The sequence below is a fragment of the Lemur catta genome, chromosome 20, assembly GCF_020740605.2.
Source record: "Lemur catta isolate mLemCat1 chromosome 20, mLemCat1.pri, whole genome shotgun sequence".
Classification (NCBI taxonomy): domain Eukaryota; kingdom Metazoa; phylum Chordata; class Mammalia; order Primates; family Lemuridae; genus Lemur; species Lemur catta.
In genome coordinates, this window is record NC_059147.1 from 33,370,526 (window position 1) to 33,509,629 (window position 139,104).

The 139,104-nt window shown below is 59.3% G+C and overlaps 3 protein-coding genes and 1 long non-coding RNA gene across 10 annotated transcripts in view; 2 read left to right on the plus strand and 2 right to left on the minus strand.

The window, feature by feature from the left end:
- Positions 1-1,974: 1,974 nt before the first annotated feature.
- Positions 1,975-47,164, plus strand: JPH3 (junctophilin 3). Its single transcript, XM_045533783.1, has 5 exons — positions 1,975-2,471; positions 22,709-23,486; positions 39,108-39,232; positions 42,001-42,899; positions 47,084-47,164. Exons 1-5 carry the CDS (start codon positions 2,090-2,092, stop codon positions 47,162-47,164), a joined length of 2,265 nt encoding a protein of 754 aa, XP_045389739.1. The 5' UTR covers positions 1,975-2,089.
- On the minus strand, positions 45,490-89,660 carry KLHDC4 (kelch domain containing 4). 7 transcript variants are annotated; one of them, XR_006730480.1, is made up of 15 exons: positions 89,470-89,660; positions 86,642-86,733; positions 85,177-85,255; positions 84,270-84,368; positions 80,791-80,927; positions 68,403-68,495; positions 64,557-64,716; positions 57,370-57,445; positions 55,386-55,594; positions 53,671-54,079; positions 52,738-52,875; positions 51,530-51,666; positions 46,956-47,189; positions 46,356-46,710; positions 45,490-46,061 (listed from the first exon to the last, which is right to left on the minus strand). XR_006730480.1 is itself a non-coding variant. In XM_045533784.1 (12 exons), the coding sequence occupies exons 1-12, from the start codon at positions 89,566-89,568 to the stop codon at positions 52,253-52,255; spliced, it is 1,758 nt and encodes a 585-aa protein (XP_045389740.1). In that variant the 5' UTR covers positions 89,569-89,660; the 3' UTR covers positions 52,155-52,252. The 7 variants fall into 7 exon arrangements, 3 of the variants coding, with proteins under 3 accessions (XP_045389740.1, XP_045389742.1, XP_045389741.1); XR_006730481.1 differs by lacking the exon at positions 46,956-47,189; XR_006730482.1 differs by having other exon boundaries at positions 45,490-45,923; positions 46,356-47,189.
- A 3,883-nt stretch (positions 89,661-93,543) lies between these two features.
- LOC123625369 lies at positions 93,544-98,406 on the plus strand. Its single transcript, XR_006730483.1, has 2 exons — positions 93,544-93,768; positions 96,215-98,406. It is a non-coding gene; the product is annotated as an uncharacterized LOC123625369 (long non-coding RNA).
- Positions 98,407-128,695: 30,289 nt separating this feature from the next.
- The window catches only part of SLC7A5 (solute carrier family 7 member 5), a 25,580-nt gene continuing 15,171 nt past the window's right edge, over positions 128,696-139,104 (minus strand). Inside the window, exons 3-10 of the mRNA XM_045533787.1 lie at positions 135,618-135,723; positions 134,780-134,824; positions 134,027-134,150; positions 133,222-133,325; positions 132,795-132,891; positions 131,393-131,542; positions 130,156-130,333; positions 128,696-128,775 (exon numbers count right to left, since the gene is read on the minus strand). Coding sequence (XP_045389743.1) covers positions 128,720-128,775; positions 130,156-130,333; positions 131,393-131,542; positions 132,795-132,891; positions 133,222-133,325; positions 134,027-134,150; positions 134,780-134,824; positions 135,618-135,723 — 860 coding nt within the window. The 3' untranslated portion in view covers positions 128,696-128,719. The remainder of the gene's footprint in view (positions 128,776-130,155; positions 130,334-131,392; positions 131,543-132,794; positions 132,892-133,221; positions 133,326-134,026; positions 134,151-134,779; positions 134,825-135,617; positions 135,724-139,104) is intronic.

The window sequence follows — 139,104 nt, forward strand, 5'->3', positions numbered from 1 at the left end:
TTTGATAATACCAGTGTTGGCCAGGATGTAGAGAACCACAAACCCAGGTACACTGCAGGGTGAGAGGTAAATGCCTCCAGATGTTTCCTAGAGCAATTGGCAGCTTCCAGTAAGGTCCTAGATGTACCCGATCCAGCAACTCCGCCCCTAGGCATTTAGAGAATCTGCTAGAGCGGAGGAGACAGGACTAGGAAGTGCACTGATACATTGTAACTGCACAGAAGAAAACAAAACCCCCTGAATGCCCCTCCTGGCTGGCCATGCTTTGGGGGGTGGGCTTTGGTGCTCAAGGCCAGAGGTCAAGGTTGAACTTGGAGCCTCCAGGAGGGGGGGTGCTCGTCCTGTGGGAGCCCCTTTAGGCAAAGGAGGGGTCACAGTCCATCTCAGGCAGGGGAAGGTGTGAGCAGGGTCCCCAGCTCACCGGAGGCTCCAAACTGCGCCTCTTCCTGTCCTGAATCTCAGGGTCTGTGGCCATTCCTGCCTCACCGCGGTGCCTGTCACCCCGGCCCCCTCCCTTAGGTCGGGACCCCGTGCCGTCTCCCCCACCCCCGGAGCCGGCGGTGCAGTGGCGCTGCGGCTTGCAGCAATATTCCGGGAGAGCTGGGGGCCTGGGGGAGAGGGCTTCTGCCTGCGGGTTTGTGGTCCAGGAAATGCATTCTAAATGGGTCCCAGGATTCTCTGATCCAAGAATCAGACATCTCTGGGGAGTGGTGGAGGGGAGCGTATGTGTGGAGCGAGACCCACCGCCGGATGCGATCCCACTCTGCTCCCCCAAGCGCGACCGCTCCAGAGTGGGGGGCTACCTGTTGGCCAGAGCGCAGGGCGCACGGAATTTGGGTGACTTAGCTTCAGGATGCGTGCTTGTGGCTCTACTTTCACTTAATTTATGGGGAGGAGGATTCGCCCAATGCATGTTTTCTGAGGCGAGCACCCCTCCCCCCACCCCCCTTTGGACCCAAGCTGCCGAGAAGGAGTAAAGGATGGATTCTTTGTCAGGAAAAAACCACCTGTGGTTTGCAAAGAGCCTCTCAGTCAAGTCCGGGGCAGGTGGAGCAGATCCGAGCCGGGCGCCGCGCGGGGCGGGAAGGGTCGGGCGCGCTGGCTGGCAGACTGGGGCAGAGGCTCCCCGGCTCGCCGGGCCTGCTCCGCGGGCCTCACCTCCTGGCTCCCGGGAGGGGCGCGGCGCGCCCTGGGTGCTAGGCGCCTTCCCGTTACGCAGTTCCTGTCCCTTTAAATCCAAGTCCCGGGAAAGGGGGGGCTGGGGCGCCCTGGCTGGACCCCTATTCCCAGGCCGGCTGGGGCCAGGGGACAGCCCGGAGGAGGGCGCGCGCCGGTGGGGGTGCGCGGGCGGGGCGCCCCGGGGTCCCCGCCTGCGCGCGCCGCGCCCTCGGCCAGGCCGCCAGCGCCCCTCTCCGGGCCGCCGCGCTCCGGGGGCGGGCGCGGGCGGGGGCGCGCGGGCGGGGTGCGGGTGCGGGCGCGCGCGGCGCCGGCCCGAGCGCGCAGCCGGCCCGGAGCGCACGCCACCGCCGCCGCCGCCGCCGCCGCCGCCGCCCGAGCCCGCCGCATTGCTGCTGCCGCCGCCGCCCCGCGCCCGGCCCGCGGCCCCCAATATGGTGCGGCCGCCCGCGCCGCCGCCCGTGCCGCCGCCCGCGGGCCCCGCCGCCGCCCTCGGGCGCCCGCAGCGCGGCAGCCGCAGGTGGGGGGCTGCGGCCCGGGCCTGAGCCGCCCGCGCCCGCCCGGCCTGGAGGCGCCGTCCCCGCGGGCCGCCGGCGAGGGGCCTCTGCCGCTGAGGTGGAGCCGCGGGCACCAGCGCCGCCGCTCCTGCCCCCTCCCTCCCCTCCCCTCCCCCTCCCCCCGGTCCTGGCTCCAGCGGGAGCGCGAGACGCCGGTCAGGCTCCGCGGCGCCGCCGGGCAGGATCGCTCCCCGCGACCCCGGGGCTGCCCGGCGTGGGTTTCGCCCTCGCCATCCTTGCTTTAGGAAAGCGAATCCAGACAAAACGCCAGCCAGCCAGCCGCGCAAGACTCCGGTTTGTTGATCGCCTCCTGCTTGTTTTCACCGTTTGCGGGATTTGCAGACCGAGTTTCATGCATGTCCAGTGGGGGCAGGTTTAATTTTGACGACGGAGGGTCCTACTGTGGAGGCTGGGAGGACGGCAAGGCGCACGGCCATGGCGTCTGCACCGGCCCCAAGGGCCAAGGCGAATACACCGGCTCGTGGAGCCACGGCTTCGAGGTGCTGGGCGTCTACACCTGGCCCAGCGGCAACACGTACCAGGGCACCTGGGCGCAGGGCAAGCGCCACGGCATCGGCCTGGAGAGCAAGGGGAAGTGGGTGTACAAGGGCGAGTGGACGCACGGATTTAAGGGGCGCTACGGGGTGCGGGAGTGCACGGGCAACGGGGCCAAGTACGAAGGGACCTGGAGCAACGGGCTGCAGGACGGATACGGGACCGAGACCTACTCCGATGGAGGTAGGTGCCGGTGCGGGTGCGCGTTGGGCTGGGGCCGCGCGGGGACCTTCTCCCAGTCAGGCTGCCTCTGTTTATGTCTGGGGAAGTTGAGCTTCTCCCTCCAGCTGGGCCGTGGGCACCTGGGGCATTTCCTGGGGTTCCCTGGGTGCCACAGCCGCTCCTGGCTACAGGTTGCCCTGCTGCCTGGTGGGGGACAGTGCCCCAGTGCCAGCTGGAGGGTGCCAGGGGCTTCCCAGAGGCAGAGCCAGGCCCGGGGGCTGCGGCGCCGAGCTGACTGTCAGCGCATCATCCAGAGCAGGCCTGAGACCTGCCAGCAAGGCCAGGCTGGGCCCGGGGCCACCTCTGGGACCCACCAAGGGCAGAGGGGGACTGGGAGAGGCCTCTCCCCTTGCTGGCAAGGCCCCCTGGGTGTCAGCCTGGGGACCAGGCCCCAGCTTCACTTCTTGTTTTCCTGCAGTGCCCAGGGGCCTTCCTCAGCCCGGAATCAACCCAAGCCAGCGGGAAGGGAGTCATGGGGAGCGCTAGAGGCGGGGGATGGCAGCCCAAACCAAAACAGCCAGGCAATAAACTTCTAGGTGGTTGGACGCGGGCTCTGTCGGAGCAGCCTGCTGGAGGGAGGAGGGGGGAGGCCCATCTGCTTAGCGAGAGCCCAGGAATCTCGCCTTTCAGGGGCCACATCATTTTCACCATTAGTTGAGGGAATTGTTCTGCGCCTTCATTCTAAGATGCCACCACAGTCAGGGCAGAGCCGGGTGCCGGAAGCCCGTGAGCGGCCAGCTCGCGCCGCTGTGAGAGGGTTTCTGTGCAGTGAGCCTTAGCCGGCTTTACGGCTGCCCCCCTGCCCGGATGCTCCAACGTCCACCCTCGGTGTGTTGGAGACGCATGGAGCAGTTGCTGTTCCTGGAAGCCAGACCCCAAACAAACCTGCCCCCCGCACCCCTCCAGTCCGGGAGCTTGTCTTCAGAAGTGGCTTCCTTGCCTCCTCTGGGCTGCTCCTCCGGCGTGGATGCCTGGGAGAGGAGCAAGACGCAGCAATGACTTGTGCTTCTGCCGGGAATAAACACCGGGAGTGTGCGTGTGCTCTTGTCCCCTGCCTGTCTGCTGCCTCCGAGTCTCGGGAAGAAAGCTCTGAACACCTGCTCCCTGGCCACATCCAGGAGTGACGGGGGCTGCAGAGAAATTATTATTTTGGCTTATGCAACTGAAAAGCAGGGTTCGTTATTACCCGAGGAGGAGGAGGAGTCTGGGGCAGTTAATTATATAATGCTCCTGCCTGTCAAAGCCGTGCCCAGCCCCGTCTCAGGCGGCCTTTTCTGTGCTTTGTTGTTTTCACAGAGCAGGTTGGAGAGCTTCCCTGACCCTGGGGCGTGGAGGGCCAGGCGGGAGCAGACGGTCCTCCCCTGGTTCCAGGCTGTGGGCCTGTGTGTGTGCGTGTGTGTGTCTGTGTGTGCGTGTATCTGTGTGCGCACGCAGGCAGGCACCGCGGGGCCCAGGCAGCAGATGTGGGTGGCTGAGGCGGGCGGGCAGGCAGCCTGGCACTCCCAGCTGGGCTGTTCGGGAGCCCAGGGGCAGTTGTCACCTCCGGGGCTCGGGCCAGGCTGCTCTGCAGAACCCTCCTCCAGAGGTGCTCCCAGCTGTGCCCGGCCCAGGAAAGCTGTGTGCGCCAGGCACACGTGGGGCGTGGAGAGGAGAGGGTCTCGGGCTCCTGTCATCTCTGCAAAACTCCTAGAATGTTTGGGTCTGGTGGGGGTGCCCCAGTCTGCCCGGCCTCCCGGGGCCTGAGGAATTCTTCATTCAGCAAATATTTATTGTGCATTTACCATAAGCCCGGTGTTCTAGGCTCTGGGAAACAGCAGTGAGCAAAGCAGACAGCAGTCGTTGTCCTCGTGGGGTTTCCATTTGAGGGAGAAGGGGTGGTGGTTCTGTTGCGATTATTCAGGGAAGAGAGGGCCTGGTGCTGTGGCTGGCGGGGAGTTTGGGACCCAAGGTGCTGATGTGAGAAATGTTTCTCTCCGTGAGGGACCTCTCTGGGCTCCCCACCCTCCACCCCGCAGGCAGCTGGCGCCTCCCACCTCCCAAAGCCTTTCCCTCCTCACCGTTCTGCTGGGTCTTGTCCCTCTTGCAGGCCAGGCCAGGGAGGCCAGGGGTCCGCGTGAGCTAGGGGTCCGTGTGAGCCAGGGGTCTGTGTGAGCCGGGGGTCCAGGGCCCCCACTTGTCTGGGCCAAGGCCCCCACCTCCACGTCGCAAAGCCTGAACGGAGCCCAGGTCATGCACATTGTCCCGAGGGGAACGTGGGTCTCAGCTCTCCTGCAGGCAAACTGAGGCAGGCACACACAGGTGGGCTTTAGAGCCAGCTCTTCCTTTGGTTGGTGACATTGCATGAGGGAAAACCGGCTTGACCCCGTCTGGTTGGGGTAGTCGGGTCCAGACGCCTGGGGCACTTTACCGGAGGAGCTTCCCAGCGTCTCCGTAGGAAGGGGGTGACGTTGGGAACACATGCCCTCGGCAGCCCCTGGAGAGCGCCGGCATGGGGCGTGGCGATCTGCTGGGACGGAACAGGGGCCCCCACGCCTTCCCCCCAGTCAGCTGAGCAGGCAGGTGGAGCCGCCGTGAGTTCACGGTCCTCACTCCAATCCGACTTTTCCTGTGCGCGGAGGATGGAAATGTCGGGCAAAGCTCCTGAGCGGAAGTCCGGCTTCCGGTGCCGACTAAGGGACGTGGTGATTTTCATGGCTAATGCACCGATGGTGAAGGTATTCTACACCGAGCTGGAATTGGTGTGGAATCTGCTTCAACTGGGGACATTTCTGCCGGCTCCTCCTCCAGTCTCATCCTGCCCCCGGTGCCGGCAGGTGCTGCTCCCCAACGTGAGCCGGGCAGCCTCGGTCTGGGGCGAGGGGCGGGGACAGGAGCTCACAACCCAGGCCTGACTCCCCAGCTGGAACCCTGGCCCTGCCATTGCCTTGCTTTGTGACCTTAGGCAAATGACTCAACCTGTCTGAGCGCATTTCTTCATCTTTACGAACGGCTGATGATAATACCTGTAGGGCAGGTGAGGGTTAATTGAGAGTGGAGCGTGTGGCTGTGCTGGGCATAGAGTGAGCTTTCATTATTATTCTCCGTTGTTTTCAGTATTGGTGTTTGCATGCAATGACTGTCACTCGTAGTGATTACTGTTAGAACCGATAGCCAGGCGTGACCATGGGATAATGAAAATGACAGTAAGTGGCACTATTAGATGGCTTCCCGTGTGCCAGGTATGTGGCAAATGTTTACGTGAATCGTAGCATGCAATTCTTATACCCCAGAGGGTTGATTTTCTCGTTATTCCCATTTTACGTGGGAAGTGGAGGCTCCCCGTGGCTGTGCCCCGGGTGGGACTAGGATCCAGGCTCAGGATGGTGCCCTGTGCAAAGCTGGGTCCACAGTTCTCGAAACCGCCTGGTGCAAAAGTACCTCCTGCTCTTAGTTCTCCACACCCATCCTCTCTGGGTGCAGGAGCCCGAGTTGTAGGCAAACACACACGCGCAGATGTGCAACCCCCTGCCCCCCAGACACTCTCCAGCCCGCCGAGACCACTGCCTTCCCCATTCCCGGACCCCTGCAGTCAGCCGTGCAGGTAAAGCGTTTCTTCCTGGATGCTGTGTACGTCGAACCCCTCGGGCCAAAATTGCCCCCCCTCAAGTAAACCCTCCCACGCCCTGAGAGATGTGAGTCATCTCACGCCCCGGCCTCGCCCCTCATCCTCGGTCCCGTTCACCGGCCCAGATTCCCCAACCCACGCGAATCACACACACCCACAGGCAGGCTTCAGAGGCTCCCGGGCGCCTGCGTGCACAGGCGCACAACACACCTGCCACCTGGAGACACGTTCCGCTCAGTCCCCCAAAACACAGCCACGTGCACCCCCCCGCCCCCGGCTTTGTTCGCTCCCCACCCGCCAAGAACTGCGAATCCCCACCGTCCTTGTAGACGGGCCGTTCAGACGGCAGACGCATCGGCGAGCTCTGCTTCCATTTTAAACACACGCGTACGCTGTGACTGCCCCTTGGTGGAAGGGGGGAAAGAATTCTCTCGTCTGAACCAAATAAACTACCGCTGGGCATATTTTGGGGGCTTGGCTGTGACTATGTGACAAGTAAACTTTTTTAAAAGCCCAGAGGCCCAGGCTGGGAGGAAGCAGGGCCCTGCCCAAGGAGGTTACACCGGTAGTAACCGGCTTCAGGGGCAGAAAGGAGTCAGCCCAGCAAGGGGAGACAAAAGCCTTTCCTCGAGACTGTCAGCCACTTTGGGGGCGGGGGCGGAAGGTTCCGCAGGGCGAGAGGAGAAGGGAAGAGCGAGTCGCTGGTTCTTTGTTGCCGGTTACAGCTGAGGAAGCAACGCTGCGGGAAAGCCTCCCTCACCGGCTCAGCCCGCGGGCATCGCCGGCTTTCGGAAGCGGAGCCGTGAGGAAGTGTCAGCGCCCTCCTAAAATAGCGCCCGCGGTGTCGTGAGCGAGGAGCCCTCGCTGACGCTGAGCACTAGCGTAGCTGACCCCGGGGAAGGGAGCTCAGCCGTCTTCTGAGGACGGCAGCCCAGCCGGCGAGGGGCAGAGCGGGCCGGGGCCCGGCCGGGCGGCAGGAACCTGGGCTGTTTCCTCCAAGACGTCCCTTCCTCAGTCCCCCCAGGCCTCCACGGTCTAAATAGAACCCGCTCTCAGCCGTGGGCTGATGATCTTGTATGTCATGCTCTTTGTGTCCTCAAATGACAAAAAGATGTTTAGGTTTGTGAGTGTTAGAAGAAAGGGTGACGTTTGTGTGCATCTTCCACAGTGGCCCGCCCCTCCCTGGATCGGTCGCTCCCCTGTCTGTAGTTTTCCGGCCGCTGAGAGCCCGCGTGGCCGCGGGGCCGTGGCAGTGGCCTGGTCTTGGCTTGGACTTGAGCGAGGCGTTGTTCAGGGGAGACAGAGGCTTCAGCACCTTGGAGAGCGCTCCGGCCGCGCCGGGTGCAGCCGCCATGCCCACAGCCCCAGAGGCAGACCACGGCCTGCCTGGCCCTGAACCCTCCCCCCCCACCTCAGCCAGCAGACGTCTTCGTGGTCCCACTGTCAGTGTGTGGGTTCCCACGCCAAGAAATGCCACCCGTCAGCCCCGAGAGCACATCCCGGCCAGCGCAGGCGGGTTTGGGTGAGACTTCAGGAAGACGTGTAGAAGTCACTGTGAAGCCTAAGATTTGTTTCTGCCTGGGGTTGTGTGTGGTCCGCCCCCGTGGGTCGCAGCGGGTTATAAGTGCACAACCAAAGGCAGGCAGAGCCGGCGAAAGGGCATTTTGGTACTGCTCTCTTCAAATCAGCATTGGTGGATTAATCCTCTGGTCCAATCCTGCCCAGTACAGTGGCTACTGGCCACATGTGGCTATTTGATTTTAAATTTAAGTTAATTAAATGAAGTAAAATTTCAAAATTCAGCCCCTCGGTTGCACCAGCCACATTTCAAGTGCTCAGTACCGTGTGGGACCAGTGGCCGCCATATCAGCGCCGAGAGAGGACGTTCGTCACTGCAGGGCGCTCTTGTGTGCAATATGGGCCTGGAGTGCAGGCTCCGTGCGGGCAGGCCTGTGTCCCCGCTGGCCACTGCTGTGTGCCCAGTGGCTAAGATAGTGGCCACACATAGTGGCCACTCAACAGATATTTGTGGAATGAATGAATTCTGCAAATAATTGCTGTGGTATTTGGTGATTTCATTTGCCGTCATTATTTCATAGGCCCATTTCATTGCTGGAACTTAGAACCGGGCACAGTTAAAGGGACAATTTCCCCTAAGACGCTCCTGTCAACAGGTCAGCCTCACTTTAAACTGTCTTGGGAACAGCGCTGTTCCGGTTCCCTGCTCAGTTCGTTCTATTGCTGCCTTGGTTGTGGCTCCGAAGAGATGGCCGGCGTTGCCTGTGAGGAAGGCGGGTGACGGACGCAGGGAGTGAGGGGGTGGGTGGGCAGGCGCCGAAGGCAAGCGGTCACCTGTGTAACGCGCAGCGTTCGTTGCAAAGCACTGGGAGAGACAAGCAGAAAAGTCAGTCCCCTGGCTGCGCATTTCTCACTCCCTCCTTCCCGATGCCCCTTCCCGGCTCTGCTTACTGCGTCACCGGAGAAACCGTCACCGCGCCCCAGCTGTGTTCAGTCAGGGCACGAGGACAGAAAAGTGCAGGCCCAGCTTCGGTGGATCAGGCTGTGAATACTCGCTGAACGCTGGCCACGTGTGCCACACATGGGTCGCGCTAACACAGAAGTTTGGGAAAAAGAAACAGACAAAAGAACCGGTCTGCACAGAGGTGAAGAATTAAAACACGTGAGCTGGTCCGGGGTTTCCCACTCCGCACCGGAACCCTGCGTGGAAGTCCTGGGGAGGGAAGAGAGGGGGTGTCTTTGAAGGAGCAGCAGAGTCTTTCCGGGGGGTGATGCCCGCCTTGCGTCTGGCAGGGCCGGCAGGCTGACCGTGGTCCCGAGACTGAGGCTGCTGACCTTGTGGAGGCTCCTCCTGCCTCGGCCTCTGCTTCTCAACCTTGCGATGGAAGCGTGACACTTTTCCTTCTTCACTGGTGCCATCTCCCTGCTTCCCAGCCACGTCGCAGGTGTTATCTGGACCCAGGGCGGGGAGGGGGATCCCCCACGCAAAGAATCGTGAGCCGTCTCTCTGCAGCTGTGGAGTGTGGCGGTGGGCGGGGTCTGGACCCGCCTGTGACGCTCTAGGCCACTGCTTCCCGACCTTGAGTGTGCGTCCGCGTCACCGAGGAGGTGCTGGGCTGCCCCTGAGTTGCTGGGCCTGGGATGTCGCCCAGGAATTTATATTTCCTATAAGTTTCAGGTGATGCTGACGCTGGGGGTCCTGGAACCCCCCCTTGAGCACCACAGGTCCAAGCTGGTGCCTCCTGACTCCAGCTGCACCTTGGAATCACCCCGACTGTTCCCTGGGAGACTGTTAGAAATGCAGAGTCCCAGGCCCACCACGGACCTCCAGGGTCAGGATCCGCGTGTTCGCGAGGTGCCCAGGCGGTTCCAAGTGCAGGAAGCACCGTGTCACACACTCACTTTCATCTTGGCTGTGCACAGGGTCCATCTGGGGGCTTTGAGAAATGCTGATGCCCAGGCCCCACCCAGAGGTGCTGATCGAGGTGTTCTGGGTGCAGCCTGGATGTTGGAATTCTTTTTAAAACCCTGCAGGTGATTCTGAGGTTCATCTCAGCTTGAGGACCCCTTGTCCAGGTGTCTGTGGCTGCATGTCAGAATCACTCGGTGGGCTTCGAGAACTGGCCTGGGCTGGGTTCTGGCCAGGACCACTGAAACCAGAAACTTTGAAGGTGGCGTCCCGGCCTGAGTACTTGATAAAATCAGCAGGACTGAGAATCGCAGCTCTAGGTAGAACTTTTCGAACTCTGGGTCAAGTGGTTCATGAAATTAATATGAAATCAATCAATATACTGCATTTTAAAAAAATGAAGTTGGCTCGAAAATTTCCCGACACGATACCTATGTTCTAGTAAGGACAAGTGGTGTGATGTTTCTGTCTCCATCGTCACGCGGCGTTCTGCTCTATGTCTGTGTCTTTTTCTCTTCTGTCTCTTTTGAGGACACTTGTCATTGGATTTGGGGCCCAGCCTGATCCAGAAGGATGTCATCTCAAGATCCCTAGCTTACTACATCTGCAAAGATCCTTTTGCCAAGCAAGGCGCCGGAGGTTTGGGTGCATCTTTTTGTGGGGACACTATTCAGTCCGCTACAGTGTCTTACAGACTTCAGGTTGAAAGTGCTCCCAAGTGCATGTGATTATCCGTAGGGATTCGGGGGGGGCTGGTTCCGGGACCCCCATGGATACCAAAATCCGCAGACGCCCAAGTCCCTGATGAGAGGTGACGCAGTGTCTGCGTATCAGCTGCACGTCCTCCTGTGTGCTTGAAACCATCGCTAGGTTACTTATGTTACCTACAGCTGTGCAAGTACTGTATAAATAGTTGCTACACTGTATTTTTATTTGTATTACTTTTTATCGTGGTTTTTAAAAAAATGTTTCTGATCTGTGGTTGCTTGAATCCACGGATGCGGAACCGGAAGGGGCCAACTGGATTTGATAACCTAGAATCCCAGTGCCAGGGAGCTAATTCCTTTGGAAGAAAGGTACTTGCTTTTTTTTTTTTTTTTTTTAAACATCTGCTTTGTTCCAAGTATCATGCTGGGCATTTTATCCCAGATGTTATTTCTTTTATCCTTAAAACAATGCCTTGAAATAAGCCACACCACTCCCGCGTGAGAGAAGAGAGGTGAGGCTGGCGGGTGGCGTGGCTGGCGGGTGGCGTGGCTGGCGGGTGACGTGGCTGGCGGGTGGCGTGGCTGGCTGAGGCTGTGTGGCTGGTGGGTGGCATGGCTGGCGGGTGGCCTGGCTGGCGGGTGGCGTGGCTGGCTGAGGCTGCATGGCTGGCGGGTGGCGTGGCTGGCTGAGGCTGCGTGGCTGGCGGGTGGCATGGCTGGCTGAGGCTGCGTGGCTGGCGGGTGGTGTGGCTGGCGGGTGACGTGGCTGGTGGGTGGCGTGGCTGGCTGAGGCTGCGTGGCTGGTGGGTGGCGTGGCTGGCGGGTGACGTGGCTGGCGGGTGGCGTGGCTGGCTGAGGCTGCGCGGCTGGCGGGTGGCGTGGCTGGCTGAGGGTGCACGGCTGGCGGGCAGTGACACTCTGCTGGCTGCAGGACGGTGCAGACCCACTGAGAGCGTGGCAGGGCTGTGCATCCTCTTCCAGGGAAAGTGCAAGTCCCTGCACACACACAGTGTTTTGTGGCAGCTCTGGGGGTTCACAGACTCCCTGATACTCACTCTTGGACCGTCAGAGAAGAACCCTCCACTCTCCACGGGCGCCTGAACAAGCCAAGATCGATCTCATTTTGCACAGTGGGTGGAAAAATAGGTCGGAGCCGGCAGAGCCCTGCAGCCGAGTGGATCTGAAATGCAGGATTGAGGGAGAGCTGCTGGGCTTCCCCATCCCTGCGCCTCCACGAGGTCACTGGTCCCCCTCGGGAGCCCCCTGCCCTCTGGGTCTGCCCTGCAGGCAGCCTGGGATGCCCGGAACCTTCTTAGTCTTGCGCCCTCCTCCCCAGCTCAGCGTGGACTTGGGTGTCAGCCGCTGTCCGTCTGTCCTGCCCAGCGAGCGTCTGGCTGTGGCTGGGAGCTTCCTGCACCTCACCTCGCCGGGTCTCCTTGTGGGGGGAGCGTGGCCCCCCATCTCACGGCGGGAAAACGGGGGCTCCGAGAGGCCATGGACGTGGGAAATGGACTCGACAACCTGTAGTCATTGTTCTCAAACTCAGTGCACGTCCAGTTCACCTGGCCCGGGCTGCCCAGGAGAGAGCCCCGCAATCTGGGGTAGGGCCACACAGCCAGGCCGTCCTGGGGACCTCACGTGGGAGCCACCGGCCCCTTCCGCAGTCTGTGTCTGGAAATGAGGAAATAAGGCATTTCGAGGTGGAGGCAGCAGGGGTTGGGGGGCAGGCTTACTGCAGGGAGACCCCGGGGGAATCTCCAGTGGGGCTCTCTGGTGCGGCCTGCCCTGGAGGCAGGTGTGACACACCTGGAGGCAGGTGTGACACAGAACTGCAGGGCGTAGGGTTAGAGTTAGGGTTAGGGCAGGGGTACTTGGAAGTGGAGAACTGAGCTGTCGCAGAAGCAAAGCCAGGGGACCTTGAGCGGGGTCAGAGTGCCCATGGGGGACGGTCCGGCCCCCTTTTTGCGTAACCTTCCCACCCTGCCTTTGCGTATGGGTGAGCTCAAGGCCTGGCTGCTGTGGCAGTCCTGGGGACACTGTGACACGGGGGTGAAAGCCATGGCTGAGATGCCCTTGGGTTTCCAGGTGACCCCACCACCCTTGAGCGGCAAGCTCTGGGGGCAGGGACCAGATCTCTTGGGGTCAGCTGTGTGCCCAGTCCCAGGCACCACACCCGACGGCAGTGGGGAGTTCTGGAAGGTTCCAGGAAGAGATGACCAGTGATATGTCAGGCAAGCTCAGGGGGCAGAGCGGGCGGCCGGGCGTGTGGAGACCGCAGGGAGGGGACAGCACGTGCAGAGGCCCAGAGGCCACAGGGAGCTCGTTCAGAGAACGGGGGACAATCCGCGTGGCCGCCACACCAGGCCAGGGCAGCGGGTCTGAGTGCAGACGGCGTCCGGGCCATCAAAGGACTGTGGGTTTTGTCCGGGGCCGGGGAAGGGCACTGAGAGATTTAAACCGGGCAGCGCCGCGATCTGGTATTTGGGTTTTTGTAATTAAACATTTATTTTGAGATCACCGTGGATTCACAGGCAGCTGTGAGGACTAGAGAGAGCCTGTGTCCCCGCCACCTGGCTTCCCCGGCGGTGACACTGCACAGAAGCCAGCGAGTCACGGTCAGGATACAGGCGGCGATGTCAGAGCGTCTGTCCCCACGGGGCCTCGGGTGCCCTGTCACAGCCGCCCCTCGCCCACCCCGGGCAACCCTGGGCCTTCGCCATTTCTTTGGTTTGTTCGTATCAGGAGAGTCCTGTGAGTGGGGTCGTGCCGTGTGAACCGTGGGGCCGGCTGTCCCTCCGTGGTCTGGCTTTCTGGGACCCGTGCGGGCTGCCGTGTGCCGCGGTGGTCGGCTCCTTTCCGCTGCAGGGGGGCCCGGCGGCGTGGATGCCCCGGAGCCGGGGTGTGCGCGGTGAGGGGCTGCGTGAGCAAAGCTGCCACATGCCTCCACATGCAGGCTCCCGCGTGAGCAGACACCGCACTTCTCTGGGACAGGGGCCGGGGGCGCTGTGGCTGGGCCACGTGGTGGTTGCGTGGCCGTGTGCAGATAACCACGCTGGCTGCTGGGTGGGCACGGAATGGGGGCCAGCGTGGAATCCGGGGACAGAGGCGGGTGCAGCGTCCAGGGAGAGGAGGTGGCGGCTGGGTCTGGTGGGAAGGGCCTTGGGTCTGGGGTCAGCTGTTCGGCTGGCACCTGTGCCTCTGCTAATGGGACAGGGCGGGAGTGGGCACCCTGACCTCAGGGCGAGGCCTCAGCCGTGTTCCTGGCTCTCTGCGACCACCAGGCGCCGGGGCCCTGGCAGGAGGGGCTGGCCAGACACTGTCCCCTGGTGTTTGCACCCACGGGAACAGGACGTGCTGTTTGTCTGGGTGACCGGGTCACAGATGCGGCCAAAACCACCGTGGCCTGAGGCATGGTCCAGCTTAAAATGGTGTTAAGTTTCAGGTAGGGGGTAGTGAAAAAACAAGGACGTAATTTCTTTCGTACGACCCCCAAGTCCATCCACGGACACCCCGTTCCCCACCATGGCGAATGTGGCATCTGCGTCAGAGCCTCCACCTCTGAGTCTTGTGCCGGGTCTCCCCCAGCCCTGTCACACACACCCTCTGGTGGATTTCGGGGTGTTCTGTGGAGGTTTGGGGTTGAGGGCACAGCTTGGAAATACACCCCAGCTGTGGCCCCCAGGAGTGCTCCCCTGTCACCCCCCAGGCGCTGGGCTGGTCCCGGTGCAGTGGTGCCGGCAACTAACTGGTCACAGCCAGTGACAGATGCCTTCGATCCTTCTCCATGCCAGCCGAGTCACCCGACTAGCCTTAAACATAAAGTAAAATAAAATAAAAAATAAAAAAAAAACTTTTAAAGTAAAATAAAAAACCAGGCACTGTAAGTGTGGTCATCAGATACAGCCTTGGCTCCGGGGACGTCGTGGTGTGTCCCCACAGCTGGGCCGGAGAGGGGACTGGGGACTGTGCTGTCCCTCCCAAGGCACAGCAGGCCGGGGTCGAGCTGCCCTCCCGGGTGGACGGCCCCTCCTTCTCTGACCGTGGCTTTTAAAAAAATGCAGCTTTTTTGACACATAATTACACGGACCATGTAATTCACCCATTTAAAGTGGACAAAGTCTTGCGGCGGCAAGACTGTTGGTCCCCAAAAAAGACACTGTAGTGAGGAAAAGGCGGTTGGTCCCGAAACCAGAAGCACCTGGAGGCCCCGCGGTCCCCGTGAGGTGGCATCAGCGGCCGTGGTCGGGGGTCTCGGGTGCGGCTCTTGCCCGATGGCCGCTGCCGGTGTCTGGAAGCCAAATTGTCAGGGCCCTGGCCCGGGAGCGGGAGCCGGAGACGCTGCCTGCGGCAGGTGCCCAGGTGTGTGCGGCCCGGGAGGCCCGTGGCTCTGCCGTCTCGAGGACAGCGAGGACAGCGTCGCGGGCCTGCCCTGCACGTGTTCCCATTTGACAACACGCCTGCTCTTGTGCTGGCCCCGCCCCCAGGTGCTTTGCAAACACGGCCCCGCCCAGCGGCCACAGGTGGATGTCATTGTCCTCATTTTACAGGAGGGGAAGCTGGTAACTTGTGACAGCTGTTCCCCCTCCCAGGCTCTCGTCCCTTTGCTGCGTCTGTCCTTTGTAGCTTGGAGGGAGTAATATTTATCCCCGTTTTGCAGATGGGGAAAGTGAGGTTCAGGTCATGGAACCTGTCCAGGGTCCCACGACCGGGAAGCTCACAGAGCCGAGATCGTGCTCAGATCCGCCCGTCCTCGCCTTTGAGGGGACCCAGGTGTGACCCAGCACCGGCAGGGCTTGATGCCGGCCACCTGCTGCCCCACGCGTCAGGGCTTGCGCTAACCCGCCGTTTAAGAGGCCCGTGAGCGCCTGTGGCCTGCGGGGGGTGCATGTGTGGTCAGGGGTGTGCGGGTCTGGCGGGGCAGGACTGGGAACGGCGCCCTTTCTATGCCACGTCTGTCCCCACGTCCTCGTTCGCTGCCATGGCGAGAGGCAGAGTGAGGGGCCGTGGGGAGGGACGGGGTGGTCCCTGCTCGCAGGGGCCCTGGGAGACCGGGAGAACGCCCGGGGCCTGTCAGCCGCGTGTTTGAACTGCCCACGCCGGGGAGAGGACGGTGCCGACGTGGACGTGTAGAAAGAGCAGTGGGGCTCCCTCAGCCGGGGACAGGCGGGCTCTTGGGGACAGAGCCCAGCGCGGGCCACAGCCGCCATCACATCATGAGGCCTCCCGCCGTCCCCGGTGAGTGAGCGGGCCGGTGGGACCTGGTGTTGCTGGAGCTGGAGTCTGCTTCCTTGGATGTCGCCTTTGCTGTCTCTGTCGCGGTGGGTGGTAGAGAAGAACCGCGCCGGGTGTGCGCTTTGGAATCAGACAGAGCTCGTTTGGGGCCCAGCTCAAGGGGTTCCTCAACGTTAGGACGCTGGGCAGGTGACACAACCTCACCGTGCCTCAGTGTTTGCTTCTGTAAAATGGGCACAATGATGTGCTAACGTCTCCCTCCTGGTCGTGTTCTGCTCAGCAGCGGGTGCACGGAGCCTTCGCCCTCCCGGGTGAGGTCAGGAGTCCCCCAGGGCCGGTGAGGGTGGCAGGGAGGGTGCCCCGAGGTCAGGGGAACAACACGGGGCCACGCTGCTCCTGGGGTGAGGACAGCTGACAGGGGTCCACAGACGAGCCCCACCTCTTAGAGTTGCCTGGGACGTGCACAAGTCAGCCGGCGTCACGGGGTGTGGGGCTTTCTGCAAGACGAGACAGGGAGGGAGTGGAGGGGCTGGGGTCCCGAGACCCCAAAGCTCCGTCTGGGCTCTGGGGAGGGATCAGATCTCCACCTCTTCTTGCTGTGTGGCCTTGGGCAAGTCACCTCACCTCTCTGAGCCTCAGCGTGCCACTGGGAAATGACACATACATGCCACTGTCTTGGTATCCCGAGTGCTCAGCAGATGCCAACGGACGTGTCCTTTGGGTGTGGCAGCTGTGGTTCCCGACTGCTGGGCTACTGCTGGGGGGACCCCGGGAGGGTTTTCTGTCCCCCCCGGCCTCCCAAACTGAGAAGGCGGCCCATGGAGGGGTTTTAGTGAAGATAAATACACAAATTTATTTAAAAGACTGTTCAGGTCTGGCGCGGTGGCTCACGCCTGTAATCCCAGCACTCTGGGAGGCCAAGGTGGGAGGATCGCTCGAGGTCAAGAGTTCGAGACCACCCTGAGCAAGAGCGAGACCCCGTCTCTACTAAAAAAATAGAAAGAAATTATCTGGATAGATAAAAATATGTATATAGAAAAAAAATTAGCCAGGCATGGTGGCACATGGCTGTAGTCCCAGCTACTCGGGAGGCTGAGGCAGGAGGATCGCTTAAGCTCGGGAGTCTGAGGTTGCTGTGAGCTAGGCTGACGCCACGGCACTCACTCTAGCCGTGACAACAAAGCAAGACTCTGTCTCAAAAAAAAAATGTTTATTCTGAGAGCAGGTCTAGCCTGTTTTTTGTTTTTGTTTTTGTTTTTTGTCTGTGAAAAAGACCTTGCCTTTGTTCAAAATTGTCAGAAGTTGGAAGCAGCACAGATGCCCCCAATTAGGGAGCTGGACAGACCATGCGAGGAGCCGTGGGGGGACGCGGAGGGGCCGGGAGTGTGCCCTATGTGGAAGGACCAGTCGGGGACAGCCCCGGCGAGATTCAGACTCCGGTGTCTGGAAAAGGCGGGACCGTGGAGACGGTGGCCAGACGGGGCTGGGCGGAGGGATGAACAGTGAACGTGGGATTTTAGGGTCAGGGGTTTCCCTGTGTGACGCTGTCACGGCGGGTCCGTGTTGTGACACACCTGTGCAAGCCCATGGTGCATAGCCCCACGTGTGAGCCCCCCGGGTACACTCTGGGCCTCAGCAGACACCAACCACACTGGCTGGTCAGCGGTGACAGATGCGTCACACGGGTGCAGATATCGGCAGTAGGGAGACCGGGGAGGGAGCACAGCAATAGTAATTGTATTAATTAATATCAATTAATAAGAACACTTTACTTTCCACCCAAGTTTTCTCTAAACCTAAAATAAAATATTATCTTAACTAAAGACAAAGTTAAAAAAAGAAAAAGTTACAAAAGCCCTTCCCCTGCTGACCCGCGTGTGGAGGGCAGAGGGGCATGAAGCCCCTGCACAGGGACACTCGGGCGTTCCTCACTCAGCCCCCTGCGCTTCTTGGGCCTCGGCCCCCGCTTGGCACACGTTGGGGGACTGTCCAGGCAGGGCCACACCCTGGTGGCTCCCTGTGCCTCCCCAGTCCCCCATGCTGGACTCTGGCTGTTCCGGAACCCTGTCCCCTGGTGGGCGCAGATGGACATGAGATCCCACTGGCTGTCTGCAGCTCTACTCTTGGCTTCTCGCGACCCCAAGGCGGTGGTACCTGGGTGCGTGGAGAGTGGCTACCCTCAGGCCCCTTCCTCTCATCTGCGTGCCGTCTGCCACGGCTCTGACTCAGTCCCTCCGAGGGACACCTGCTCTGGCCCCCTCTCTCTGGCCTCCTCGCCAGTCTCAGATACACAGGACTTCGTGTCACCAGCCTGGCCCAGGTCTCCACCCACCTCTTGGAGACACAAATCCTCTCTGAGCCTCGGTTTCCACGGCTGGAGAGACAAGGATAATACAACTACTATGAGGATTTTTTTGTAAGGGTGTCTTCCCATCTCCTCCTCATTAGGATTTTTAATCCGTACCAAGATCACGTGCTCACAGTGTGAGATGTCAGTGCTGAAAACAAAGTCGTGCTCAGAACTGAAATCAGCCGCGTCCTGCAAGGCCGGCCGCCACGTGTCTGAGCACACGCGCTCGCGTCCCGGGCTCACGCTCCCTTGCGGCCCTCGTCCGCGGACGTCCTGCTGGGCTAGACGAGACCTTTAGTCTCTCAGACCCCTTCCTGGCCCCTTCTCCGTCTCGATACTGTCATGTCACGGTTTTTCTTACTAAATCCCCACTCAGTGTTTTCCATTGTGACGGTGTCAGTATTGCTCACCGCTCAGACCAGCGATGTCCTCTGATTCTGTACTTCTCATGCGAGACTTGAGTTAGTAATGGCCTCGCTTCTTTCAATTGCGTAGTTTTCTTTAACACATTGACTGCCACACGAAAAAGCTTGGGGCCACAAGATTTTACATGTGCTTCACGTGGCCCCAGAGTCAAAACTAGAGTGAGTTAAATACAACTCCCTTGGGAGTCAATGTGTTAAACCATTGGTTAAATCTTTTTCCACTTCCCAAATGCTCAGTGAAACACCTCTCGAAGACAGCTTTTCAATTGAACAAACCTGCCAGATTGTCCATCAGTAAGATATATATATATAAACATAAGTTTATTGATTTGTCTTTTCAAACCCCCACCCCCATCTTCTTGGAAATTTCCTCCACCTCCCATGTTTGATCTCATGTCATCGTCTGTCTTGCTTTTCCTCCTCCATTTTGATGGAGCACATCCTGAAGTAACTTCCTGAAAAGGATGCATGGAGGATACAGTTTCTGTGGCTTGATTATTTGATTGATAAATTGGTGTGTATAGAATGCTAGGTTGAAAATGAGTTTTGCTCAGAATTTGGGGGTGGCAGTTTCCCACTGACTCCCGGGTGTGGTGTTGAATTTCATCCTGTTCTGATTCTCAGCTCTTAATTTACAATCTATTCTGCTGCTTCTCTGGAAGCATTTAGGGTCTTTGCTTATTGGATTTTATCTGCCGTGACTTGGTTGAGTCTCTTCCCTCCTTGTGCAGGGGGCCCTGAGCCCTTTGGCCTGGACCCTCACCGCCTTCCACTCTGGGAGCCTTCCCTGCTGGAAATCTCCGGTCATCTTCCTCCATTGCTTTCTAGAATTTCCCAGTACGCAGACATGGGGCCTTCTGGATGAATCCTTCCATTTTCTTCTCACTCTTTTGCCCTCTCCTTTCTCTAGTTTCCACAAGATTTTCTTGATTTTTTTTTTTTAATCTTTCAACTCATTGACCAATTTTTTTATTTCAGCTATCACACTTTTAACTTCTAGGAGTTCTTTTTCTGATCTTTCCTTTTTTATTGCATTTTATTCTCATTCTGTGGATGCGGTATTTCATCTCTGAGGATTTGAATTCTGGTTCCTGGATGTCTTCTCCCATCCCCTGCGTGTTTCAAGATTCATAATTCCTTCCTTCTCATTTGTACGTTGTGGCCTTTCTCTTCCCTGCTGAGGCTTTTCCACGCGTCGAAGGCTGCTGTTCGCTGACGCAGGTGGCGATTCTCCTGTGTCGTCCCTCCCACGGGAGGCAGCAGGTCTGTGTTGGGAACAAGCGCTTCTCCCGGCAGCCCTGCGTCCCGGCCTCACCCGGCCTCCCTGCCCAGGGTCCTGGCGTGGGAGCCGCTAGTTCCGTTTCTCCAGAAACTTCTCTTCCTGGACCTGCACGGGGAGGAGGCTCCCTCCTCCTGGTTCCTTGTTTGTAGGTTCTCAGCAATCCGGCCTTCTGTCCTGTTGCTGGGTTTGTCCTGACTTTTACTTGTTTGCGTGGTTACGGTGGAGAGCTCTGTGTTGGTTTCCTTGGGCGACCGTAACAAAACGCCACAGGCCGTGCGGTGCTGGGATAACAGGGATTTGTTTCTCAGTGTTCTAAGGCTGAAAGTTCAAGATTGAGGTGCCAGACGAGGTGGTTCCGCCGGGGCCGTCCCGCTCTGTCTTCACGGGGTCACCCCTCTGTGCGGGTTTCTGTTTGTCCAAATCCATCGTCCTGATGTTGGTTATGGAACCAGATGTGTCCCCACTGGCGGCAAAACCCCAAATACAATACGATTGCAAACCCTCGGCAAGGAAGGCTCGGCCGGCCCTGGTCACACTGTGTGCTGGGCGGCTGTGACCACTGCTCTGCCAGCGTCTGTGGCAGTGTTTAGACTTCGCAGGGGGGTGTGACTGTCACCCTGTTCCACAGGGAGGTGAACTGAGGTCTCAGACCTGAACCGCCCTCCTCTGTCATAGTGTAAGTGGCAAAGTCGGGTCTGACTCAGGCTGCCGATCCCAGGTGTGCACACCCCCCCATCCCAGATGGGCACACCCTGCCATCCCAGGTGTGCATGCCCCCCATCTCAGGTGTGCACGCCCCCCCACATCCCAGGTGTGCACGCCCCCCATCCCCAGTGTGCACGCCCCCCCATCTCAGGTGTGCACACTCCCGGCTCAGGCACCAGAGCCACCATGAGGAGCCCCGACGGTTCTCGAGGCCCCTGGAACTTGCCCGGCATTCACCTGTCCAGTCTTAGGCGTTTGAAATTACATGCGAGTGTATTTCCATGTCAGACGCTGCCATTCATTTCTCTGCTACCATAGCTACGTTCTCTTTTTAATTGACATGATGTAAAATAAACCATTTAACACAAGGTGACATTTATAGTATTCGTAAATGTAAGGTTGACCATTTCGCGTCTACAATTCAGGGATGTTTCGGGCACTGACAGTGTCACCATGTCTGTCCGGCTCCAAATCATCTTCATCACTCCCACAGGAGACGCCGTCCCCACGAGTGGCCACTGTCCCCACCCGGCAGCCGACAGTCTGCCCCCTGCTCTGGCCTTGCCTGGTCCAGATGTGAGAGTGTCCGTGTGTGTGTGTGTGTGTGTGTGTCCGTGTGTGTGTCTCTGTGTGTGTGCGCAAGATTTGAATGTGTGCGTGTGTTTTAAATGAAAGCTCGTGGTGCTGGGGTCTCATCTCCCCTTTTGTTCTTGTCAGACCCTCCCAGCCAGCCCCTCTGCTGGGGGTGGCCGGTGTCACAGACCCCAACCCCAGTCATGCCAGGCCGTCAAGGACAAAGTCAGGTGAGACCCTGGTGACTCCCAGGCCCACCGGGACTGCCTCGGTGGCAGCCCTGGGGACAACAGCCCACACCGGCCGTGTGAAGGCCGCCTCGCTGGGGGCCTGGGTGTGCGGCAAGGGCAGGGGACACAGAGCACACGGGGTTGGCGTCTTGCCTGGGGAGTCCAGCCCCGGCGTCCCCCTTGTTATTCCCGGGCCGAGCTCTGGCCTGGGGTCCCACCAGCACCAGGCATCCCAGGGCCGTGCGGGGGCTGCTGGGGGCCCGTGTTGTGTTTTCGCCGCCCACCCGCGCTGCACCGTGGGGCTCGGGTGGGCAGCAGTGCTCACCGCTGGGTCCTGCCCTCGGGCGGCTCCTGGGAGACAGAGTGTCGGACACAGACGGCAACAGGCCGGAGCCGCACGTTGAGTGCCAAGAAGCGGGGTGGGCATGAGGACCTTGCAGGGGAACTGAGCCAACGAGAGGGCTCCGGGGGACCCCACTGAGGAGGCGACGTGAGCTGAGGCCTGGAGAGGGGCGAGGCAGGCAAGCCTGGCGCGTGGCAGGGTGAGCTTGGTGAGCACCGTCACTTTGACATAGCGTGAAACCTGCCATCTTAACCGTTCCTAAGTGCACGGTTCAGCGGCATTAAGCACGTGGCCGTTGTTCAGCCATCGCCACTGTCTCGTCCCAAAGTGGACGTCTGTCCCCTCGGAACACTCACAGCTCATCCCCCGCCCCCATCCTACTTTATGTCTCCATGGAGCCCACGAATCCAGGGACCTCCCGGGAGTGGAATCCCACGGTGTCCGTCCCTCGGGGACTGGCTGATCTCAGTGAGACGTTTCCGAGGTCCATCCGTGTTGGAGCAGGTGTCGGGGTTTCCTCCTCCCTGAGGCCGGGTCGTGTTCCACTGCGTATGAGCCACGTTTGGTTTATCCGTTTGTCCATGGATGGACGCCTGGGTGCTTCTGCCTCGACTGTTGCGGAACGTGCAGCTGAGAACATGGGGTGCAGCTGAGAACGTGGGGTGCTCGTGGGCTTGCTCAGGTCCCCGCCGGCACTGCTTTTGGGCATCTCAGGTCTGCCGATTTTAACGCCTAAGGTCATCAGCCTCTTCCCCTTCCCCCTCCCCACCTTGAATCTCTTCCACAGCATTCCCGCCGAGGGGTCCTCCGGGCTCTTGGATACCTGCAGCGATGGGGAGCTCACTGCCTTGCCAGCCAGCCTGTTCAGTGCCCGGGGTGTAGCCCGAGCCCATGTCCCTAAAGCTGCCCCCATCGTCCCCACAGCCCAGGACGTGCTGCCTCCTCCTGCCCCACGATGTCCCTCCCCAGCCGTCTCTCGGTGGGGCCTCTGCCCACGTGGGGGCCCCGGTGCACCCTGGGTTCCGTGGTCCTCACTCCACAGCGCAGGCTCTGACGGCCGCAGTCCCCAGCTTCTAGGAGAGAACAAAATCCAGCCACGGGAAGCAGGACGGGAGTGTGTTTAAAGTGACCATTGGTGTGATATAAGTTGTAAAAACACACGTGGTCCGTTCCCCCAACACAACCCCCACCAGGTTTGCACCTGGATAGAAAGTGCAGACGGAGACCTGCGGCCACGTCCGCCCGCCGTCCCGTGGCCAGACCTGCTCCCTCCCCTGCCACCGTCCCGGGCACTCACCCCTTTCTCGTTTGTCTCCCCAGGGACGTACCAGGGCCAGTGGGTCGGCGGCATGCGCCAGGGCTACGGCGTGCGGCAGAGCGTCCCCTACGGCATGGCCGCGGTCATCCGCTCGCCCCTGAGGACGTCCATCAACTCTCTGCGCAGCGAGCACACCAACGGCACCGCGCTGCACCCCGACGCCTCCCCGGCGGTGGCCGGCAGCCCGGCCGTGTCGCGGGGCGGCTTCGTGCTCGTGGCCCACAGCGACTCTGAGGTCCTCAAGAGCAAGAAGAAGGGGCTGTTCCGGCGCTCGCTGCTCAGCGGGCTGAAGCTGCGCAAGTCGGAGTCCAAGAGCAGCCTGGCCAGCCAGCGCAGCAAGCAGAGCTCCTTCCGCAGCGAGGCCGGCATGAGCACCGTGAGCTCCGCCGCCAGCGACATCCACTCCACCATCAGCCTGGGTGAGGCCGAGGCCGAGCTTGCCGTCGTGGAGGACGACGTCGACGCCACCACCACCGAGACCTACGTGGGCGAGTGGAAGAACGACAAGCGCTCGGGCTTCGGCGTGAGCCAGCGCTCGGACGGGCTCAAGTACGAGGGCGAGTGGGCCGGCAACAGGCGCCACGGCTACGGCTGCATGACCTTCCCGGACGGCACCAAGGAGGAGGGCAAGTACAAGCAGAACATCCTCGTGAGCGGCAAGCGCAAGAACCTCATCCCGCTGCGGGCCAGCAAGATCCGCGAGAAGGTGGACCGGGCCGTGGAGGCCGCCGAGCGGGCCGCCACCATTGCCAAGCAGAAGGCCGAGATCGCGGCTTCCAGGTAGGAGCACGAGGGGCGGGGCGGGGGCGGCGGGGCCCTTCTGAGCCATCCGGCAGGTGTCCGTGGGCCTGGTCTGCTCGGCCGTGCGTCCCTCAAGGCCTTGGGTTGGGCCCGGTTTGAGGCCTACACTGGTGTTTCTCAAACTATGCCTCATGGAACCCTGGGGTTCCCCAGGAGTGTCTTAGTGGTGGCTGTGGGCGAGGGCGGGGCCAGGAAATGGTTGGTCTGAGGGGTCCACTGGGACCCACAGCTTCCCTTCAGACAGAACAGTGTCTCTCATCTGTGCTCTGTGCTGGCATTTATTGTAAAACACCGGTGGGTAAAGAAGGCAGGCTGTTGGCATGAAGTGTAGACCCCCGGCTGGCTGAGAGACCAGGGTGATGCCGCCAGCTAGACGCGGGAGGAGGCTGGAGCTGCCCCGGCCACCCAGGCCTGCGGCCCCGATCCTCCCTGGGCCCCGGGAGGCGGCCCCAGTCGGGAGACGGATGGTCTGACTGTGGGCGCCCAGCAAGGGGCTCAAGCAGGCCCTGGGGCTCTGGGCTGGCAGCTGTTCTGAACGGGCTGCGGGACTGACTGAATTTGGGGTTCAGCAGGGCCCCCACGCCTAAGGAGCAGGTGCAGAGGTGACCATGGGGAGCATTGTGGATTCCAAGGTGCCTGTGGGCATGGGAGGGGCTTTGGGGCTGGACAGGAGGGGGTGCAGGGTCTGGCTCCCGGGGAGCCGCGGAGCCGGGTGTGTGCACCTGGGGCTGGTCCCCGCTGGACCGTGGGAGACGGGAGGCGGCCATGGCGGGACCCGCCCGGTGCAGGTTGGAGGAAGTCACCTTGTGACAGCCAAGGGCCGCCACAGGTGCAAGGTGGGTTCTGCAGTCTCTGAGTTACCCGAGGGTTTTGTAGGAGGCATTCAGACACACAGCTGTGCACAGTGCTGAGTACACACGCTCGCGCTCACATGTGGGGATGTGGGGCTGAGCCACGGGCAGCTGACACGCCATGGCACCTGGCTGGTGGACAGAGTCCCCTCATCCCCTCCTGGGTGCGTCTCTGGCTCACGGCCCATCCGGGGTCTCAGAGCCCGGCACCCCGAGTGTGTCCGAGAGGAGGCGACAGTGCTTGACCCCAGGCACGGGGAGCCCACAGACCTTTGTCTATCTGGGCCGCTGCCGCTGGGCGCCCCAGGCAGGCTGCCCACCCTCTCTGGGCTGGGCTCCCCAGGGGGCCTTCAGCATGGGGCTGGCATGGTGGCTCTTGCTGTCCTCAGGCCGCTTTGGGCCAGACACAGGCAGGCGGGAGCGTAAGACCCCTGGAGGCACTGGGGGAGGGGCTCTGGGTGTGGGAGCCACCTTTCTCAATGGGCTCAGAGCTGGGCGGGGGAGGGGACGTGCCCGAGGCCCCTGGGAGGGAATCCGTGGTGAACGGCTGGCTCAGCCGCCCCAGCTGCCGGGACGACCTTCCACTGGAGCGTGAGAGCCGGGCTGTGGAGTGACTGGCCCTGCTGGACTGGGGTCACTGTCACAGCCGCGGGACGTGGCCGTCATCGCTGAGGGGGGTGGGGCTCGTCAAGCCGAGGGAGCAGGAAGCAGCGGCCGTGTCCTGGCCAGCGGTGCCGGGACCCTCCCTGGGAGCAGCTCTGTGGGGACGGGTTTACCACGGATGCGGGTCTCCCGGAAGATGGGGTGGGGGTGCGTTGTCACCGTCTGGGAGGTGGCCTGGGCTGCGGGGCCTTGGGCCTCTCGGGGTGATTCTGGGGTGCTGGACGGCTGGTAAAAACGCGAGGGTCGGGCTCCACACTCCGGTTTTGTCCCAGCAGGTCTGGGGGCGCCGAGAGCCCCCTATCTCCTACTCTGTTCCCGGGACGGCTCTCTCTGTCCCGCCCAGCGGGGAGGTGGGGTGTGTGCACACGTGACCGGGACACGGTGGACGGCGGAGGGCCCTGGAGTGTCTCTGGAGACCGGGGGGGGGGGGGGGGGGGGTCCATCAGGGCGAGATCTGCTGCTGAGGCTCCGCCCGGCCGGGCTTTGTCGGTTTTGTCCTCTGCTGTTGCCCAGTGCCGCGGCGATGCTGCTCGGTAGCTGAATAGATGAACGAGTGAGTCAATGCTTAGGCTCCGCTTTCTTAGTCGGGCCTCCCGGCCACTGCCCTTGGTGCTGGGGACCAGGAGGTGGCCGCGGCCACCACGAGGCAGGAATGACTAGGCCAAGTTCGAGAGGAAGGCGAGGCAGCCGGGGTTGGCACGCTGCAGCCACGTCCTTAGCCCTTTCCGTGACTGTGGCAGGTGCTTGGATGAGGACAGGCAGGTGAGGAATGACAGTGCCCCACATGCCGTGTCCCCGCCCTCTGCCTGGCGTGGCCCCCTCTGGCGGGGGGCCGCAGGCTGGAGCCCTGAGTCGGCCCTGCCTCCTGCAGCACCGCACCGTGGGGGGGTGGCGAGGGGCTGCGGCAGGGGCGGCTCTCCCGGGCTCTCTGGCTCCCGCAGGAGCAGCCCTGGAGTGGGCAGGTGAGTGCGGTGGGTGGGGACGGCCCCCATCTGCTCTGGAAGGGGAGGGGCAGGGAGGCCAGGTGTGCACGGAGTGAGCTCCAGGAGGTGGCTGTGTGGATGACACATCTGCTCCCGTGGGTCGAGGCCGGCCGGGTCTCCGTGGCGGTCGGTGCCCTGGCTGGCTGTGTGCTTTGCCGCGCGTGCGGGGCTCGACCAGGCTTGCAGACCAGAGGTGACAAGTTCTCTGCCCTGTGGCGGGGCAGACGCAGCTACGTGGTGCCGCACTCGGAATCTTCACGCTGGGCGGGTCCTGCTAGCAGATGGGGACCGTCCTAGGGCACGGTGGCAGGTGTCACGCCAGGTGCCGAGGAGGGCAGTGGCCCGGCTGGGGCTGGAACTCGCGTCCAGGGCTCCGCATGGGTCCTGCTCCTCCCCCGGCCCCTACAGACCCAGCCCGGATTCTGGGGTCCCCATTGCTGATGTGGGGGTGGCGTCTGGCCTCCTCGAAACGCCCTCTCCACACAGCGTCGCGTCTGGGACGGGAAGGACTCGGAGTACAGAACCCGGGACAAGGCCCTAGTCCCCCTGCGTGCCGAGTGCCTGCAGTATGTCCGCCCGGCTGGTGTCCCTGCCCGCCCCTCGCTGGCTCTTCCGACCACGCCCAGAGCCCCGGGTGCCGCAGCAGGGGCGGGCGGCGCGGTGGGCGCAGGGGAGGGCGACTCACCCCCCAGGGACGATCGCGGCGTGTCTGGCGGGTCGTCTTGGCTGTAGCAAACACCACCTTGAGGATCTGAAATGGGAGGGTGAGTAGTTCTGTTTTTTTTTTTTTTAATATTTTTTGTTGTTAAAATTATGAAATAACATAACCTTGTAAAATATATATATTAAAAAAACCGAGCAGATCTGTGTAACGTCACCGGCTGCCACTGCAAGCCGTGCAGCCCCTTAGCGGTAATTGCAGCGTTTTCAGGCTTTCCGGTGCGTGTGCAGACGTGTGTCGCACCCGTGTAGTGTCCGTTGACGGAACGGGATCGCACCGTGCTCAGTGCTTGCAGCTGTGTCTTCTCCTCGCTGGTGTCAAGGACACTTTCCACGTCGGGGCACCCGGCCGCGGGTTTCCTTTGAGCTCCGTGGACCTTCCACGAAGTGGACGCACCGTGTGGCTCTGGCCTGACACAGGCATTTCGGATCCATCTGACCTTGTGGGGACTGTCCTTGTTCTGCCCCGTGTGCTCCCGCGTGGGCGCTTTGCCCCGGGCTCTCTGGGAGCAGGCGTTGTCGGCGACAGGTGTGTGCGTGTGAGGTTGGTGGCAGGTGCTGCCTCCTCCCCGGGTGACAGGCGGCACCGGCTCTCCTGGGCGGGGAGGAGCTGCGGGAGGAGGGACGGTGGCTTTGACTGAGCGTCGCGGCGCTGAGGGCCTTCCACCCGCGGGAGTCTGAACGGTGGTCCCCAGAGACGTCCACGTCTAATCCTGGAACATGTGGACGTGGCCCCTTGGGGTGAAAGGGGCCTTGCAGATGTGACGTGCAGAGGACCTGGGATGACGAGAGCCCCGGGCCGTGCAGGGGGCCAGCTGTGACCACAGGCGTCTACACGCGGGAGCAGGCGGCTCAGTCGGGGGAGACGCGACCCGGAAGCAGAGGGCGCGGTGAAGGGGGAGGGAGGGGCTGTGAGCCGGGGACGCAGAAGCTGCTAGAAGCTGGAAAAGGCGGGAAACAGATTCTCCCCGGAGCCTCCAGAAGGAGCCGGCGGGGCCCACACCGAGATTCGGGCGCCGTGAGACGCGTCTGGGACTCGTGTTTGGCAGAGCTCTAGGCGGATAAACGTGGGGTTTGTGGTCACTTGTCACAGCAGCCCCAGGGCACTCAGACACTTGGCATTCCGGCTGAGGGTGGGTCTGTAGCCGCTGGTGTCCCTGTCTCTGCGGCAGGTGACGTCCCTGCCCGGCCCCTCCTGCCCCGCCGGGCTGGGCTGCTCAGCGGCGGTGCTGCCAGGCCCTGCGGAGCCGGCTGTCCCCGTGCAGGGAGCTGTGGCTTCCTGCCTCCGTGGGGGGCCGGCCACGCGCTAGCGGGGGCCTCCTGCCGGCCCATCTGTTCGGCCCTGGCCTCCCAGTGTGACGGGAAGCCGGCCGGGAAGCGGAGCCAGGGACGGGGCGTGGACTCCCTGGGAAACGACCAGGTTCAAGGCCAGCCCAGAGGGCCGCTGAGGGGCTGGAGGCTGGTTGTTGTTTGGGGGTCTTGCTGCCTCTGGGGCTGAGCCCACAAACCCTTGGGCTCCTGCCGTCCTAGTGACCCAGGAAATCTTGACCTTGGACCTGTGTCCTCTGTCCATGCTCCTGTCCCGGGGCACAGAGACGAGTGTGCCAGGGCCCAGCTCGTGTCCCCATGTTGTCACTGCAGGCCCCCACCCGCATCTCCACATTATGTAGAGAGGAACCCACAGCTTGGGGCGAAGTCACACCTCCTGGGGACGGTGGGTCTCTGCAACTCTTCCGCAGATCTGGGGCTGATCACACGTCACGTGGCCTCTGAGCTTGTCTGTACCAAGGGACAGTCACAGCCACCTTGTGGGGCATCACAAATCCACATGAGGACGTCCACCCCACCCACCTGCTGGTGGAGAATTACGGAGTCCTGGCCCTCCCGGGACACGCCCGGGTGACTCTCCTGCAGCCCCATGCAGTTTCTCTGTGCCTCAGTTTCCCCATCTGTCAAATGGCATGACAGCAGTACAAGTCCAGTGTCCATTATCCAAAACGCTTGGGGTCAGAAGCGTTCTGGCCTTCAGATGTGTTTGGATTTTGAAATGTTTGCATATACGTAGTGAAGCGTCCTGGGGGTGGGATCCAAGTCAAACGCAAAGTTCTCTTACGTATCGTGTGTCATTTCTGGGTCTCCCGGGGACAGTCCGTCCCTTGCCTCCTCCAGCTTCGAGAGGCCCCATTCTCCTCCGCGGCAGTCCCCATCCCCAGTCCCCAGTGCCAGTGCTGTGGTGTCCCCTCCTCCGTCCTGGGAGGGCCCCCGTGGTTCATGGGACCCGCCAGGTGAGTCCAGGATGGTCTCCCCACATCTGGGTCCTCAGCTCACTCACGTCGGTGGAGCCCCTTTGCCATGGGAGGTGACGGATTCGCAGACGGGTCCTGGGATGGACGTGGACGGCTCGGGGGGCTGGGACTCTGACCACGCGCTTTCTGGTCCCCTTCAAACCCGTGGACGACAATCGTTCTCGTTAGTATGTGCCGGACTTCTGGGGATGGTGTTGGGGTCGACACTGTAGGTCGCGGCCGCTGTGACAGCCTGGGGAGGCTGGCTGTGGGAGAGTGGCGGGGGCGGGGGCAGAGCTGAGGATGCACCCCCGGCCCCCCAAGGCCCAGCGCCTGCTCAGGGACAGGGAGAGGAGCCCCTCCTGCCGCCCGGCGACAGCTCAGCACCTCGGAGAGTTCCTGTCTGGCCGTGCTGGCGGGAGAGCGTTTCTCAGGGCTGTGAGCGTGGATGGGGACATGTCACATGGTCACCTTCACCAGCCCCCAGGTGAAATTTGGCATTTCCCCAACTGCGGACACAGGACTGAGGGTCGTCTCCAGCGGATGCCTCAGATACCTCCGCGTGTCACCTGTTCCGCCTTGTGGAGTGGCACACACACCTTCACCGCTCGCTGATACGTCCTGCTGTAATATTTAATACGTTTATCAAAAATGCAATTTTTAAACAGTGTAACATTCAGGAATCGGTCTCCTCTGCAAGCCCAAGCATTTTGCCTCAAGTACCTGCGTCATCCCGAGGAGCCCCCCCTGCCCCCAGGCACAGGTGTCCTGAGCCCTAGCTGCAGAGCTCTGCCCGTTTCTGCCACTCGTGGGGCCACCCTGTGCCACTGGGACAGCAGCCTCCCCTCGCCTGGGGGGGCAGCCAAGCCAAGGCCCTGTGCCGGTGAAGTCCCCATCGGCATTTGGGGACCTGAGGGACTGTCGAGTGAGTGGCCTCTGTCAGCAGCGACTCCCGTGTCCCCTGAGACTGAAACCGAAGGGACAGATTCTTGCCCCCCCACCCCCCCGGGCCTGATTTCACAGGGCTTGTGTCTGGTTTCTCGAGACCTGGGTTTGTGTTATAGTAGTTTGTAGCGGAGTTGGGTGTAGCGTCCCGATTCACCTTCCAGGGTGTGTTTAGGGGCCGAGGGTCCTTGGGGTGGAAGCTGCGAACCTGAGTGAGGAGGCTCTGCCCTCCTGCCCCAGCCCCCCGGCGGCCCCTCCGGAGTCTGTCCTGTTCCCGCTGAGCCGTGCTGGGAGCCGGGCCAGGTGCACACCTGGTCCTCTGCTCACCTGCAAGTTACATCCTGCTCAGACCCTCCTCCTCCTCCTCCTCCATCTCCCTCCCCCCCAAAATCCATCCTCCACGGGGCAGCCCGGGGCCCGTAGTGGCCCTGCGACTCGTCATCTTGCAGGGGCTCCCACCGGCTGCAGGGAAAAGCCCAGGTTCCTTTACAGACCTGCAGGACCGCCCAGCGGCTGGCACTGTCGGTCTCGTGAGCCGCGAGCTCGCCAGTCTTGGCTGTCGCTTGTGACCATAAAAATGCCAACACTGGCAGCACAGTTAGGCGAGATTTGATGTTTCAAGGTGAACTTAACAGCGATAGTCACGCTGTCGGTTTTGCTACAAGGCTTGTTTTGCAAATGAGAATTTGTTTCAACACGATTGATACACGAGGGAACAGTCTGCGTAACACGCTCCGTATTTTCCATTGTGTGACTTCATCCGCTGGAGACACGGGGTAGGCTCGGCACTGCCAGCCCCTTTCTGGGGCGTTTTCTGTCTGTGACAGGGATCCCCCGGGGGGCCTGACCTGGGGCTGCTGCTCCAGGGGGCCGAGCTCCTTCGAGCCTCCCAAGGCCCCCGGGCTTGTGGGGGGAGCCCCAAGTCACACACACCGAGACGGAGGCTGAGAGAGCTGCTCCCCACGTTTGCCTGGCATCGGGAAACCGGGGTGGGAGTCCTCGCTGGTGACCACTGGGGTCTTGGGCCAGCACCACCCTATTAGGGCCTCGGGGATGAGGGGTCAGACACTGAGCCCCTGAGAGTCCCTCCAGATTGGGGTCCACACACTGTTTCCATAGAGGCCCAGACAGTGCACGTTTTGGGCTTTGCTGGCTCTGTGGTCTCAGTTACATGCCCACATCTGCTTTCTCTGCAAACCCTCCGTAAAGCAGAGCTGCTCCTGGTTCCGGGCCACGGCTGTGTCTGAGCTGCCATGGGGTGCAGACCCACCCCGGTGGATGCTCTGATGCCACGTGCGGATACCGAGCCACTCGCCGGCTGTGTGCAGGTGCTATGGCTTCAGAAACGTGGCTCTCTGGCTGCCTCGGCCTCCTGGTTTGCCCGGGATCTGTCTCAACTGCTGGGGAGCAGAACGCAGCCGCCTCCCACCCTGCAGTGTTTTGTTTCCCACCCCGAGTCTGTCTCGGCCTCCCTGCCGGCACCCCGGATCCGCTGGGAAGGTTTCCGGACGCCGCGTTTGCTGCCTGCACCTGTCACGGGTTGGCCTCTCCCACGTAGCTGCTCTATCTGGCGGTGACAGCCAGTGCCGTGCACGGGACAGTCATCAGCATGGCCGTCCCTCGTATCTTGTTCTGATTTGGGGGTTCCATCGAGGCCCGACCCTTCCATATGGCGCCTGGAGACGGCTCCGAGCTTGTGCTCTTCCCCCCTCGGACCCTTTCCTGGTCCCAGCCCTGCTCACGGGAACTTGGTGCATCAGTGCCCACCGTGAGCCTGCGCCCTGCGTCACGCGGAGAGGTGACGACAGGAGGGTGATCGGCAGTGACCTGCAGTCTTGCATCTGTCATGGCAACCACTGCTGATGCCTCGGTTTCCTCGTTTGTGGAACGGGAGGAAATCACGTGTCTTTGCTGAAATGAGCTGACCTGGGGCCCGAGGGTGCTCACTGTTAGGTCCCGTCCCTCCCTCTGCCACGGAGCCGGCCCTGCCTTCCTGGGGTGATCGATGTCAGCAGCTCCTTTGTGCCCAGCTCTGACGCCATCACAGACCAAAGAACTGGCTCCCAGATGCCACCTCCTCCACCCTCCCCACAGGGACGACGGCGAGGGACGTCCCTGTAGAGCCCCGACTGGGACCCGGGCCCCACCTCTCGGCTGCACAGGGACAGTGCTCTGCGCGTCTGCCTTGCCTGGTCCTCACTCTCGCCCGGATCTGGTCTCCAGGGAGCTGCAGACACGTTACAAACATCTCGTTAATGCTCTCCAAGGTCCCGTGGAATGAGGCCTCCTGCAGCTGTCCTTGGAGAACTGAAAATTAGCAAGAAATCCCTCCCACCCTCTCCAGACGGGCGCAGAAGCATCAAGTGCCGCCTCTCTCCTGTCTCCTGCCACATGGGGCCTCCACCCCCAGTGACTGCGTCCCCTGCAGGGGAGGTGCAGGGGGCGGCTGGCTGTGGGGTGGGGTGCGCCAAAGCCCTGGTCCTCCTACTCTTGCGTGAAACTCCATCCTGTCGGTGGGATCGGGGATTCGAGTTGTCGGCCTGCGGCAAGGGCTCCGCTGTGCTCCACGCTGAGTTTCCACGCAGAAAGAGGGGTCGCGGGGTGCTGGCCAGAACCACGTGGCAGGACCATGTGCGGCCGCCTGGTCAGAGCAGGGGGCTGGCCCTGCTGGAAGCCAGGCTGGCTCCGAGCAGAGAAGCAGGGGACGAATGACAACGGCAAGAACAGCTGCTACTGCCGTGGGTGCACCGGCCCTGTGGGCACCCGGTGTGGGTTGAAGCTTGGGACCCTCCGCTTTGCGTGTTTGGGGGACCTGAGGCACAGAGAGGTTGCCACTGCGTCCCAGCGTCTCACAGTAAGGGCCAGGCTGCCCAGTGGCTGTGGGCACAGCTGCGTCTCTGCTGCCACTGCCGGCTCTGTGTCCCGCGGCTGCGGGCTCGGCCCCTTTCTTTCAGCCCCTTGCAGAGCGGACGCAGATGCGGGAATTCTCCGTGGTCCTGACCGGGACATGCCGCCCCCCCCGCCCCCCCAGGCAGGGACTTCAGCCCCGGGGGCCTCAGTGTCTCCCCTGTGCAGTGGGGGGGTGGCGGGCAGCTTTGTGGGTTCCTGTGAGCATTATATCCTGTGCACAGAGCCCGTGCACAGCGGGAGTTCGGTAGACTGTGGCTCTGTTACCCTTGGTGATTTTTGTCCCGTGTGTCAGGGGAATGTGGCTGTCTCGAGGTTTGCGTTGTCCTCGCCACCTGGAGCCTGCCCCACAGTCTGCCTCGGGGCTCTGACTTCAGCACTGGGGCTGGTGTGGGCAGTCAGGGCATGAGCACCGTACAGCAGGGTGACTACAGGGTGGGACAGTCCACGTCCCGTGGACGAAAGTGGCATCACAGCTCGGGGGCGGGGGACGGGCTGTGCATGGAAGGTTACTGGGCCCGTCGCGTGGCCGTCTGGGAAGGAAGCGAAGTCGGATCCCTGCCTCTTTCCTTACGCCAAAATAAATCCCAGCTGGCTAAGAAATTTCAATGTAAAACTTAATAGAGGTTGGTTTCCTTTCTATGTAAAATATTTCTACAAATCGATAAGAGAAAAGAAACCTTCTGATAACAGAAACGTAAATAAAAGCTATAACAAGACAAAAACTATGTTCCACTTGTCAGCGTGGAAGAGAAAACACTTGCTGGTCTGTCGGCTTGGAAAAGACGCCGGGACACAGGCCTCTCCATGCTGCCCGGGGAGGTGAATTGGCACAGCCTCCCCGGGGAGCAAGGCCTAATCCCTAGCAAAGCCCAGACGGTAGGAACATTGAAACTGCAGCTTTGACTCAGAAATTCCACTTCTGGAAATTTATTCTGGAGATAGATCTGGGTGTGGAATATCAAATGCACACGGTTGTCGCTGGACCGTGGTTTGAACAGCAGGTGGGAGCAGCCCACCCGGCTGTCGACATGGGCAGATGTGACGTGTGTTGGCACGGTCGTTAAAAAACGAGAGAGCTGCGTGTGTGGACGTGGAACGATCTCTGAGATACAGTGTGAGGTGGGGGGAGGGGGAAGGGGCAGGGCAGAGTGTGTGACGTGCTGAAGTCTCCACTGGGTGAGCACACGATGCTGGCACTGTCCCCGTGCTGGGCGTCACGCCTGCACTTCGGAGACCCTAGCACGGACCCCTGTTAAGAGGCAGGGCTGGGCGGGGCTTGGGAATCTGCATTTCTGGCAGCCGCGTGTGGGAGGGAGCCAGGCTGGGGTTGTCTCCGCGGAAGGTGCTCGAGCCGGGTCCACTGAGGGCTTGGGGCCCCTGCTGGCGTCTTCCCCTTCCCTCCATCAGCCGTGACCCTGTTCTGATGGCCCGGCCCGCGGGACCCCCCGGAAAGGGTCCCGCTGCCCTTACAGAGGGTTGCCCGGAGCAGCACAGCTGGAAAGGAGAGGGCTGCGGCACCTGGTTTGGAAACGCCGAGTCCCGGCTGAGCGGCACCTGCAGCCTCCGCAGTGAAAAGCTCTCCCCGGCCCCTGCGGGGACGGCTGGCAGAGCAGGGGGACACGGCTGGCCAGCTGCCGCTCCAGGGCCCTGGAGGGGAGGGTCTGGGTCCCCGAGATTGGGGTTCTAGGGCATCCTGTGGCATCTGTCATCACATGGGCAGAGTAGGCGCTGGGATGGCCACACCGGGTTCAGATGCCAGCCTCAGTTTCCCTGGCTGCACGCCAAGAGTGACATAATTCCTCCCCACAGGCCGGCACTGGCACAGTGCCTGGCACACGGGGTCTCTTAGCATCTGGCTTCCTGTCGGGGTGAAGATGGGCAGGAGGTCCTTGCCCGGGGTGGCGGCCAGGGCCTGGCGCTGAGCCGGCTGCCCGTCCTCTCCCCGCCGTGCCGAGCCCGGGCAGCAGGGGTGGGGAGCCCGGGTCCCGCCCCTCGAGGGCTGCCAGCGTGTCGGCAGCTGGCATCCCAGCCTCTGGGGCTGTGTCTTCCTTGGGCATCTGTGGGGTGGCGGCCGCCGCATGCCCAGCACGGGGTGTGGGTCCCTCCTATCCAGCCACCTCCCTGGAAGAGGCGGGTTGCCTTGGCAACGGCAACCAGGGAAGAGAAGCTGGCCCCGGGTGCGCTGATTCCTGCACGCCAGCCTGGCTGCCTCTGGCAAGGGGTGGAGGGTTCTGTTCCTTCGCCCCAGAGTTCAGATCAGTCCAGGCCCCGGTGCCACCAGGGTAGGGGACTGGCTGGAACTGAAGGACCGTTGCTCCCACAGCTGGAGCTGGGGGGTCGTCGGCCCACTGCTGGGGGCCGGGTGGAGGGGACCTCCCGCGAAGCCACGGTGTGTCCCCCTCGAGAAGCCACGGTGTGTCCCCCCACGGTGTGTGTCCCCACAGATCCATCGTCTGTTGAGACACGTTAGTGCCGGGCTGGGAGGCGGCTCCTCGGCGGGTGTTGAGTGACGTGTGACCCAGGGGTGGCTGGCACCTTGGGCTGCCGTCGGGGGGGACTCTGCGCCGAGGTGGGTGAGGCCCATGTGTGTTTTCCCCGAATTCTGGCTCTCGTCTGTCGGCTTGTCTTCTCGAGCACGACCCTGACCTACTCTGCCCTACGGTGCCGAGTGCCCTCCCGCGGCCGAGTGCAGACTGGCCTCTCCCAGCCCGTTTCCCGCCTGGGGAGCGGTGGCTCTGCGTCCGCACCGCGTGGGGCCCACGGGAGCTGGGCGTGGGAGCAGCAGCTGCCGCGGTTGTGACCGGGGCCCCCACCAAGGAGCCACCCGGGAAGTGGGCAGGTGACAGGCGAGGTGCGCTGGGAGTGGGGGTCGGGCCTGCTCCCTTGAGGCTGGGGGTGAGGGCCGGCGGGGCCCTCCTCCTCCTCCTCTCCGACCCCCAGGCGTCCCCAGCCCAGACAGCGGCAGGCCTGGCACCGCCCTGGCCTGGGCCGCATGGTGGCCCCAGAGATGTCCACCCAGGACCTGGGAAGGGGTCTTTGCAGACGCCCGGGGGCGACATCCTGGGATGCCTGGGGGCCTGGAGCCACTGACGAGTGTCCTGGGAACAGAAGAGAAGGGAGACGCAGGGAGATGCCACGTGATGGCCGGTGTAGTTGACGGCGATGTGGATGGGGCTGCTCGTGACTCCCCCGCCGTCCACTCCCTGCCCGGGCTGGGGGGCCCAGGCCACCTGCTGTCAGTGGCAGCCCCGGAGCGGGGGCTTTTCTCGCCTCTCTGGGGCGCTGAGCTGGTTGTGGGAACCTGGAGCGCCGGGCCCGGCTGGTAAGAGCATCGCCGCGTGCGCACAGGGCGGGCGGGGGGACGGTGCTGGCGAAGCCACATGGGGGGGCCCTGGCGAGTGAGCCACGGGCACAGGACGGTCCCACGGGAGCTCGGACACCCTCCCCCCGTGTGTCTGCACCAGGCCCCCACAGGTGTGAGCCGCAGGCGGCCGGGAGCCCTCGCCCGCCAGAGCACCGGCTCTCGGCCTGTCCCGAGAGTCTCGTTCAAAAGGAACCTTCGCAACACACTGGGGGGAGCGTTCGTCTGTTACACGCTCTTGTCCTGATGCGTTTTATTTTGCAGTTGGCACAGCACGTTCTTTTTATATACGTGTGAACATACATATGTAAATACACGTATGATGTTGGTGAGTTGATGGTGGTGGTATTTTTACAAAGCAAAGATGTGGGAACCACACAGTGGTCCCTTGGCGGGGGGTTTCCCGCTCGCTGCCTCCCGCCTGCATCTGTGCATCACGGTCGGGTCCGGGCAGCCCGGGAGGTGCGGGACCCCATCCTTGCCGGGGGCTCACGGTAGAGACACGGCCGTGAGCAGTCGGCCATCACGGGAGAGTCAGGCGCCCGCTGTGAGGACGGCTGCAGAAGGTGTCACCGGGGCAGCTGACGTTTCCCCAGGAGCGCGAGCCCGCTCTGCCTCACGTGCCAGGCTGGTCCTTGGGCAGGAATCGGGAACGCGCCGCCCTGGGCACTGTGGCTCGGCCAGTGACGCCGTCTGCCAAGGATGCTCCAGCCGAGCCCCCGCTTCCGTGCGGGGCCGGCTGCGCTCAGACTGGTGCATCTTAAGTTTGGGGCATCGAATGTCCTCGCGGGATCTGACGAGAGCCGTGCGCTCCGCTCGGGAGCGGGGAGGGGCCGGGGAGAGGATGTGAGTGCAGTTCGGGGGGTGCGGCCCCACCCAGGGCTCCCGGTCAGAGCTGCACAGGACGGGGCTCCGGTCTCCACGCTGGGCAGGTCCGGGGGTGCCCGTCACCTTGGCAGAGAGGCCGAGCAGGACGTGGGAGAAGTGGCAGCCCCGGGACGCTGCCTTTGGCACTAGGAAGGAGGGGGCCGTCCTTCGCGGTCCCAGGGGTTCTGCAGCAGAGGCAGCTGGTGTGGCATGATGGGCCCCGTGTAGCAGACGCCCCACGGTCCTCGCCCTCCCCACGGTCCTCGCCCTCCCCTCCTCCGTCGGCCCGAGACGCGGGTTAGATGTGCCGGTTCTCCCACTGGGATTGACGCACACGGTTCTGATGCCTCCCGCGGCCCATCCCAGCCTCCGACCAGCCGCCAGCTGGGGACAGGAAAGTACGCGTTCCCCATGAACTCCTGGCTGGGGCACGCAGGGCCCGCCAGGCCGGAACCCGTGGGAGAGGCCTGCTCCGGGCTCGTGGGCTGGGACCGAGCCCGAGACCTGTGGCGATGATTTGTTAATTGAGTTTTTTACCAGTAGTAAGTCGAGCGTTACTAGTGCTTTCTTAGTGGGTTTGTCTCCACGGCGTTCCTGTCCCTGTTCTGTTATGTATAATACAACCACCGGGTTCCTAAGGAATCTTCTAGAAGGTGTGGTTCGAGTGGTCCCGTGGGACACGGGGCTGCAGCTGCGGCACAGTCGTCTTTTCTCGGTGCCGGGAACGTGGAACCAGGGGAGGGAGAGGAGTCCCTGTGTGCCCAGTCCCCACACGTGTTCTCCCACGTGGCCGGGCGGTGCCGCGGTGGGTGACAGGTGGAAGCGCTGGGGCAGTGAGCGCAGGAGGGGCCTGGAGACCTCGACACGTCCCTGACACGCGTTCCTGGCCACGGCTCGTGGTACCGTGTCTGTGTAAATGTCAGGTCTGTGTCTCCTGGTAGCCGTGTTCCTAGTTACACAGCAGAATTCTAGAAAAAGAAAACTCTGTTTCCCGAGGAGCGCTGGGCGGGGGAGGGGGTGTCCGGGCTTAGCCTTGAGCACCGGGCATCGTGGGAGGCCCAGGCTGCAGCGTGGGGGGCTCGGTGCCTGCGTCCTGCCGGGCTGGCGGTGGGACCTGCCCCCAGGGACGGTGGGGGTGGGACTAGCGTCCGTGTAAAGGAGCCGCACGGAGCTGCCTGCCCCTTTCTCCACGAGGACACGCAGACGGCGCCAGACCTGCCGGTGCCTTGATCTTGGACTTGCAGCCTCTGGAACCATGAGAGAGACGCGTGTGTGGCTGATGAGCCACCAGCATGTGGCGTTTTGTTACGGCGTCATGAACAGACTGGGCCAGGGACCTTGAGCAGGAGACCCTGAGGGACAGCCCACCCTCTGTCTTGGGGCGTTGGTCACTGTGCCTCGGTTTCCTGTGTTGGGGCAGTGGTGCCCACAGCCACCGGCGGGGCCCCTGGAGCCAGCGCCGGGCAGGGAGAAGGGTGGACACAGCAGGTGGGAGGACAGAGTCCTGGCGCTGCCCTGCCCGGCGCTGGCTGGGCCCTGGCTCGACAGGGGGAGACCGGCCGTGTGGGACTCGGCCGGGAACAGGTGCCAGCAGCCCACAGACGTGCCAGTGCCCGCAGCCCACACACGGATGTCGGTGCCGTCTCTGCCACGGCAGGGAACCGCCCGCACCCGGGTCTGAGCCCGCGTGGCTGTGGCTCCTGGGTGGGGTGGTCGTCCTGAAGCACAGATGTGTGCAGGGCCCCTGTCACTGTGTCCACCCTGGGGTGTGGCATCATCTGGGTTTGGGCTCTTTGGGCACGTGTGTTTCTTGATACCAAGGACGGACGTGTTTTCCAGCCTGTCCCACGCGCTGGGGCCCGGTGAGGTCTGTCCGGTGAATAACGGACCAGTCCGGAGGCCCGAGGGCAGTCGCGGGTCGGGTGCGCGTCCCCGCCCGGCCTGCGAGGGGGTCGGCGCAGGGCCTGGCCCGGAGCCCTCGCTGCCGTCCCTTCACCTGCCCCCTGTCTCCCCAGGACCTCGCACTCGCGGGCCAAGGCCGAGGCGGCCCTCACGGCGGCCCAGAAGGCCCAGGAGGAGGCGCGGATCGCCAGGATCACTGCCAAAGAGTTCTCGCCGTCCTTCCAGCACCGGGAAAACGGTGAGTGCGAGGCTGCGCCGGCTTCCGGGCGGGGGCGGGGGCGGCTCAGACGGATCCTGCCTGGAAGCCGCCACCTGGCTCCGTGTCTGCTTCTCTCTGGCGGGGGTCCGTGTCCGTGCTGGGCCTCGGCACACGCCCCCTCGCACACGCGTGTCAGGGTGCACACGCGTCGGCACCCCTCCCCACGTTCCTGCAGCTGCGTGTCCCTGTGTGCACACGGGTGTCCACTGTCACGTGCTGGCTGTGCGTGACAGTCGGCACCCGCCTGCTAAGCCTGTGCCGTCTCTCCCCACCTCCCCCTGGGGGTGTTCTGGAACCTTCTGCCATGATGGACCTAGCTCTATGTGCTCAGTCCAGCGTGGCAGCCGGCACCCTCGTGTGACTGAGGGACTGAGCTGAGTCTCACTCAGCGTCAACTAACCTACATCCACAGGAGCCCCGCGTGGCCGCGCCAGACGCTCCGCCCTGGGGTGTGGACTGGCGGCTCCCGCTGTGTCCTGGGAAGGAGCTGGAGCCACCGCCGGCCCGTGAGGCTGGTCCTCGCCCCCAGGGCGGGGTCTCTGGTGCTCTCTCCTGGGATCTGGGCCTGTGAGCCTGTTTGACTCGGCAGGGGTGGCGGCGTGGAGGGGTGGTGACGGATGGCTGCAGGGGTGCTGGCCCTGCCCGAGTCCTTGTGGGCTGGCCAGCTGCCACCCCACCTCCCGCCTCACGTCCCTTCTGGCCTCACTAGGACGCTTCCTCAGCACCAAGAAGCCTCGAGGACGGGGTTAGGATCACGTTCCATCACATCTGTGATCTGGGCCAGTGTGTGACGTGAGCGGAAGGGGCTCGAGGTGTCAGGATTGGCTCTGTGACTGGGTGTGAGTTCCCGCCTCGCGTCCCCGCCTGTCGCATCCTGGACCCCGGCTCACTCCGAGCATCTCCGGCTCCTGTGGCTGACGCCGCCCCAGGGGCCTGGCCTCTGCAGGGGGGCTGGGTCCTGCGTCTCCTACCACGGGGGGTGGCTTATACTTGCTCTGGGACTTGTCTTCCCGACATCTGGGCATTGCCTGTTTCCACCTCGAGAGCATTAAAGACCAGCATTCCCAGACCAGGGACCATGGGGACGTCTCGGCCAGACCGTTGTCAGGGTGGGCCGAGCACCCTCTGTCTCGCTTGGTCCTCGTGGGGCCGGTGTCCCCTCTTGACAAGGCGACAAAACTGAGCCTGTGGCTACGGGTGGAATGTGGAATTGAGATTGAAAATGAGGCCTGGCTCTGAGGCTGCGCCACACCCACCCCGAGTGGCAAATCACGAAAGTGCTCCCGCTGGGGACAACTGCCCCCTCCGGCGTCTCTGCTGTCTGCCACCCAGGGCCCTGGCAGCCGCCGCCTGAGAGCTCCGCTTGGTAGAGACTCTGCCTGAGGCCACGTGGCGGGGGTGGTGGGACCAGGACAGAGCCTGGTGTCCCCGCCTCCCCGCCAGGGCAGCGTCTAGTATCCGGCTCACTCGTGCTGCCCCCCCACCCTCAGAGCCTGGGAGGGCGGAGGCCTGAGTGGCCGTGGACCCAGGACACAAGATGGGACGGAGGCGCTGGAACTGAGCCGTACACGCTACACGCTCTGCCCTGCGTCCTCACGGTGATGCTCCCGGAACTCACCGAGCTGACAGCCCCTCCCAGCTGCCAGGGTGTTGGGGACCAGCAAGGGGGACCCAGCTCCCTCCAGGGCGTGGGTCTGCTGGGCCAGCCGGGCCAGACGCCAGGGCTGCTGTAGGCGGACGGCTTGCAGGGCACCCCCGCAGGGCGTGGAGTGGGGGTCAGGGGGCAGCGTATCACGGGGCCTCTGATGGGGCCACCCGAGGAGGCAGGTGTGGTGACAGGCTGGGGTGTGGGTCTCACGCGGTCTGCACGCCCTCCTGGCCTTTCCCCTCTGCGTGGGAAGGGGGACCCAGGGCAGCCTGGCCCCACATCTGGGGTGTGACCACAGAGCAGCAGCCTGGCCCACGCCCCCACGGGACACGCACGGGACACGCAGGCTCGGCACTGGCCTGGAACCCCACCCGCCAGGGCCGTGCTCTGCGCAAGGCTGCTCCCTAAGGCCACCAGAGGGAGCGGGGAGTGACCGTGTGCTTCGGATCTGTGTGGCCCGCGCCAGACTGTCGGGTTTCCAGCCACGTGGAGGGAGCTGTGTGTCCCCAATGCCTGCCTGCCCAGAGGCTCGGGGTGCAAGGTGGGAGAGTGGGTGTCAGAAGCTCCAGGATGGCAGTGGCTCCTGCTGTCCCGGCTGTTACCAGAGGCAGCAGCCCCTGGGCAGGGCTGAGACCTCCGTCCTCAGAAAAACGGTGGCCCGAGCACCGGGGGACGTCTGTGGCGTTTTGACTGGGGTGGGTGGGGGTGCAGGGGGTTGGGGGCTCTGACGTTCTGCTGAGCCAAGGACCGCACTTTGAGGTGACTGGTGTAACTGTGATTCTATGAAGGGACAGAAGTGCCACATTCTTCCGTTTGTCCAAATTGCACAAACCCCAGCCTGGCGCCCACTTCCCCTGCTGGCAGGAGATGCGACCTCAGGCGTCACTTTGGGTCCCCCACTTGGTGGAGGTTCATGGAGCCCAGGGACGTCTCAGTAGCTGGTCTCTGGGCGCCACTGGTACCATCCCTGCTGTCCTTTGCCCGCCCCTGCCGTGTGGAGGGCGCTGCACTCCCCAGGCCTGCCTGTCACCCTGGTCTGGGGTGACCTGCAGAACGTTCCGGTAACCCCATCCTCTGTCTTGTCTCTTCCTTCACAAAGGGCTGGAGTACCAGAGACCGAAGCATCAGCTTTCCTGCGAGGACATCGAGGTGCTCTCCACGGGGACGCCCCTGCAGCAGGAGAGCCCCGAGCTGTACCGCAAAGGCACCACCCCTTCCGACCTGACCCCCGACGACAGCCCCCTGCAGAGCTTCCCCACCAGCCCCGCGGCCACGCCGCCGCCGGCCCCCGCCGCCAGGAACAAGGTGGCCCACTTCTCCCGGCAGGTGTCTGTGGACGAGGAGCACGGCGGGGACATCCTGATGCTGCTGGAGGCCCGGGCAGGGGACCACGCCCGCAACAGCTGGGGCGAGGAGAAGCCCGCGGGCCCCAGGGGCGTCCGCAGCGGCGCCCTGCGCAGCGGCCAGCCCGCGGATGACTTCCACTCCCGGGGCTCGGGCCATAGGCAGCCCGGGAACCCCAAGCCCCGGGAGCGGCGGACGGAGTCCTCCCCCTTGTTCTCCTGGACTTCCCCCCACCGGGCCAGCGGCCACAGCCCCGGGAGCGCCAAGCGGCTGCAGCTGGGCGAGGAGAAACGCAGCAACTACACCATGGAGATGCAGCCCCTGCGGAGGATGGATGCCTACGCGCAGGACGCGCACCCCCAGAAAAGACGCTACAGCAAGGGGGGTTCCGGCCGGGGCACGGGGGAGGACCACCGCACCGAGGACCGGGGCTTTGGGGTGCAGAGACTGAGGTCAAAGGCCCAGAATAAGGAGAACTTCAGGCCGGCCCCCTCCGCGGAGCCCACGGTGCAGAAGCTGGAGAGCCTGCGGCTGGGCGGCAGGGCCGAGCCCCGGCTGCTGCGCTGGGACCTGACCTTCTCCCCGCCCCGCAAGTCCCTGCCTGTGGCCCTGGAGTCGGACGAGGAGAACGGGGACGAGCTCAAGGCCAGCACGGTGAGTGGGCGGCAGGCGGGCTGTGCCCCGGGGTCCCGTCTCTGCGCCTCCCCGCTCTTCGCTGACCAGCGGCCGCCCGTGCCTCTCCCCAGGATCGGGGGGACAGGTCCCTGCAGGCTGCACCCAGGCTCGGTCCTCTAGGGAAACAGCCGGGTGGTTTCAGAAGCTCCCACAAAGGAGCCTGGCCGCAGGGACCCCGACCTCCACCCCTTGCTCAGGCCCCAGCCTGCTGCTGCTGCACACCTAGGCTGCCCTGCGCCCGGCACTAGCCTGCACGGTCACGGCTTTGGAGTGTCCCGTGTTCAGTGTCCTGAGGAGGACCGGGAACAGACGGCTGGGTGGGGCCGGCAATCTAGGCTCATCATGCCCTGGGGGCTGTCGGGGCTCGCTCACATTCGAGGACCCCAGTGAGACACTCAGCCTCACCCAGCCGCCTCCCACCTTAATTCACTCCTCCCCGTGGTGGGTTTGGAGGAGAGAACAGCGTCCCCTGGGCCAGACCCAGCGTGTGCCTGAGGGGTCCCGGGGCCTTGCACGGGGCTGGCTGCACCCAGAGGGGGCCTCCTGGGCCTGACCCTTCACCCCACAGCTTCTACCCTTAAGCGCAGAAGCCCCTGCTCCCTCGGCGGGAGGGCGTGCAGGGCCTGCCGCAGCGGGAGTCTGGGCTTCAGTTCTAAACAGAAGCACTGGAGGGTGTCGAGGGCCGAGCAGGGCGCAGTGCCGGAGGCCTGGGGTGCTGGGACCCGTGTTGGGGTTTCGCACTGATGCCTGGCGGGGAGGGCTGGTCCCGGCCGGCAGGGGCTCCTCTGCAGGCTCTGCCACTGCGGTGGGGGGCAGTGTCCTCCCTCCCTGTGCGGCGGTGGGGAGCTGGGGTTTCGTCCTTGAGTCTGCCCAGCCCCGCCCCAGGGTGGCTTTGTGCCCCTCGGACAGCCCCCTTCCACCTCTGCTGAAATCCGCTGTGCACATGTGGATCTGTGGTGCTGGTTCCTAAGATCCCTCCCCTCCCCCAGATACCCACAGGCAGCACCCTGCCCCCACCACCACCGTGCGCCTGCTGGGACCAGAACGCCAGCTCGCACTTACAACCGTGGCCTCCCATCGCAGCCGCCAGCGCTGTGCGCGTGCGGGGTTATTTTGGGAACAGCCAGCGATGGCAGGGTGGGAGATGCAGGGACGGGTTCTATATTTAGCCTGTTAGCACGCCGGCACTTTGGGTGCTTCCAACGCAGCCCCCTGGGGTCCAAACCAGCCCCAGGCGAGAAGTGGCGCAGGAGAACCAGGGGGCTGTGCTGGGGTCCTGTCCCTGCCTGGGGAGCCCCCCAAATGCTTCGTGCCGCTGAGCTGGGGTCCTGCTCTCACCCCCTCCTCCCCCGAGCACATGGGGATGAGTCCTGGTGTGGAGGTATGGGGGTGGGTGGGAAAGACAGCCAGAGAGTCTGGGTGACGTCCCCCTGGGTGGGCACACTTGGGTTCTCCCTCCAGTGCTGCCAGTGAGTGAACTCTGTGGCCCTGTGCGGCCCCCGGTGGTTCTCAGGCCTTGGTTTCCCCACTGGTGAAATGACGGGGGGGGGGGTCACTATGGTGGGAGGTGTGGAAGCACCAGGCTGGGGGAGCCGGAGGGGCCCGGGCAGACGGGCTGTGTTCCTGCGCCTCTGCGGGGCGTGAGCACTGCCCGGCGGGGCTGGAGGAAGAGGCCCAGCACAGGCAGACGTCACCCGGGCTGAGGGCGTCTGGGGACCCTCCCACCTCAGCTGAGTGCTGAGCGGGGGACAAAGTCTCCCGGGCTGGCTGGCACAGGGACTTGCTGGGCCGCGACGGCTGTGCCCAGGATGTGCCCTGCAGGGCCGGGCGGGCAGCAGGGGCGCCCTGCACTCGGTGCAGAGCCAGCCCAGGGTGGACGGGCGGGGCACGGATCCAGGGGACAGGCAGGCTGACTGCAGAGCATAGTGAGCATGTTTCTGTCACCGTACTGGGCACCAGGTTAAGTTCAAACGTAAAGCCGCCAGCCCAGGCTGGGTGTGGGGCGAGCGCTTGAGCGTCCGTCACCGTCACTGTGTGGTCTCCTGAGGACACCAGGGCAGGGAGGGACTGAGGCCTGGCCAAGGACTGGTGCCCAAGGCCCTGTGTGAGCCATGCCGGTGACGGGGCCCCAGTGTGGGCAGCACAGGGTCGGTCCTGGTGGAGAGCAGCGGGGTGGGGGCCCGGCCTGGGGGAGGAGGTGCCACCGTGAGCCTGGGCGTGCAGGGCTCCAAGCACAGGACCTGTGTCCGGCTGCTACGGGGAGCTGGGATTGGGTCCTGAATATCCCTTGGGGGTGTCACTCTGCCGGGACACAGCCCGGGGGCAGGACCTGCAGAGGGGCAGGTGGTCAGGCAGGAGGCTGAGTCTCTCCCATGGCCCTGGCAGGTGTGTGCAGGTGCCAGGGCTGAGGCGCCCCAGGAGGGATTGTACCTCATGGTGCTGTGTCCCCCGAGGGCCTCTGGAAAGGCAGACCCCTTCCTGCCTGTGGGATCAGCCCTGGCTCCCACACTCAGGTGCTGCTCCCTCCGCAGGAGCGAGCTCAATTCCTGATCCATTCATTCTGCACCCCTTCTGTTTAGGGAACAGCTTTATTGAGGTATAATCTTATAGAATCCCTGTCTGAAGCACACAGTTCAGTGGTCTTCAATCTACTCAAGAGTTGTGCAACTCTCTGCTAATTCTAGAACATTCCTATCACCTTGGGAAAAGCCTCATAGCCCTTAAGCAGCCCCAAATCCACTGTCCATGGATCTGTGTTTTCTGCACCTTCCCACGAACGGACTCACACGACACACGGCCTCCTGGGTCTGGCTTCATGTTCTCAAGGGCTGATCACGCTGTGGCCTGTCAGAGCTTCGTCCCCTCCAGGGCTGAGTGAGCCACATGGGGACACACCACGGTTGTTTGTCGATCTGTGGAGGGACTCTGAGTTGTTTCCACTTCTCGGCTATTGTGAACGTTGCTGTGTGAGCTGGATCACGCTGGCACATACGTGGTGCCACCCTGCAAGGGTACACACAGCCCCAGGCGTGGCCCTGCTGCTCTGGGGAAAGCCACGCAGCCATGCCGGTTAGACTGTTTTCCATTCTTACTGAGGGACAAGCAGCCAGCGGGGAGCTCCAGGGGGGCGAGGTGATGCCTCTGTGGTAGGAGAGGCATGGTCAGGGTTCCCCTCACCGGCTTCTTACCACAAGTCTAAACAGGACACCCTTAGTCTGGGAAAACCAGCCCCCACCCCCAGTCCTGTCTGAAATTTGACCATGAAGGGGCCAGATTTGGGAGCTTAAAGGAGTACATTGAAAACCAGTCGGCAGGACAGCTGCCCGTCCTTGGGGACGGTGCACCCTGGGATCTTTACGACCAGCCCTGGCCTGTCCACACCCACACAGTAGCAGGACAAGGCGGGAGCCTCAGGGCCAGGCAGCTCTTTCCTACCTGGAGTCACGTCCCTCCTGCGTGCACTTCCCAGTCGGCTGTGGGGGAGGGGCCGGGACTCGTGGCCTTCGCAGAGACCCTGGGCGGGCGCTGGCCCTGGTGCTGCTCTCCCACAGGGTGAACGTCCAGCACCCCGAGGCCCACAGAGAGGGACCATGCGACCTCTCCTCCCTGCCGAAGGGACAGGTGGGGCCACACGCCTCCTGCCCTACCTCAGCAGGCTCGGGCCCAAGCAGAGCCGCGGAGGCAGGGCCCTGGTGCCTGGGGTTCCACCGGAGCCGCCACGGGTGGGCGCTCCCGAGGTCTCGGGGTGGTGGCCGGAGTCGGTCAGCACAGAGCTGTCCAGGGCAGGTCCCTGTTGAAGGGAAGGTACGCTGTCGAGGAAGGCTTGTTTAGAGAAGTGGCTGTGGCAGCCACGAGACTCTCCTGGAATCCCAGTCCCAATGCTCTGAAGTCTCAGTTCTGCAGAGCCAGGGACAGCTGCTGCCTGGCAGGGGCAGGATGTTCAGTTAGCGAGGCCCGGGGTTTTCTTTCCAGGGGCACCAGTGCCACGGTTTGCGAGACCACAGGGCCCTTCACGACCAGCAACTCCAGACTCACAAGCCCGTGGGCACCTCCTCCTGGAGGCAGACCCCGAGGGGTGGACATGGAGCGCAGTGTGGGTGACAGCAGGGGTGGGAGGTGTGGCCGAGGCGCCGCTCACGGCTGCTCCTCTCCTTCCGTTCCAGGGCTCGGCGCCGATCCTGGTCGTCATGGTGATCCTGCTGAACATCGGAGTCGCCATCTTGTTCATTAACTTTTTCATCTGATATTGTCGCAACAGCAAAAATACCGCTGTACAAAAGGGGACGTGAAAGCAAAACAACAAGGGAAAGCTCGTAACTCCAACCGTCCAGCAACTTCCAAGTCTTTCCACCAAGAACAGGATTGGGTATCACTCACAGTTTGCCTTTTTTTCTGGGTAATGTTTTTTGGATTTTAGCCAAAATTCTCTGCTTGTATAACTCTCTGCTGTGTGGCATGGCAGAAGGAGGCCCGCACGCAGACCCTCCAGTGCCGTGGAAGGAGGAGGGATCCCGGCAGGAGAGCATCGTTGTCATCGTCATCACCCTTCCTGCCTGGGGGGTGCAGGGAGGCGGCGGCCCGAGGAAGGGCCGGTGGCAGCGCCCAGCTGCGCCCGGTGCGGGGAGGCGGCTGTGGTTGGACGCACACGCGGCAGGCTCTGTCTGGCGCAGCCCGAGATACTCGGGGGTGGGAAGGGGGCCTTTCGTCCTGCAGGGAGAGACGCGCCGCCTCCTCCTCCTGACACGGCACTGCCCCCGGCCTCCCGCGAGACACCGACTCCCCACACCACGTCTTAAGCGAGGTCCTCATTTCTTCCGCCATCCATGGCCCACTCCTCAGGCCCCCTGGGCCCTCCTCCCACCAACCCCAGAGAAGCCAGGGGCCGACTCTGATCCGATGGGGCGCGTCTGAGCACGGAAGCAGAGGGGCTGTGCCACGAGGGATGCAGGCCCCCTGCCGTGGACGGCGTGCAGCCTCCCTCCCGGCAGCGAGGGCCCGTGAAGGACGTCTCCTTGGGCTGTTACTGACCTCCAGGCGTTTCCACATCTCTGTACTGTGCCTGCCTCGACTTCCCCTAACAGATATGCATATTCCTTCCAGATGCCTCAGTGCTACTCCAGAGCGGATCTGGGCCCAGGACCGGAATGTGTCTTGAGAATCCCTGAGAATCTGTAGCATATCCAATACCTCCCCCCAAAAATGTACAATGTAACTTGTTTCAGTCCAACAAAACCAGGTTCCTTATGTTTCTGCCTTCTTCACCAGGGTCGCTCCGTCACCCAGACAAAAGAACAAGGTTTGCCAGGATGTCCGAGTGCTCAAGGCCCGGCTCCCGTGTGCATGGACGTGTCGGGGGTCTCGGCACGCCCATGCGCAGGACACCTGTGCTTCCCCCCGGGGGCGCTGCCCGTGGTTTCTCATCCCGTCCCGTGGACTCTGCCTTGCTTTGCTTATGTTCAGCTGTTCCTCTGCTGCCTTTCGAGCAGATTTCTTTACTACACTGCACTGGATTGCTATATTTTTAACCAGAAATAAACTAAAGATTAGAGCATGTTCCAGTTAAATTCAGTTCTGCTGTTTTCCGTTACACGTTCACCCCTAGTCCGGCCTGGGGGGTGCGGAGAGGGAGGATCGGGGCCACGCAGGACATCTCTGAATGTTGCTTTCTAAGGGATATGACATCTTTTTGTACATCTTACTTTTCCGTTCCTCTTTTTTAATACTGAGTGGTTGCTGCAGACCTGAAGTGAACCAAATAAAGATTCCTGCTCTTTGCAGCTCTAAGAATCTTCTGTGCTGGGCTATGTGTTTTGTAATTCTGTTCTCAACCCTTATAAAGCTCAGAGACCTCTCTGGTACATTCCACAACTGCATGACACAAACAGGTCACGTGGTCACACGCAAATACTGCAGGACAGGTGCAAAAGCAACAGCACAGAGATGCAAATCCCTGAGTAGAAGCTCTGGTGGTTTCATACCTGGGGGCGGGGGGGACACCTGTCTGCTGCCAGTAACACAACCCTGGACACCAAACTGACCCCCACCAGCGCCACATGCAGAGGGCAAGGCCATTCCCCACATTCTAGTGAATTCAGAGCAGATTCGGCCAAGATTAAAGTATGCTGGGTCTGAGAGACTCCACAAAGTAAATCTCTAACTGGCTTCCAGTGATTAAGGGAAGGCTGCCTCCCGGGACCCTGCGGGCCAGCGGCACCGGTCACCTTGCCTTCCCTGAAGGGCACCAGTCGGTCCTCCTGGCCACACAGTCCTGGTGGAGGTGTCACACTGAGCTGGATGAGAGCAGGTGGGTGGGGGGGTGGTGTGAGCGGGCGAGCGCTGGCTCCCAGCGTGCCGAGCGCGACCCCAGGGCAGCCTCACAAGAGCCATTTCCCACCTGGCAGCTGCTGCCACGCTTTAGATTTGCACAGTGGAAGCAGGGAGCAAGCAAGTACCCGCCTGAGGGACGGCAGCGTGGCCCCAGGGGGCGGGGGACCACGCACCACCCGGCTCTCCCCTCCCCTCTCTTGCAAATCTGCACTCACACCTGTCAGGCGAACCTCTCTGTGCCCTGTTTACCTGTTGTCATTTATCAAATCTGGGGATCTTTGCACATTACGTTTACTTGTGCTTTCTGAATTTCAGACACCTGAAAGTGTCTCCTTATCCACTCTTCTGGAGTCTAATCAGCACGCAGGATTCGCAGAGATACAGACCAGGCACCCAGGCGTGCAATGGTAAACCAAGACCACCGGTACCATGATGATGGACAACTCCCTGTAGCCACAGAAACGCAAAGCCTGGTGCCCACGTCCTCCCAGGGCGGGAAGAGGCGCCGGGGCCGGGGCCGGGGCTTGCTTTCCCAGGTGGCCCTGCTGCACTGCACAACCACACGCTCTTCCCCGTACAGGCGTGAGCCAAGACACATGACACACAACAAGCCCTTCCCCACGTGCACTAAACCCAAGATTCATGTGCGACACAAGGTCACCACGAGGCCACGAGCTTCCGCAGGGCCCCTGGGCCTGGCTCTTGCTGGGCTGTTGCCTTTCACCCCCCCACAGGGCCCGCTTAGCGAGCCACGCGGCCGCCCCACTTAACAACTGAAGGCTGCTGAGCCCCCAAGGCCATGCACACCTACAGTGGGGGGGGACAGGAGAAATGAGATGCCTTGTTTTCCACACTTTCATCCTCGCGAGACCTCCAAACACCCCCAATCGGCACCAGGGTCATCCTCTGGGCAGGATCCCCACTCGGGCCATGGTGCTCCGGGTGTCGGCAGTTCTGCGCAACACGGCTGACATCTCTGACCTCTCTCCAAAGATCTTCCTGCGACGGTCGCATATTTCATTGTCAGATGTGCGCTAAGGTACCGCCCTAGCTCCGTGGTGAGCCAAGCTCCTCCCTGCCAGACAGCTCAGCTCCTTCACCTCTTCCCAAGTCTCACCGTTCCATCGTTCTGGCCTTGGTCTCAGAAACTTAATAAAAGGACAGGGTCTGCAGTGAGCCTTGGGATGCCACGGTCAGAGCCCAGGTGACCAGGCAGGGCCTGGACCCAGCCAGCACTGGCTACAGGTTCCTCTGAAAGAAAAATGGCCCCTGACAACAGACACCTGCACGGGAGCCAACCCGCTCTCCCAGGCACTTCCTCCCATTGCGGACGGAGGAGCAGAGCTGGCTGCACCCCCCAGTCTGTGCTCCCAACATGGGAGGGAGCGGGCAGGGCGGGGTAGGCCTTGGCCCGGGTGCCCATCCTGGGGCCTCTGTGTGATGCCTGAGGCCGCAGCTGCCTTCCCTGACTGCGCAGCCTGTCCAAGGACCTTCCAACCAGCTCCAGCAAGAACGTTAGAAAAAGACCCCGACTACCCAGCACGCAAGAGAAAACGCACACCCGGACGCTGAAGCCAGAGCGCGACGCCCTCTAACCGACACGAACTGCACACGCCACCTGCGCTGATCAGACGGCCGCTCTGCCCTGGAAACCACCGGCACTGTGGCAGCCTTGCCAGGGGCTTGCTCCGCGCAGGCACTGCCAGCACTGTGGGGAGGGTGCCGCCTGCGTCTGGGGAGGGTGTGCCACTGCGGAGTCGCTGCAGAGCCCTCCTACCTGTGACCAGCCTTCAAGCCCAGCCGAGAGAAGCCTCCAGCAGGGGCACGCAGCAGGGCCAGCCCCCGCACTGCCCGCCCAGGCCTCCCAGACAGCTGCCGCACCTAGGGGCACTCGGCCCGTGCCCACCACTCAGGGTGCCCGGACGATCCCCAGCATGGCTACCTCTCAGCCTCTGCCCGAGGTGGCCAGGGGCTTCTTGGGGCTGGCCCAGTGCTGTGAGGACCCAGCGGCTGTAGGACCAAGGGACCACTCGCCCTTCCCCACCGAGGCTGCTGTGGCCCAAGGCCCGCCTGCCAGGAGCAGGGATGCCCACGCCGCTGAGGATGCCCAGGGTCACAAACGTGATGGTGACTATGCCAGCCCGTTACAGAAAACTAGGAATCCTGCATTCCCACCGTTCAAGGTATTTAAGATGAACGGGGCAAAAACTGTCCCAGGTGCGAAGCCAAAGCCCAAGTGTTGGCCCCAATTACGCAAATGAAACTGGTCTCCTGCTACTGACCTGGAGCAGGCAGCGGTCGGCACGCTGGCGACCACATGCCTCCACAGATGATCCGCCGCTCCGGAGCCGGACGGCCCAGGCTGGGGACGCTGTGTGGGGACGCAGGAGTCCGTGCCCTTCAGCCTCCTCCTGTCATCCTGCAAACGCAAACCCTAAGCCAAAAGGTAAAGGGGTGGGGACGGCTCCACCATCTCCTCCCACAAAGGGTGCGCGGCAGTGGGTGGTGGTCCGAGCAGCCGGGCTGCGCTCGCACAAGATCCTCCCGCCGGGACAACTACGGCACAGCGCCGGCCAGCGCGTGCTCTGCTAGAGGTGACCAGGAACGCGTGAGCTGACCGTGGCCGCTGACAATTTTTAGATGCAAAGGGATGATCTTCAGTTTGATGACACGTGGGTAACCAGAACGCTCTTGTTTTGTGGGAGGAAGGAACCCTCAAGGCACGCCACGCTCCAGTGTCACTGGAAAGGACACACGCTCCTGAGGGCTCCCCGGGATCAGGGTCCTGCCCGTTTGGGGTGGTCTCGCCCAAGGCCTGCCCTGGCGCGGGGACCCCATCGAGAGAAGACAGAGCCCTCAGCAGAGTGGGGCTACTGTGGGCTGCACAGAGGACAACCTTGGCCATGGTCTCCTTTCACGTCCGATTTATTTTAAATAACACAAAGTGACGCTGAGGGGATTCAGCGACACAGCACTCAACGTCACTTCTGGCCCAGCGCCACGGCTCAGACAGCACCATCAAAGAAAGTCTTTGCCATGGCCTGGGCCACCCTCAGCACTTTCTTCTCCTTTGCGTCAGGCCCCGTGTTGTCCCGGGCGAGCTTCACCCAGTGCGGCTCGGTCCTGGGCAGGTAGTCAGCAAACCGCTCACCGGGCACCACCGCCGGGTGCTCTTGCCCGCGGAGGGAGGGAGGGAGGAGAAAGAAACACTTTCAGCCGAGGCGGCACCTGGGCGGGCAGTTTGGAGACAACACTGGATCTCCTCAGAGCAGCTGAGCACCCGCTCGCTGCAGACGCCTGGTCTCCTCACAGCCTGAGCTGCCTCAAGACCTGGCAAATTCAAGTCAAATTCTGATAAAAACCTAATAAACATGTAAAGTCTTTCACTACCCATCAAAGCGTGGCCCTGGGCAGGGAAGAGGCTGTGGTCAGAGGCACCCCAGCCCCCGCTCCCGCACAGCAGGCCGTGCCACCACGAGCCTGCCCTCACCTCCATCCTCCGAGCTGCCATCCTCTGCGCTTTCCTCTTCCTCTTCCTCCTCCTCTTCCTCCTCCTCGCCACCCTCGGCACCCTCAGCCTGGTCGCTGTCCTCATCTGATTCCGTCTCCTCCAGCCACTCCTGAGTTTCTTCAAAAGCAGAACACACACCCTCACGCCAGGGCAACCACACGACGGTGGCCGGCCGCTGCCCTGGGGATTCTGTTTTCTCACTCAAGAACAGTGACAGGAAATGTAACTCTCCTGCCCGAACACCACTGCACCCGCACAGAGAACAGACTCTTTCCTGGATTTGAGAGCAGAGGCCCTGAGGAGGCAAACACAAATCACGGGCGGCTGGCTGGGGCCCCACGTGGCAATCTGGGTTTCCTGGTGGCCGTTCCTGTAGAACAGTAAACATCCTGCAGCGATAGTTTGATACTTTCCCCAAATATGTGGATTTTGCTTTTGCCCTCAGGTCTTCAGAAACCTGGGTGGTGACGTGAGTCCCGCAGCAGTGTGTGGGGAAACGGGACCGCAGACGCCAGGAACAGAGACAGACGGCCCAGAGAGCTCGCGGGAGCCGGGGGCTCAGACTCAGCGGCCGGAGACCCGGTGTCCGCTGGCCTGCAGTCGGCAGGCTGCCCACAGCCAGAGAGGGACACTCTGGACAGACGGGAGGTGGGCGTGCCAGGGTCCCGGGCCACCACGAACAGCAGCTCCCAATAGCACCGGGAACAGGGGACGGCCGTGCCCGGGGGGCTCCCTCCCCATGGCGGGTCCTGCCCTGGGTCAGTCTGGCCATGGAGCAGCCACACAACCCACGGCACGGCTCGTCAGCTCGGGCTGACTGCGGGTAACGTGGGAGGCTCGTAAATGACCCGAGACACGACAGCGTGGGGCTCCGGCTCCCACGCAGAGGGGTGCGCACCCCACCCGGCTCACCTGGGTCCATCTCCACCAAAGCCTTCCACTCCTCCATCTTGTGGAGGTCGAGGCAGTACAAGTCGCTGAGGGTGACCTGGCGGTCACCTGCTTCAAACATGCCCCCGTAGACGTAGAGCACCCCGTGCTTCACGGCCAGCATGGCGTTGGAGCGCGGACTCGGCTCCACCACGGGGCTGCTGGCTTCCTCGGGACTATCTTCGTCCTCAGGCTGGGGCTGTCCCGCTGCATGCGGGACACGGAGCATCTGCTTGATGGTGACCACTGTCCCATCCTCCGCTGCCACCTCCGTGACCACCTCCAGGGGTGCTGGGGCGCCGGCTCCCCCACACGCCTGCTCCTGCTCGCCGGCTCCATCAGGCCCCGCCCTCCTGCCCCGCCGGCGCCGTCTCTTCTCCGTCTTGGGTCCCTGTTAACAAGAGGGAGCAGGGGACAGAGCTGCAGAGCAGCAGGGCACACACTGCCACGTCCACAAGGCCAGGTTCTATGCAGACAGAAGCCAGCGTGGGGGCACGAGATGGAGGAAGATGTGCCAAGTGCTCTGGGGGCAGCACACCAGACAGGCGGGGACGCGACTGTCTCCCACCAGCCTCACCGCTCACTGCTGGGCTGGAAGAAGCAAACCCCCGGGTCCCCGCACTGGGCAGCGAGCCACGCCACCACTGAGCTGCGGACGAGGCCCCCCAGACTCCCAGAAGCACCGCGCCCCCGGCTCCGTAAGCTTGAGCTCTCCTGGAAAGCCCGGCACGCGCAAGGAGCACCGCTCACAGTGGGGCTGGAGAGGCCGGGACGGCCCCTGTGGCCTCCACCCTTCGCCAGCAGCAAGGACGACACGCTGGGTCCACAATCCGAGATGATGCACAACGAATGCCGAGCCCAGCGTGGAACCTTCAGCAGCACACGTTTCGGGAGCAGAGTCTGGTCAGGCTGCCTCCCGTGGGACTGTGCCTGGCTGCCTCACAGGCTAAGTCCGGACCCTTCCGCCACCACCTGTCACCTTCGTGCAGGATGCTGCCGTCTCACAGGATGACATTTGCCATGTTTTCAAATTTTCCGACCTTCACCACCTCCAGAACCTCCCAAAGTCAGACTCAAATTCTAGACTTCCAAGACCTACTTCTTTCTGAGACTGTGCTTCATTCTGAACCAAAAAGGAGAGTCCTCCGGGGTCCTCAGTAGTTTCTGAGAGTGGCAAGGAGTTCTGGGACCAGTGTGGGAGCCCAACAGGGACCATGTGCGGGGGCTCCAGGCTCTCCGAGAAGCCACAGGGAGACACCGGCACAGCCTTTGCCTGGAGTCCGTCGTCCCCACAGTAAAAACTGAAGAGGACCACGAGCCCAGAAACAAACCCTCATGTGCAGCTCATTTTCCCCAAAGGGGCCAAGATGCCTCGATGGAAGCTGAGTGTTCCAAATGGTGCCGCAGGGCCTTCTGGGTCTGGCTGGTCTGGAAAACTGACGTGGACCCCAAAGCTGACAGGGGTTGGACCCCTGGGACTGTCGCCCACTGCCCTGCCTGTCCCTGGCCAGCAGCTGTGTTCACAGGACAAGGAAGAAGGCGGCAAGCAGGGACAAGCGCGAATTCCACAGACACGAGGGGCGGGGAGGTCTCAGCTGACCCCGGTCAGGTCTCGGCACCAAAACCAAGGGCTCCCGGGGCGCACACAGAGGCAGGACACCCCTCCCGAGCACGCGGCCCCCTCCGAGTCGCCCTACCTTCAGCTGTCCCGCAAACCAGCGGCTCCTGGTGGCATCGAAGAAGTACAGGTCGTTGAAGAAGTCACCCTCCAGGCGCTCCTCTTCCTCCTCGTCACAGACACCCCCGAAGAGCAGCGTCTGGTGATTTGGTGCCACGGCCACCGAAAAGCCAGACCTCGGAGAGGGCTTGACTCCCGACGGGTTGATCCGAGACCACGCCCAGCTGCCTGTCAAGGGAGGGCAAGGAAGTGGGGTCGGAGGGAGGGGCCCCAAGAGCCGGCCAGGGATGGCCGAGGACCCCCAGGCCCCCTGGTGACAGCACGAATGCACACACACGAGACTGCAGGCAAAAGACACCACGCGCACTGCTCCTGTGCCCTGGGCAGAAAAACCACCCCAGCCCGCCACAGCCCCCAGGTTTAATCCCTCTCGAGATCCAGTTTGCACCGAGGTAACTTTCCACACACCCTCCGCACACCTGCACCTGCGGGCAACTGCAAGCCGCAGCCTCAAGGCAGGATCAGACAGAAGCAGCACACTGTACATGGCCACCGTGTGGCTGCAGGTGGGGGTGAGAGGTCAGAGCACACTGCACAAAGGGCACGGCCCGCCCCTCGCGGCTGTGCGGGCACGTGGCTGTGCGCCAGCCCACGACACACAGCAGCTTGCTGGGGGCCACGGAGTCGAGCGCACGGGCCTGGGGCCACGTCCAGGAGCACATGTGCCGGCGTGGAAACCTGGGCTCCCGCTCATGACAGGGCTGTCCCCAGCAGCCCCTGCAAGTGCAGGTGGACAGGGAACACCTCTGAGCCATTAGCTTGAGGAATTTTAGAGCAGCAAAGAGGGAAAGATATTCTGCATGGCCACCTCCTCCCCCAGGAAGGTAAAGAACTTCCACAGGCCACAAAGCACGCCTGGCATCAGTGCCCCACCTGAGCTGCCCCCTCAGTGTCCACATGGCACCGCGGACACCAGGGCCCCGACAGACCACCCGGGATCCCACGTCCTCAAATAAAATTCTTTAAAAAGTCAAGAAACGACAGAACAGTAGTGCCTGGTCTCTCACGCCTAAATGCTGCACGCACGTGTGGCTCCTGCCACTTCAGGGGTTCTTTAAAGCAACCACTGCCAAGAAGGGCCACCTACAGCTCATGCCCAGGAATACGGAACATGTCTCAGGCCACGTGTGGAAGGTGGTGAGGGTGGCTGAGCCGTCCTGGGCCAGGCTGGGTGCAGGGCCACGCTAGGCTCCCCCTCATAAGTAAGCCCACGCCATTGTTTTAAAAAGCCCCCAAGAAATCATGGTCAGTACCCTATTTTTTAGTAAGAAAATTCCGAGTCTTAGATCCAAGCTTAGCTAAAGACTTTGAGCAATCCAGGCACCTGAGAGTGCTCTGAATTCGGTAAGTCAAACCACACAGGGGCATGGCCATTTTGGAGGCTGTCACCACTCTTGGGAAGAATTTCTGAAATTCTGTTAACAAGCAAGCACTGGTCCCCGCCTCGGCCCCCACACGGACAGCGAGCCCGTCGCCCACAGTTCCCAGTGACCTGCTGACTCAGGTGGTCTCAAGACCTACGAGCGTTTCCCACCGAGAGCTGCAGAGACGCTACCCGCGGGGGAGCAGCACACCCTGAGGGGAGGCTGCCCCTGGTGTGCATCTCAGGGGGCAGGAAAGCACTTCCACCGCGCTCACGGCTCCCCACAGCGGGAAGGTCAGCGCCGCCGTGCGTCTGAACACCCCCGCCCGTCACTGTGTCCGCCGACAGGACACTCCGGTCACACAGGGCGTGTGTGGCTCGGCACAGCCTGCACCAGGCCGTCTCTGCCTCGTCTGGGGGCGGCTGCTCCAGGCCGAGGCAGACGGGCCCTCAGCTGGGGGCTGCGTGCGGGGCCACCTCCAGCCCCGCGTCCACGGAGACAGCAGGGCTTCCTCTCTGCCCGTGTGCCCGAGAGGGCTCGCCTGCACGCACCACCCGGCCCCGAGCACAGCGCCAGCACCTTCTCTGCCCTCCTCAGACTTCAGCAGGAACATGTCGCAGTGCGGGGTGCCTCTGTCCACATCTTTCTTGATTCTCTGCAGAAGGAAAAGGAGTCGTGTGAGAACCGTCCGGGCACCTGCAGCACTGGCCACAGCGCCCGCAGCCAGGGGACTCGCAGGCTCTCCCGGCGGGCTGGCCTCACGGAGAACCTGAAGCCGACAGCGGAGCCCAAGTGCCTTCAGTGCATCTGACATCACCTGGCAGGTATGACTGCTCGCCTAAAAACAGATCCGTTTTTAAAATCCACTGTTCTAATGGCCGCAATCCTGCTTAGGAACACTCCAGAGCTGCGGTCCCCAACCCCTGGACCAGCACTGGTCCCTGGCCTGTTAGGGACCAGGCCCCAGAACTCCACCACTGCCCCCCAACCCCTGCGGGAAAATTGTCTTCCATGAAACTTGGGGTGGGGGGCACAGCAAGAGGTGAGGAGTGAGCGAGTGAAGTTTCGTCTGTATCCCCAGCCGCTCGCATCACGGCCTAAGCTCTGCCTCCCCCAACCCCCATCCAAGCAAAAACTGTCTTCCATGAAACTGGTCCCCGGTGCCAAAAACGTTGGGGACCACTGCTCTAGAGCTCTCGTACTAGAGCTTCCCATGGCTCCCACTGCGCCCCTGGTCCAGGCGGAAGGATGCCACTGGAGACGCCACTGGACTCACGTAGCCTTACGGAGCCAGGCTTCACGTTCTGTTCCTGTGCATCCTCACTCCCACCGCTGCAAATACTGCGATTCAGGCTGCTGCACAGAAATCAAAGTAACGTTCTGTGCAGAAGCCGGACACTGACACTGCCCACTTAGAGACTTTCCTGAGCTTTGGAAATGAGTCCACATCCCTTTAACCCTTCATTTTCTGCTTCAAGTGAACCTCACCGCCAGCCAGACCAGACGCCAGCACCCACATCCTCACGCCACACTGCGTACCACAGGGCCAAAAGTGCCCAAAAGGGCACTCAGCACAGCGCCCGCCCTGGGCACAGGGCTTCCAGGCCACATCAGTTTCTTCTTTGCACCTGGGCTTCACATTCTCTGTGTGTAATGCAGTGTACCTTACAAGTCTGCACACACAGAAGCACCAAGCAGGCACCGCACCAGCCTCCAGCCTGCGTCCCCCTGGGGCCTGTGTCACAACCCAGGAGCCAGCACTGCTCGCTGTCAGCACCACGGTCCACACTCAAGAGTCCCTCGGGTGTCCCTCTGTCCCCTCCTGTCCAGGGTGCATCCAGGATCCCACGTGGCCTTCAGTCATCAGGTCCCCTTAGGTTCCCGGCTTGGCTGTGACAGTTTCTCAAACTCTCCCGTCTCTGATGACCTTGATGGTTTTGAGGAGCGCCACTCCGGTGTCTGGTAGAATGTCCTTCTATTGGGATATGGCAGCTCTCTTTCTCCTGATTGGCCTGAGGGGTGGTTCGGGGGAGGAAGACCCCCAAGGGGAGGTGCCCTTCTCACCACGTCCTGTTGTGGGGCCACATGTCAGCCCAGCTCGTCACTGCTGGTGTGGACACACCGCCTGTCCTTTCCGGAAACGTCCATGTGTTCCAGCGGTTTAGAACGTCACAGACAGCTGCTAGGACCAGTCTCTTTCCCAGCAGGCTCACACGGAGGAAGCGACTGCCACGTCCACTCCTGCTCTTCCAAACCACAAGGCCCCGAGTTACGGGGAACTGGATTCACACCAAAACGCCTCCTCTGTTGAGGGGACGAGGGAACTCAGGATGTCTCTATTTGTCACCAGAAACACTCAGCTTCAGCAGATCTTTCAGCCTCCTGGCAGCAGCCTCCGTCTGCCTGTGTGAACTGGACTGTCGTCTGCTGCCAGCAACATTGTCTTAGTATCACAACAGGCCACGGGAGCTTTTGTACAGTAACACTCAAATACTGCTCTCAAGACCTGGGAGCTAGATGGCCGACGCGGTGGCTCACGCCTGTAATCCCAGCACTCTGGGAGGCGGAGGCGGGAGGATCACTTGAGGTCAGGAGTTCGACACCTGGGAGCTAGATGACCGGACACTCCGGGGGACTGCTCTGCTCCCGCGTGGGCAGCCACGCGCCTCCAGCAGAGCCGGCCAGCCCCAGTCTGTCCTCCCAGCAGCTTCCAACTTATGGAGACGAGAGGGGATGGACGCTCGCCGCTGCTCCAGGCGGGACTCCAGCACACTGAGTCTCAGTGACTCCATGCAGCTGACCCCCTGCCCCCACCGCCCACTCCACTCACAAGTCAAAGCTCTCACCAACGCCGACCATCTCCCCGGAATCCAGACAGACACGCTGTGTACTGCCCCTGCTATTCCAAATGCCACCGGCCTGGAGGGAGGCGCCACTGAGCTGAGTGGATTCGGATCATCCACCCTCAGACTGAGGAGCAGCAGCTGGGAACCGCGTGCTACTGTGATGACAGCGGCAGCGGGCGCAGCAAGTTTACAGCTGGCCATCCCATGGCGCCCCGTGGCCTGTCTGCCGCGATGGCGCACTGGACTGGGGCCCTCTGCACAGCATTGGCCCAGTCGGCCGATGTCTCCAATGCCAAAGTTCCTGGATGCGGCTTACCAGCGCCAGCCACAACTCCAGAAACGAGGGTGATATTCTGTCCAGAACAAAGGCTGACCAAGAGAGATTTAGGCTGAACCTGAGCAACTCAGTTCAGTCTCTGACCAACTGCCACTGAGAAGCTGAAACCCTTTACCTCCTGGGCTGCGGAATCTACCAGAACTCCAGCAACTTCGTGTGCTGCAGGCATGTGCTCCCTGGGGGTGGGGTGGGGAGGAGGCTGAGACCCAGGACGCTGATGGGGGGAGTTCTGCAACATGCCAGGTGACGCGCTCACCAGCCAGGGTCCCAAGAGCATCCCAAGGCGTCTCTGAGTGGAGAGAGGCCCTTCCTGGCCCAGCGCCCCCCATGCATGTGCTCAGCGAGAGCAGCGCATCCTCTGCTGGCGCCACAAGCCGGGGCCTGGCGCCTCTTCACGGGGATTGAGAAATAGCAACAAAATAAAAGCCGTGACCCCACGGTGACTGCTTCACTGTAAGTGTTTTAAGTGACGACTTCTGTGTAATGCCGGGTCTTGGGACCCAGCTGTCACCAGATCACGCAGCAGAGATGCTCTCTGCTGACGAAGCTCCAGGCGGGATGCCCGACTGCGGGGCCCACACTATTTACAGCCCAGGTTACCACGTCCTAATACAAGATCACTGTCACCTAACCACACAACAGGACAACGCAGGCCTGATACGGACGAACAGACTTCAACTTCCTTCCTGTCTCTGAGGAAGTGAGGTGAGAGTCAGCAGCTGCAGCCCCTGCGATTTCCCAGCTGCAAGGGTGCCCCCCACCCCCCACCAACCCTGCAATCACACAGCCCACCCCACGTGCCAGTGCACTGGCAGCCTCCCCTTCCTCCCAGTCCCTAACCAGCGCCCTCCGACGTCCCGCCTGACCAGTACTCACTGCCCTTCCAGCCCCCGTCCCGCGCTGCCCGCGCCGCAGAGTGCCCTCTGTCTAAGCACTGCTCCTCCCAGCCCTGGCCACTCCCCGTCGGCACAGACTCAAGCTCCAGCCACGTGGGCTCACCAGTGCCTCTGAACGTACTCTGCACATTGCCACCCACCCCTTTGCTCATAAACCTCCGCTTCTTCGAAGACTCTCCCAAACATCTCCTTCCTCACTGCCCTGAGTCTGAGCTCAAGTTCTGCCCTGCCCTAGGGGGCGGCACCTGGAGGGTGGACCACGCACAGTGACCGGACTCTGCAGGGCACACGCCGCCCTCAGCTGCACTCCTCGCCGGGAGAGATGCGACTCTCAGCTTTACAAAGGCCACCGTCCCACAGGTTACGCAGGGGCACTCAGGAACCCACGGCTGAGATGATGCCTAAACCGGACTACCTTGAATGAGACTTGAGGTGCACCAAGTGCTCAGCTTTCCTGTGTTTTCGCAGATGAAACAGTAACACAAAAATGAAGATCATTTTCCTATAGCTGCAAGAAAACTAGCCCCTGGGGCAGGAAGGACCACAGGGGAGAAGAGGGCCGGGGGCGCATGCTCACCTAGGACACACAGAGCAGCTCCCAGAGGACACAGGTGCAGGGAGCGAGCACCGTGCACGATCACATGACGCAGGGCACAGCCGCTTGGCAAGACCTTTTACTCGCCGGCTTAGGTGAACTCGGGGGCCCATCTGTCTGTCGTTAGGGAGCCCGGCTCACACACAGCCCGGGGGCCGACGCCAGCCTTTCTCCACAGCGTCCAGGAAGACTCAGCTCCTGGACACCAAGAAGGGAGGTCTGTTTCCCGTGAACACAGCTCAGCAAGGCACGAAAGCACCGAGTGGTATCAGGACTGGAAAGGAACATAAACGTCTGCAAATGGCATGGTGATCTAGACAGAAAACCCAAAAGCATCGCACAGATGAGTCACCAGAATAATTAACCCTCAGCAAAGCTGCCTACACAAAAATAAACACACAGGAAGCCTCTGAATTTCAACACCCAACATCCTGCAATAGGTAGAAACAATTCTGAATCCACAAAGAGCATGTTCTGTACTCACAAAAGAATTAAATAAGATATGTAGGAAAATCCCAAATATTTGGAAATTAAACACACTCCTAAGTAATCCATAGTTCAAAGAAGAAGCCACAAAGGAAATTACAAAATATTTTAAATTCATTGATAAAATTTGTAAAATGCAGTTAAAACAGTTTTTAGAGGGAAATGTATAACTTTAAATATCTATATTAAAAAAAAAACCTAAAATTGGCTCACACCATGAGGCAACAGAATTTAAGTCCAAGACCTGTCAAAAACATTACACCAAGAAATTACAAAGCAGTTTTCCTCATGAACATGCACACCAAAGTCCTTAACGGAACATCAGCAAATCAAATTCAGCAACACATAAGAATGACAACACACTATGACCAAGTAGGGTTTCTCCCGTAAATACAAGGTTAGCGTTAACATTAAAAATTAATCAAGGTAATTCACAACATAAACTGAATAAACAAGAAAAACCGTATGATCATTTCAATAAATGTAGACAATGGATTTAACAAAATTTTGCAACCATTCATGATATAAATTCTCAGAGGACAAGAACAGAATCTGGAACTTAAAGGGCATCTCTGAAGAAAGCGCGGCTCGTGCTGTCCTACGGGGTGGGCACCAGGAAGCTCGCTCTGCACACGGCTCCACACTGTGCTGGGGCCCCAGCCGTTGCAATGAAGCACAGTACAGAAACAAAAGGCGTAATGGTAAGAAAGGAATAAGTAAAACTGTTCATTTGCATACCACATGGTTGCTTGCATAATCTTAATGAACTTAAAACTGCTGAAAGTGAATTCAGCAAGATCACAAAATACAAGGTAAATACATAAAAACAAAATGCGTTTTTATATACAAGCAGCAAACAACTCGCGTATTTTGAAGAAATTCCACTCACAATAGCATCAATAAACACACAACAAATTTAACAAAAGATGTTAAGACCTTTACACTGCGAGCCACACAACACTTCCAAAAGAAATGAAATGAAACCAAAATAAAAGCAAAGATAATCCGTGTTCAAGGACTGGAAGACTCAAAGACATCAAACCTCCACACATTCATCTACAGATTTAAAACCACCCTAATCACAACTCGCAGCAGGCTTTGGGGGAGTTTTTGCCCCCTTTAGGTAGAAATCGGCAGGCTGAGGCTGAAACGTGTATGGAAATGCTGAGCGCCTAGCAGAGCCAAAACAGCTGTGAGAAGGAAGCACGAAGTCGGAGGATGGACGCTGCCGAACTTGGAGACGCACTGCGCGGCGTCGGCAGGGAGATGGTGGGGCAGGGAGACGGTGGGGCGTGGGCAGCGGGGCTGACAGATACGCCCACGGACAGACCCACGCTTCCAGTCACAGGACTGCCAACCACAGGCCTGACGGCATCCAACAGGGTAAGAAGAGTCTTGTCAAGTACATACAAACCTGAATACCTACCTCATGCTGCATATGAAAATCAGTTTGAGGTCGATAGCACAACTAAATGTAAAAGCTAAAACTGTCTTTGTTTTTAGAGAAAAATATAAGATGATCTTTGTTAATGAAGGTAAACAAGGTCTTCTTAGGTCATGGAGAGCAATAATCATAAAACAAAAACATAATAAATTAGACTTTGTTAAAGTCTAAACTTAAAGCTGCTAGTCATCAACAAGCACTCAAGAAAGCGAACAGGCAAGCCACCACCAGGACGTGTGAGGCACCCCACCCCCCGCCCCCTAGAAGGCCTGGCTGCCAGGGCGTAAGCAACTCCTGTGACGCAGGAACAAAGCTACCGCCTATCAAAACAGGAAAAGACAGGAACACACACTTCAGGGAAGATGTACTAGCACAAACGACCAATACACTCTAGAAAAGCCCTCAAACATCCGCAGTCATCAGAGAAATGTGGATTAAAACCACAACGAGACACCATACATCCAGCAGAGTGGCTAGACACAAAGACCAACACTGACAGATGCTGGCAAGAACGTGGACAACCACCAGGACGCTAACATGTTCAGTGTGAGCATCTTTGGTGCGATCGCGCTGGGAGGAGGTCTGACCATTTCTGTGAAGCCTGGAGCCTCCCTGGGACCCAGCGGCTCCGACCTAGATGCCCGCTGACCCGAGAGGTCAAAGCCTGTAGGTGCACGACACCACCCCAAGTGCCCACGCAGCTCTATCCGCGCCAGTGAGGGACTGCAAACAGCCCAGGCACCCGTCAACGAAGCAGAGACATAAACCGTGGTGCAGGCACGCAGCGGACGTGCGTTCCTGCCAGCACCGCCCGCACACCGCAGGAGCAAACAGCCTGTCACCTGTCGAAAGGGGAGCACGCCAGGTGTGTTCTGCAGGGCAGTACCAGACACTAGTCAGTGTCTACGGCTTAAGACAGACCCTCAAAATACAGAATTATTCACACGCGGTGCCGTGGGGGGATGTGGATGAGACGGAGTATGGCCTTTAAAAATCTTAATAAAATGTTCACAAAGGAGATTAGCACTACCTCTACTTCTAATTTAATAAAAAGGATGGTTTATATTAAACCCATGTGCAATCTTATTTGGAAGTCTCCGTCGTTGATAAAACTGAAAGGACAGCAGAGAGCAGCTGCCGCTCCCCACGAGCCACGCCTCACCTGCTTCGAGTAGCCGCCGTAGATGACCACGCTGCCCTGCGGCGTGACGGACATCTGGCAGCCAGAGCGGGGGCTGGGCCCCGTCCCGGACGGGCACAGCTTGCTCCACGTGAATGTGTCCAGGTCAAAGGCGTACACGTCGTTGTAATAGACGTAGTCCCTGGTGGGAGCAAAGCACACACACAGTCAGTGACATCAGGAAATGGCAGTGACATCAAAAAGTGAACCTGATTTAAGTTACAGGTAAATTTCCTAACATTTACTAAGTCATCTGTTTAATTAAAGTTTGAATTCACACGAAAGGACCACAAGCACATGTAAGCTCCTATTTGAAAACCAGAAATAACACCAGCCCACGGAAGTGTAATAATTTAATCTGGAAGTTCTATTTCCTCACAGTCAGCAGCACCACAATCCGACACATAATTACATCAGGTCACTGTTATATGTGTTTTCACACATACATATACATACATATAAAATACATGTGCTGTGTGTTTTAACACTAGCAACGAATCACAGACCTCACTGAGCAGTGGCACCGGCACAACAGAGACAGTCACAGCGCAGCAGGAGCGGCAGGACCCTGCGCGGAGCAGAGGGTGGGTGGGGGCAGGGCACTCCCAGTCACCGAAAGACACCAGAAGCAGATGCGAGTCCACAGGTGCGAGGGAGGCAGAGAGTCTGAGGCGCCCAGAGGCACCGCGGCCCTGCGCTGCCCAACACCTCTGGGCTCAGGCGCCCAGCGACGCACAACACAGACAGGACTTGAAAAGGGAACACGTGCTGAGCGGGGGATGCAGCAGCTTTGCGTCCTGACGTGGGAATTTTACAGAATGGTAAGAGATTGCTCTCCAGCTATTCAGAAAGGAACGAGAGCTAAAACCAATCTTTAAAAGAAGAAAATGTGAAAAAAGTGAGAAACTCTGCCCCAAGTCTGAAGTGACCATTTTTCTCTTCCATGTTGCATCCAAATAATGCAAGTTTGGGGCTGGGCACAGTGGGTCACACCTGTAACCCCAGCATTTTGGGAGGCCACGGAGAGGGATTATTTGAGGCCAGGAGCTCAAGACCAGCCTGGGCAACATAGCAAGACCCCATCTCTACAATAATTTTTTTAAAAAATTAGCTGGGCATAGTGGCACACACCTATACTCCCAACTACTTGGGAGGCTGAGGCAGGAAGACTGCTTGAGCCCAGGAGTCCAAAGTTATAGTGAGCTATGCCTGTGCCGCTGCACTCCAGCCTGGGCAACAGGGTGAGACCCTGCCTCTAAAAAAAAAAAAAATCTAAGTTTGAAGCTCTAAAGCAAAGTGCAAAGTTATCACTGCCACACACAGGAGAGCTGGCACGAAGCAAGGCTCTGCTCTACCACCCCCTCAGATACCCCGCAAAGCAGGGTGCCGTGCGGCGGGGAGAGAGCTGGGGGCTTCGCCAGAGCTGTCTGCCACGTGGTCTCAGGTTAACGAACAACCCGCACTTGCTGACCGCGATGCAGACCGCCGGCCCCATCTGCAGCAGAACATCTCCAAACACACAGACTGAGGGAGGGTGAGGCGCAGTCAGGACCCTGCTCCACTCCACTGTCTTCCCAGATTTCACACTGCAGATTTCAGTAAGGAAACTACTCTGCGCATGAGATCAACCACAACTGCTCCAAGGAAAACTCAGAACGCTGGTATTTAAAAGCAAGATTGTTTAATATGGGTGGTGATTACAATGCTCTGAAATACTTTATAAACGGTCATCTTTAACAAGACAACAACAGCTCTGAAAAAATTCTGATTTTAAAATGGCCACGAGTTAAAACTTGACTCAATTTATAACCCATAAGTGCGAAGGAAGGGGCTGTGCAAATCTCACTCCCTGTCCCACACACAGTAGGTGCTAAATTAATGCACTGACAAACTCGTGGCTCCCCATGTCTGCATCCTGACAGTTGTTTAAAAACAAGTTTGAACCTAAATGACTCTCACCCACAAATGCTCACAAATGGCCTGGAGCTCTTCTTGAGCAGAGACCAGGGACCAAGCAGGGACGGCAGGTCAGACAAGCACGGGCCGCAAGCCGGGCAGAGCAGACCATGGGGCCAAGTCCGCAATCTTTTGTCTGAGGACAAGCTCGCTGTTTGTCAGTTACCAGGGCCTCCTCATCTTTAACTTGGGAGGCCGACCCGCCTACCGACGGCCGGGCTGCTGAGAGAACGTGTGTAGAAACACTCTGCAAACCACACGAGACACGAAACTGACACGCTGCTACCGCCAAGTAGCACCTTCAAGGACATAAAAGTGTTCCCCGTTGCTATGGTTCAAGTTCATGGTGAAATCCAATCCCCAAGGTGGTGGTGCTGAGGTGGGCTCAGTGGGGGAGCTGGGTGGTGAGGGGAGGGGTCCCTGAGTGACCCTCGCTGTCCTCCGGGCAGTGAGTGAGCTCTCGCTCTGCCAGGCTGGCCGAGTTCCCGAGAGGGGCTGCCTCACAGCCACAGGTGCTCACCTCCCCTTTGACCTCTCTGCCCTCTGACACTGCGCAGCCTGAAAGCCCTCACAGGAAACCAGGGCCGTGGCCTTGAACTTCCCAGCCTGCAGAACCCTCAGCTGAGTAAGCCTGTTTTTATAAACTACCCAGTCTCAGGTATTCTATTATAGCACACAAAACCAATTAAGATACTTGCTTAATTTGAATGATATTCTTAAAATTCCACCCCCCAAAAAGCATTTAGATCCCCTTTTCTCAATTAATGGAATTAATGAAAATATTTCATATTCATGAGGAAAATCCAAAACCTTAACTGAGCCGAACCCACACACACCGTCCCAGCCTGAGACGGGGGCTGCGGGAAATCGCAACACTTGCCCCTCACAACTTACCCGACGCTGCCTTCACCGTACACGTTTGACGATTTATTTTCATGAACCAAAAGTTATCAGAAAACATTTGTGCAACTGGACTCAGAATGTGACAAAAATGTGAGTGGCACCATGGCAACTCCTAGATGACCGCTATTCTTTTTAGAAAACAGCCGCGGAGACGCGCACGGGAAGAGCAGAGCAGCCACAGGCCAGCGCAGGGGGAGACGCGGCCTCCTCTGCCAGGACGCAGCCCACAGAAACCGCAAAGACGGCCTTCCCTGGGGTCCCGGCAGCCCGCGACACTGTGCGCAGGATGTAACCACGTGGAGACACGGTCAGTGACAACCTGCTCGCCTGTCTTGCTTTCCCGGTCTGCGCTAAGGAAGCTCAGGCGTGTACACTGACAACAGGCTACACGCAGAGCCCACAGCTCGCCCAGGGAGCGCACTCCAGCCACACGCATGTAAATGCCGAACGGAGAGCCGAGAATGTGGGCTCCCGCTGCCGTCCCCAGGAGGAGGATCTTTTAATTACCACAGACCAGTGGCTCTCTTGAGTGAGGCCCCCGGGTCAGCAACATCCACATAAGCGGGTGCGAGTCAGAAACGCACATTCTCAGGCCCCGCCCAGGCCTGCCGAGTCAGGGCTGGCGATCAAGCCCTCGGGGTCTTGTGACGCAGGCCACAGTTGGAGGACCCCATTTTACACAGGACTGGCCACATCATCTGCAGGGCTTGGTGTAAAATTAAAATGTGGGACCCCCTTGCCTCGTTCAACAACAATTAAGAATTTAAGTGCAGTGACAACACAATGCCAAACCAGGTGTGGGGCCATCTGAGCACAGGGCCCTTCATGGACGTCAGGGCCATGTGCGGGCGAGGCTAGCCCTGATTTGAGAGGAGGGTGCATTTTCCACGTGTATGCTGGAGGGTCTTCCGTAACAAGTCCACCCCCGATGCTTCGGCAAAGACAGACTTCTCCGCTGTTGGTACCAACCTTGTGCTCTCATGGAAGCCACCAAAGAGGAGTAGCTGTCTCTTCCAGGCTACCATCCGATGTCCACTCCGCCCCGAAGGACCTCCTGTTGCTCTAAAATGAAGGAAACAAACAAAAGCTATAAATCTGCTTAATTTCTAGTTGTTCTTAAAAAAGTAAAATAAAAATAAAACCTCTTTTTACGCTGATTTCCGTTTTGTAAGCACTTACTGTGTACCATTTAGTCTGATCCACAAGCTACCAAAACCATCCTGATAGAGCCTAGCTGGCTACTATAAGACCTCAAGAATAAAACAGGAGAAAATCTCCATGACCTTGGAGTGGATAAAGATTTCTTAGGTAAAACGTAACAAATATAATAACTCCATCAAAATAAAAAAAACCTCAAAATACACCATTAAAATATAAGAGGCAAGGGATAAACTGGGAGGAATAATTTCAAACATACGCCTCATAAATGATTTATATTCAGAACATACTTTATCTTAATACTAAGATAAACAACCCAATAAAAATATGGGCAACAGCTCAGCCAGGATTTCCTACCAAAAAAAAAAAGAAGAGGAGGAGGAAGAAGAAGAAAAAGAAAGAAAAAGAAAACTATATGGGCAGAAGATTTAAACAGAAAGTTCACAAGATAGAAAAACATTGGGGAAAAAAGATGTAAAATGGCCGGTAAAAACCACGAAAAGATGTTCCACGTCATTAGTGGTCAGGGAAACACAGGCGGAAACCACAAGGAGGTCCCAGCACACACCAGCAGAACATCTAGAACACACAGACAACAGCAAGTGCCCGGAGCAGTGGGATCTCACTCACACGGTGCTGGTGAGAGTGGAAACAGTGCCACCACCATGACGGTTTCTCATAAGACATAAACTTAGCATATGATTTGGCAATTTGACACCAGATATTTACTCAAGAGAAAAAAAAACACAGTTCCACACAAAGACTTATATACACGTTTATAGACGCTTTAACCATAATTGTCAAGAACTGGAAACAGCCAAGCTGCTCTTCAGTGGAAGAATGGACAAACTGTGGCGCACCCACAGGATGGAAGACTTCTCAGCAATGACAAGCAATTACTGCCGAGCCTGCAGCACCAGCTACTCCGGAGGCCGAGGATCACTGGAGCCCAGGAGTTTGAGGCCAGCCTGGGCAACATAGTGAGACCCCTTCTCTTTAAAAAAAAAAAAATCATTTACTGATACACACAACGATGTGGATGAATCTCAATAACATCACACTGAAGAGAAGCAGGTACTGCATGAGATTCTTAAAATGCAGATTAGTCTGAGGTTGACAGTAGCTGCCAGGGCTTGGAGCGGCACAAGGGAACTTTCTGGGGTTCCATATCCTGATTGTGGTGGTGGTTCCATGGGTGTATGTACCTGTGGGAACTCATCTAACTAGATACACCTAAAAGATACACACTTTATTGAATTTTACTGTAATTATACCTCACTAAAACCGACAGGAAAAATGTATGGCAATTATCTCACATGCAGTGTCAGTGGGGGAAAAAAAGAAAAAAATGGCAATAAAAAAATACAAACAGTAGTGAATTTAAAACCTTAAGAAAACAGACAAATAATGGAAACAAAACTAAAATCAACCACCCCAGGAAACAAAGAATTGTAAATAAATGTAGTATTCTACCAATTTGATAAAGACTTAAAAAATTGTGTCAACAGTAAGTTTTGCAGGAAAAAAAGACTAAAAAAAAAAACAAATTCCTTAAATTATCGTATGTCACAGGAAAATGCTCAAAAACAGTAAGTGAAATGGCAGGATACAAAGCAAATTATTATATAAGGTTCTAAACTGAGGGTTTTCGGTGGTTGTATTGTTGTCTTTCTTCTTTCCTACATTCCCCAAGTTTTCACCACTGAACAGGTATCACTTCCATAACCAGTGAGGACAAAGACAACACAAAGGGGGGGGGGAGGGGGGATGTAGACATGCTGGGGCCCCAGGTACCGGGAAGCTCTCAGACAAAGACACACCTGCTACAGGTACGTGGGCACCCCGGCATGGTTCCTGGAGCCACGGACAGGCAGGGCCTCGGTGAGAGCTGGCAAAGTTCCCGCGGCTGCTCCCCAGGCCCCCCTCCCACGCAGAAATCAATCTCCGGGCTCCTCTGCACCTGCCCTCTCAAGAGGCCCCGCCCCCGCCAAGTCCACCACAACTCCAGGTTGCAAAGGACAGTCACAACCTCAATCACAAAATTCAGTACCAACTTATATAATGCATTACTCCATTTATTTCCATGCATATAAGTTATATAGCTTTCCCCAAATCCCCTCACAGCGTTTACACAAAATTCACACATGGCAGATACCCTAAAAAATACACCAACGTAGAATCTCAAAATTAAAAGGAAGCTTGAGTTATCTAAGACAAACGTCTACTCTTTAGAAATTTCAGATGAATAGTTTTTTTTTCCTTACAGCCAAGCTTTATTATGTATAACTTAACTTCACATACAAAATTAGAATGGCAATTTCACTTAAAATTAACTCACTAAAAAAGATTAAATATATCATAGATATGCACTATCCAAAATTCCAGAAGGCAGGTGTGCGAGCAGCAGCAGTAACAGGTGTTACTACCCATCCTTGGACAGATACGGCAACAACATAAAAATACAGACACCTCCCAAATCTGCACGTCACCCTGGCCCAGGGCGGCGCTGACCTTCCCGGCATCGTTCCCATTTCAGCACACGAGCTGCCGCGCACGCGCTCGCGTGAATGACTCGCACAGCCCTGGCCCCGGCTGGGATGAGTTCAGTTCTCACTGTTCTTCAAACGCTGGATCATGCTGCACTCTCCACTTCATCAACGTCCCCTCCAACATGTCGCTCAACACGACCACCACACCCATCTGCCGAGGGTCAACCAGAAGCAACCCGCACCTTCCTCTAGACACGGCGTGCTCAGGAGCCCGCTGGGCAGCGCCTCACACGCTGATTCCTATCGAATCACGACTCACCAAACCCCCTGGGCCACCAGCAAGGGCAGCTTCTCAGTCCCATTTCCCTCCTCCTATGTTTATATGCACCCTACAAGGGAAACTTATTCCACAAAAAAACTCCATCTTGCTAGATTCGGTCCACGAAGAAAACTCTGGATGCTGAATCTGTCAACCACTTTACTTGCTCTCCCTCCTAGTTTTGCATCACCCACAAATTTAGTGAGCATATTTTCTTGCCCGAGTTCATGATAAAAAAAATACCAAAAGCTGTGAGAAGGCTCAGAAGAGAAAGTCTGGGGCATGCTTGATGATGCCCCCGGCAGGTTTACGCCGTCACCGGGAGCTGGGGAGCCCTTGGGGCCAACCACGCCCCGTGGCGTCTGCTCTGCACAGAGGAACGGCCCTCTCCTGCAAGCAGACTCCGCAACACCCACACCCCTCCATGCCAGGTGCGGAGGGGACACGGCCACACGACATCCTCGCTGCACATCGGGGATCTGAATGAGAAACAAACCCCCTTCTGAGAAATTTTCTGATATTTTACTTTATGAGAGCCATCTGCGGACCAGAGTTTCATTCAGCAACTACACTAGCAAGGCTGCATCCAGGCTACTTCAAACACAGGCGCGGAGGAGACCCGAGTGCACCGGCGTTTGTCTCGCACCTGGGTCCAGGGCCGAGGGTCAGCTATGCCACCACTGACGCCTCCACAGAGCCCTGAAGGCCCCGGCCAAGACCCCTGCCAGCTCCTGGCGTGGGAAGCCTACGGGATGTCTGTCCTCCGGCTGAGCCAGGCACGAAGGACTCAATTAACTTTTCATGGCAACAGCCAAATACCACTGTTTTGTCACTAAAAAGGGAAAACTTTTTCTATAAAAAGATTCCACATCCCTCTTTAGAAAAATAAAGCCACTCAAAAAAGCCCATTTATATTTGAATCTCCGGCAGGCTTTTCAACTGCTGTCACCCCTAAATATGGAGTCTTAAGAAATTAACAAGTCCTATTCAGCCAGAAGTGTGTATATGGCATAAAAATACACACGTAACGTTGTGGGAGCCAGTGCTCTGAAGCCCCCGTGAGCTGTGTGCAGGACGGTGTTCCAAGGGGGCGCACTGCCAGTCAGAGTCACCACCAGGCCCCCCGCATTGGGCCACTGCAGTGACATTTACATAAAACGTGTATGCATGAAATAACTCCACATGCTTAGGGCACAGAGTCGAGCACTCAGCACACAAACGCTTCCCTGAGTTATTTTAAAGTGCGCACCTTACAAAATTACACACTATACGGCCACACAGTGCTTAATGACAGGAATGTGTTCTGAGAGATGTGTTGTCAGGTGATTTCATCACTGTGCGAACATCGCAGTGTGGCTTACACGACCCAGGACGGGACACCTGGCCTGTCCAGTGCAGCCTGTGGCTCCCAGGCTGCAAATCCACACAGCAAGTTGCTGTGCTGAACACCGCAGGCAACTGTAACATGGTGTAAGTATTTTTGTATCTAAACACCGAAAAGGTACAGTAAAAGCACACTACTACAGCCATCAGTCGACCATCCTACATGCAATCCTTCACTGCAACGGTATGCAGCTCATGACTGTAGCGGCATCAACACCAAGCAACAGAAAGATTTCTCTCTTAATCCCTGAAACGCCAAGTCACAGGGGCCGACCCAACAAGGAACATGTCCTAACTCGGGCGAGCGGCTCCTCCTCAGAAGAGCTCTCTTCTCCAGGAAAGGCACAAGACGGCCCGAGGAGAGTCGCGTGCAAGGGCTCCTGCTCTCACTGCAAAGCACGTGCCTCTGGCATCCAGCCCAACTTTTCCACGTACTGAATTCATCAAACAACCACCTTAGGGTTTAGTGAAGTACAGGATATGGAACCGTACCGCATGCCTTAGTGAGTAGCAGTCTCCAGAATTCCGGCAGCCTATAAAACTAGGTCCTTGTTTCATTTTAACTCTCACTACTAATAGTAAAACTACCATTTAAGGAGCATTTATTCTACGCTACGCACAGTCCTTTTATGTTTATTTATACCTCACAACAACCTCAAGGCAGTATCTTTTTTCCCACTTCACAGATGAGAAAATCGACACTTACGTGTTGGGAAGCCCACCAAGCCAGCCTGCAGAGCCAGAAGCTGAGCCCAGAAGAAAAAAAATGTGCTCCACCCATACAATGGAGTATTACTTGGCTACAAAAAAGGAAGCACTGATTCATGCTACAGCATGATGAGCCTCGAAAACACCACGCTGAGTGACAGAAGCCAGCCACACAAGGCCACATGTCCTGATTCCACGTGTGTGAGGTACCTGGGATGGGCAGAGCCAGAGACAACAGACAGAGGGCAGCGCTGGGGCAAGGGGCGTGTGGGTGACTCCTAGGGGAGCTACGGGGTTTGTTCTGGGGGGATGAAAATGCTCTAAATTTAGACAGCAGTGTTGGCTGCACAACTCCGTGAATATGCTAAAAACCACTGATGTGCACATTTTGAAAGGGTGACTTTATGGCATGTGAATCATGTCTCAAGAAAGCTGCTACAAAACACTGATCAGGTGAGTTCTGGAGTGGCCTGGCCCCCTCGTTAGTGGTCTGAGAGTCACAGATGACCACCCAGGACAGCACCAGCCCAGAAATGAATGGATAAAGGGGGGCCAAAATCTCTCCCTTGTCCCCACCTGCACCTCCTCCAGGAGGTAGGGGGAAATGGGGTTTGCCCTTGGACATGCCGGCTTTTAAAGTTCTGACCAAACTTTAAGTACAGAAACCAGACGTCTGCCCTGGTCACGGCAGGCCCTCCATAGCCAAACATGCACATAAGCGCCTTCGCCTGCTCTATTCTGTTACACCCGCAACACCTCTCAGGGGGGTCCCCGCTCCCAGCTCTGCTCTGTATCACGGGTCCCCCCTCCCAGAGTGACAAGCACCAGCAGAGGCAGGGGATGGGGGCAAGAGGAAAAGATGCTGCTCTGTGGGGGGCCCAAGAGCATCTGCACGCCCTCCAGCTGCAGAGCCTGCAGTGGGGAGACCCCAGGACCCCAGACCTTGGTTAGCGGCACTGCCCGCCCCTCTTGCAGCCCAGCAGCAGGAATGTGGCTCATTGCTGTCCTCCTGCACCACTTCCTGGCCACCAGGTGTGGCCAGTCCCCATCAGTGTCAGGCCCTCGTGGGAGGAGACCTCTGCAAACGCCAGGTGTTGTGCAGACAATCAGACACCTTTCCGTCCACAGCCACTTCTTTGTTTCCGTGGAAGGGAAAAGGTGAGTCTTTCAGTGCCTGTTCTCTCCCTGGTGCCCTCCACGTGCTCGCACCACCCACTGTACCGTGCAACTCCTGCCGCTGGGGTCTAAGTTCCCGCCAACTCACAGACGTGCGTGCACAGTGAAAACAAACATACAAAGATAAAAGTAAAAACAGCGCACAGAATCTGTGCTGCAAACTCAGGGTTGGTTTTTTTTTTTTTTTTTTTAAATCAGGGCAGTTTTGCAGGCACCTCCCACTCAAGATCGCATGGAGGAGATCTGAGCACAGCTGTCAGCGCCAGGCACTCGCACCAATGTCAGACGAGGCGGCCAACGCCAACCTTCCACTCAAGGTTTGGTCCTGGCGTCAGTAACGCTGTGAATTTCCTCCCCTTCTCAAACCATGATGTCAAAGAAACGTGTGCAGGGTCAGAGTGCAGAAGACACTCACTAAGTGTCCACTTGTGTCAAATGTGCCACAAAACACCCACCAAAATGGCAAAGACGAAAGCACGGGGCACACCACATGCCGTCCGGGACAGAGCGGCTGGGACCTCCCACGCTGCTCCTGGTTACAGAAATCGGCACCACCAGTCTGGAAAACGTTTGGCAGCACATGCTGAAGCTGCACGTGCAAACCTCAGGACCTGCAGCCTGTTCTGCTCTCAGACATCCATCCGCCCAACGGGATGCTGACGACAGCACCGCGTGTCCAGACTGCAACCAACAACTCCACTGCCCACCGACAGCTGAGTGCACAGTGACATGTTCACACAGGGAACATCACCCAACGCCAAATGAGCAGACGATTGCTACAAGCAACATGGATGGGTCTCACCAAAGTAATATGCAGACAAAAAAGCCAGATGAGGGCACATATTCCATCAGAGTCCACTCAGATGACGTCCAAAACCAGACAAAAGGAACCCACGCGTGGGAGTGTGAGGCGCAGGGGCTTCTGGGAGGCTGACGCACTCGCAGCTTCATCTGAGGACAGAGGCGCATTTACTTTGTAAAATTCATCAAGCTGCAAATGACTGTGTCCTTTTCTTTATATAAAATTTATTTTTTAACAAAAATCAAACAGGCACCTGGGCCCTTCGGGTGGCCCCAGCCTGCCAGGCACGGGTGGGTGCCAGGGCTGCATCTGGTCCTTGCCGGGGCACCCTCGGTGGCAGGTGGCAGGACGGGGCACGGAGCTGACTCGGGCCTCATGCTCCCCCCACTTCAGTCCCCAGCATCCAGTGCAATCCGAGCTGTGTAAAGATGGAAACAGGCAGGCCACCGCCCACGCAGGTGCACCCCCCTAGAGACCTGCTCGGGCTCAGGCAGCCTCCCCACATACGGCGGAGGACCGGTTCCCACCCAGCACCATAGGGCATGCCCAGCCCCCTCCTGCCGTCCAGTAAGAATCATCTCACCGGGGGGCGAGTACATGCAAGAATGGGCTGGATGCACTCGCTACACGTTAGAAACCTAACTCAAACCAGAGCATCGGCATCAAAAAGATGTATCATTGCTCAGAACGACCAGATGACAGGAGAAATCCGTGCTGCCCCACCACAAGAAAAACCTTCTTAAAGGCCAAGAAAGGGACTGACTCCTGCAGCTGCTGATGGGACTCAGCCTCTACCGGCCTTCACCAAGACTGACCCTTTCTCAACCTCAGTGTTGACTAACTCCCCCCACAGAAGTAAAAAATGTTAACTAAAAAATGAACATACAGTGCAGGGCCAGACCATGGTAACAAAAAACTCAGCTTTCTGCACTTTTCAGAGGACAGAGCCCACACCATGCAGATGGTCCCAGGCCCAGCAACAAGACCTGGCTGAGCCGTCTTCCCCAGAAATGGTGAAGTCTTCACTTCGGCTCAATCTTGTTACCTTTTCCTCCAGATCAATTTAAAACACCACAGAGGAAAAGCACCCAGCGCCAGTCCTCCCTCAAGGGCGGCCAGTGCAGTAGTGACCAAGTCCAGCCAGGCACAGCCCCGCACGCGGCCAACCCACCCCGACACCACCAGGCCGACTCTGCTGCCAACCCTCCTGTACGGTCCACAGCCACCCGAGGCCACGTCAACTGAGCCTGTGCTGCGTTCGTTAGAGCACATCCTCCCAAACAAGCACCTGGTAACACTGGCATTTGGGAGTCATTAGTAAATTACAAAAGCAATACCTACACTATTTTAATTGTTAAGGAGCTAAGGGGCAATTTACATGGGTTTTCTTACTTTTCAAAAGACAACAGCTAAAAATTTCACATCAGTGGAACAGTATTTAAAAAAAAAAAAAAAAACGTGATCGATTCGCCAGGCAGAGGCCAATCCATCAAACCGGAACGGAGGACTCTGTCCGCAGTCTGCGGTCTGTGGCCGTCAGGATCAATCCCGAGAGGGCGCAGGGAGCGGTGGATGTAAAATGCAGGTTCCTGAGCCCCGTCTCAAACCTGCTTTGAAGATGACTGACGTCTGGCGTGGGGAGGGCAGGAAGACGCGTTCATTCACCTGAGCGCCCCAGGTGCCCCGCGGGGCACACGCTCCGTGGTGCCTCCAGCCCCGGCTGACAGCTGCCCACCGCGAAAAACCCTCTCCGGCCTTCACGAGGCCCGTTCCAGAGTACAGAAGAGGCCAGAATGAAAACAGGGACGCTGCGGGCCAGCGGACCTTAAGGCTATCAAGTAGGGCAAGAAAACTCACTCTGCAGCCACAGCCGTGGGGTAGCGTCAGCCCCAGCTGTGAAGTGAGGGTGAAGTTCGAGAGTGATTAAGAAAACACCAGAATAACAACACTATGTGCTGGCAGCTGCTAGGAATCAGACCCCCACCCACCGGTGTGGGGGGCTACCTCGTCTGTCTTCTGGGAGAACCTCTACATGAGAGGTACAGGCTGTACAAACCATACGCCCTTGGACTCTGCAATTCTGCTTCTAGGCCATTTCAAACTTTATTGAACAATAAAAAACCTAACTACACAGAGACATGGGCAATGTTCCTGACCAGGGAGACTGAGGGATACAAAGATGTCAATCCTCCCCAAGTGCAATTTATAAACAAATGCAATCAAGTCAACAACATCCTGCTGGGACATTAAAAATAGAATGTGAAAAACTGATGGTAAAGTTCACAAAAAAGCAAACAAAAACCTTTAAGCACAAGAGAAAAACCCTCCAAGCTATCAAAATATACCATAAAGCTCCAGTAATCCAAGTGGAGTGGCACTAGAAAAGGTACCACCAACAGATCAACGAATGAGAAGAAAACCTAAAAGACACACAGACCTTTTCCCATGCGCATGTGCACACACGCCAGGTTCCCTGACTCACTGTGGGCGCAGACACGCACACACACGCAAGCAGAGGCGCATGCAGACACGCAGGGCTCCTTCAGACATGTGTTGCTCTGCATCCTGTTCTTTTACGCAGTTTTATCGACAACAGGAGGCAGTGCTTCTCTAGGGTATCATCCTCGGTGTGAATGTGAGGTCAAGGGACAGGCATTTAGAACTCCGATGGAAGGAGGGATGTTGCCACACTGGGTAGGGACCGGGTGGCTCTGCCCTGGCCTTGCCCCCTGCCCCGGGGCCTGCCCTATGACCTCCCCACTCAGCCTCCTGTTACTGCTCTCGAGTCCCCCTCGCCTGAACACGAGCTCTGCTTCACGTGGTTGGTACTTCCTCCCTGCCTGTCACTGTTCTTAACATGCCTTGTGACGTCACTTCCCACACAAAACCTTCACACCGTACGCGGGCAGATCTGTCTGTCTCTGTGGCTGCGGGCGAATGTCTGGCTGAGGAAAGCTCTGCTGAGATGAGCCTGGTGCAGTACAGCGTGGACTGCACACAACTGCAACAGGACAAGGGTTGCGTGAGGCATGCCCCGTCAGCAGTCCCTGCGACAACCCGGGCAGGGTGGTAGAGGATGGGCTGCGGCCGCGGGCATGGTCATGGTCAAGGCACCCAACGGGCACCTGGGGTTTGCGAGGGGAGGGCTCAGCACCCCGAGCTGACTAAAGCACGGGAGACAACAAAGAAAGGGAGCCGGACATCTGTCCTCAGACGAGACCACGTGCATGCCTGTGTCTCCCGGGGGCCTTGCAGATGAGCGAGGCCCAGATGTGAGGGTCCCACAACCACAAACACCCTGAGCAGCAAGAACACAGAAATTGAGCTGTTTACTAAAAACCTAGCAAATGGCCTCCAGGTCTACAGTCCAAGTAGGCTAGAGCTTCCTGACCAGACAGACACACCCACACGCCCCTCTGGGGCCAAGGGCTGCCCTCGAAACACACCCACCGTGCCCTGGCTACCAGGGTAGACGTGGCGGAGCAATGCTCCGCTGAGTCTCCTGGGTTACTGGTCACTTCGGCCAAGCAGAGCCCGAATTCACCACCAGAGAAAGGGGGCTCCATAAACAGCGCCTCAGACAAGAAGAAAACAGTAAAGTGCGCAGCCCTTCCCTGACCCACCACATCCTCTGCAGACTGGGATGGAAGGTTACTAAATCTTAAGTTTGCAGCATCCTTCAATAAAAAATGTTTAATAGTTTCTACAACATACCTTTAAGAAGCTCTCATGTTTTAATTACAGTAAGTATTCAAATAACGAGATGTCTGGTTATCAGAGATAATTCCTAACTGAAGACGGCTGCCTTGAGTGTTGTCCGGGTGCCACCAAGCCTGCCGCCAACCTGCGGCTGCCCCCAAATGACCAGGCGCCAACAACGGTGCATCCTGTTTCCCTGGAACAGATTCCCACGATCCATGTCAGAACCGGCAGAGCCTGGAAGCCACGCGGAAGCGCCCGCGTCACACACAGCTCGGAGCGTCACTGCAGCCGCTCCCCCAGAGGCGCTACCACCACCACCAGGCCCCACCGAGGCACCACCAGGTTACACGTATTCTTCCATGTAGCCACTCACTGTTCCCCACCTGTGAGTTATAGACAAAAGCTACCAAAGCTGATAAAATGCTATGAAAATATCAAGAATCAATTCACCAAAGATCAACAAACAAGCAAAAAAATAACAACTGGGTTCTGAAAGCAATAATTAAAGCAAAGCAAATGACACAATCAAGATCACGTGCTGAGTCCAAATACTTTTAAATTAAGGTGGAAATGACTGACTTTAAACATATATATATATATATATATATATATATATATATATAAAACAAAGACAATTTTTAATAGGAAAGCACCCTCCCGACTGCCATGCCTACAAGATAATGAGGCTGTCCCAAAGCACGCATGAGACTGGGACCGCAGAAGCGCAGGGACCCACCCTCGCCACGGCTCCTCTGCTTCCTGCTTTAGGACGGCTGCTGCGGCCTCTCCCACGGGCGGCCGTGTGCGGTGAGCCGTCTGCCCCTCCTCCAAGGCATGCACGGCAGATCCTTCACTCGACTGGCGCAACACCCCGGCCGAAAGCCAAGCAGAACAGGCCTCACACCCCTGAAAGGCTCATGGTTAAGTGACAGTCCAGGCCCCAGTGACAGCGGCTCTCACTCCAGTCCAAGTCCCAGCACGTGGGTAAGGTTCTGCACAACCGCCTGCCTCGCTGGAGCGAGGGAGCGTCCAGTTTTCCGCTCTGACGGCGGAGAGATGCATACTGCCTGTCTCTCTGCACAGACAGACAGCAGTGCAGCTTCTGACTGCTTGCAGACACCTGTCACAAACACGCAGCAAAAACCACAGCAGACACTTCCAGAAGAGGCGGAAATCCAGCACAACGATGCCGGGCCTGGCTCACTGAAGAGAATCATGGAAGTTTTCCCGTCCTTCCTCTCACGGAGGCGCTCTTCCTACACCAAGTGGACAGAGAAAGCACCTTCCCTCCCTGCTCCACTGCCAGCCATCGCCAAACCTAGCCGGCCTCCGCGGGGTACGTGGGGTAAACAGACGGCCACTGGGGAGAGAGTGCAGTGACAGACAGCTGAGGTGCTGACGAGAGAGGCCAGTCCCAGCACTGCCTTCCACAGCGCCCCTGCAGAGCAGTGTGAGCACCCCCCCCACTGGCCAGAGACCCAGTGAGACGGGGCTCCCAGGACTGCACCCTGTGCTCCTCCCAGCCCGGTATTCTAAGTGCTCTGACCCTGCCACTCAGAACTCAGCAGGCAGGCTGTGAAGAGCGAACCCCGAGCTTGGGCTCCTCGTCCGGCATCTTACTTGACTTGCTCCCAGGCCTTGGTGGCCAGATGCAGGACCCAGAGATCCCTGTAGTGGTAGAATCGCTCTCCGTCGGGAGAAGCAAACTCCCCTCCGAAGACCCACAGCTGTCCGCCACCTTGAGGCACCGCCACCGCCTGTCAAGAGAAAGGACAAGGTCAGGGCACAGCCACACAGCAGAGAGGCCGGCTCCACGGGTGCCCAGCGGTGGCGGCACCACCAAGCCCAGCACTCCGCCGGCCCCACACTCAGCCATCCTCTCCTCCTGCCTCTGACGGGAAGGTCCCTGACCAGGCCGCCGTCCAGCTCACCCTCCTTCGTCAAAAGTCTAGTAAAGCTTCCGTGTACCCCTAGGCTGCAAAATAAGCATCCACTTACACTTGGACAATACATCCCATTAAAACGGACAGTTACTTCAAAAATTAACATCAGTGGCTCACAACCTGACAGACTGTCTTCTTCCCATGAGCAACAAAGCTGCCCGCCTGCCCCACGAGTCCCTTCCTAGCCGTTAAGTACTGTCCACCTAAACTACCCACAAATAAAACGTACGCGCAGCAGGGAGCACGAGTGTGACGCCACTCGCGCTTACTTTTAAAAGACTTCAGCAGAGCAGTAACGGCAAGGGAAAGCAGTGGCAGCTCCGCCCTCCGGGCCAACGCGCAGCAGCTCGCGCCGTCCTCAACCACCAGCAGAAGCCGGCAGAGAGCGCAGCCCCGACCCGAAGCTGCCCACCACCCAGCCCAGAATGCCAAGTCAGAAACAAGGGTGTCCCTACTCAGTCAGCAGATTCCGCCAAGCTCCGGGCAGGGGCCCCTCGCGGCCCACCCCCTCTCAGGACCCCAGGAGCCGTGGGCGGCAGAGTCTCCGGGAGACGGCACGTGCCTGCCCAGGAAAGGAGACAGACTGTCCTAAGTTAAAGAGGTACACTGCAAACCTTACAGCAACCAAAACAAAACAAAGAAAAAAGAGGGACTGCTAATAAGCCAACAGAGAAATAAAAATGGGATATTAAAATCCAAAAGAAGGCAGGGAAAAAAGAGAAAAAATGCAGTACAATTGGGACAAATAGAGCAGCATCAAAAACATTACTGATGGCCGTATGAATAATCGTATTAAATGCAGGGGAATAACACCAATTCAAAAGCAGACTGCCAAAATAGATACAAATAAGACTCAACCACAGCACCGCTTACAAGAAATGCATTTTAAATACAAAGACACTGGTGGATTAGGAGGAAAAGATATACCACGTAAACATTAATCCTGAGAAATCAGGGTGGCTATGCTAACAGCAGACAAAGCAAACTTGAGAACAAGGAAGGCTACCAGGCACGAGCCAGTAGGATCTGGAAAACCTGACCGCCCGCCATCACCCACCCAAACCCAGTGAGGACACACAGCAGGTGGCAAGTGCACATTGTTTCCAAACCCACAGAACGTGCACCAGGACAGAGGACGTCAGGCTGTAACTGTCAAACTCGAAAGGACTGGATTAGAAATGAACAACAAAGATACTTGGAAAATCCCCAAGTATCCTCATGAACATGGCGAGGCCAACAGGAACACCATTGTCACTTTTTTTAACCATCTTGATCTTTTTTCTCTTTCACTCTTTCTTGTGAGAACATGCATTTCATTTCAGTGAGTGTGACTTAGTTATCACTTTGAGGAAAACAAACCACCCAGTGAACTGAGAGTCCCTCACACAGTCGCGTCCTCCTCCCCCACCTGCCACGGCCCTGCTGGCAGCCAGCACCCGTGTCCTCAGCAGGCCACGCACTGTCCACGGCGCAGGCTCCCCTCCTCCCAGGAGACGAGGCGCTGACAGAAAACTGCCGAAGCCCATTCAAGCCGCTCTGTCTCACAGGCAAGAGCAAGTGTGACCCTCTACATCACTGGGCTGTATTCTTTCCAAAAAAGCCATCCAAACTCTCAAATTACACACTAAAATTCCCGTCCTCCAAAATCCAGGATCTTTCTTTCTCTTGTCCTTTTGCCTGACTGACTACAGGGCAGACAAAAAAACGCGACTTCCAGTATTGTGCTCATTAAGCCAGTCCACAGTGAAGAAACCTGTTATGTCCCAGAGCTGCATGCAGTAGGATCTGAACTGCAACGACCTACAGGCAAAAGACTCTGCAGCCAATCTGTCTCGCCCCTCTCTGGCTCCCTGTGAGAGGCGTCGTGTAAGCAGCAAGACAACCCCAACTGCGTGGAGATCGTCACCCAGACTAGACCAGCACCCACGGAGTGAGAGCGGCTCAGCACCCTCTGAAATAACTGAAGTGAACATTGCAAAGGCTGTCCTGACGTGATTTTTCAAGAATTGAGTTAGTAACAGCGATTAAAACAGATAAGAAAACGAACACGAGAGCAGCCCCAGAGCCTGCCTGGCGGGGGAGCAGGGAAGAATCGCGATGCCGCACCAGGACACCAGCCCCCGCTGGGCCCCACAAGCCGAGAGGCATCGGGAGAGCCGCAGACGCTGGGCACTCACTGCAGGACTGGGTCTGGCCCTCAGCCTGCAGCCCCAAAACAGACTGTCCCTTCCCCAGAACCAGAACGGGTTCTGGTGGACAGACTCAAACTTACTAAGATTTATCTACTTATTAAAATCCAAGACTGGATTTTTAAACCAGAAAGTAAGTGAATTCCACCATTGCATCAGACGCGCCCGTCCACACCCGTGGGCCTGCCTCTGCGTCAGACAGTCACGAGGCTGGGGCAGGTGGGCTCCCCTCTCAGGCCCCACTCCAGATCAGCAGCTGCTTCTAAGCCAAGAATCGGAAAGAGGGGAGCCCAGCGCCGTGGAGGACAGTTTCATCCACGCTGATCCTTCTCCACGCTGGAAAGGCAGGCACTCGTTCAAACTGTATTTTGAGCGAGCCCAACTACTGCAAGCACAGAATCACAACAATGGACAAGGACAGACGCCCATCTCCACGGAGCTTGCCGAGTACATAAAGCCAGGGGTGCTTCCCTGCTGGGAACACAAGGGCCTTGACGATGCTTTCTTTCCTTGGGAGAGAAACCAGCCAACAAGGGCCAACGTGGTGCTGCTGCTTCACTGTCCCAGCCGCGACTTGCTTCACTCTAAAGCAGTTATCTGCCTTCCACCATTTACACCTTCCCTCAACACCTGCTCTCATTTTCACGGGCTAGTCCGCAACTCGAGCCAGCGGGTCCTCCCACCCACGTGGGGAGCAAGCACTGGGCCAAGGGGCTGTTCCGTGGCCGTGCCAGGTACGACACTAGTGTTTTCACACGGAGCGTTTCATGTGATCTGCACACCACCCGGGGCAGCAGGCATTTCACAGTGAAGAAATGCAAGTGCGAAGCTTCATAACGAGCCCCAGTGAGAAAACATCAGGTCGAGGCCCAGCCTCTCTGCAGCAGGCGACCTGTCACTCATAAACCGTGAAAGTGTGTGACTCTCACACGGGAACAGGGAGGCCAACAGCCAGCACTGGCATTACCTGGTGGGCGCAGCGCCTTGGAGGTGGATTGGGGATGTCGACTTTGGACCAGCTATCCTTTCTGATGTTGTAGATGTAGAGCTCATTATACAAAAAAGTCTGCAGGAAGGAAGAGAAATTTCAGTGTCATGAACAGTATGTTTCCAGGCAGGTGACAGCAAGTTTCAAGAATAATCTTAATCATTAGAATTCCCTGGGAAACTTGAATCCTAAAGCAATATAAATCGTAGCAATGCAGGGAGGCCAAGAGGCTGGTCCCCTGGGATCCTTTGGGATGATAACATAATAAAAAAGACCAACTGTCCACATGCCAGTAATCACTGTAATGCTAAGATGTGTCATTCTCCTAACTCAAGCCCACTTGTCAAATGCATGAAATTCTGAGAGGAAGACGGACAAGCAAGTCATCTGACTGACAGGGCTCCTCGTAGGCTGCAGGGACAGGGAGCTCACACTTTTCAGCTGTTTCATAGGCAACTCTGAAACACAGGTCCTCTGGCCTATGCAAAAATAAAAGCCAGCCCTAAAATTTATCACACCTTCCCTGTCCAGACAACTCTGAAAGCTGTGGGTGTGAAATGCAAAAGCCCCTGGAGGGGAAGGACAAAACGCACAATCAACCCCAGCAGGCGGTGACAGGAGCAGCTGTGCGGCGGGGCACAGGCGCGGCTGTGAGTTAAGGGCACGAGGACCCCCTGCACGACTGATGTACACAGTCGCTCCAGCGCCTGGACCGCCCTGGTGACCTGTGAAGTCACCTGACACCAGGCCCCGTGGGTCAGGAGCAAGATACATGAGCGGCAGTGAAGCGACCAATTCAGATTTGATGCCACTACTGTAAGTTCATTTTACTCCAAATGATGCCCACGATAATTTGGAAGGAAAAGAAAAAATATATATACTTTACTTTTTGGCCATTGAAATATTCACCTCCGAAAAGGATTAATTCATCTTTCTCAGGATGCGCGGAGAGGGAGGCATTTAACCTACAAGAGACATAGGGAGAAAGTCAACACAAAGTCACACCCTGGGTGCCCATCTGACAGCTGGTCCCTTTCCTTCTGTCACCAGGGACCAGCCGTTTCTAAACTTCCACGAAAGAGGAGCCCCGCACTGAGAAAGGAACCAAAGGTGCCCCTTTAAAACCCACCGTTTGGCCCTGTGCCAATGCCCAGAGCCACGCTTCCGGGGAGCCCAGATCTGGGCTGTTACGCAGCATCTGGCTTTTAAAAGTCATCGGGCAATAACAACTCTAGATACTTCTACTCATATATCAAATTTCCCAGAACTGTCCTATTTTAAGGGTCTATCCTCTTAAATCGCAACCAGAACTGTTCTAAAAAAAGTCCCGTACTTACTATTTCAATATACATCCCAGGTACCTTCCAGCTAGAGAATGTAAGTAACCTTCTAATTATTTCCCACTTGGAGACAAAAGAATGGCTACAAGGAAGAACATCCGACTATTTCGGTTGAAGGCAGTCGCAGACACAGTGGCTACGGGGGCCAGCCACCGGAAAACACCCTCCTTCCAAGTCCTCTCCGATGCTGCTCCCAACGTGTGTTCCGTGACACCAATTCCAGAAACCACTTCTCAAAAGAGAAACAGGTTTCACAGCCAAATAAGCCTGGGAAATCTAAAAACCCTATTTTTCTGCTGGGGATTTACTGTGCATAGAAACATTTCCTGGGCTGAGAAACTCCACAGTGAGGAAACCAGCATTAGACCAGATCACTGCTGTGAGAACAGGCGGGCAGGGCCTCAAAGGCCGAGCGCAGAACCACCACGTGACCCAGCGACTCACCTCCTAGGTCCGCACTCAGACACCTGGATGGCAACGTCACAACTGCACCGTTACAACAGCCAGGGGCAGACACCAGCCAAGCATCCACCAACAGAGGAGTGGACCAACAAAGCGTGCCACATCCACAAGATGGAGCATTACTCAGTCTCGAGGAGGAATTAAGTTCTGACACGGGCTGCAACGTGATGAATCTTTTTTTTTTTTTTTGAGACAGAGTCTCACTGTGTTGCCGGGACTAGAGTGCCGTGGCGTCAGCCTAGCTCACAGCAACCTCAAACCTGTGGCCTCAGGTGATCCTCCTGCCTCAGCCTCCCTAGCAGCTGGGACTACAAATGTGCGCACAACATCTGGCTGATTTTTCTATTTTTAGTAGAGACGGGTCTTGCTCTTGTTCAGGCTGATCTCAAACTCCTGACTTCAAGCGATCCTCCCGCCGTGGCCTTCCAGAGTGCTGGGATTACAGGCGCGAGCCACCGCGCCCGCCCCACAGTGTCAACTTAAAGCAGTTTTCTGATTTACAGAAGGGAACAGTCCAACACCACGATGCAGAGACCTCAGCTTGCTTACCGTGGTGAAGGTGGGGAGCACGGGGTTTCCACGATCTGAGTCTTTCTGGCGTCGAGCGTCTGGAAATGGGCTATGAGAGCTTCCAGGTCTTCCTAAGGGCAGACAAGCGGGCACACGTGAGCTGCCTCTAAACCTGTCAGCTTTTCTCTGCCAGCGTGATCTGACTGGGGTTCCACCAAATCTGTGTATCACAATTCCGCCTGTGTGTGAAATGCACAGAACTTGGCATATTAAATATGCCAAATTAAAAATATTTAGAGCTTGACCTCAATGGCCGTCGGCTTACAAACGTACACGTGTGCACCACCAAGTACTGTCTCATTCCAAAGCCCTCACACGCCCCACGAAGGGCCTTGTTTCGACACGCCCACCCTGACTTCGCTGCAAACACCTGACACCCCTCATAAACTCAGGTGTGGGCCGTCCTACCTTCCTCACTGTCTGCACAGCAGGGTCTGATGCTTCTCTTGCTCATTTATTGCCTATTTCCTCTACTTCTCCCCCACCAACATAGTAAGATATTAGCTCCACAAGAGCAAGATTCGTGTCGGGCTAGAAAAGTGCCTGCACAGAGGGGGCTTAGCAAACACCAGCTGCCGTCTATCTGCATAAAGAGGTCTCTGTTTCTACAACTGTACAAAAAGCCTTAGAAGTTAATAGGGATGGTGTGGTGGCTCATGCCTGTAACCCCAGCACTTTAGGAGGCCAAGGTGAGAGGATTCCTAGGGCCCAGGAGTTCAAGACCAGCCTGGACAGCATAGCAAGACTCATCGCTACAAAAATAAGCCATGTATTATGGCACACACCCCTGTAGTCCCAGCTACTTGGGAGGCTGAGGCAGGAGGATCACTTGAGGCCAGAAGTTGGAGGCTGCAGTGAGCTATGATAACACCACCATACTCCAGCCTGTGCTACAGAGCGAGACTCTGTTGCAAAAAGTAAAAAGAAGTTAAGGTGCTGAGTTGCTAGCACAGAGAGACAGCTCTGGGACCAAGTGTTCCTACCTCAGTCCAATGCCCGCCTCCAGCAACGCCTGGCCTGTATGCCATGTGGAAAGTTCTCTTCTATCCCTAATCTCTTCTCTGAACTCTCACCGCCCTCACCTTGCTCAAACCGAGACCTGGGATCAGCCCTCCTTCCCTTCCTCCCTTTCTCCTCCTTCTCCTCCGCCCCACACGCCACAGCCCTCATAGCACACTCTGCAGGCCCTGAAGACAGGTTAGCTGTCCTTCCTGCACCTCCAGACCTTTTTCCTTCCCTCAAGCCCACCTCTCCAGCCTCACCTTCCACCCCAACCCTCACCCCCCCATGCTGCACTGGGTCCTCTCCCTTCCTTTAATGAACACACCACGTTCATAACCTTACAATGTTAGAGCCTAAGGAAGGTTCTAGGGAAAGTCCAACCCCATTATCTGACAGATGAGGGAGTGGACAGACGAATGACTTAGGAAGAAAAGGGGCAAAGGAATGTGGTCAGGAGCTCCCGGCTGGGGATGTCCGGTCACGCCCCAGTTCCACACCACTTCGTGGCTACGTGACCCTGAGGTGTGTAACCTGCTGGTCCCTGACTTTGTGACTGCCAGTGCTACCTGACTGGTAGGCTGTGAGGATTAAAGCCCAGGCAGCGCAGTGCCCGGCACTCGGCACACTCTCAATAGATACTGGCCATTAAAACTGCCCCAGGGTAGGGAGCCCGTGAGCAGCAGTCAACAGAAAGCAGAACCCACTCAACCCCAAGCTGATCCACCTGCAGATCCTAGGATGGGATGAGAGGGAGGGAGGGGAAATACCACCGTGGTGGTCACCATCACCTGTTACAGTGTAACAGAGGGAACACCTGGAAAAGGGTAAAATGTTTTGCAAGTTGTCTCTTTAAAACATCCCCTACTCTTTTTGGGAATTAAAACCTGCATCCCTGCCCAAGGCCAGTAATTAGAGGGGCAGAGGAGTGTCCTGTCTTCTGTGTACCACAGAAGGCTCCAGGGAACTGTCCCAGCAGAGGTCACCAGATCCGAGATCCTCTTCCTGGGTGATGGGGTCAGAGATAGGGAGGGTCACAGAGCCATCAACTATAGTTAACCAGCAATAGCCACAAACCGAAAACTCCCTGTAAATGTTCTGCATTTCTGCTTACAGTTAGGACTGTAGTACTTTAAGACACGAATCTGCCATACTTCTCATTTGCCAGCAAATTAATAAACTCCCTTTCCTTCTCCTCAAACCACTTGTCCTCGTTCTTCTGATGTGGCCTGGGGACAAGTGCCCAACTTTCGGTAACAACGGAATACCCTGCAGTTCCAGCAGCTTCTTCACTCACTGAACAGCACTCGATGCGCACTCCTCTGGGATTCTGTGACGATTATTTGTTCTCTTTTGAAAAATGAGAAGAGTAAGGCTCAGAAAAGTTAAGGGCCTTACTCCCAGACAGCACATCTTGCCGAGGAGGGCCCGGCCACCCCCAAGGCCTCCTGTGCTAACGCTCAGCCTCTTCCCACCGCCCTGCTTCTTCTACCCGAGGGACAAGGCAGAGAAGAAACGAGCAGGACACCACAGGAACCAAAGCAAGCGCGTCCAAAGCAGCAGCTCCCTTGCTCTCCGAGGGCCGGGCGGGCACACGAGGAGGCCCGGGAGGAGGCGGGCCAGGTCCGGGCTCTGCCCGAGCAGGGCGCCGGGCCGCACCTGCGGCTTCAAGCTCTCCCGCGGGGCCGACGCTGCCCACGGCGCACGCGGGGACCCGCCGCCCCGGGGGGCGCAGGGACTCGGCCAGGCAGCACGGCGGGGCGTCGGCACGCGGACCCCCGTCTGTCCCGCCCGCGGGCCCCGCTCACCTCCTCCTTCCGCGAGCGCTTGGACACCTTCTTCTCCATCTTGGCGGCCGTCTTCTCCGCCCCGCGGCCCTTCTTCTCCTTCTTGCCCTTCTTGCCCATCGCGCCGGCCCGCGTGGAAACCCCAGAGAAGCCGGGAGCAGCGCGCGCCAGCCGCCCGGAAGCAGGTGCTCGCGGGGAGGCGGCGCGCAGAAAACGCGTCACTTCCGGCCTGGACCGGTGCCACTTCCGGCGGAAGTGCTGGCGGGACTGGTCTTGTTTTCATGCTGGGTCTTTTCTAGCCGTCTCGGGGGCGTCCGGCTCCGGCTCAGGTCCGCTTTTGCCGGCGGCGCCGCCCTCGGTAGAGTCGCCTGATGGTGGCTCGGCGCGCTCGCCGCGTTCCCTTCCCCCTTGGCGGCTGTCACATGCGTGCCGTCCCTGCCCCGCCCGTTTGCGGCGTGCCGGACGCTGTTAGGTGCTCGGGGTGTTGCGCCGCGCGGGAAGCCTCGGGGACCGCGCTCTGCGTGCCGTGCGGCTTTCCCCGAACGTCCTGGTGCGGAGAGCGCGCGTCTCTCAGTCGGCAGGCTCGGGCGGCGACGACGCCTCCGAGAGTGGTCAGTGTGTCAGGCCTGAGAAACCAAGACGGGTAAGATCCAGCTCCTGCTAGGAAACCGCGTTTCAGGTTTTGCCGCAAATAACGTCATAAATGGCCAGACCATTTGTAGAACACGGAGTGTTAGGATGTGAAAGAGCGGCGTGAAAATGCTGGTCACTACTAAAACGATGTCACCTTTGGGCTCGTAATCAAGGAAATAAGGGAAATGAAGAACAAGGAAAGAGCCGGGCGCGGTGGCTCACGCCTGTAATCCCAGCACTCTGGGAGGCCGAGGTGGGAGGATCGCTCGAGCCCAGGAGTTTGATACCAGCCTGTGGAGAGCTACTAAAAATAGAAAAATAAAAAAAAAAAGCCAGGCGTGGTGACACACACCTATAGTCCGAGCTACTGAGGAGGCGGAGGCAGGAGAATCACTTGAGCCCTGGAGTTTGAGAGTTACAGTGAGCTGGCATGACGCCACTGCACTTTACCCAGGGCAACAGAGCAAGACTCTGTCTCCAAAAAAAAAAAAAAAAAAAAAAAAGCACACACACACACACACAAAGGAAAGCAAAAATTCAGCAAAGGAAAAGCATACATCAGGAGATAATCTAGTTTCTTACTTTGTGTGCGAACTGCCAAAGGACTCAGCCTTCAAGAAGTCGACTTAGGTCCAACCAATTACTGGTCACTGAGCAGCCAAGGAGGAATGATTTTCCAACCAACTCCAAGCCTTGTCCATAAACCTAACTGTTTAAGGAGAAAAACGAAACTTGGGGAAACAAAGGGAAGAGAAGGTAGAACTGGATTAAGGCTACCTGGATCTCCACCTCCAACACTGCTTGGAGGACGACAGAACATGGGTGACAGCAGGAAAAAAGAGCCAGTTAGAAGCTGATCAGAAAGGAGCTGGAGAATTTCACAGAAACATGGCCTGAGCCTCCAGACACGATTGTCTTCTGTGATGTGCTACAAAAGGCTCAGCCTTCACTATAGCCCTGCAAAAACAACTGTGCTCCCTCCAGTGTGCTGTGACTTTAAGAATATGCCTAGTCCTTTCATGCTTTTCTAAGTAGACTGTGTAACCTTGAGGCAGGCAACACACTTGAAGCGAAATGGCCCTTCAGTCACACACAGCACCTCTGTCTGCAGTACATCACCGTGGCCCCCACTTAAGCGCTGTAAAAGGGGGAGGGCAATACCTGCTGGAGGTGTGGAAGGATCTGATAGATGCTGAGTTTAAGACTTTTATTAGCCGAAATAATCTTGAAGCTAAATGGGGAGGCTCTTGGATTATATGTGTCATGGTGATTTATGTTAGGCTGAAATCTCATTACTGAGAAAGAAAGGGAATAGAACATCTAAAATGAGATCAGATCCTAAAATAGTAAGAAGATTAAGTACAGGGTGCTATTTTAGTAAAATTCACATTTCTGAAACGTTAACGTATTATCTTAAATCTCATACGTCACTTTTAGAGTGTATCTTTTGGGTGATCAAGCGCCCTCTGCTGCCCTTAAACTGAAGTCCAGAAGAGAAAAAAAAATGTATTAATAATGGACTAACTTGAAGGAAGGTATGCAAATTTCTAATTACCCTCCCAAGCTATCAGTGTGATCTCTCAAGTGTGGTATCGATGACGTGGTTCTCTGCACATTTCCTTTCTGGAAAGTGAGACTAATCCGCCCACCTACTACACAGAGTTCTTGGGACAATGAAGTGAAATAATAAAGCTTAGAAAACTAGAAAGCAAAATACAAATTTTAGAGGTTCTACATGCTCTTAAGTAAGGCCATGACTCTGAACAGGCTGACAATTCATTTCATTTAGCAACATGAATTGCACAGCACAGTGTGTGTGACATTGTACCAGGCCACATGAGGCGTACCGAACAGTGTAGCCAGCCACCAGCTGCAAGAAGCTTTAATTCTAGTGCGACAAACATATAAAGATGTTCCTCAAATGCTGTGTGAAGTGAAATAAGGGATAAGAAAGGAAGGGAAGAAAGGAAGGAAAGAAGGTAACAAGGAAGGAAACGGTGAAAGAAAGAGGGAGAAAGAAGAAAGCAAAATCAAAACCATTGTTTCCTATATTCAATCCAGTTTTCTAGTTGTCTAAGGGGAAAGGACAAATCCAGTCCCGTTGCTCTATAGTGGTTAAGAGAAAAATTCTCTTCTCTTTGGGATGTTGTTTAATTTCCAAATATTTGGGGGTCTTTTTATTGCCTTTTTGTTATCTGTTTGTCATATGATTCTTTTTGTGGTCAGATGATATAGTCTGTGTGATTTCAGTCCGTTTAAACTGACTGTGACTTGGCTTATAGTCTGGCATGTGGTCCATACTGAGAATGTTCCATGTGCCCTGGGAGCGAATGTGCTTCTGCAGTTGTTGGGGTGGATGCAGTTCTGTGACTGTCAGTTAGGTCCAGTTGATCAGTAGTGTTGTCCAAACTTTATATATCCTTACTGAAATTTTTCTACTTGTTTGAATTAATTCCAAAGAGTGGAGTAATAAAATTTCCAACTATAATTAGGGATTTATCTATTTATTCTTTATATACAGTAAATTCCATATATTTAAACTGTTCACACATGGTCAGGCTGGTGCACATGGGCCCTAGGGGGCAGGAGTGAACCACAGTTGACCCCTGCTCTCTGGGAAGGGCCGCCCACTCCGGAGGAAGTTCAAGGGATATGGAGAAAGCAGCGTAGGATTTGTCAGCCCCTGAAGTTCCAGATTGGAAACCTGTGTGTCTCTGGGTACAAGGCTATCTTTTTAATGGAGATTTTCAAATTTCTTGGCATGGAGCAACACATGGAATTCTTCTAATTAATAAAGAAAGTGTTGAATTTGATATGTGTTGACACTATCAAGGTCAAATAAAAATATAGAGCTGAATCTCTAACAATGTTTTATGTGAGAACCACATAACTGCAATTTGGGGCATTTACACTGACGGGGGCGGTCTTCGGTACGTCAGAAGAACAAAGAGAAGGTTGGGGGTTTTATCAGAAAGAGACATGTCATGTGTGTTTTGGAAGAAAACTCACTGGCGCTAGCCAAGTCTTTAGGAGCTGGAAACTCTGGTTGGTAAGTGACGCACAGGGGGAACCAGCCGTAGTGTCACGGCAGGTCATTTCGCAGCTACTGACTGGCTAAAGCTGAGCTCAGGGTCACAGCAGGTCGTCTGGGCAGTGAACTGCGATGTGATCCCTGGGCAGGTGCTCTGTGCTCCAAGCGCCTTCCTTTTCCTCTGGTCTCCCGATGCTAATTTAGTTACTTAGGACAAGAGAACTCCAATTCATAGCACCAATTTTCACACTGTATGCGCACACCCACAAAACCATCACCACAATTAGGAAAACGAACATTCGTCAGCCCGGGGTTTCCTTGTGCCTCTCTGTCACATTTCCTTCCCCTCCTGCACCCGCCTCTGAGCAATCGCTGATACATATCCTGGAACTCTTGGTTAGTCTGCATCTTTTCAGTTTTACAAAATGGGATCTTACAGCACGTACTGTGTTTTTGAGGGAGGGACTCTGGTTTCGTCCACTGAACCCAATTCCTTTGTGGCCCATCCACAAATGGTGTCGTGCATGAATCAGTAGTTCCTCTGTCTTTCTTGCCGAGGATGAGGATGGATGATGCACCACAACTTGTTTGTTGACGCCCCTGTTGGTGCCGGTTTCAGCTGCTTCCAGTTTGGGGCTGTTACCAAAACAGCTGCCGTGAGTATTCGTGTACAAGTCTCTATGGACCTTTCAGGTAGACAGGAACGCAAGCGTAGGTCTGCCCAGCAGCAGAACAGCTGGCTCATGTGCTAAGTGCACGTTCAACTGTTAGAGAAACTGCCAAACTGCTGTCTAAAGTGGCTGTACTATTTTACATTCCTCGCTGCAGTATAGGCGAGTCCGGGTCCCAGCGGCTCCACATCCTCCCCAGTACCTGGTATGGTCAAGCATTTCCCTTTTAGACGTGCTAATAGGTTTATAGCAGTATCTCACTGTGGCTTAAATTTGCATTGCTTACGCCAGGTGCTGTGGCTAAGGCGTGTAATCCCAGCACTTGGGAAGGCTGGGGCGGGAGGATGTTTTGAGGGCAGGAGTTCGAGGTTACGGTGAACTATGTGCCACTGCACTCCAGCCCGGGTGAAACAGTGAGACCTCTTCTCTAAAGCAGCTGAACAAAACTTTTCAATTCCTGATGGCTAAAGATACTGAGCATTTCCTTTTCTGCTTATCTGCCATCTGAATATCTTCTTTGATAAAGCCTTAGTTCAAATATTTTGCCCATTTTTTTTATTGGATTGTTTGGGTTTTTTAAATTGAGTTTTGAGAGTTTTTTTGTTGTTGTTGTTTTGTTTTTGTTTTTTTTTTTTTTTTTTTTTGAGACAGAGTCTCACTCTGTTGCCTGGGCTAGAGTGCAGTGGTGTCAGCCTAGCTCACAGCAACCTCAAACTCCTGGGCTCCAGCGATCCTCCTGCCTCAGCCTCCCGAGTAGCTGGGACTACAGGTGCTCACCACCATGACCAGCTAATTTTTCTATTTTTAGTAGAGATGGGGTCTAACTCTTGCTCAGGCTTGTCTTGAATCCTGAGCCAAGCGATCCTCCCTCCTCTGCCTCCCAGAGTGCTGGGATTACGGGCCTGAGCCACTGCACCAGGCCTGTGTTGTGATTTTTATTCAGTTTGAAATGCTTCCTGATTTCCCTTTTGATTTCATCTCACACGGTTACTTAGAAGTGTGTTATTTAGCTTCCAGGTATCTGGCTATTTTCCAGAGATCTTTCTGAAAAGTGATTTTCTTCTCTAACCGCTTTTATGGTTTTATCTTACTCTGCAGTTTCGCTAAGAAAAATCTAGGTATTTATTTATTTTAATTTATCCTGCTTGTTAATTACTGGTGTTCGTGGATCTGGGACAGTGGCTCTGTGGTGTCTGGGAACGCCTCAGTCATTTTCTCTTCAAAAGAAAAAAAAATGTGACGCTCCTTTCTCTCTCGCCTGGGGCACCGATCAATCATGTGCTGTCCCTTCTCCCTTCCCGGCTCTCTCCACCCATCTTCTACGGGTCTCTCCACCCATCTTCTACGTTTCCCATCTTTTTGTCTCTGTGTGCCGCATTGTAGGTAATTCTTTCTGATTTATCTACTAGGTCATGGATTCTTTCCTCAGCCCCAGCAAATCTGTTTAACCCGTCCCGATGACTTCCAGTCATGGTGATCATATCTTCAGACCTTCTCTGTCTTTGTCAAGTCCGCTGGGTCACTGTGCTAGCGTCCCATTCCTCGAAGACACTTTCAAGCTTGTCTTTTACTTGCTTAAATGTGGTGAGTGTGCTCATCCGTGTGTGTTGCAATAGTGCTGCTCCTTATCCTTGGAGAATTGTTCTCGAACGTCCCACAAAAGACGAGAGCGTCTTCTCACCAGAGGGGAACGGCTTTGCCTGGTGTTGGAAAACCACAGGCACTCTCGGCGCACGACCTCCTCAGCCCAGACTCATGGCTCAAGGGATTTTGGACACCCCAGGTGATGTCCCTGGACCAGAAGTCCCAGGAAGGGCTGGGCGGTGGTTACACTGATTCAGGGAACCCCTCCCGCCCTCCACGGCACTGACGTGACCTCTGCTGCTTCCGGAGGCCCTGGGTGAGGGTGACTTCTGCCCCTCCCTTGCCCTTGGGGCGGAGCTCTGACTCTGACCCTAATCTGGAGGGATCTCTTTTAGATGCCACATTGGGCAGCTTGGATTTGACGACTTTCCCTTGCCCTTGGAAACCGCCAAAACTGAAGTTAAGTGTGGCAAGACTGGCCGCAGAGTCTCGGGGCCCAACGGCCTTTCCCTGTTTCTACTCTCCATTAAATTCCGACTTGGTAATTCTTTGCTCCTTGTCAGCTTTCCCATGCCTTTCTGGTGTTTCAGCGTTTATCCAGCAGTTTCTAGTCGAACGTGGGAGGAATGGTCCCAGTAACGCGGTCTCCCCTATGCCTGGAAACACAGCTCATTTCACCATTTGTTTCTCTGTTCCCCACTCGCCAAGGCTGATCTGAGCTTGATTCATTCTTACCTGGTGCCTCTCAGTGTGCAGTTCATATATGCTCATTTCTCAAGTTTGGAAAATGCAGACAAGTATGATGAAGGAAACCTCAAAGTGCCTTCTCATCTTCCCTCCCACACAGCCACCGTCAGCGCTGGGAGGGGTCCCCGAGGACGGAGCTCAAGCAGAGAGATCCTCGTTGTGGTGCCAGCCATGTGCTCAGGGCCCCTGCAGGGCCCCCTTCATTCTTGCCGTTTCCTGTCCCCCTTGTCACTGAGGACTGAACTCTGATCTTTCTCTTTGCCCCAAAAAATTCCTTTCTATGAGGGCCTGGTGAGTCACACCTACAAATGATAAAATCTCAGTAAACAGGTTTTTATGATGTGGTTTTACTTCCAGACCTGATTCCGATAGAGCAGCACATGAAGGATAGAAGACTCTTATCTTAACTGAAGCGTTCCTTTCCTCTGATTCCTGGCCTTTGGACAATGCCTAACTCTTTCAGCCGATTGTCAACTCAAGAATCCCTAAACCCACCTATGACCTGTTAAGCCCCTGCTTGGAGATGTCCCACCTTTTCAGGCCAAATCAATGTGCGCCTTTCACGTACTGATTTATGACTTTACCTGTAATCTCCTCCCGGAAATGCGTAAAACCAACCTGTGACCCAGCCACGGCGAGTCCACTTGATCAAGGCTTCTTGGGCGTAGCCCCGGGCCGCGGTCCTCAGATTTGGCTCAGAATAAACCTCCTTAAATTATTTTACGGAGTTAGTCTTCTTTTCCGTGGACATCACCAATCTCAGAGGCAGTACGTGAAGACCAAGGACATTCTATAGGACATCAGGTGGCAGGATGGGGCAGCAGGAAACACCAAAACTCAGAAAAGAGCACAGAGGATGGAACAAAAGCAGAAGTGACACTGGAGATGCTCACTGCAAACTAGGAAGCAACCTCCGAGGTCGGTCCTATTGACAGTCACCCAGTGATCACGTCGTGAGGAAGCCACGAAGCTCACGCCCGCCGTGTGCGTCTGCAGCCTCACGTCCACCTCCCGGGAGTGTGACCCCTGACCCCACCCAGACACAGCCGCGGTCTCAGCCTCCCCGCACGCAGGAATCAGAGGTGCCAGACCAGAGAAGATTCAGGAAACAAAAAGCGCAAGCCCGACACTAATGCTAAATTTGCTTTTAAAAAGGCAAAACTCCATGACCATTTTAAGATGCCGATGATTCGGAAAATAAGTAGATTTTTAAAATCCCTGTAATATCCCTGTTTTGAGCATCTGGCTTTTTAATCCTGCCTGTCCCAGGGACCTGCTGTTTTGCAGCCTAATAATCCCATAGTCACAACTTATGCTTAGAGTTTGTAGCTGCACCGCCTTAAATTCTAGTGCCCGGCCATGGAAATTCATCACACTGAACCCTCCATTCCGGTCCTTCAGGGCTCTGAGAACGGGACATCTGGAGGAGGCCAGATGTTAGCCCTTCAGGGAAGCGTAGTCCCGAAACCCCCGCTGTGGGCCCAGAGCTAACCACATCCTCCTGTTCTTGGCAGTGCCAGCGACTGATGCAATTAATATTGCAGAGGTGAGACGCAGCAGAGACGTCCCCGTGCCTGACTCTGAGGGTGGGTACGCGGCGAGACAAATGCCCCGTCTCCTGCCAGGAAACCATCTGAGAATTGCTTCAGTGTTGCCTGGCATTGCACAGACGTCCCAGAAAGAACATTTCTATTATCTGAGTTTCAAGTAAATCCAAGATGTTCCCATTAGCAACGTTTCCTCCTCTGGTACCGGGAATACTCCAGAAGTCAGTGCAGTGTGACAATGCACATGTGTCTCTCCCGGTAGATTTAATCTCCCGCCTTACTCCCCTTTGTGTCTCCAGGACAAAAATGTCGCCCTATTTGTTCAATGTTAATAAATTATGAATAAACAGTAAATGAATAACATCCACAAGTGACTCATAAAGGGATGCAGAGCATGTTTATTTGGCACAGTCAAAGCAGGGAGATACTTTAGTTGGTGGAATATTTTGGCCAATACAGTGTCCTATACACGGGTCATCGACTGCCAAAGGCTGAGGACCCGGTGCCCTGGGCATGAAAACTCAAGTGAGACGAAAGTGAAGATTTAGAGAGATCCAGCAGAGGCACCAGGACCAGTGCATGAATTCACACTTGATGGAAGGAGAGAAGCCAACGCCGGCTGCATTCTGAGAAAGACACAAGCTGCGTCTCCCCTACGAAGGAGTCAGGCTGCACGGGGCTGGCAGTCTCCCTGCAAGGCTGAAATTCTGATCTTCAACATCCCATTAAATATTGGTATCTCCTATTTGTCTATTTTTCTTTCTTTTTCTGTTTTGCTGTAGCCGAGAAGGAAGGCCTGGGGTGGGCAGGGCGATTCTGCAGCCGCAGGCCCTGGAAACGCCGTCAACACTGAGAGTAAAATCCCTCCCTGGTTATTCCAAGGGACAGGCGGAAAGTGACCCAGGGCGGAGCGAGCCGTCATGCGAGGCCTCCTGCTCCCTCTGTGCGGCCGGAGACTCTCCGTGGGGCTCCGGGCCGTCCCACCCCGATCGCGTGTGCCACGGTCCTCGGAGGTCGTGTCCATACTGAGAGGGTTGACTAATGAGTGTGTAAGTCACGTACGTACATTTCTCCACCTGATATGTCACTGGGGACATGCACACTAAATCAACAGTGAGACACCCCACACACCCATTACGGTGGCCAGAATCCAGAACAGGACAGCACCAAGTGCTAGCAAGGAGGTGGGACATCTTCTCATACAAGTCACGTGTTTAGTGTTACCCTCAACTCATCCAAAAAAAGAACACCTCTGTGAGGCCAGCGCCGTGCGGAAGTCAGGCTACGGCGGGTGGGTGGGCGGAAGCCAACGCCTGCCTTCCGGAAGGCACACTGGCCAGGACAGACGTGGCAGGACATCTCACACGGAGCACGTGAGGTCCTGGCCCGCTCACCGGCTGACGGCTTTGGCGTCGGTCCCTGACCTACGTGATCCTCACGGGGTGCCTCCGAGATCCCATGATGAGGACGACACGTTAGGAATCTCGTTAGGGACCTTCGGCCCACCAGCAGGGGCCATGATCACACCACGCCCCACACGTGACATTTCCCATGAGCCTATATTTAACAGCAAGGAAAGAACAGGCCAGAGGAGAGCAAAGCTGTAGGTCCAAGTCACCAAACTCGCCATGCTTTAAAATTACCAGGTCCTGCGGGGGAGGGGGAGGCCCCATTTTTACCCTCGACGGTCCCTGCCCAGCTCCCCTGGCAACCCCGTGAGGGGTCTGCCATACACGTTCCTTGGTGACATTTTTAAAAGCCGACAGTGGCATTTGTTTTCTCTTTCGGCATCAGGTTACTTGGGTCGGTGGTCCAGGTGCCGGCAGGCAGGGCACGCTGGCCCTTTTGGCCACTGCACAGAGACGGCCTGACCCTGGAGGGCCGAAGGGCGAGGGGTCGACCAGGGCCTCGGCCAGACGGAGCTTCCTGGAGGCCAGGCCCACGGGGTCCCAGGACAGTGAGACACAGACGTGTGACTCAGACCCCTTGCACCACCGACCCACACCCCAGAACCCTGCGGCCGGTGGTGTGGCCGGGAGCCCGGGTCACCCATGACGGAAGCCCGACAGACCTCGGTTTCCTTAGCACCCGTCGGCTGATGCAACACCGCCCAGAAGTTAGCCGGGCCCCCGAGCCCGCAATCTCCGGCGCGGCCACCAGAGGGCGGCCCTTCCCCGCAGACGCGGGCGCCGCGGCTGCAGACACAAGAAGCAAAAGTTGCATCATCCACCCGGCCAGGGGGGGACCTGCTTCCTGGCAGGGCCGAGCCCCGAGGCAGAGCACTGTGTCCACGCAGACGGGCACCTGGCTGACGTCCGTCCTCGTCACAGACGTCAGGCCGACCGGAAAAGGCCCTGGGCTGGCGCTCGAGACAGGCAGTCGGTCCCGGCAGCCCCTGTCCCCCTGCGGGCCTGGCCCAGAGGGAGCCAGGCTGCCTGAATTCCCTCCTTCCCCACGACAGCAGCGTGCAGGAAGCTGCGTCTTGTTCCGCAGGTCTTAAGGGGGCTTTGGTGCAGAGTCAGCCGTGGTTCCAAAGGGTGGGCGAGGGAAGGGCAGCACACAGCACTCGGGGTTTGCCCCCTCGGTGCACCCGTCCCTTCTCCCACCTGCAACGCGCCCGTGGGTGGGCTCCGTGCATCCCACTGGGTGTCCTGCCAGGCTGGCCTCAGCCAGAGGGAGGACAAAGGGACATTTGCAGGCTGTGAAGTCACCGGCACCTGGTATCTCTTAGGTGTCCGTGGAAACCGGTAAATTACTGTTTGCCCAACCGTTCAGAAAACAAACGAGTGCAGACTCTTCCCTTCCCCTGGCCCAGCCAGAGAAGCCATTGCTGGGGGCCACTGTTAGCTCGTTTATGATTTCATCTTCCCCATGACCATCGTCACCGCCAAAGCACAGGAAAGAGGAGCCCGCGACCTCTGTGTCCCCCACAAAGAGAACCACGCGCCCGCCCCGCCCGAGCTGCTCACCCAGCTTCCCTGTCCCCAGCTTCCCCCGCCACCGTCACCCTGTCCCCACTGGCTCAGCCTCCCAGGGCTTTCGCCTGTGGCTCATTTTTTTTTTTTTTTAAGATTTTTTTTTTTCCTTTGGAATAATTTTAGGTTTGTAGAAAAGATGCAGATAGCTTGAGACTTCTCTCTGTCACAGCACGGTGTATTGGCCGAAGAAACCAACATTGGTATCGAAGAAAATGAGCATGTTCTAGCCCAAAGTATGTTTCTCTGACGTATCTTGCTGTTCGGAGAGCAGGGAGAATCCCACCTGAGGCAGCCAGGCCTCCCGGGTCGGGCTCTGGGAGACACAAACTGACAGGAGTCTTTAAAGGTCAGAAGGAAACACTGACGGAGGGGCTGCCCCAGAGGTTCCTCTGCATAACGAGACCCCCACGTGGGCTAGGCCTCCTCCCCTCCCCCACCTGCCCGGCCGCTGTACCCTGATCTACACTGTACCTGCCCAGGCCGAGGTCTGAGCCCTCCTTCTCTCTGTAACCTCTAGATGCTATCTGAGCCTCCGCACCCCTGGGGTGGGGGTGGGGTGATCACTCTGTGGTCCTTCCCCACCCCCCAGGAAGGAAAAAAACTTTCAGGTGAGAGTGTCGGCTTGGAACTGAGACAGCAATCACAAGCGTTTATCTCCTGAAGCAATTGCCACAGGTAGCCATTCATTAACGTAATAATGCCCTGCAGCTCGACAATGGCTGGTCAATCGCTAATCAGAGGTTAGCTCAAGAGCCCTGCGGGATCCCGGGATCCCTGACAAAGAACTTCCTAGCGGCCACTCCCTGTCCTCCTTTTTGAGGTGGATCCAAGGAGGCCCAGGAGGGAGAATCGCTTGAGCTCAGGAGTTCGAGACCGTCTCTACTAAAAATAGAAAAATTAGTTGGGCGTGGTGGCTCACACCTGTAGTCCCAGCTCCTCGGGAGGCTGAGGCAGGAGGATCGCTTGAGCCCAGGAGTTTGAGGTTGCAGTGAGCGAGGCTGACACCACAGCACTCTAGCCAGGGCAACAGAGTGGGATTCTGCCTCAAATAAATAAATAAATAAATGAAAACCCACCATCACTGCCGCTAACCCGAGTGTGTACTCAGGGCCACGTGAGCCGGGCTCCTGGGTGGCAGTGCCCAGCCCGGCCCCATGGACTCTCTACTTCTGTGACTCTGGCCTCAGCCTCTCCCTTGCAGGTGGACGCCGTGTGTGCGTTGTCATTTGTGCACCTTTTCTCCAATTAATCTCCCTTCCATGAGTTGATTCCTCTGTGAACCCGCACAGGGCGAGGGGGACGTCTTCCCTTGGCCCCTGCGGTTCATTGCTATTAACTCCATGTGTCACTTGGGTGTCACTGGTTTTTCCACTAATATCCTTTCTCTGTCCCCACCCGGGATCCCGAGCAGGAAACGTGCCCTGAGTCGGCCTCTCGGTGGCGTCTTAGATGTCTCTGCAGCCCCGACGCCCTCCCCACTGACCCCAACCCTGGCCTCGCCCTCCCCTTTAGGGGACCCTCGGGCCCCCATCCTTCAGGTTGCTCTCAGGAATGCAAGTATCAGTCATTCACTCCTGAGTATAAAGCACAGGTTTCACCGCAGCAGTGCATGGTGCTGAGAGCCGGACCGTCCAGCACCTCGGTGGTTGGAGGGATCGAGCCTCCTTGGGAGTCCTGCTGCCCCGGCCCCTCCACGCTGGCTCCGCTGCGCTGCCGCAGCACCACACGGCAGACCACGGGGACTTCCGCCAGCCCCCACCCCCGCCCCGCTCCGCCCAGTGTCCCGGGGCTCAGCCCCTCTGGGTTCCCCACGGCCACACCCACGTCCCTCCACACCTCATCTACTCTGGAGGACGACACGAGAGCAGACCCCTCCCACCGCCCAACCTAGGGAGAGAATAAACCTGGTCCTAAAAGCACTGTGGAGCCACGGGCTCCGGTGACAATGACAAGTCCACGTGGGGCCGTGGCTCGTGACTAATGACCACTCTGGTGTGGGGTGTTGACGGCGGACAGCTGTGTGTGTGGGAGACAGGGGTACGGGACTCTGTGCTTTCCGCTCGGCTTTGCTGTGAACCTAAAACTGCTGGAAAAACAATAAAGTCTGTAAAAACAGACCAAAACAAAGCAAGTGCCTGTGGCTGCCGTGGTCCCCATTTGAGACCCCTGAGGACCAAGTGTCCACTTGCTCCTGACCGCGCCCCTTCACCCCTCTCACACCCCCCTTTGTGGGCAATTTGCATGTACAGAGCCGACCAGAGGACCCCTGGGCAGTCCCTGCATGCTCAGAGGACCTACGCGGCCACACACGGCTTCGAGAGCCCAGCCCGGCCCCCCCCCCGTGTTCTGTGCTCAGCCAGAACAACCCACAGACCGGGCGGCTTAAATGACAGCGGCTATTTCCGGGTGTTTGTGACAACAGAGTCCCAGCAGGTGCCTGCGAGCAGAGAGAGCTCATAGGGTTGATCTTTACCTGTCATTAGAAAATTATGGATTAGATATGTCAACGGAAAAAAAAGCCAAACTCTGTAAAATAATTTTAAAGAGATTTACACTGAGCCAAATTTGAGGACCACGACCGGAGCCACGCCCAAGAGGCCTTGAGCGAGTGGCCTCTCTGTGGCCAGGTTACAGTTGGGTTTTATACCTTCCAGGGAGACAGGGCTTACAGGGAAAGTCATCAATCAATCCGTGGGAGGCAGACCTTGGTTTGGCCCGAAAACGTGGGCCATCTCGAAGCAGGGAGCTTACAGGTTATAGCTGGGTCTGAAGATTCTTTGGCTTGTAATTGGTTGAAGACATGAAGCTTTGTCTAAAGGCTTGGAATGTTTCAACACCAGGAGCTGTTTATCAGAGATGAGCCACAGAGTATCTATTTGTTGTGTAAATTGAGGGCCTGCAGGTGTGTCTTGCATGGCCTTAGGCCAGTTAATGGGTTACAAAGGATGTCCCCAGGAAGGGAGGACCAGGCCTGTCTGACCTCCCTCCTCCTGGCAGGCAACTTAGTTTTAGCATATTCCTTTGGCCACAAGGGGGGTCCATTCAGTCAGCTGGTGGGGGCGGGGCGGGGGGTGAGCCTTAAAATTTTATTTTAGTTCACAGACATTTTCGTGTTATGTCATTGGCAAGGCCGTCCTCATGGTCCCTGAGGCCAAAGAAGACGGAGGACAACGGGCTGGAGGAAAAGGAAGCACAAATGAGGAGGACGGGGAGAGAGTCCAGAGAACCGTCGTCCTCCCTTTAAGCACAAACACTGAGTTTGAAAGCGGTTTTCAGCTTCCGGCTCTTGCTGTCTAACTACAGCGTCTCCGTCTCCGTGGATACTGGACCTTTCCGTTGAGCTTCCTCCTGTGGTTTGAGACACAAAGAACAGAGAACAGTTTTCTGCCCCTCTGATGACCGGCCTGGGGCAGGAATGCAGGTTTTGATTCCCAAAAAGAGCCGGGGGGGTTAAAGAGACAACTTGTGATACATTTCCCCTTTTCGGGCTCTTCCGTGACATCTGCAGGCGGCCTTTCCCGTGAGCATCCTGGCATCTCTGCGCCTCAGCTTCCTCTTGTGAGGACCCCACTCAGATTGGACCAGGGCCCCCCAGCGGCCTCATCCGAGCTCTGTCGCCTCTCTGAGGGCCGATCTTCAAATATAGTCACAGTTGAGGTCCTGGGCGTTAGGGCTCGTGAACTAAAATACAACTTAAGGCTCACTCCCTACTGGCTGCCTGAGTGGACCCCCTCGTGGCCAAAGAAATATCCCAAAACTAAGTCAAAGAATCTTTAAACCCACCTATAACCTGTAAGCCGCCCCCCGTCCCCAACTCCCCGCTTTGAGATGGCCCACCTTTTACCTTTTACGTAAATAAACAAGGAGTGGCTCGTAGTGACTGAGGGAAGACTCAGGGCTAGAAAGACTTCAATTCTCCTCAAACCAATCTATGGATTCAATGCTGGTTCCAACAAAATCCCAGAAGGTTTTGTCTTGTTTGTGTGTGCGCACACGCATGTGTTTTGTGTGTGTGCATGCATGTGTTGTGTGCACATACGTATTTTGTGTGCCCATGCACATTTTGTGTGTGCATGCATGTGTTGTGTGTGCACACGTGTTTTGTGTGCACGTTTTGTGTGGGTTGTATGTGCACGTGCATACGTGTTGTGTGTGCCCATGCACATGTTTTTGTGTGTGAATGCATGTGTTGTGTATCCACATGTGTTTTGTGTGTACATTTTGTGTGTTGTGTGTGCGTGTGCACATGTGTGTTTTGCGTGTGCACATGCATGTGTTTTGTGTGTGTGTGCACACGTGCAAGCTGATTCTGCAATTGAAATGGACACACAAGGGACATGCAATGGCCAAAGTGAATCGGAGGGAACGGACCGGTGGGGGACTCGGCTGTCCAGGTGCCAAGGTGGGGACCGTGCCTGCAAGGTAAGGTGCAGCTGAGACGTTGGACGCGGGATTTCATGGCAAACCAGTAGATGTTCCTTTCATCTGCAATGAGACAGTTCCGTGGTGCAGTCCTACATCCCACACGGCTCGAGAGGGAAGCAAGGAGGGAAGCGGGTGTGGCCCTGCACCTGCCCTGACCGTGTCCTGGTGGCGCCGGGGCTTTGGGAAACCTGCTTTGCGTGTTCCTGGCACCCTCGAGTCCCTCCCACACACGCCGGGACAAACGGCTGGGACCCCTCACACCGGGCCTGCCCCATCTGGGCTGCAGTCTTCTACTGGGTCCACCTCAGTTCCTCAAGAGGGTTTTGCAGGTCGCCAGGAGGCAAAGCTACACGAGCTCCGCTTTGTCATTTTCGTGAAGACATGACTGGTGAATCTTCGGAGCAAAGCGCTGTCAGAGGGTGACGTGCCCCACCCCAGGGAGGTATGTGCTCACGAGTGGCCCGCGGGACTGGCCTGGCGTCTTCCTTACTCAGACCCGAGACTCGTGCCGGGCCACGTGGGCGCTGCCCGAAACCTCCGCAGGCTCTTGAAAACTGAGGTGAGGAGCAAGAGACCAGCAGGTGAGCCCCGGAGTGGTGCGCGGGGAAGCAGCTTCTCAGACTTGTCCCGTCAGGTTGGGGAAGTTGTTAATCCGCAGGAATGAGATCCCAGCAATTCCGGGCCCCTCTGGCTGTTCCATTCCTTGGCAATTAACATGTAGGATCCTGAGGGCTTTAACAAGGGCGGGAGGGGGGCCGGACATGCCACGAGCGTGTGAGGCTGGTCTTGGCGCTGGAGCAGAGGGGCAACGCCCCACATGCCCCCTGACTTGTGGGGCCGCTGAGTCTCGGGATAGTCAAGAGTCTGTCCGGCCATGCAGATTCGGCTCAGCCTGTCTGCAGGGAGTCAGGGCGAGCAGGGCTCCCGGCCACGATCCCCCCAGCGACAGCTACCCCAGTGTCCTTGCAAGGCCTCTGCTGGCCCCCACTGGACACCTTGGGCCCTCGCCCCATACAAAGAAAACCGGTCCCTCCTCTTTGGCCACTTGCTTTTGGCCTCTTTGCTCCTTGAGGTCCCCACGGTTGCTGGCGGGATTGTCCCTGGGAGGATCAGATGAAATAAACTCGCGTAGGTTTCCCATCTTTATTAACCCAGAGACCTCGGCGTCACGGCCTTTCCATCTGCCCGGCGGGTGGACACATCTTTTCAGCCCTGGGCAAGACAATGCCATGCTCGAGCTCCCCAGAGAGGATGGTTTGTGTTGCTGTAATTAACAACCACACCAGGGCGTGGGCCGTGCCCTGCTGACGGGGCAGGACGGGCAAATGCCCGGTGCCTCGGGGCATCCCAGCCCCCTCTTCCGCCTCACCGCCTTCCCGCCCCCAGGGCTCCCCCTCCCGGAAAGGGGCATGCCAGGCCTCGCCGCCAAGACGCGGGCACCAGCCACCCTGCTGCAGTCGCAGAGCCCGGCCAAACAATGGCACGGAGCCCACAAATGTTATTCTCCGCTGCCGAGAGCCAAGGCCGCCTCGGATCCGGTGGTGGTGGGTTAAATAAGCAGGATTCCAGACCAGGGGTGGCCAGGCCCCCGCGAAGGGCCCGGCACAGCTCCGCGTGTGGGCGTGTGACTCTGCTCCGCTCTCAGAAAGAACTTCATCAGCCTGAGTGGGACAATGGGCATTCCACGGCTGGAGACGCCGGGGCGGCACAGCACACAGGCCCCTCTGTCCTCGGCCCGCCGGGAGCTCTTTGTGTGTCTGAATAGCTGGTCGGCGGGTGGACAGCAAACCCGCGCCAAGAAAGGGACAACGGGAGCCTTTAACTCGCGAGCCACCGGGGGGCTCTGCGCTGGCTCACGGGGGTCCTCGGGGCGCCCACGTGCCCAGGCCCAGAGGCCTCCTGGCTCTGGAAGGTCGAGTGAGGTCGTGCACGGGGGTGGGTCGAGAGACTGGCCTGTCCCTGTGTAATGATGGCACCTGCGTGAAGGGGACATACGGGCTCCCAGGTGTGGGGCCAGCTGGGGGCGGCCGTGGGTGCTGGGTGACCTGAACTGACAGGTCAGTGGGGTGCAGGGGCGGCCGGGGGAGGGGTGTGGACCCTATTCCCAGCCCGCGGGGCTTTGTGAGCAGGGCAGTGGGTCCCCTTTGAAAAACAGCTCTTGGAGGGAAGGACGGACACTCGGGCGGGATGACACTCCCCGATGGCCACACCCTGGGCCCCAGAAGGAACCTGTGACCGACCCGACAAGCAAGAGAGACTTGGCAGATGTGATCAAGTCCAGGACTTCGAAATGGGAGAGAATCGTGGGTCATCTGTGGCCCAGATTCATCGCCGTGTCCTTACAGAGGAAGGGGGGGGTCAGAGAGGGGAGGGGATGCTGCCGCGTTGGAGACAGAGGCCGGGGCTGCCAGCCAGAGGCAGAAAGGGCAGGAACGGACCCTCCCCTGGCACCTCCGGAGGGCACCAGCCCTGCCCACCCCTCGCCTCTGGCGCCACGAGACCCAGTTCAGACATCTGATCTGCAGAACCTCGAGGGAATCGACGCGTGTGTTTTAAGACATTGCAGTTGTGGTTGTTGTAACAGAAGGAAACCGATAGAGACGGCAAGAGGCCTTCTGCCCAGCCCAGGTACCAACGCAACCATTTCCTGGCACACACAGGGAACAGGGGTCCCCGAGGTCCCTCGGGCGAGTGGACTCCAAGGCTGTTTGCAGCTGGCGCAGGGCCCAGCCCGGAGGGAACCAGGGTCTCAGCTTCCTGGTGGCCCCAGGGCCGCTGTGTGCTGGTGGCACCGTGCTGGGCGGTGAGAGGCGGCTGGCGGGGAGCAGGGATGGCAGAGCCCTGGGGGCTGAAGGCCGCCTCCCCCACCCAGGGCCCTTTGCTTCGCCTCTGCCCTCCAGCTGCTTCTGGGCACTTCTGTCCCACAGGGAAATAATTGGAAAAGATCATTCTGGTCCTTTGGGTCAAAAAGACACTTTGCTGGTGCCCTGATTTCTGGCAAATCCAAGAGGGAAGCAAATGGCAAGGAGAACACAGAGCACAGGGCCGTGGCTGCTTTAACGTAGAAATGTCACCAGCCGGAAACCTGTTCTAGAAACCCGGTCTGTTTCCTGGGGCCGCCATGACAAAGGCCATAACCCGAGGGCTTGAAACAACAGAAATTTGTCCTCGCAGGGTCTGGAGATTACAAGTCTGAAATCAAGGTGCCGACGGGGCCCTACTGCCTCCTCCGGCCCCTGGGGGTGCCGCTTGCCCGGTCTCTGCTGGCACGTTCACCCCACCTCCCACGGCCTCCTCACGAGGCCTGTCTGGATGCCGGGTGCTCCCCGTGAGAACGTCCAGCGTCGTGTGAAGCTAACGACACCTGCGAAGACCCTGTTTGTTTCCAGAGCGGGTCGTGTTCTGAGGCTCTGAGTGGGCGTGAATGTTGGGGGACGCTGTTCCATCCCACACACAGGGTTGCCGGGTAACACGCCAAGGTGAGAGGTTTTGTGCTCCGTTTTGTTTTTGTAGCGCCTGACGTATGGGAAGGGATAGGAGAACCCAATTGCAGTTTGGGACGGACTGTTATTGTTCATTGCAAAATATAAAAATGAATGAGTTAAAACCTTTCAGGCGAGCTCTCTCGTCGATGGGTCAGCCTACCGACACCCGCTGGGCAGTTGTTCTGCCGTGCCTCGGAGGAATCGGGAGTTGGCTCCCAGAACATTCCGGGTCTCGGTGGGAGGGCGAGAACACCCCGCTCTCGTGGCTACCACTGTGTTGCGATATCGCTCCCCTGCCGTGCCACTCGCCCACACAAAGTTGCAATTCAGCAGCCGCTGGTACAACGGAGTCTCACAGACATTGCCACAGTTTAGAATATTTTGTCACCCCCAAAAGAAGCCCCTTACCCCTCAGCTGTCACCCTCAAAGTCCCCCATGGTGACCAGAGTCGCCAGCCCCTGGCCACCACCACTCTGTCTCCACAGGTTTGTCAGCCCTGAACATGTCACATAAATGGAACATACTGTGTGTGGCTTTCTGTGTCCCTGTCGTGTTTTCCAGGTTCATCCGTGATCCGTCCTGCAGCAGGTGTCAGAGCTGCGTTCCTGTGATGGCCCAATAATGTTCCACAGTGTGGGCCGGGCGCGGTGGCTCACTTCTGTCATCCCAGCACTCTGGAGGCCGAGGCGGGAGGATCGCTCGAGGTCAGGAGTTCTAGACCAGCCTGAGCAAGAGCGAGACCCCGTCTCTACTAAAAATAGAAAGAAATTATCTGGACAGCTAAAAATATATAGAAAAAATTAGCCGGGCATGGTGTTGCATGCCTGTAGTCCCAGCTACTCGGGAGGCTGAGGCAGGAGGATCGCTTGAGCCCAGGAGTTTGAGGTTGCTGTGAGCTAGGCTAACGCCACGGCACTCTGGCCAGGGCGAAAGAGCCAGACTGTCTCAAAAAAAAAAAATAAAGATTCCATGGTGTGGGCACACCACAGCTTGTCTCTTCATGCATCAGCTGATGGGCATTTGGAATAAAAATCAGAGAAAATGACATTATATACAGGGAATAATGACATGGAAGGCAGGGGACACACACAGGCAGAAGATATTGAGCAATGTCACCAAAGTGAGGGGAGGAAACGCCGGGTCCCAGACACTGTGTCCAGGGAGAGCAGGTGAAACGAAGCTGTATTCAGATAGAGGAGTAGGAGACCTGTGTGTAGCAAGGTGACGAATGACAAAGGAGGCTCTCTGGGCCGCAGGGAAATGACACGAGCGTAAAACTCAGATCTGTGCGTGGGAGTCAAGAACATCAGAAAGGTAAAAATATCTAGGGGATAGAAACAAACTTTCCGTTTTTAACTTAACCGAAAACACACAGGACTATACAAAAGCCAACTACAGCACCCTGGGGGTTCGCCGTGTGTGTAGACACAACACGCGTGGCGGCTGCAGGGTTTCCACCCCGTGTGTGACACGTACGTGTAGACGCTTACCCTGCGTGGGCCGTGACACCGGGAGAGGATGTTACGACACCCACTAGAGCGACCCCGAGAAAACCACGTGAGGAGAAATGGCTAAAAGTCCGCAGTTCTGGTTTCAAAATGCCAACACCTGGAATAAACACCCCAGCCGGACCCCTCGGCGGCCGCGTGGTCTGGGGCGGATCCCACCTCTCCGTGGGGACCGAGAAATCCGCCCCGTTAGCCTCCCAGGGTGCTCATGGGATCAGCCGTGCTCTGCGTTTCCCAAACCAGAGCTGGGTCCATGTGGGGACGCCTCTGTCATCCGCTGCCTTCTCCCCGCCAGCGATGACGGTTTCCACCCGCCGCCCAGGAAACGCCTCTGGCTTCTGGCAGAGACGTGGCGGAAGGCCTGGCCCCCTGACTCGGAGGCACCGCCTCGAAGGTTGTGAGGACCTCTGACCCCGGCCCCGGGGGCCTGTCTCCCGAGGAGAGAAATCCGATGTCCTACAGGAACACTGAGCACACGCGCTGGGAGCAGCTGCTGAGATCTCACATAAACAGGCAGTTTTCGAAGGCCCAGGTGCGCGGTGGGGCAGGTGAGGTGTGCTCTTGTGGCTCCCTGGTGACATCGCTGAAGGGACTCACTTCCCTGCCTGCACCCCCGGGGTGCCCCCTGGAGCCTGACTCAGTGATTCCGAACCGAATGCCCTCGCAAGGCTCTGCCCAGCGTGGCCTCTGGCCCTCCTAGCGGGGCCGCCTTCCCGGCCTGAGCCTTTTGGATCCCAGACCGGCCTCCCCTTGCGCGCCCCGACTGACGTGCTACAAGTCAGGCCAAGCTCCATTTGCTCCGTGGTCCAACCCGGGGAGGGCCCCCCCACCCCCCACGAGCCTGGGAGGGACGTCGGATGCAGGACGTTGCCACAGCTCCCTGCCTCAACGCCCCAGAAGCCCAGGCAGCAGGGGTCCCAGGGTCCGGGACTAAAGGGAGGCCCCGCCGGGTGGGGGACTGAGCTGTAGGACACCCACTAAGAGTCTGGGGGGCACCGGCCAGAGGGAAGGGACACGCAGCACCCCCTGATGACATCCCTCCTACGAGGTCTAGGACGTCCTCGGCAGCAGTACCCTTCGCTTCTGGTACAGTCTTTGAAGGGAAGCAGCCAGAGACGCCGGTCACGGCCTGACCTGGCATTCGAAGCTCTTGTGTGCGTCCCAGAGATGCCAAGTGGGTTGGTCTTCGCTGCTGCCAGACACCATCCCTCCCGGCCCGCGGAGCTTGAGAAAAGCCGGCTCTATTTATATCAGCCACGTGGTCCCCCCACTCCCACCTCCCGCCAGATTCCAGGAGGGCTGCCAGCTCCGGTCCCTCTGCTGTCGCTGGTCCCGCAGGATGCAGGCTTCTGGCTCCCGTCTCCTGCTCAACAGCTGGGGCCTGGCTTGCCCTTGGGGACACCCTCAACCCTCCCCCCAATCCCTGGAGCGCGGTCACTGCAGACCTGGTCAGATGGCGTCAGAGGGCGCGTGAAGCTGGGTAAAGTGTCCTGATCGGCAGCCGCAGGGGACGACGCTGTGGTGGGCTTCCCAGAGCCCCCGTCAGCCCTGCGGCTCTCGTGCCCCTGGGCGGGGGGTCTCTCCAGGAATTGCCCTCAGCTAGAGCCAGGGGGGCCCTCCCTGAGCTGCCACGGGGAAGTGTCAGTTGTCACCAGGGGAGCATTAAAGGCTCCCTCCCGTGACTCACGGCGGGTCAGCTCTGAAGGGCTCGCTGGCCGTGGGGTCACCTGAGGCCTCGGTTGCCACCCGCTGCCTCAGCTCCCCGCTCCGTCCTGAGCGTGTCCACCCCCGAAAGCTTCCCGCTGGCCAGTTTCATCTCGGCTGTGTCCCGGGGCAGCCCCTGCATGGGGACCTGAGGCTCTGACGTTCTCCATTCCCGCCAGGGGAGGCCGGAAGATGCCACCACAGCAAACAGCACAGAGATCCCGGTGGCTTGAAAAACAAAGACTTATTGCTCCTGCAGGTAGAGTCGCTGGGGGCAGCTGTTGGCCACGCGTGGGCTGACGTGTCCACACCAACACCTGTGCACCTGGACGTCATGCAGGGGGAGGGAGTGTGCACCCGGCCAACAAGCCCTTCCACGGAGGAACGACGGCCATGGCCTCTGCCCACATCCCACTGGGCTCCCGAAACCCCAGGAGTCCGAGAACAGACATCTTGCCTGTGCCTCAGGGACAGGGACAGGTGGGCGGCCGACAAATTCGCCAAAAGTCTCCGGAAGGTGAACGTTTGCTCACATCTGAGCTGGTTCGGCCGCTGCCCCCTACAGCCCCGACGCCCTCGATCTACAACAAATAGTTCTGATGCTTCCTTTCTGACCCGAAATGAAACCCACAGACATTATCATTTCTAATCGCCAATACACAGAATTTAAACAATCTGTAGGATGCCTATTGGACTATAGGTGCACGAGAAACAAACAAACAAACAGAAAGGAAGTCTGAAAAGGAAACAGTCGATAACACAATTAATGTGGATTTCGCTATATAAATGCCCAGGCACGACTGTGCTATTAAGTAGAAGACGTAAGGAACTCAGCGTCCACGTGGAAACTCACTGCGGACGCACAGCAAGAACTGTCAGCAGAATCAGGAGAACTGCACCTCGAAGGGCAGCAAGGTGCTTTTCTGAAACTGTGGACCCCTCCCAGGAAAGTTCCGGTCGGCACCAGCACAGTCTCCCCTTGATCCAGCAATCGCGTCTCTAGACATCTCAGCACCCATCAAAAGTAGGCAAAACCACTTTGTGTTTATTGGCAAAAAAATGACAACGATGCTAGGTTTTACGATCCGATCGTTATAAACGGGTTTTTCACTTTCAAAAACTTGTTTTTCACTTTCAAAACAAGCCGTCCTTGCTCAGGGCCGTCTCCCACGAGGCGGAGATTCAGCCGCCTGCTCTGCCTCCCTGTGCTGGGGAGACTTCCAACGCGCCCCACAAACTGCCAAAACGCCCCCCAGGGAGGGTGCCACGTCCGAAATGAAACCCTCTCCCAGGCAGTGACGCTCTCTAGGGCACCAAAGCGGTGGAAGACACAGCGGGACTTGGGGGCGTGAGCCACCGTGCCCGGCCAACACTGTTTTTTCCTGTGAACATCAGCTGCCTCTTGCAGCAAAACTACAACGTGCTGCCATCGCTGCGAAGTCTCTTTTCTTCTTTCTTTTTAAAAACTGTGTCTCCACCAGGAGCGAGGGACAGAAGGAGGAAAGCGGTGAGGGGTGCAGGACAATGCTCTGCATCGTTACTCTGTGAACGTTCACCTGTCTGATGCGGCTGGAAGCTCTGGAGAGCAGGGGTGGGATTTTGTTCATGCTGGCACCCCCGGTGTCTAGTGCCGGGTCCTGCGTCGATTGGACCACCACCGAGCCACTGTAGCACAGGTGGAGCAGAGACCACCAATGCGCTCTTTGACCCTCCTTGTGTGGTGTCCTCCCTTCAATATGGTAGACCTTATGGCCACTGGACCAATGGAACCCGGTCGCAGTGACACTGTACCAGTTCCAGGCCACTTCCCAGGAGGCTGGCAGCTCCCGCTTGCTGTCTCTTGGAACAGTCGCTCTGGAACCAGGAGCGGCCAGGTAAGAAATCTGACCACCCTGAGAGTGCCCGGCTGTGGGGAGCCCCAGCAAGCCCCTGGGGAGGCTGCATGGAGGGAGGGCTGCCCAACCAGCCCCGGTGGCTCCAGCCCTCCCTGCATAGGGCCAGACACATGGACAAGGACGTCGTGAGATGACCCTAGGCTCAGCCACTGCTTGACTGCAACTGTATGCAAGACCCTGAGCAAGAACCGCCTGGCTGAGCCCAGCCTGTCCCAGACCCTGGAGCTGTTAGAATAAATTGTTGTCCTAAGCCATTAAGTTTTGGGCTGATCTGTTCTGTGGCAAGAGATAACTGGGGCAAGAGACTTGGTGAGTACTAAAATAGGCTCCCCTCTGGGGGGACATGTTGTGGGTGGGCACACTCCCACGGGTGGCTTGGCTGGTGGACCCCATCTCGATACAAAGAAGCAGATGCCGCATCCTTGAGCTGGGGTAGGTCCACGCCAGGGTGACAGGGTGCATGTGCAGCATGGGCTGGTTCCAGTGCCTTTGTGCAGTGTACAAACTGTGCAACTGTATGGTGGCCCTGACTGGAGGCCTCACTGCTGAGAGGAGGAGGTGGGAGCAATGTGTTTCAGGTGAGGCTCCAACATTGTCCTTCCTGACGTCCCCACTGACTTCCATCAGCTCAGTCAGTCGTCACGGGGGTGCCCTTTGCTTGTGGCAGGAAGCCCGGCAAGCAGGGACCTGGCAGAACACTCTGACGGTGCAGGCAGGTGAGGGTGCCAGGAGAGCAGGGAGGGCGGTGCCAGTAGCTTATATCACGACCTGAATCCACCTCCCAGGGTCAGGTCTGCAGTCCCAGCTTGTCCCTACGTCCTTTGCCCGCCTTTTCGCCCGAGGCAAGCTCTTTTGAAGTTCAATGCCAGGACCATTAACAAGTGCACCGATCCAGAACCGGCGCTGACCAGCCCAGCCTCCCTCTGATCTCTGGCTGCTCCTGCTGGAAGTGGATCTGCCTCCCCTCCCCCCCGCCCCCTGCTCCCAGCCCTCAGAGCCACCTGGCGTCCTCAGCCTGCCCCACCCCACCCTGCCCTGCCGGGATCCCCCTCCCGTTCCCACTCGGCTCCGGCGCCACTTCCACTTGGGTCTGGGCAGCGAGGACTTGGACGCGCGCCCCCAGTTCCCTCGCATCTCACCCGGGCTGCGTCCACAGCCCTTCTCCACCCTCCGTGCCTCGGCCTGGGCTGGGGGTCCTGCTCCTGACCTTGCCGGGCTCCAGGGCCTCACTGGGTCCCCCAGACCCTGTGCCCCTCCTGGGAACAGGCCCTGAAGGCACCACACTGGGGGGCTGCCTGTTCCTGCCAAGACCCCAGCTGATGGGGAATTAAAGCGAAAGCAACGTGGTTTTGACAGCTGGCAGGGACAACTCTCCGTCCTTCCAGAAAGCAGCAACCCAGTGACTTTACCCCACATCGTAGGGGTGACGAGGTGACCTGGCACGTGGAGCAGACGGGAGAAATGCGCCCCTCGCCCCCTCCCCAGACACTGATGTTTCCTCCCAGCGTGTCTGGGCCCCACGTGGCCGTGGGGCCTCCAGTGCCCGCCAGCCACGCTGCTGTAGGCCCCGGGCGGGTGGCCAGGCCTCCCAGGTCCCTCCTGTCGGCAGCAGCAATAAGGACGCTGATGTGCACACGCAGACCCCACAGGGCGGGAACCCTCCCCCTCCGCGTTGTAAGCGCCTGGGCCCCACGACTTCTGTGGACCAGTCTCTGTGTCCTGAGGCCTGAGGGGCTTCCTGCCTGGCTCTGGGTTCAGTGGGAAGGTCCTCCCAGGAGAGCTCCAAGAAGGCCAAGTGAGCCCACCGGCTTCAGAGCCTGTGTTCAGGGGGGATACATGGCCGCGGCTTTTCCCGGCTCCTAAGGGCTTTGGGGTGGGAACCCTCCCCAGGCCCCGGCCCAGGGGACAGCAGGGGACGCCAAGGGGAGAGCAGCAGCCCCTCAGGGCCAAGTGAGGTGGTCGTGGTGGGCCAGGCGTCAGCGCCAATGGCTGGAGGCACAGGACGCCCAAGCGTCCTGCCCTCACCTGCCTCACCTGCCCCCACCTGCCTCACCTGCTATGTCCCTGCCCAGGACACGTGTCCTTGCAGCCCGGAGCTGCTGCCCGCCTCCCACACAGAGGAGGACACACGTTTTCGGGCGCCTGGGGATACACAGTTGACCAAACACACCTCCATGGCAGCACCGTGAGCCGCCCCAGCTCCCGCAGGGCCGTCTGGGGCAGAGGCAAATGTCTGTCCCTGGTCTCACACTCTCCCCCCTGCACCCACATCCATCTGCAGGGCTGCAGGAAGAGGGCGCTTCCCTTTCCTGTGGGTCTCTTTCAGGTCCCCTTTCACACAGCTGCAGCAAGACCCCGCTAATTGCTCTAATTGCTGACCTGGCCTGTCTCTTGCATCAGCCTCCAGGCTCCGCGTGGGGGGGCGGGGCCGGGGGACGGCCATTGGCGAAAGGCACTGATCCAATGAGGTGCTGCACTTGGCTGCGGGATGGAGGGTGGGGTGGGGCCGGACGTGCCCCAGGCCCCACCGTTGCACGTGGATTTGCGCTTATGCAATCAGAGACGGTGCTTGCTCCTCTGAGCTGCTCTGACAAGCGCTGGCCGCCTGGCCTGGCAGGGGCCGTGAGTCAGCCCCGGGAGGAGGGCGGGGGCGCTGGGGAGGCTGGTGGGCTCCTGCAGGGAGCAGGGTGCCCCTTAATCCTCTCAGGGACGCTGAGGGCCAGGGTGGCCGTCTGCATTTTGCTGTGACACAGAGGAGGTGTTGGGAGGGGAGCAGAGCACAGAGATGCCACCGGCTCTCTCCACGCCCAGCAGCTCGGCAACGGCGGCACCTTGGGCCAGCCCTGAGCAGGCGACGCCGACTGTGCTGCTTCCGGGCTCAGGTCTCAACCAGGGGACGCTGGGCACCATCTGGAGGGGTTGGGCTGGTTGTCACAGTGAAAGTGGAGTGTGCTGCTGGTGTCTAGAGGGTGAGGCCCAAACCTCCCACAGTGCACAGGACACAGCAAACAACCAGCTCCACGACAGAGAATTAGGAGCCCCAGCCTGGAGGGACCGTTGTCCCAGACGGGTCTTGTCTGCCACCAGCAGGGCTGGGTTGGGTGGCGGGGGGGATGGCGGGAGGGCGGCTGGGATCTACACCCCCAGTCTCGCCCGGCAGACTGTCCGGAGTGGATACTCCATGTCACCTCCCGCTTTCCTCTCCGGGACCTTTATGCCCAGGCCTCCTTCGCTGCCCAGCGCCGGGGGTGAGGAGAGGCATTTGGACCTGGGCCGCCATGTTGCACAGCCCCAGGCTTCCGCAACGGGGCCCCCTCTGGATGCGCTTTCTGGACGGTCATTTCACACGAGCCAGGAGCTGAGAGCTGACGCCTACAGGAGCCGGAGCTGGACCCGGACGGGATGAGTGAGGGGCAGGAGGAGCCGGCGGTCAGACGGAAGAGGGCCCGACACCCACCAACGCACAACGCCCGTGGCACCAGCCACCTCCAGGCTCCGAGGGCCGCGAGTCCCACGTTACCAGATCTTTGATTTTCTTTTAAATGTGAAATTTCCCAGTTAGTAAATGTCAGTGCAAATTATTTAAAAATATCATGTAGGGGAGAAAAGAGTCCAGGGGCCGCAACCTCTGGGTCCAGCCGGTTCTTGGGCAGGTCCTGGCTGCCTGTGGCTCTGGCTCACGGTGGCATTGCCTGTACTCTGGGACCCCTGCTCTGTGCCCCGTTGCATGGCCCACCCGGCTGCAGAAGGAAAGGCTCTTCCTCTCCGAGCCCGGAGGCTGGGGAGGCTTGAGACACCTTGGGGGCAGCTCGGTCGGCTAGGACTGAGAGGTGGGGCTGGGCCAAAGGGAGCTCTGGCCACCCAGCCAGTCCACACCCAGGTTCCCAAAGCACTGAAAACAGATGTGCACACACACACACCTGTGCACACACACACCTGTGCACCGATATTCACAGCAGCCGGAAGGTGGACACAACCCAAACGTCCATCAAAGACGGGTGGACAAACGAAACGCCGTGAGCACACACGAGCATCATTCAGCAATAAGAGGAATGGGATTCCGACACACGCCCCAACACGGGTGTGACCTCGGAAGCCATCGTGCTAAGTGGAAGAAGCGGGACACAAAACTCCACATACTGCACTGTTTCATTTACGTGAAACGTGCAGACGAGGAAAATACACCAGGACGGAAAGCGGACGAGAGGTTTTGGGGGGCTGGGAAGGGGGATGGGAGTGGCCGCTCAGGGACAAGGTTTCCCTTTGGGGTGACGAAAGGGCTCGGACCCAGACAGGGGCCGTGGCTGCACAATGTTGTGAACGAGCTAAATGTCACTGAATTGCACACTGTAAAGGGGCTAATTTTATGTTATGCGAATGACACCTCAATTTTAAAAGTCCTTTAAAAGTAAATTAATTTTTTTAGAAAGGGAAGCTCTCGGGGGAGAAGGAGCGGGGACGGTCGAACGCCTGAGGCAGACCCCGGAAGCCGGGGTCGCCACGCTGCGGTTCTGAGGAGCAGGTGCCCCCGAGTCCCTGCCACGACCAGAGCTGCCTGTACCTGGCGTGGTGCCCTGGCCCCAGGAGGACGCAGGACTGGGCACAGCCAGGGGTCAGGGCATCCCGAGGCACAGGGGGCTGCTGTGGTGGAGAAAACCCCTCCGGCCACGCCCCCAGCCCTGGGCCTGCAGCATCTGCCCCTTCCCAGCCTGCCAGGGGTCGCCGGCCCAGCCGTGTCTGCCCGGCTGGGAGGCAGCGGCAGAGGGAGCCCGGTCATCACACGGTGCCCTGATGTCACCCGCGCTCTGCAGAGTCACACAGGCTGTTGCAAAAACTGCCTGCAGTCAGGAGATGGCCCTCATGTGGCCTCGTCTGACACAGGTCTCCAGGTGTGGGGGGCGCCCACGGCGTGGGACCTCGGTGCAGGGCTCGTCCGAGCTCCCCCCAGCCCAGTGCACATCCCCACAGCCTCCCCATGTCACCGCATGCTGTGACTCACGCAGCCGCGGGCTCTACGAGAAACAGCCCCACTGTCCTTTCCCCCCCAAGTGACTCCAGGGCTCAAAGCCAGTGTGTCTGGCTCAGGCCCCTCCCACCCCCACTTTCCTGACACCCCGAGGTCTCTGCAGCATCTCTGCTCTGTCTCTGTCTCTGTCTCTGTCCCCGTCAAGGGAAGTTGTCCCCACGCTGCTGGGCCTGTCAACCCACCTGCACCCCCGCCAGGCGCTCAGCCCTCGGCCGGCATCTCGCGCCTGCGGCCACAGGTGCCCTTGCCAGCCGGGTCCCCGTGGGAGGCCGGGTCACAGAGTGGACGGGTTCAGGGCTGCAGGGAGGCGCAGGGGCCCCCCAACACACAGGGCGTTATCCCCCCCTTCTGGGGCTATGTGACACGGGGCAGGGACCGGCGGGAGCTGCTGTGTGGTGTCCTGGGGCTGCCCCAACAGCGGGTTCCGTCTCTCGCGGTCCCGGAGAGCGGGAGTCCCCAGTGGGGGCGGGGGCAGGGACGTGCTCCCCGCGGAGGCCGAAGGGGAGGATCCTCTCGCCTCTTCCAGCTCCTGGGGCTCCACGTGCCCCTGGCTGCGGCTGCTCAGTCCGTCTCAGCCTGTGTCCTAACGGGACTTCTCCAGTGTCCGCGTCCACCCCTCCCTCCCCTCGTGGGGACACCAGTCACGGGACTCCGGGCCCCGCGATCCAGCACAACCTCATCTGAACTAATCACCTCTGCAGAGACCCTATTTCCAAATAAGGCCACGTGCCCAGGTGCTGGGGTGAGAACCCACGCAGCTGTGGGGGGCATCGCCCTCCAAACCGTGGCCAGGGCAGCGGGGTGCAGACGAGCCCCACTTCCCCTGTGGAGAGCCCGAGAGCCCGGGGCAGGGACCGGCCACCTGCTCCCAGCTGGCCCCTGCGGCCCCGCCTGGACACAAGGCGTCTCAGTTCCCCAGTGGGTTGAGTCCTTTGCGACAAGCTGCCCGAGTGGGAAGTGACCCTGCCGGCACCGACACCCGAGCAGAATGGCAGGTGGGTGGGGTTGGGGGCCCCGGGCAGTCGGGAGGCGTCCCAGGCTCAGGCCTTGGCGGCTGGAGTGCAGATGACCGCAGGGCACCTCTGCCTCTGCAGAGGGTCAGGTCCACCCAGGGCTCCAGTGCTGGGTGCCAGTTAGACAACAGACAGGGACGGTCCCTTCCTTGCTGGAGTCCGGATGCTGGTGCGACTCCAGGGACAAGCAAACACCCGGACAAGATGTGCCGGCCCCGAGCTGAAAAGGAAGAGCAGGATGTGCCTCGATTAGAGCCCACGGGCGGGAAAGCCCCACCGAGCCCACGACAGGGCCGAGAGGCGGCCGGGCAGGGGCGAGGCGGGCGGGGCAGGGTCCCAGGCCGAGCCTGTGCTCAGGCGCCTGCTGGACACACCCGCAGGCTGGGCAGCCGCAGACCTGGAGGTCGGGGGAGAGGGGGAGGGCGGAGGCCAGGGTCAGGAGAGACCACCGGGGCCCTGTGTCTTTGGGGGTTCAAGTGTGACAGCCAGCAGGGGTGTGAGGGGCACAGCATGTCCGGGCCTGCCTGGTCCCAAGAGTGCAGTGCAGGTGGCGAAGCTAGGGACCTGGCGCCCTGGCGCCCTGCAAGGTTGTCCAGGGTGGCGGCTCCCACTGTGGGCAGCTGGGGCTGCGGTTCCCCAAGCAAGTCCTCACGTGCTGCCGGCCCTGAAATGGAGGCAGCCGGGAGCTCGCTGGGGGGCAAGGTTCCCTGCAGAGGGGGTGCTGCGGCTCCCTCGTCTAAGGAACTCTGGCCCAGATGGCATCACCCCAAGTTCCTGACCGTCCCAGGCCCCCGCCCGACACACTCGCACTGCGCTCTGGCTCCAACCTGGGTGGCCTGGCCGTCCCAGGGGCGCACAACTCTCCAGTAGCTGGGATTTCTACGCAGACCAGGACTGGGCATGTTCCCACTGGGGGAGGGGAGGATGATGCTGGCAGAGTCCCCTGGAGTCTGAAGTGCCCCCCCACCAAATTCATGTCCACCCGGAACCTCAGAACGCAGCCTTATTTGGAAAGAGGGGCTCTGCAGAGGTAACCAAGGCAGAGACGGATCTGTGTGGCCCGAAATCCAACGAGCACGTCCTCGCGGGAGGTGAGAAGCAGAGACAGAGACACGTGGAGACGGAAGCAGAGGTTGGGGTGATTCGGCCTCTCGCCAAGGGGCGCCTGGAGCCCCCAGGAGCTGGATGAGGCAGGAGGGACGTGACCCTGAGACACCTTGATTTTGGGTCTCCGGCCTCCAGAGCTGTGGGAGGGTAAGAGTTGCTGCCGGAGCCCCTGGCGTGTGACCGTTTGTCAGGGCAGCTGCGGGACCCTGCGGCAGAGAACTTGGGGACCTGCACGTTTTCTTCAATGAGAGCAAAACAAGCCTTTCTGGATGGTCTTGGGGCGACAGGGTGGGTTATGTAGGACCACCCTGAATTCGACCCCCAAGGACCCGACTCTCGGTGGCCGGTGTCTGTCTGCCAGAGCTGGTCCCTGGAGGGTCTGGTGCCCACGGGGGGGGGGGACAAGTTCTGCCCCCCAGGCTCCCTTTCACGGATACGATGGCTTTACGACGGAGTCGCTGCCTGCGTGTTCCTGCCACCAGCTGCACCATGCCGTGCCGAGGGGCCCTGGCTCCCGGGGTCGAGATGTGTCCAAGGCCCCGGCCAATAAACAGGCTGTTCACAAGCACGGCGGTCCTGGACATGCTCGCTGGGACCTCAAACATCCACGTCTTCCCAGGGAGCGCGGAAACGTCTTGAGACAGCCTGAATCCAAACGTGCAGGTCTCCTCCGTCCCTGGCCCTTGGTCACCGACGGCACCTGGCGTCCCCAGCCTCCCTGGGGAAGCAGCCAAATGTCCATCTGGTCCCAGAGCCCCCACGCTTGCCCCGGGGCAGCCGGCCGGTTAGTTGCCGGCGTAGGGTTGGAGCCTCCAGAGCCAGCGGCAAGGAAGCAGGGGTGCGTGAGCTTGGTTGGGGGACACGGGGTTTGGGGGAAGCACAGATGGCTCCGGGAGGAGACTGTTGCCCACAGGAAACCCAGGCGGGCTCGGCCTGCTGGGGCCTGTGGCTGGGAGGAGATCGTACTTCTGTCACAGTGTCTGCCTGTGACCTGGGGCGGCTGCCGGCTGTCTGTCAAGACGGGCATCAGCGGGACGGAGCCAGTGTGGTGAAAGTCACGGGGCGGCACGTTTCCTGGGCCCCAGGCCTCCAGTCTCACGCAGCCCCCCTCCCGCCTCCGGGCATCCCAGGGTGCAAACGGCCCTTCAGAATCCCAGCGGAGCGTGGCCCGCGTGGGCCTCGGGCTTTGTTCTGTGACAGTCCCGAGCCCAGCAGTGGCCTGGGCTCCCTCCTCCGTCTCTACATCCCCTGGGCTTTGTCTCAAGAGCAGTTGGCCCCTCACCCCTGTCAGGACACGGGGACGGATGTGGGGACCCAGCCGGCTCAGGACAGAAACCCCTGGTCTCAGCCTGCACGGCCACAGGCAGATGACAAGTCACACGGGAGCTGCTCTGGGGGGTGCCGGTTCCACGGCTCCGGAGCCACCTGACAGTCCCCCCACAGCGGGTCCTCCTGTGCCCTGGGCCAGGGTCCCACGAAACCTCATCACATGCCTTCCTGACACGGAACCCACATGCCTGCCACATCCGCTGCATCTGGACCCCAGGCTGCACCTGGCCCAGGCCCGGGGCCTCAGGCTCACTCTGGTCACGTCCTCACTGCCCTCCGCTCGCTCGGAGGAGACACAGGCCCGGGACCCCGGCAAAGTCTGCTCAGTGAAAGTCCCTTGAGCCTTTGGAATTCCGTGTCATTTGCATATGCTACCTATTCAAAATGAGTGATTAATTCAAACGATGAGATCATTATCTCTGATACAAAAGGCAAAACCGTAACAGGAGTTCAGCGCTCGACTTTCTCCTTTCACCCCTCGCTGGGGGCACTGTCGTCCCAGACTGGGTGTCCCTCCTCCTCTCTCTGCCTCGGTTCCTCGTCTGCAGTACAAGGCCCTGGGCCCTGGTGACCTGGTGTGGCCACCTGGTGACTCCGACTCACGCAGCCTGTGCCACAGTCTCCGTCCCCCTCGTGGGCGGTTGACCCTGGTGCGTAGGAGCCTCAGGACAAGCCCCCCCGGGGCAGAGAGCCCAGGGCCCTCACGAGGAGGCGGAGGGTCGGCCCGGAGCCACTCCCGGGGCGGTAACGGGGCCAGGGGAGGTCTCTGCACCCCGCCCGGCAGGCAACGTGGAGGATCGGTGAGTGTGAGGAGCGTGGGCTCCTCGGGGGTCTCACAGGCGTCCGGTCCCCAAGTGCTCTGTGGTGGCTGCCAGAGGCTCAAGCCCTCAGCAGGAGGACAGCCGGGCACGTAGCCCCGGGACGTCGCGTGCCGGGAATGCTGCCCTCCGTTCCTGCCAACCGGGGCCCACGGGGACAGGAGTGACCTGCAGAGCCCGGGACAGGGGAGCCCCTCCTCCCTCTGCCCAGGAACGTTCCCCCTGAGGCCCCCACATAGATCAAAGCTCGGGCAGCCCAGCCCCCCAGAGAGCCAGCGGACGCTTAAAACCGCATTCAGAAAGCCTTGTTTGGGGAACAGGTGAATGTCATGAGAGTCAAACTGCAGAAGGAACAAAACGACGCAGGTGAAACGCATTTCCTGCCCCGTCCCCAGGGACTCGATGTCGCCTACCTGGCTGTACCTGCGGTCGTCCGCACCTGTGTGACTGAGACTGCCCAGGTGTGGGCAGGACGTGCAGTCCGCAGTCTTCTCCTTCGTGAAGTGGCGGCGGCGCCGGGCACCCCTCTGCTCCGCTGCTCCTACCACCCAGCAAACGTGCCTGAGGCCTGACGCCCCTGCTGCAAGTGCGCAATGCTGCGGCTTCTGGAATGTTCTGTGCCGTGTAACCCTCGCCACAGTCAGTTTGAGAACATTCGTTGCCTCGGTCTGTCATCACGGCTGCGTATTCCACTGCGGGGAAGAGCCGGGTTTCTGTCCCCGGCTCCTGCTGATGCGCTGACACTTCCCGACTCCCGGAAGGTGAGGTCGCGGGTCCGCGTGCCCACCTCCCCCCACAGGACACGTGTGTCCATCGCGACCCCCAACGAGGGGGACGCGGGGGTGACTGGGGGGCCCTCGGCGCTCACTGTGGCCACAGCGTCCGTCACCGGCAGGCACTCAGTAAGGAAAAGGGACAGCGAGGCCACGCTCAGCGTGTCCACGTCACTGTCCCAGGGAGCGCGGGTGCCGGAGGGCGGGGAGGGTCCACGTGCAGTGGACAGGCAGCGCCAGCTCCATGGCGACAACGTCACGGCAACGTCCGGCTCTACCTGGACCTGGAGAGCAGCGGAAGTTGGGCAACGCCCACCCTGTTCCGGAAACAGCCCCGCTCCCCGTGTGACGTGGGTGCGACTCGGACGCCCCCGCCCCGGGGTCGACCCAGGACAAGGCCAGAGCCCCGAACCCCCTTTCTTGGCCTCACCAATGACCCCCGAACCGCTTCTCCCCCCCGGATCAATCCCAACAAAATGCTCGCTGACCAGACGCTGGGGCTGCCTCTCTCCTTCCCGGGCCCTGAACATGGACCCCCCAGCCTGGCCGGCCCTGGGGAGACCGCCCTGCCCCCGCCCCCTGGGGGCCCCTCCACGCCCCACCGGCCCTTTCCAGCCTGTTCACCCCCCTCATGGGAAACGCCTGCGTCTGACCCTCGAGCCCCCGGAGACCCTGAGGTCAGAGCGAGTGTGCCCCACTGCGACTGGGACCAAGCTCTCCTTCCTGAGTCTGGGTTTGTTTTTGTTTGACGGTTTCTTCCCTGCAGAATTCTCAGCCCAACCCAAGGGGCCGAGCTCAGCCTAGAAACAAAACACGAGCAGCTCCCACCAAGACAACAGGCCTGGGGCCTCGGTCTCCCCGAGAACCAGGCGCCGCCGTCCCACGGGGCGGCAGAAGTTTGGAGAAAACTCCCAGCACTACCCGGGAGGGGCCCACGGGCGCACCCAGGATGCCTTCCCGCGCCCCTGTGCCCGCTCAGGAGGCCAAAACGTCACCCTTGGGAGGGCTGAAAACGGTCATTAGTGAGTGAAATCAGCTTCGCGGTTGTGCAACTGAGGAATGTGGCGAAATCCGGCGGGTGAGCGAGGCCGGGCCCCGTGGGAGGGAGTCGGGGCCTGGGCCCAGCGTGGCAGGCCTGCCCACGCCTCTCCCAGCTCGCCCGGCGTCGGGAGGGGATTAAGGGATTCTCTGAGAAGTTCACGGGATGGCAGTGGGGATTAGCCCGGCTCCTGCGAGGACGAGGGTGGCCCCCAGGCAGCCCAGGCCGTGTCAGAGCTCGGGAGGGCTCACGGGGGCCAGTCTAGGCCCTGAGGCCTTGGCTGGGCTCTGGGTCTCGTAGGGCGCGCGAGAGGCGTCCCCAGGGAGCAAGACCTGTGGCCACGTGCCATTCCCCAGCCAACCTTTACAGAGGTCAGCAAGGCAGAGGGAACCTCTGGAACCTTCCATCACTCTCTTTGACCCAGAGAGCATTTAATCTGAAATGGAACCGGCAGAGACTGGTTTCGTGGAGGATCTGTTTACCCAGGCGCTGCATGCGTTTCAAGTGGTTGACTTTAATCGTGCAGTTAAGTTGCTACTTGCAGAATTTAGTCACTCTTTGGCTACAAGGGAGAGAGCCAGGTCTTGTTGGAACTGGACCCCCAGTCGAGCACAGGCCTGCACGGGGCCCATCTGGAGCGGCCACACTTGCCCGAGAGGCAGGAATTTGGGAGAAGTTTCTGGCAAGAGGGCGAAGGCTTGGACAGAGCATAATCGCAGCTTTGGGTGAGGATTTGCGTTTCCACTGGAGACGGGGCAGGTGGCCTAACGTGCTGCACCGGGAGGGGCAGAGGCCGGGCAAAGGCCGGCGGGCACGAAGGGTGGCCAGTCACGCAGCGGGCCAGGGGCCCTCCAGGTGCACAGGTCACAGGTCATCGGGTGCAGCCCCCGGGGGTGCCGGTTTGTGACCCGCACCTCACTCCCCCCACCCTTTTGCATCCACTGCAAACGACCCGATCCTGCCTCCCCTGGGTCCCCCCCACCCCCCACAGGTGCAGGAGGCTCTGGCGCCGTTTCCTGCCCCGAGACACAGGAACACGCATGACCTCGGGGAGCTTGACCAGGGGCCACCCAGGCGTCCAGGGCCACCCTAGGAGGTCGGACCCGGGGGCTGTGGGGTCCCTTGGGTGCAGGTGCTCTGAGGGCAGCTCGAGCTCTCTGCTCCAGAGAACGCTCCCCTCCCAGGTCCCCGAGGGGAAGGGGCAGGTGCAGGCTGTGTGCGGCGAATGTGGCCTTGAGCCGCCACCTCCGGCTGCTGGCCGTCTCCACTCCCTGCACGGGCGACGTCCCCCCGACCCTCGCCATGTCTGCAGGTGTTCTGAGCAAGATCAAGGATTTACAAACTCTTTGGAGGCCAAAGAGGCGTCCTGTGTTTAAGGCACTGGAAGGGGACCCTGCCCCAGGCAGGGAGACAGGGGGGCCGCGGGGAGAACTGCCTCCGCCCCCCCCCACCCGGCCCAGATGCCAGCCCCCCGCCCCACCCCGGCCGGGACCCCAGTTCGCCTCACACGTCGGGGTTTTCAAGGCAGGGGTGCACTCCAGGCAGGCAGAATTGCATGTCAAGATGTGGAGGTCACACGTGGGCCTGGCCCCAAAAGGCGGGACACCATGACGACAGTGGCACAGGCGGACTCGGAGATTCTGGGGTTAGCAGAAGCTCACGCGCCCCCTCCCCCCCGCCGCTCTGCAGGCAGGTTCCTCGTCCCTGGCGCCCCCACCCTCCCAGTAAGGAACATTCCCGCCCCCAGGAGGAGCAGGGTCAGGCCGCTGCTCTGGGCACAGCGGTGGGACCACAGCTCGTCCGCTTGCTTTGGGGACGGCCTCTGGGGTGTCAAAACCCTTTCACATCCGCGGAGGTGGAAGGAGCTGCCTGGGCTGGGGTAGGCCCAGGGCAGAGTAGGGTCCCGCCTCTCCCACCTTCTCCACACCTTCCTGCCCGCAGGTCAGCAGGGGTCAACCCGGGACGAGGCCAGGGCCCCAGACGCCCTTCCTGGGCCTCACCAAAGACCCCCAAACTGCTTCACCCCCGCGGATCAATTGCAAATATACCAGGTGACCAAGTGCTGGTTTGGTTTCTTTCCTTCCCGAGGCCATGAACTTGGACCCCTCCTGAGCCAGGGCTGCCCCGGGGAACCGGCTCTGTCCACCGTCCAGGCCCCGCCCCCGAGGCAGGTCACAGCGTGTGGGCTGCACCCGCCTGCCCAGCCCCTGCCCCATGCCTCTGGCGGCCGTGTAACGAATGAATGAATGTGGTGAGTGAGTCAATGCACGACTGCAGGAAGCCATGAGGGGGAACCTTCCTACACCCAGAATTCGGCGCAGAAGAACACAGCACATCAACAGCACTTGTAATTCTGTTTTTTTTTAAAAACACAAAAACTCCACCAAAAAAATCCCCACAAAAAAACCCCAACTTCCCACCTGCACCAGCCTAGTGTAACAGGTTAGCCATTAACACAAGAGTAAAAAAAGATGCCCCAGCCACACGCGTCATTTTGTCATTTCGTCATTTCCTCGGCGGGAGGTGTCCCAGCCTGGTCGGCCGGCGTCACAGTGGGTGGCCCCGGGGTGGCTGGGGGCGGAGGAGACACAGGTGCAGCCTGTGCCACAGCAACAGCGAGGCTGGACACGGGCCACTGGGAATAAATAAACACGGCGCCCAACACGGCAGCCTTTAAATTAGTGAAATGTTAGACAGAACAGAAGCAAAATGACATCGCGACGCTCGCTGCACCAGCACGTGCTCGGGGAAATGGAAACCCACAGATGGGGCCAGGCACACGTGCGAGTCACAGTGATCTCTTCTAGGACAGACCCTGTGGTCCCACCTGCCCTCCCCAGGGGCTCCCCCAGGGCTGGGGACCCCCTGCAAATAGGCCTGACTCAGCGTGACGGGACTCGGCCCGAGTGGTCCCTGCCTCCTGAACTGGGGTCCCCAGGCCGGCACCGAGGATCACGGGCTCAGCCTCCTGCCTGCCTGGCGAGAGTGGAGGTCCCAGCCCGGACACCGGGGGAGCCACATGTCTGCATGTGACCTCCGGTGCCCCAGCCCCAGCGTGAAAGGGACGCCAGGAGCAGGGCCCAGCCCTGCAGGGCGACTGGCAGCGATTCGACCGCGCCCGACAGACACGGCCTGGAAGGGGGTCCCGCACCCGTCCGCAGTAGCGGGTGAGCCTGTCCCGCGGAGACGCCACTGTGGTCTGGGCTTTGCTCGCGACGGTGTCTGGGGCGGGACCGGCCTGTCTGAGCACCTCCTGGCCGGCAGCGCCAGGATGGGCACGGCAGCCGCGTCGCCAAAACTTCTTTCTCCGCTGGGGCTGGGGGGGAGGGACCTAGGTCTTTAAGGCAAAGAGACATAAGCCCACAGGGTTAACTGTCACGAACATCGCTACATTTATAACGAGAAGACAACAAGAAAGCCAAGCACACGCCCGGGGCCAGCTGTCCGCATCAGTGCAGCTCCGAGGTCGGGACGGCAGGGCCGGGACTCAGTAGTTCTGTCCGCGCGGGGCGGCCGGGCCCACCAGGCACGCCGTGCTGCGGGCGGCGTCGGGGGAGACCGACTTCTCCCACTGCGCCCGGCCCTAGTTCTTGAAAAAATAATCATCTTGGTGGCATTGGCCCAAAACTTAAGTTAAAAAAAATACAAATAAACCGAGGTGGGAAGGGAGAAGGGCCCAACACGACAGCCGGTTGTCGGGGACGCTGGCTTTGCGTAGTTCACAGCTCACGCTCGTTCCAGGAGGCGTCGAGGAGTGCACAGTCCGGGGGCACCGGGACCCGGTTCGTACCAGTTCTCACCTGGCTGCCCGCCTGCGGGGGGACGGCGAGGGACCAGGCGGCAGGCGGTGCCCGGCCGAGCCGTGGGGACGAGGGGGAACTGGAGTTGCTTTTTGAGGGGTGAGTTGCTGTGAAATCATCTCTGTGCATTTTCTTTCCGGCAGCTTCTCGGCTCTGCTTATGTTTCCTGCGGGACGACCTGCATGACCTTCTGGCAGAGGACGGTCATGGAATCTGCGGGGGAGGGGGGGGGGTCAGCCCCGCCTTGGAAGCGAGGCGGCCCCGCTCGCACCAAGCCCAGCACCCCTGCACCCCCAAGTTGTACGAGAACCCAGAACCCCCCGATCGGTGCACACGGCCCCTGGGTATCCAGAGCCTTCCCGCTGGCAGCGGGCTCTGCAGCTCCTGGTCAGGTGCAGAGAAACGCTCGTCCTGCTGTGGCCGGGGATGGTGGCAGAGGGCAGGGGGCCCGGTCCACCCCTCGCCTGTCCAGAGCCCTGTGCCCGTAGTGAGCAAGGCCCGAGGAGCACACGCCCCCCCGGGTGCCTGGGTGATGACGGGCCCTTCCCTTGGGGCCACACCAGGCCACCACCTGAGCTCAGGACTTGGCAGGCAGCAAGCACACCTGTCACCCACGACAGCCACACTGCCCGCAGACGGGGCTGGGGGAGCCGAGTGGAACCGGCTGCTGTCACCCAGGGCTCCCTGGAGACACGTCACACTGCACTTTCTACAAAGAAATCGCTCCGGGGAGGAAGTGTGACAGTAACAGGGATTCTCCGGCTCGGCTGGAGGCCGACTGTGCTACCTGAATGGCGAGTAGTGTCCCAGTCACCAGCAGGGGCCAGATACTGGGGCGGGGCATCTCCTGGCCACCCTAGGAATTCTATCCATTCACTCATTTTCTGACACAGGGTCTCGCTCTGCTGTCTGAGCTGCAGTGCTGTGGCGTCAGCCTAGCTCACTGCAGCCTCGAACCCTAGGGCTCAAGCGATCCTCCTGCCTCAGCCTCCCGAGTAGCTGGGACTGCAGGCGTGAGCCACCAAGTCTGATTAATTTTTTATTTTTGTAGAGATGGGGTCTGACTATGTAGTCCAGGCTGGTCTCAAACTCCAAGGGTCAAGCAATCCTCCTGCCTTGGCCTCACAATGTGCTGGGATTGGAAGCCTGAGCCACTGTGCCCGGCCTCATCCTGGGAATTGTAAAAGCCGCCCAGCGGTGGTGTTCAGGGTCTAGGCCCGTAGGCACCAAGGCCTCTTTCTCGGGGCCTGGGCACGGTTCCAGCGGGTGAGAACAGGGGACTGGGCTTCGTGTGCAAGCCACCCCTGGGGCCACCACCGCACACGGCCCTGCAGAGGGCGGGATTCTGCTACTTGGCAAAAGCAGCCTGGTTTTCTGAATCCCTTCTTGTGAGAGATTAGCTGCTTGGAGCCCAGCGTCTTCTCTCCCTGGAATACGTGGGCCCGCGTCACTGCCAGACACACCGCAGTGACTGGAACCTTCTGCACCCAGCAGGGCACACTCAGCCCTGCAGGTGGGGACGGCCAAGGCTGCTGCCCGGGTCCCAGGGCGCGACCCCCTGCCTGCCCCACCCCCTGGGCGGGGGACACTCACAGATGCCCTGCAGGAGCCACTTGGGCTTGTTTTTCCACCAGACCCCGATGAAGTAGACGGGCAGCCCGCTGAGGATGATGATGAAGCCGATGCCGCACTCCACGGGGGTCTTCCAGAAGGAGACAGCAATCAGGAACAGGCAGGCCAGGGTGAAGAACACGGGCAGGACCAGGTTCACCTGTGACGGGACACACGCCATGAGGGGCCGCCAGGGACGCGGGCGGGGGGAGCTGGGGGAGCTGCCTCTTTGACCCCCTCTCGCCAGAGACACCCCCTCGGCCCCTGGCCGGCCTCGTGCCCTGGCTGGAGTCACCTTCCCCCTGGGGTCCCCCCAGCCTCCCTCCCCAGACCCCCGGCCAGGGGGGCACAAGCTGGCCCCCGTGAAGGGTGGGATGCCCTTCCTGGCCAACCCCACCATGGCCGGCTCTCGGGCTGTAGTCTGGGGCGCAGAGACCGTGTTTTAAAGCGCACGCGGCCGGGCCCAGGCTTCGAGAGCCCACAGGGAGCAAGGTGGTCCTGGGCCAGCGGCCACAGGGGGCTCTGCTCTCTCACTCCCTGACGTGGGAGTCGGGGGCCAAGGCTGAGGGGCTTACCAGGCCCCCAGCAGGAGTGCGGCCTCCGTAGGCTGGGCCCTTGTCAGAGAAACCCGCTCACTGACAGCAGCGGCCCCCAGGGCAGAGCCACCGAGGGAGAGGGGAGCCCACCCTGGCCCAGCCCCAGTCTGTGCCCAGCGTCCCCCAAACCCTCCGTTTCACTCAGGGCGAAGCCAGCCTGCCCTGGCCCCACGGGCTGGAAGACCAGCGCCTGCCCACGTGCCCTGCCCGGCACTGGAACCCGCCCCGCCTCTGCCCTGCCCTGGCCCCTCCCGGCGCTGCGCCAGGCAGGCCCTGCCCCCCTCCCGTGTGCCTCCCCCCTCTCGCTGTAGCGCCCTCAGGGTGGGACCATGTTCGGGCCTGTCGTCCGTGGATGACCTCAGTGCCCGGAGCCACACCTGGCACTTGGCAGGCCCACAGGCAACAGTCGCGGGCGGGACTGATCCCGCCGTGCCCACGCGGGAGCACGTCAGGCACTCTTGCTCTGGGGACGGCAGCCCGAGCCCTGGGGGAGGCGCCGGCTGGGGTGTGGCTGAGGTGCACATGGGGGCAGGACCCAGAGGCCACGCCGGGTCACCGGCTCCCGACCCAGGGCCCCTCAGGCCCCTCCGACCCTGCTGTCCCCGTGCGGGGCGCAGCCTCACCTTGATGGGCCGCTCCAGCTCCGGCTTCCGGAAGCGCAGCCACATCATGCCGATGATGGCCAGGGCCACGCACAGCCAGTTGAAGAAGCTGAAGAAGTTGATGACGGAGAAGATGTCGTTGGAGAAGGCGTACAGCAGCGTCATGGCGCACTGCAAGACACACACAGGCCCGGCTGAGCCCGGGCGCCCGCGGCTGCTCTGCGGGACGGCGGCGGCCACCCTGCCTCGGGGACCTGCCCTGGGGACCGTCCGGCTTGGCTGTGTCTGCCTGGCCCCTCTTGCCTGCCCAGTTTCAAACCGCTCCGGGCCACACGCAAGGTCTGGACGGCAGAGGGACGCGGTGAGGAAACGGCAGCGTCCGGGTTTAAGGACGAGGGAGGCCCCGCCACGTGGCCGGCGAACAAACCCGAACCCCACGCACCGCGGCGGCTCAAGCGGGCACAGCCGGAGCCGATCAGACACCCACCACTGGGGACACTTATCAACCTGGGCACACCTGGCTACAGAGCCGGTTCCAAACGGAGACCGAACTGTGTGGCAGTTCCAGAACACACCGGAACTCCCCGACACTTCCCACTCCCACTCTCTCGAGCGAAGCTGCACTTGCTGACTCGCTGCTGACAGAGGGAAGGGACGGCCGGGTGGAGCGTGACTTCTGAGGCCCACGGTGTTAGGGGGACACAGCCGCCGTGCCACAAGGACACTGCAGCAGCCGTGAGAGGGAGCCCCCGGCAGGGCCCGGCCAGCCCTGGTTGAGCCTCAGGAGCCTGCACCCCAATCGCCACCTCGACTAAACCTCCCACTAGGACCTTGCCAGGACCACCGCCCAAGCCGCCCCAGTTCTCGGCTCACGGAAACTGTGGGATAATAAACGCTTTCATGTTTACGTTTCGTGTTAAACCACTACGTTTTGGGGTGATTGTGCCACGGCAATGGGGAGCTAGTGCCACGCATACTGGCAGGGACAGATGTAACACCAGCCCGAGAAAGTGTGTCAGTCACTCCATTAAACAGACACCTTGTGCCCCCACCTGCCAGCGCCCGCCAAGGCCCGAGGGGTGCACGGCAAACGAAGCAGCTCCCTGGGCGGAGTTCTTGCTTCACACTGATTATTTGTTACAACTACATGTTACTTTACGAATAAAAACCAAAAAACCCTCCGGTACGCTTTGGTATCAGCAGGGCACGTGGTGCAGTGCACAACAGCAGACACCAGGCCACGCTCCTGCGGGCTCGTCTGCATCTCCCGCACCATCGCTCCACGCCGGTGGGCTCCTCTGTGGCGCTGCCCAGGCCACGCCCCAGGCAGCCGCGGGGCGCGGAGTGCGGACTAGCGCTGTGCTTCCCTCTGCGGAGCCCCCCCAGACGGGCCCTGGGCCCGGGGGCCTGAGCGGCAGCTTACCGTGAACACGAGGGACGGCACGGGCGTCAGGAGGTGTGGGTGGATCATGGACAGGACGGAGGGCAGGTGGCCCTCCCTGGACCCCACGAAGAACAGCCTGTGGGCAGAGGGAGGGTGGTCAGCCCAGCTGGCACCGTGGGTGCCCTGTCCTGGCACTCAGGCAGGCCGGGCGGCAGGGCCCGATCCCGGTGTCCCTGACAGACTCAGCAGGCAAGGAGGCGTCTCAGGAGCCACCGCTAGCTCCAGCCCAGGTGGCCTTGAGGGGAGACCAGGACGCAGAGCACTGAGTCAGTCTCCTCGGGGCGGGGACGGGGGTGGGGGAGCGCGAAGCTCGGGCTTCCCTCACCGCGGCATCGGGACAACTTTCTAACTGCACGTGACTCGTTGTCACAGACACAAGCTCTCCAGGCGCCCTGGGCACGCTCACCTGGAGGACGTGAACAGGGACCCGTTGACGGAGCCGAAGCAGGACAAGCCCACGAAGACGGGGATGATCCAGGACATGACCCCCAGGTGGTGGTTCCCGAAGTCCTGCACAGACACAGCCGGTGGCCTGAGCCCCACTTCCTGCCCCTTAAGCAGCCCAGCCCGTGACCTCCCTCGGTGCCGACAGCCCCGGGGCCCCGACCTCCCCACCTGCCGCGCAGGTGGGCTCACCTGACCCCGGCCCTTCCCACCCGCCTGGAGGCTGCTGCTCGCACAGTGACCTTGGGGGCTGGGCCACTGGTCCTCCACTGGGTCTGGCATGGCGCTTTGCCAGCAGGGGGCTCTTAGCCAACGTTGTCACACAGGAAACCGGCTGCAGTGCCAGGGCTGGGAGCTGTGCAGGGGGCTGGCCCGGCCGTGCCGCCCAAGGACACCGCCCCGGCGTCCCCCCCAGCTCGCTGGCCCAGCTGGCGGGAGCAGCACCTCCTAACTCACGTGGCCCGTCACGGACTCCAGTCCGTCCACGCTCAGACAGAAAAATGACCAGAGCCGGGGACCACCCTGGACTTGCTGACTTATCACTGGTGCAGCCTGCGGCCCGGGCTCTGGGGTTTTTAAAGCCCCTGTGACTCTATGACCAGCTGAGGGGGAGGACGCCCCCACGCTTCCGGGCAGCTTGGCAAAGCCTCTGCGGTCCCTCTAGCAGAGTCCCCTGTAGTGTGGCCCGATGGCAACTGCTCAGCCCCCGTGGGCAGGAGGCCCGGGGAGCAGGGAGCAGGGGGCAGGGGGCAGGGGCCGCGTCTCACCACGGCCACGGCCTCCGACGTCAGCATCTGCTCGGTGGACAGGGTGGTGAAGTAGGCCAGGTTCGTGAGCACGTACACCAGCGTCACGACGGGCAGGGAGATTATGATGGCCAGAGGCAGGTTCCTGGGGGCGGGAAGCGCAGGGAGATGCTGCCGGCTGAGGCCGCACCGGAGCCAGGCCCTGCCCCGCCGCGGCAGCTCCCGACTGCGCAGGCTCCGGGGGAAGCCACCAGCACAGGCAGGGCCGCTCGGGAGCTGTGCGCACCCGGGTGGTGACTCGCCGCTGGCCTTAGCTTCCCGGCCTGAGAAACGGGGACTCCTTCTGGTGACCCGAGGGCTCAGGAGGGCCAAGGTCGCCAGTCTGAGCCCCCATGGCTCTGCCACAGCCGTGAAGCCGGAACCAGGCCTGAGAGCACGGCGGCTCCTCCCTGGCCACCCCGCCCTGCAGGGACCTTGGACACTCGGGCACACACTGTCCATGGAGGGGACAGACCCACCCTCGGGTGCCAGGGTCAGCTGACCGTGGCACGGGGGCCTTGGGGATACCTGCCGCCCACCCTCAGGGAAGCTTTCTTCAAGGTCAAGGGACGGCCAGAAAGAAGCCGGCTGCCCCTGCCTCGCTGGCCCCGCCGCCCCCGCATCACTGCTCCACTGTGCGGCCGGGCCGAGCCACCGGCAGGTGTGGGTGGAACGCGGCCCCTTCTGCTGCCAGGTCAGTGACACAGGGATGTCTCCACCCGCCCTTCCACGTACCTGTAGGGGTTGATCATCTCCTCCGTGACAAAATTCAAGTAGTTCCTAGAATTTGGATCACGTGTTTCTCATTAGAACACAGGAAATCATTAGGAAAAGAACACAGAATCCAACAGGGAACCCCCCCGCCCCGGCTGCTCTGGGTAGGAGAGGAGACCCCTCTGCATGCCCCAAGGACCCTCCCTGTGCCCTGGGATGGTGACTGTCCCCCGTCCCTGGTGGGGGGCGCCCACCTCACTCCGCTCTACCCCCCACGGGCACAGAAGGGCCCCAGGCCCAGCAGAGCTGCCTCACGTGCAGCTCGAACGGCCCTGGGAGCACTGAGGGTGGTGGCTAGACACCCGGGGTCAGAAGTCACTGGGGAGACTCCAAGGGTGGCCGTCACAGACGGTCTGCGCAGCTGGACTCCAGCAGACCTGGAAGTGCTAGTTCAGCACCTGCCGTCCCTGCTCCAGGGCGCCCCATCCACCATCACCTGCCTTCCAGAACCTTCCCTGCCCACATGCCACACGGCAGCGATGCTCATGGCCCTGTCCAGCTGGCCTGGGAGCAGGGCCAGCCTGAGGACGTGGGGGAGGCCCAGCCACATCCCTCCTGCCAACCGAGGCTCCCGTGCATGGCTGGACGCGGGCTGGGAAACCCGCCCACGGCTGCCGGGCATCTGTTCCCGCTTCCTGGGACGCATGTGGCCCCGAGTGGCTCCACGAGAGGGTCCCCTGCCACCCTACTCCAGCCATGCGCCCCCTGCAACTGCCCTGGATGGCTAGATTTGGAATTTCTGGATGCTCTGGGGCCCTTGTGTCCCCAGGCCAAAGGACGCAGACATTCTAGAACGTACCATCCTCCGTAGGCAAAGAGGCCACTGTATAACGCCAACACGATGTTCCCCACGTCCAGGTTGGTGCCTTCAAATGAGAACTTGGGATCCAGATTAGACGCTTCACCTGGCAAAGCCACACAGAAAGGAATGCGGGGTTAGAGAGCGTGAGCAAGTTCTGGAATGTTCCTGGAGCAAAAGACCGTCACACACGAAAATGTCGGGGTGCAGGCCTTTCACGGCGACACCTGAACGCACTGCGGAGCCGTCTGCCCGACACAGGAGGAACGTGTCCCCCGAGAGAGACAGGCTCGCAGGGCCCGGTCCCAGGGTGGCCAGAAGCTGCAGTGGTCACCAAGCCGCCGCCACCTCACTCCTAGCCGGCACGCCAATGCCCTGCACCCCATCGCGGGGCAGAGCAGCGCAGCCCGGGCAGGACCTTCAAGCCCCCTCACGCCTGAGGCTCCCCTGTTCGTGCGTGAGACGTGTCCTCCTCACAGGACTGGGGCGGGGCGGGGGGTCACCATGAAGGCGAAGGCACAACCAGATGCCAAGAGCACAGCAGGTCACAGACACCACGGCAACCCTGGGACCAGGCAGAGCCGGCCCGTCAGCGGGATCCCCTCGAGAACTGGGGTGACAGGGTGGGAGCGTCCGCGGCCGTGGGGAGATGGCGTCATGCGGATGCAGCGGTGGGGGGACACTCCCACCCCGAGGCGCAGTTTCCCTCGCAGACAGAGGCCTGGGAGGTGCCCACGTGGCTGAGGAGCCCGGGACGGGCCCGAGGGCCCGACCTCTTCCCACCCGGCCCACACAGCAGCCCTCTGGCTTCCGACTCAGAGGACGAAGGCTCCCCACGCCCTTGGTGGCCCCCGGGGCCTCGCACAGCCCTCCGTGTGTCCAGAGGGAAAGGCTTGGTCGAATGCTCGCCAGGGCCTCTCCAGGGCCAGGCCCGGGAAGAGCCGCATCTGGTGATGGCGGTGGACTCTGGGCCAGCCCTGGGGGCCGACGGGCCTTGGTGTGCCCCAGCCACGGACACACCTCCAGGGATGGGATCAGGACACTCCGACGGCGGGAAGTCACTCCCCACACCAGCGACCACCTGCCGGCCAGAGCCTCTGCCGTCCACCCAACTTCCACCCCGGGGTGCCACGGGGCGGTCACTCAAGTCACGGAGTGTGTCGAATAGCGTCCCCCAAGATTCACGTCCCGCCAGCACCGCGGAGCGTGTCCTCATCGGGGAACGTGTCTTGGCAGACGCAATTCATTCAAGAATGCCGGCTGAGGTCACGCTGGCTCAGAGCAGCCCCAGTCCAGTGACAAGTGCCCGTGTAGGACACAGGAAAGGCAGACAGAGGGCAGCCGCGTGACACTGCAGGGGGAGAACAGAGGGCTGCGGCCACAAATCACAGCTCGGGGCCCGGAGCTGGCAGGTGCAGGCAGCACCGTGAGTCTCGGCAGCCACGGGGTCCCACGAGCAGAGAGCCCGCCGGCCTCGGCCACCCGGGACAGCGTCCTGGCCCCACACGGTGTGCCCTAGTCGCAGACGGAGCAGCCGCGGTGGGGGACCCGCTTCTCAGTCACGGCCAAGGGAGCAGCTCCCGTCTGCGCGGTGGGCTGGCTGCGGCCGGTGCTGGGTCCACGCTCGTGACCACCGCCCGCTGTGGGCTCGGAGAAGGCGCAGCGACCGCCATGCTGGCCCCCCCGCGAGCACCGGCTCCCCCTTCCCCTGGAGCCCCCAGCCCAGCTCTGGCGCCCCGTCCCGGATGCCGCTGCCCTCTGGCTGTGTGACGGCCAGGAACCACGGGGGGCCGGGAGTCTGGGTCTGGGGGCTCTGGCTGGGCCCAGACATCTCTGCTCCTTCCCCAGGGCCAGGCTCGGGTCCTGCAGACCCCTGGCAGAGCGGCCCCTTGGCTTCGAGGTTAACGCTGAATCTCAGATCTGGGTTGGAAAATCAGCCCCCTCCCAACTCCGCAACCCCACAGGCTGTGAGGACCCCAGGAAGTGCCCCCAGCACAGGGCTGGAACAAGTCCGCAGGCTCCGTGGACGCAGGGCAGGGAGCACCCCTGCCACCCTGCCTCTGGGCACCGGTCACCTGGAGCAACGGCCGAATTCAAGCCCGGCCTGAGTCCAGGTGTGCCCAGGGGCCCCTGTGCATGGCGTCCTGTTGTCCTGGTGTCACTACGAGCCTGGGACATGCCTCACTCACAGACAGGTCCCTGAAACCCCCATCAAGGGGAGGCTGGCCTGGGAGCTCCCAGGAAGGTTTAACTTGGCAGCTCGAGGGCGAGTCAGGGCTGGTCTCTCGGTTAAACACGTCCTGGACTCACGTGGGATGCGCTGAGCCCTGGAGGCTCGCCCTGCCTCCAGCGAGCTGTGCTGGAGCCCGGGGCCTGCGACGGACGGAACCACGTCCCCCCACGTCCGTATGTCCACGCTGCAACCCCATGTGGCTGTGTCTGGGCACGGGGCCGTTAGGGAAGTGAGGTGGGACGGCGGGGGGGGGGGGTCCCGACCCGACAGGATCGGCGTCCTTGTGAGAGGAGACCCAGAGCCCCCTCCCCACGTGAGGGCCAGGAAGCCAACCCTCCCCGGACACCAGCCCTGCCGGCACCTTGGGCACCCTGGGCTGGGACCGGTAGCCCCGGAGCTGTGCGGCCACAAGGGCCTGGTGTCCAAGCCCCAGCCTGCATGTCCTCGTGGCCTGAGCTGGCCACAGGCTCCCCAGGCAGTGGGCACGGGCTGCTCCCAGGCCCCAGCACCGCCCCCCACCCCCCGGTGGAAGCGCATCTCACGCTGAGACTCCCCTCGCAGTGCAGCAGGTGTGAGGCACAGCGAGGGCAGAGCGGGGCTTCTGGGGGCGCCTCTTCAGGGCCCTATGGAACCTTCCATGGTAGCTGCTTCCCGGTGCTGTCTCCTCCCTGTGGCCACAGAGGCCAGGGCAGCGCTGCCTCCTCCAGGAAGCCCCTCAGGAGGAAGGGACTCGGCAGGGGACCCTGAGCGGGGCACCAAGGGGGCCTGGTGGCCTCTGGCTGCTGGCGGGGTCCTGGGGCTTCTGTGATGCCGGCCAGAGGGTGGTGGGCCCCCCAGCCAGCCTCCCACTCGGCGTGCCCAGTGGCCCTGCGGGTGCTGCAGCTGCCACCAGCATTTTACAGATGGGGAAACTGAGGCTTAGAGAAGCTCAGGGATCTGCCCAAGAAGATGTCCTTGCGACCTAGACCCTCCCAGGACAAATGTGTCCTCCCAGGCCTGGTGTCTGGGCTATGAGCCCAGCTACTTGGGAATGTCCCGCCAGCCTCACCCCCGCACCCGACGCCCCACACGAACCTCCCGCGAGCAGACGGCTGCCCAGCCCTGCAGTGCGTCTCCCCAAACGCACGTCGAGGACGGACGTGTGGGCCTGTCCCCCCACATCGTGCCCCTGGTCACAGGACCTGTGGGGTCAGGCTGTGGGACTGGGGCAGGCTACCCCCTTCTCTGAGCCTGGGGGCCCCATAACCTGAGAAC

What these genes read in the sequence shown, in the direction of transcription:
- KLHDC4 (XM_045533784.1), bottom strand. Translation starts at nt 89,568, where the DNA reads ATGGGCAAGAAGGGCAAGAAGGAGAAGAAGGGCCGCGGGGCGGAGAAG. An exon ending in TGCTCCCCACCTTCACCACG is followed by an intron (nt 85,256 to 86,641) that starts GTAAGCAAGCTG and finishes TGTCTCTTGTAG; the next exon opens with GTTAAATGCCTCCCTCTCCG. An exon ending in TTTGGTGGAGATGGACCCAG is followed by an intron (nt 52,876 to 53,670) that starts GTGAGCCGGGTG and finishes CTGCTTTTGAAG; the next exon opens with AAACTCAGGAGTGGCTGGAG.
- JPH3 (XM_045533783.1), top strand. Translation starts at nt 2,090, where the DNA reads ATGTCCAGTGGGGGCAGGTTTAATTTTGACGACGGAGGGTCCTACTGT. An exon ending in CGAGACCTACTCCGATGGAG is followed by an intron (nt 2,472 to 22,708) that starts GTAGGTGCCGGT and finishes TTGTCTCCCCAG; the next exon opens with GGACGTACCAGGGCCAGTGG. An exon ending in GCCGAGATCGCGGCTTCCAG is followed by an intron (nt 23,487 to 39,107) that starts GTAGGAGCACGA and finishes CTGTCTCCCCAG; the next exon opens with GACCTCGCACTCGCGGGCCA.